Here is a 144,179-nt window from a genome sequence, read left to right on the forward strand (position 1 = left end):
CAGTTGATCTGAGTCTAGCCCTGGTGCCGCTATGCTAAGAGGGCAACCCAAAGCATTCTTGGAATGTTTCTCAAAGGGAGTCTGTGCTGCACTGCACACACTCTGCCCCAATAAAGTGGCCACAACTGCCCAGAAAGTGGAGTTAACTGCCCCTTCCCCTACACCCCCTGTGTTCGATAGCTTAGTCCTAGGAAAAGAAGATGCCACTCCTCTTTTATAATGGATGTGGAGGAAGCATGGCATTGGGGTGGGGGGAATTCCCACTACAACCACCGTCGTGGTCAAGGGGACTTATTGCTTGCTCAGCCATCCACCACCTCCTCAGCTTATTGCTCACCCCACGCCCAGCTCCCCACAGTGAAGAGAGCTTATGGTTTGCCCAGCCATGCACCTGGAAGTCCCATGTCTACCCCTTCAGTCCCTCCCCCACCCACTATTCCCATGAGGAGAGCTGGTCAGTGGCGGTGCCTGACCGCGAGTGGCCTGTGTGTGGTGGCGGCGGCCCTGCTCACCCCGCGCCCTGCATCTGACGTCAGACGTGAGGGCTAGCCACACCCCCAAGTATGACATCAGACACGGAGGGTGTGGCCTGGCTTCCAAACAGAGCCCTGCAGCTCCATTCGAGAGTGAGTCAGGCCGGTGCAGGGCTGGCCATTTAACTCCCAAAGGGGCCATGTGGCCCCTTCAGGAGCTAGACTAGGGCTGGCGCTGCATTTGCAGCGCAGCCCAGAGCAGCTCTTCCAGGGAAGAGCTGCTCCTGGCTGCGCAGCCAATACAGCAAAGGCCAGTTAACTCCTGAAGGGGCCGTGCGGCCCCTTTGAGAGTTAAATTCTGCTCTGCTGTCACTGTGTTCGCAGAGCAGCCAGGAGTGGCTCTTCCCTGCAGGGAAGAGCCGCTCCTTGCCATGCCGCAAACACAGCGGCCCTTTAACTCCCGAACAGGGGCCGTGCAGCCCCTGCTCGGGAGCTAAACCAGCACCCCTGCGTCTGATGTCAGATGTGGGGGGGGCGTGTTGGGGCCACGAAGCACGGTCCCTGATTGGGCACGGCCTGAGTTCTTTGAACCCATTGGCCCAATGGTGGCTCCACCCCTGGAGCTAGTCATGTGATAGCAAGCATAAATTGTCCCCTTTGCTAAGCAGGATCTGCATTTGGATGGGAGATTACATGTGAGCACTGTAAGGTATTCCCCTTAGGGGATGGGGCTGCTTTGTGAAGAGCACCTGCATGCTTGCATGCAGAAGGTTCCTGTTCGCTCCCTGGCATCTCCAGACAGGGCTGAAAGAGACTCCTGCCTGCAATCTTGGAGAGGCTGCTGCCAGTCAGGATAGACAATAATGAGCTAGATGGACCTCTGAACCAGTTCAAAGACCCCCCATAAAAGGCCTCCAAACCGGTTCCATGCACATCCCTAGTCATTAGGCAGACTTTGTCCAAGCATGCATTTGGAGGAGGAACTAGGGAGAGGTGTTGGCCACCTAGAGTGGTAACATTTCTCAACTGTTTCCCAGTCGCTCTGCACTGCTGTCTCTGTGTGTGGAAGTGGAGCTCTTGAAACAAGCCAAAAATAAACCACCATGGTCAGTTCAAACATGATAGTCAATTGAACCACAGTTGAAACAAAAAAGCCAACTTCCCCCGCCCAGGGCCGGATTAAGGGCAACTGATGCCCTAGGCACAGCCCAACAATGGTGCCCCCTCTCTGCCCCCTCCATTGCTTAACTGACAAGACATTGAGACTCAAACAAATTATTTACTTATAGCTTAATATTTATTTAAATTTTTAAAAGTTTTCTTCTTCTTTTTAAGGTAAAACAAAACAGTTCCACTGCCTATAATTTCTTATAAATAGCCACAACAGAAGGAATGATTGAGAAAAATATTTCATCTTCAAGGTCAGACATCATAACATACGACCATCTTTTACTTGAAGTTTTATCAATACTTTGTACTGCTCTTTACAGCAATCTTTCACAAATCAATGTCTTTTACTTCAGATACATAGTTTAGAAGTTTCTCAAAACTTTAGTCGCTCGCCGAGCCAAAGAAAGCGTTTTTTAACAAAGCAGAGTAAAGTCGAACATGGCAGATAAAAGCAATTACAAAAAATCGACTAGAGTTGAGTGTTGCAGTGAAATGCAAGGCAGCAAAAGAAATGCAAGGTGATAATAAGGGAGGCAAAAAGAGAGTTTGAGGAACATTTAGCTAAAAGTATCAAGGGGAATAATAAAACCTTCTTAATATAGAAGCAGGAAACCTGCCAGGGAGGCTGTTGAACCATTAGACAATGATGGAGTGAAAGGGATTATTAAGAAGGATATGGAGGTTGCAGAGAAATTCAATGTGTTCTTTGTGTCCATCTTCATGGCAGAGGATACAGAGCATATACCTGTTCCTGAACCAGACTTTTCAGGGATGGAGGCCAAAGAACTAAGTCAGATAGAAGTGACAAGAGATGATGTTCTAAACTGTCTGGAAAAGCTGAAAACTAACAAATAGTCAGGGCCAGATGGCATCCATCCAAGAGTCCTCAAAGAACTCAAATGTGAAATTGCCGACCTCCTTGCCAAAACATATAATTTATCCCTGCAATCAGGCTCTGTACTGGAGGACGGGAAGGTAGCAAATGTAACACCGATTTTCAAAAAGGGATCCAGGGGCGATCCGGGAAATTACAGGCTGGTTAGTTTAACGTCCATTCCAGGCAAATTGATGAAAAGCATCCTTAAGGAAAAAATTGTAAAGCACATAGAAGAACAGGCCCTGCTGGGAGAGAACGACAGGTTGCTTACCTGTAACTTGGGTTCTTCTAGTGGTCATCTGTGCTCTTACACGAATGGGCTTTGCGCCTGCACAGAGACCACATCAGAGCTTCCAAGCTGGAGTTCTTAACTTTTGGTGGTAACCCCGCCCCCATGGTATATAGACAGCTGCGCGGGCTTCCCTCTCCAGTCTTCTGAGTCTGCAATCTGAAAGAGACTAGCAGAAAAGACATGAGACGAGGGGAGGATGGGTGGGTGTGAAAGAGCACAGATGACCACTAGAAGAACCCAAGTTACAGGTAAGCAACCTGTCGTTCTTCGACGTGGTCTCTGTGCTTTACACAAATGGGCGCATAGCAAGCTGCACCCATGCCATGCTCACCTGGATGAGGGATCAGAAGAAGATGGATTGTAACACCGCCCTGCCAAACACCATGTCTTTTCTGGCTTGGACATCCAGGGCGTAGTGCTGCACAAAGGAGTGTTTTGATGCCCACATAGCCTCCTGGCAGATGACATCCAAAGGAATGGACCTGTCAAAGGCAGTGGAAGCCGCGAATGCTCTCGTTGAATGTGCCCTGATGGAGGGCAGGAGAGGCGTCCTGGAAATCTGGTATCCTAGGGAGTTGGTGCAGACCACCCATCTGGATACAGTCTGCGTAGAAGCCTGCTTGCCTCTGTTAGGTCCAGAGTGGAGTACGAAGAGAGAGTTGGAGGTGTGAAGGGCAGAGGTGCGGTCTATGTAGAAGGCGAGTGCCCTGTGAACGTCAAGAGTGTGGAAACGTTGTTCAGCCTCAGTTGATGGCTCCGAGAAGAATGCAGGTAAGGAGATCAGTTGGGAGCGGTGAAAGGAAGTGACTACCTTCGGCAGGAAGGCAATGTCCAGCCTAAGGATGGCTTTTTCTTTGTGGAAAACTAGGTACGGCGGGTCAACTCTAAGTGCCCTAAGTTCACTGACCCGCCTGGCTGAAGTGATGGCCATTAGGAAGGCTACTTTACAGGAAAGGAGGCTGAGATAAATCGTAGCCATGGGTTCAAAGGGAGGGTACATGAGGGAGGAGAACACCAAGGTCAGGTCCCAAGACGGGGCCATGACCGGCGGGTCTGGATAGAGGTGAGTGAGTCCTTTAAGGAAACGCCTTGCCGTAGTGTGTTGGAACCACGATGGTGTATACAGCAGGGAGTTAGCCACTATGGCTGCGAGATGAACGTGCAAGGAAGGCATCTTTAGTCCGGCTCCTTGAGGGACAGTAAATATGAACAAACATGTTCTACAGAGACAGAGTGTACGGGAATGTCCCTGTCCTTTAGGAAGTTCTGAAAGCGTGTCCACTTGTGGGAATAGGAGGTGACAGTAGAGGGTTTATGCAAGGCATGGACTATTCTTTGTAGATCTGTTGGCAGGTTGGGACTATGTGTCAAGCTGTGAGATGGAGGCACTGTAGATCTGTATGGAGAAGGTGACCCCCTTGCAGGGAGAGGAGGTGAGGTGTGTGCGGGAAGCGGTGGTACTGATGGTTGGATAGGCGGAGGAGGTGGGGGGACCAGGGCCTCCTGGGCCACAAAGGGGCAATGAGTGTGCAATGTGGGCAGTCCTGGGAGATCTTCTGAAGGACTCGAGGAAGTAGGGGAATAGGAGGGAAGGCATAGACTAGAAGTCCTGTCCAAGTCATGGCAAATGCATCCCCCAAGGAATTGAGTCCGATCCCGGACCTGGAGCAATATTGGTGGCATTGTGCATTTGCCTCCAATGCAAAGAGGTCTATTTCTGCAAGGAAACAGCAGCGGAAGAGGGTGCAGAGCGTGGGGGGATATAGTTGCCATTTGTGTGATGTTGTTTGAGTCCTGCTTAGCCTGTCCACCATGAGTCTTGGCCCTGTATATGGACCGCCATGGAGATGATGCTGTGGCGAATGCACCAGAACTACATTTCCATGGCCAGGAACAAGAGGGAGCTGGAGGAGGTACTGCCTTGCCTGTTCAGGTAAGCCTTGGCAGTAGTATTGTCCGTTTGGACCAGGATGTGGGAGCCCCGTATCAGGGGGAGGAAGGCTCTTAGGGACTTGAAGATGGCTAACATTTCGAGAGAATTGATGTGGTGGGCAGCTTTGGTCGGGGACCAGATGCCGTGAATGTTGTGATTGTTGGCGTGGGCACCCAACCTTCCATGGATGTGTCCGTGGTGAGTAGAAGGGCATGACGCGGGGGCTGGAAGGGGGAGCCAACGCTGAGGTTGGCAGGGTCCGTCCACCACAGCAGGGAGTGTAGGACCCGAGGCGGGATCCTTAGGGTGTTAGTGAGGGAATCCTCATGTGGAGATAACACTGAAAGGAACCAGTGTTGAAGAGTCCTGGCCCGTAGATGAGCGTGAGGGAGGACGTAGGTGGTGGAAGCAATGTGGCCTAATAGGCACTGAATTGTTCATGCTGACTGACGTGGGTGGTAGAGGAGGTGGGATGACAAGTCCAGGATAGCTTGAATTCTGCGCTGAGGCAAGAAAATTTTTGACTGAATAGAGTTGAAGAGGATTCCCAGAAATTCTATCATTCTGGAAGGGGTGAGGTTCAACTTTTCGTAGTTCACCTGGAGGCCTATGTTGGAAAGGAGGTTGATGACTGTGTGAAGGTCTCTGAGTAGAGACTGTGGGTTGTTGACTACCACGAGCTAGTTGTCGAGGTACAGAAAAATTTGAATGTTCTGTTTTTGCAGGGCTGCCACCACTGGAGCCATGCATGTGATGAATACCCGCGGAGCGGATGCCAACCCGAAAGGCAGGGCATGGAATTGGTAAGTGGTGTCCACTATCTGGAAGCGGAGGAAACGGTGGTGTTGAGGTCCGATGGTGACATGATAGTAGGCATCTCTGAGGTCTATTGAGACAAACCACTGATTTCGGTGCAGAAGGGTGATGATGGTGGGAATGGTGATCATTCAAAACCTCCGGTATGTGACATAGGCGTTCAACTCCCGGAGATCTAGGATGGGGCGAAGGGAGCCGTCTGGTTTGGGTACTGTGAAGCATCAGGAGTGGACACCTGGGGATTGAGGGTTGTGAACCAGTTCTATTGCTGATTTTGTGAATAGAGAGTCGACTTCTGCGAGGAGAGCAGGGGTGGCTGGTGTGAGGAGTGGGGGGTTGTACGGAGGGGTGGATGCAAACTCTATAGCATAGCCGACCCTCATGATGGTAAGGGCCCACGAGTCGGAAGTGATGTTCTCCCAGGTGGAGATGAAGGGGGAGAGTCTGGTGCCCCACCGGGGAGGGGTTTGAGAGTCATTGTCTCTTAGTCTGGGGCTGTGGGCCCTTAGAGCATTGCTGCTGCTTGGAGCCGGTGAAGTTGGAGCACTTTCTGTATGGCTGGTACCTGGCGGAGCGAAAGGACTTGTCCTGTGTTTGATAGTAATGGTGCTTAGAGGAGTATGGCTGTTGCTGCCATTTCTGAGACTTGTAAGGCCGGGATGAGGATTGTTGAAAACCCATGGAACGAGCCGTGTTACGCAGTTTCTGTACTTTCTGAAGTGTATCATCCGTCTTCTCTCCAAACAGGGATGAGCCATCAAAAGGAAGATTCTCCACCCTGGACCTAGTGTCGGGTGTAAGGCCGGAAGATCTGAGCCAGGCGTGCTGCCGAAGAGCGATGGAGGTTGCCATCACCTTAGCAGCACCCTCTGTCGAATGACAGATTGCGTGGAGTACCTGTTTCGAGACTTGCGAGGCAAATGGTCCAAGAAAGGGGCAACGTGGTCCCACAAAAAAGATTGGTATCTGGCATAGTAGGCCTGATAATTTGTAATTCTGGTCAATAAAGATGAAATGGAATACAAACGCCTGCCAAACGTATCAAGTTTCTTTTCTTATTTGTCAGGTGGTGTGGATGAGGTATATCCATGGAACTTAGAGAGTGAAGACTCTACTACAATGGAGTCAGTGGAAGGATGCTGCTTCAGAAAGGAGTTGTCCTTATCAGCAGAAGCATGTACCTTATAAAAGGAATCAAGTTTTTTTGGCATTTGGGGCAGGGAGGAGAGTTTTGACCAAGAGGCCTTGGTAACCTTGAGGATGGATGGGTTAAAGGGGAGCGATACCGAAGGATGAGCATCTTCTTTAATTAATTGAAAAAGGGGGTCCGGCTCGGATTTATCTCCTTGGGAATGTTGAACACCCAGGGAGGTCACCATACAGGAGATGAATTCTGTATATATCCTGAAATTTTCCAATGGAGAGCTGGGTCTAGGTTCCAAAATAAGTGTAGGGGGAGAAGAGCCCGACGATATCCTGTCCAAAATTGAGGATTCTGGTCCTTCATCATCCGAAGACGAATCCGAGGAGCCGCTCAAGATCGGAGGAGGAAAGGGTCAGATTCAAAGCCGAGTAGGAGGTGGCCTAGAATCTGGTGTGATCGTGGCCATGGCCGCCTGCACAGGGGAGCTTCTTGGTGGGACCCGTGGCGGAAGCAGAGACGTGGTTTGGGGTGGAGGAGGAGGAGGGAGGATTGTTGCCTCCGAACGTGGGTTAGGTATTAAAGCCTGTACCGAGGTCGACGGCCGGGGCGAGGTAGAGCACCGAAGGGGCGGTTCTGTAGCAGCCAAGGCTCGGTGGTGTTGGCAAACCTCCTGGTAGGCATAAAAATAGTCTGCCTCCTCCTCAACCTGGTGGGCATAGCGGTCATTGAAGGCAGCTTCAAGTTCTCGACTGGACCATCAACAAGGCTGCTCCAGGGGAAGTTCTTCAGGCTCAGAATCCCGCTCGGATTCATAGATGGGATCGTGGGGGCTAGATGCATAGACCACCTCGGCATCCAGGATGGTCTCTGTCTGGAGCATACGGGATCAGTGTCCGGTATCGTACGTCGGTCTATGCTTTTTCTTAGGAGGCTCTGTGGAAGCATGACGGGCCTTCTTTCTCTTTTTCTTCTTAGCGGATTGAACCAAGCATGGTTCAATGAGCGCTACTGTCGAGATCGACACTGCCACGGAACTCTTCAGTACCGAGGTCGAAACCCTAGCCGCGGGATCAACCGGTACATTGGCCTCTGGAGTGGTAACTGAGATCCCTGGTGGGGAGGAAACGGGCTGTAAGCCCCAGGCCAACGGAGAAGCGCTCAAAGGGGCCTGCATAGTAGGCAGTTTGTCCGAGCCCAAACACTTGAAGGCTTGTTCCCACAGCCAAGAATGAAGTTGAGACACCCGATTCTTTCACGCCTGTTTGGTAAAGGCCTCACAGTGCTAGCAAGAGCCAACTTTATGGGCCTCACTCAAGCAGAAAAGGCAAAGTTTGTGGCCATCGGTCTTCGGTCTTCGATTTGCAGCAACCACACTGCTTAAAGTTTGTAATCTTGGCCATAGGCTGGGAAAGAACCGGAGAAACCGTAACATGTCAGGCCCGAAGGCCACGACGTAATGGCAAACTCGAGAAAGAACTTCGAGGAAGGGAGAGGGGGGTGTACCGGGGATAAAATAAAAATGCTAACTGAGGGGAATACTGAAAACAAAATATAGGATAAAACCCATAAGGGCAATACTCAATAGGGTAGTCTAGCAAGGAGTGCTCAATGATGTGTCTTCTATCGTGGACGAAGAAAGACTGGAGAGGGAAGCCCGTGCAGCCGCCTATATACTGAGGTGGTAGGGTTACCGCCAAAAGTTAAGAACTCTAGCTTGGAAGCTCCGATGTGGTCTCTGCGCAGGCACAAAGCCCATACGTGTAAAGCACAGAGACCACGTTGAAGAACCAGCATGGCTTCTGCAAAGGTAGATCTTGCCTCACAAACCTTTTGGAGTTCTTTGAGAGTGTCAACGAGTGTGTGGATAAAGGTGATCCAGTTGACGTATATCTGGACTTCCAAAAAGCTTTTGACAAAGTTCCTCATCAAAGACTCCTGAGGAAACTTAGCTGTCATGGGATAAGGGAACAAGTACATGTGTGGCTTGCTAACTGGTTGAAAGACAGGAAACAGAGGGTAGGTATCAATGGAGAGTTTTCACAATGGAGGGAAGTAAGAAGTGGGGTCCCCCAGGGATCTGTACTGGGACCGGTGCTTTTTAATTTATTCATCAGTGATCTAGAAGTAGGTGTAAGCAGCGAGGTGGCCAAATTTGCAAATGATACCAAACTCTTTTGGGTAGTGAAATCCCAAACGGATTGTGAGCAGCTCCAAAAGGATCTCTCCAAACCGGGGGAGTGGGCGACAAAATGGCAAATGCGGTTCAATGTTAGCAAGTGTAAAGTGATGCACATTGGGATGAAAAACCCCAACTTCAAGTATACGCTGATGGGATCCGAGCTGTCAGTGACAGACCAGGAGAGGGATCTTGGGTCGTGGTGGACAGCTTATTGAAAGTGTCAACTCAATGTGCGGCAGCTGTGAAAAAGGCCAATTCCATGCTAGGGATCATTAGGAAGGGGATTGAAAATAAAACTGCTAATATTATAATGCCCTTATACAAAACGATTGTGCGGCCACACCTGGAGTACTGCGTACAATTCTGGTCACCACATCTAAAAAAGGACATTGTAGAACTGGAAAAGGTGCAGAGGAGGGCAGCCAAGATGATCAGGGGCCTAGAGCACCTTTCTTACGAGGCAAGGCTACAACACCTGGGGCTTTTTAGTTTAGAAAAAAGACAACTGCGGGGAGACATGGTAGAGGTCTATAAAACCATGCATGGTGTGGGGAAAGTGGATAGAGAGAAATTCTTCTCCTTCTCACATAACACTAGATTCAGTGGTCATCACATAAAGTTGATTGCCAGTAAATCTAGGACCAACAAACAGAAGTACTTTTTCACACAACGCGTGATCCACTTGTGGAACTCTCTGCCACAGGACGTAGTGACAGCCAACAACCTGGATGGCTTTAAGAGGGGTTTGGATAACTTCATGGAGGAGAGGTCTATCAATGGCTACTAGTCAGAGGGCTATAGGCCACCTTTAGCCTCAAAGGCAGGATGCCTCTGAGTACCAGTTACAGGGGAGTAACAGCAGGAGGCTGTTAAAATGCTCCAGCTGTGTCCTATTTGGAACATCAGGCACCCTGGGAACTACCTTTCCACGGGGTTCCTGGTGGCCTATGCCTGTTTTACAATATCTACTCACTCATGGTAGCCTTGTGCTGAAGCGCAGCTTATACATCTCTTAAACAGAGGAATACATATCAAAGCAATCTATAGCAGCATCTGAAGGCCTAACATAGGCCTCAATGTGAGCCCTTGCAACTGTATAGGTTTTGAACAAGGAAAGAGAAGAGAATGACAAAGACCACAGTGAGCCTATGTTAAGCCAGAAACAAACTCCAAAGGCATCTGGGCCCAACTCAGCATCGTGTGTGTGTGTGTGTGTGTGTGTGTGTGTGTGTGTGTGTGTGCTTGCACAAAAACATTTCACCCCCTGCCCCCTTTTGAGCCCTGCCTCATCACCACTTAGGAGGAGGCAAGGTCAGAAAAGTAGATCTTGCAGAGACCCAACAGGCAGCCTCCTGTGCGGGCAAATACAGGTGAAACTCAAAAAATTAGAATATTGTGCAAAAGTTCATTAATTTCAGTAATGCAAATTAAAAGGTGAAACTGATATATGAGATAGACGCATTACATGCAAAGCGAGATAAGTCAAGCCTTAATTTGTTATAATTGTGATGATCATGGCGTACAGCTCATGAGAACCCCAAATCCACAATCCCAGAAAATTAGAATATTGTGAAAAGGTTCAACAGTCTAGGCTCCAGGTGTCCCACTCCAATCAGCTTATCAATCCATAACACCTGCAAAGGGTTCCTGAGCCTTTAAATGGTCTCTCAGTCTGGTTCATTAGGAATCACAATCATGGGAAAGACTGCTGACTTGACAGTTGTGCAGAAAACTATCATTGACACCCTCTATAAGGAGGGAAAGCCTCAAAAGGTAATTGCAAAAGAAGTTGGATGTTCCCAAAGTGCTGTATCAAAGCACATCAATAGAAAGTTATGTGGAAGGGGAAAGTGTGGAAGAAAAAGGTGCACAAGCAGCAGGGATGACCGCAGCCTGGAGAGGAGTGTCAGGAAAAGGCCATTCAAAAGTGTTGGGGACTTTCACAAGGAGTGGACTGAGGCTGGAGTTAGTGCATCAAGAGCCACCACACACAGACGGATCCTGGACATGGGCTTCAAATGTCGTATTCCTCTTGTCAAGCCGCTCCTGAACAACAAACGTCAGAAGTGTCTTACCTGGGCTCAAGAAAAAAAGAACTGGTCTGTTGCTCAGTGGTCCAAAGTCCTCTTTTCTGATGAGAGCAACTTTTGCATCTTATTTGGAAACCAAGGACCCAGAGTCTGGAGGAAGAATGGAGAGGCACACAATGCAAGAAGCTTGAAGTCCAGTGTGAAGTTTCCACAGTCTGTGTTGATTTGGGGAGCCATGTCATCTGCTGGTGTTGGTGCACTGTGCTTCATTAAGTCCAGGGTCAACGCAGCCGTCTATCAGGAGAATTTGGAGCACTTCATGCTTCCTTCCGCAGATGAGCTGTATGGGGATGCTGACTTCATTTTCCAGCAGGACTTGGCACCTGCCCACACTGCCAAAAGTACCAAAACCTGGTTCAATGACCATGGGATTACTGTGCTTGATTGGCCAGCAAACTCACCTGACCTGAACCCCATAGAGAATCTATGGGGCATTGCCAAGAGAAGGATGAGAGACATGAGACCAAACAATGCAGAAGAGCTGAAGGCCACTATTGAAGCATCCTGGTCTTCCATAACACCTCATCAGTGCCACAGGCTGATAGCATCCATGCCATGCTGCATTGAGGCAGTAATTGCTGCAAAAGGGGCCCAAACCAAGTACTGAATACATATGCATGCTTATACTTTTCAGAGGTCCGATATTGTTCTATTTACAATCCTTGTTTTATTGGTTTCATGTAATATTCTAATTTTCAGGGATTGTGGATTTGGGGTTCTCATGAGCTGTACGCCATGATCATCACAATTATAACAAATTAAGGCTTGACTTATTTCGCTTTGCATGTAATGCGTCTATCTCATATATCAGTTTCACCTTTTAATTTGCATTACTGAAATTAATGAACTTTTGCACAATATTCTAATTTTTCGAGTTTCACCTGTACTTTGGGCTCACAGAACCTTTCAATTAATTTGTCTCTCACAGCAACTTACTTCTCTCTTATGGCTCACTAGTATGGCCCAGCTTGAGAATTACTGTGCTACTAAAATATTTTTGACAAAAACTGGTGTGAACACAAGAGACAGGCTGAAGTTTATTGAAAGAAAAATTTAATAAAGCTGTGCAGGTGTTAATTACTGTGAAAAGTGTTACTCCGCTTTATTTAAAAGCACATGCTCCCAAGCTGCAGTTTTGATTACATCTTAGTCAACAGTTACACATCTATTGAATCTGGCGTCTTTAGAATTGTTTGTATTTCTACATTTACAGACATTATCACACCTTACAGAACAGCAAATGTGGGTTTGCCATCAAGCGTACTCTAAGAAGGGAGTCACAGCCAATCCTGGCTTTCTGACACACAGACCTGTAGGACACGCATGTTTTCAAATACCCATTTGCCACATTCACATTCTGAGGCTATTCACACGAGCATGCAAAACCAGGCTAAGGGAGCCCAGCCCAGTTTTGCATGCTGGTGTGAACTGCCCAGATCAGGCCCGATATTGGTGGCTACACGGTGGCAAACTCACCTGTGAAGTCTCCCTCTTAAAGGAGGTTAAGGGAGCAAGCGCTCCCTTGACCTCATTTTTTCGATCGTGTGTCAGCCGCAGCCAAAGCTGGCACATTGGGGGAGGGCAGGGGGATCCCAATAAAACACCACACACTCACACGGTGCATTATTGGAGCGGGGGGGGGCAATGTGTGGCAGCACATCCCGGCACCCCAACCCCCGGAGCTGCAGGGGAAGCTGCCACTCATGTGGGCAGGCAATCCACCCGCCTAGCAGTGTTCTCTCTAATTGTGTTCTCTCCAATTGTTCTGAGCGGCAGTATCAAGGCTGTGTGTGCACATGTGCATTCGAAGTGGGGGCCTTCCTGGTTCAACTTGAGCGGGATCTAAAATTAACTGATCAGACATCAAAAACCATGTGAGCGTATGCACACACGCACACCTTACTGGTTACAGGAGATCATCTGCAGGCAAGGTAGGCTAAACTCACCTTCTCTGCAGACCGCCTTGGAGCTCTTCTCACTGATCATGAAAAGAGCTCCTCTATGTACTTAGAAGTATGTTTTTCCAGAATGTGTGAAAAGACCCTAAGAGCCTAAGAGAACCTACACTTTAGACTCTAAGCTTCTTGGGGTATGGCAGGGCCTTAGATTTTTTTTATTCATGTATTGTTTGTTTATATTGTAAAGTGCCATGGAGATTCTTGGCACTGTCTCAAAATAGACTTGCAAATTAGACTGCTTCCCCCATTCTCTTCAGGACCTATTCAAATGTTAGGCCCTTGGCTTCTGAGCGCAACAGCTGATACTGTAGCCCAGATTCATTCAATCATGCTCAAGTTCCACTTACTTCTGTACTAGCCCCTGATTTAAGCAGCCTGACAGCCCATTTGGACTGCTTGATAACAGAAACCATCTCAGACCCAGAAAAGGCTGTGAGGCTGTCCTCTCTCCCCACTATACCAGGAGTCTCAACCTTGGATCCTCAAATACTGTGGGACTAAGCTCCCATCATCCCCAGCCACTGGAAGTAGGAAAGGCTACAACAACAACAACAACAACAACAACAACAATAACAACAACTACTACTACTACTACTACTACTACTAATAATAATAATAATAATAATAATAATAATAATAATAGCTCCAAAACTTCTCACTTTAAAAACAAAGCAGCTGCAGCATTCCCTCTGGTGAGACTTCACACATGCTCATGTTTTATTTTCAACTTCCCAGCTTAGAGAATGGCCTCCAGTAGAAGTCAGCTGAAAAATAAGCAACTTTGGATCAATATAAGAATGTGGTAGCGTTAGCTGGGGGCACTGCTCTCTTCATAAAGAATCCACATATCCCCACGTTGGCATTGCATTATGGCGAGTCCTGGCTGCCACATAAAAGCTCTCTTGCCTCCCCCTTTTTAATGGCTTGATCTGGGGAGAAATTAACTATGGACTTCTGAATTGCTTTTCTAAATACGTTATTCCAAATAACAGAACAACATTGGGTGTTCACTAAAGCATAGACTACAAAATAATGTAAATCCTGTTTTTAAAGATTAAAAGCTGATTAAGCATCTAGAAAAGCTGTACAAATCAAATCTTAAAAATCGCAACCCAGTGGCAAAAAATAAATAAAAAAAGGTGAGGGGGGGAGACCTAAGGGAGTTGCAAAAGGTGGGTGCCACCACCAAGAAATTATGTTCCAAACTCCAGCATAGGGGACTTAATACAAGGAAAGGAAACTTCAAAGAGAGACAAGAAATGGAAGCAAGAATAAAAAGAGGCACTCCTTAAGAAAAGGTCTGAGAAAATAAACTTTGAGAGGTCATGTGGTGCACAACATCAGGTGACCGAGATAAATCTTTTTTTTTAATTTATCTATCTATTTATTTATTTATTTAATCAGTCATGGCTTTATACCACCTGATATGTACATCTCTAGGCGGTATACAAAATTTAAAATATTTAAAAGTCACAGATCAAAATACATGCCACAATAAAAACAAGAGAACAAAATAGTTATTTTAAAAAGTTCTTTAAATGATTAAACTGAATTCTAATTAACAGCCTGCGAAAACAGGAGAGCCTTGAGGTTCTTCCAGGAAACAAACAGAGAAGGAGTTACTCTTATTTCAGCAGGGAGCATATTCCAAAGCCCTGGGGCAGCCGCAGAGAAAGCCCAGTCCTAGGTCGCCACTAAACGAGCCGGTGGCAACTGTAACCGGACCTCTCCAGAAGATCGTAACAGGCAGCAGGTTTCATGACAAAGGAGGTGCTCAAGCCCAGGAAACTCTTGACCCCAGCAGAAGCAGAGGGGCCGGGAGCCAGTGTGAGCGGTGCAGGGAAGCGGCAGGCAGCTGTAGTGACCCTGCATCTCACACACACACACCCCCACCGCAAGTCCCAAATTCCCAATTTTTCCATGAAAAATCATGGGGGAGGGAGGTTTTGTTTTTGTTTCTTACACACAAAAGAGCCACAAAATGGTTCCTATTGACAAAACTACAGCTGGGAAATGACCTCCAATGTCATTTCTGGCCATCTAGGAGCTGTGGATATGTGGGTTTTAACCTTCTTGTATGCATGGATAATGAAGTTGGGTGTCACTTAGACATCCACAGATACATGGAACTGCAAATAGCAGTACCACACATAGTGAGGTCCACCTGTACATGCAAAACTGCTCAGGCCTCACTCTCTGATTTTGCTTACAAGGTTCTTTTTGAAAAACAGGGTACTTCCCATGACTTACAGACTTAAACATGATATATGTATACAAGGAGCTATAAATCTAAGAAATTGACATTTGTACATTTCTCCCCTGAACAGGGGATTCAAAAATGTACCTCAAAATGGCTAAACTACTCCCATATAAGCCAAGAAGCAGAAATATGATACACAAGGAGTCCAGAACACTCCGATTACTAGTAGAGTGAGATATTTGTGCACCTCTTCCTCAAAACCAGGGATTCAAGATCTGTCCCAAAATGGTTAAGTATTCCCAGACCATGCAGAATGCTGAAATCTGGATCACAGAGAGCCTAAGACATTGCAGATTACTAAAGCAATCTAAAATGAAACATTCAAAACATGGGCCATTAAGTTCACCTCCTAGAATTCCAGCCCAGGGCAAGTCAACCCATGTGCAAGGCAGAAGATTGGGCTGTAAGAATTTGGTTGCCTTTTCTTATGCTTATGCTTGGATTTGGGAGAGAGATGTGCCTCTCTTGGAGAAGTACCCCTCCAGAATGCAAGTTTCACATGCTAAAGGAAAAGGAAAAGGAAAAGTGTGCTGTCGAGTCGGTGTCGACTCCTGGCGACCACAGAGCCCTGTGGTTGTCTTTGGTATAATACAGGAGGGGTTTACTATTGCCATCTCCCGCACAGTATGAGATGATGCCTTTCAGCACCTTCCTATATCGCTGCTGCCCAATATAGGTGTTTTCCATAGCCTGGGAAACACACCAGCGGGGATTCGAACCAGCAACCTCATGCTTGCTAGGCAAGTCATTTCCCCGCTGTGCCATTAGATAACTTGCTAGGAAGTGGAAAAACTAGTAAGACAAACATTTATTTCGCATATCAGAGCATTTAAAAGACTTCATGAACATTGTCTCAATAACCCTGGCAGGCAGGTCAGGCAGGTCAGTATTAGTATTAGTATCTTGATAATGACTTGCCTAAGGCTATCCAGCGAGTTCATGGCAAAGACAAGGAGGCGAGTCTCACTGGGAAGGGTTTTGCGGGGAGAGCGGGCTTAGCCTGCCCTCCCCTGCAGACGAGCAGGAAAGCAGCCTTGGGCAGCCAGATCAGCTGCCCGTCACAGAGCCGGCAGAAGTCTGCGAGCGCGCAGTGAATCCTGGAGAGACCCCCAGAGCCAGGAGGCTTGTTTCAGCCTCCCGGCGGGGATCTCCTTGTGTGTTGCCATGGCGCAGAGCCACAGCGCGGCAACACACGCTCAAAAAGATGGGGTTAGCACGGCTCCCGTGGCAGCAGACAATTGGGCAAAAGCGGGCTAGGCTCCCTTAGCCCACTTTTGCCCTACTGTGAGAATCTCCTCGAGATCTAAACTACAGAGGTATGTCCATATCCAATTGCACAAGAGAGCTATTACAACATAGGAACCAAGACTCCTGCAAATCCAGAAGATCCACAGCTCGATCTTAGTCCTACGCTTCAGCAGCTCGCCTGTGCAATTGGATACTGACAGGAATACACACCTCCAGGTGGCTTAAGAAGTATCTGGACTGCAAAACACTTCTTCCTGGGTCACAGAAACCAGCTGTTTTTGATATAGGATTCGGATCATCATGCTGAAATTTTTTTACTAAGAAAAAAAGGCACAGAGTTTATTTGTTGGGACATGTGCAATAGATTAGCACAAGTATCATATGGGTGGGTGTAGCCAGGCAGCAACTGTGACAGATCATGAAGGCTGCTGGAGCCTGTATCACCACAGACACCCCCAAGGGGAACAAAGAGGTTGCCTAATCAAGTTAGACCATTGGTCCATCTAGGTCAGTGTTGTCTACACAGACTGGCAGCAGCTCCTCCAAGGTTGTAGGCAGGAGTCTCTCTCAGCCCTATCTTGGAGATGCCAGGGAGGAAACTTGGAACCTAGATGCTCTCCCCAGAGCATCCCCATCCCCTGAGAGGAATATCTTCCAGTGCTCACACATGTAGTCTCCCATTCAAATGCAACCAGGGAAAACTCTGCTTAGCAAAGGGGACAATTCATGCTTGCTACTACAAGACCAGCTCTCCTCCCCAGACCAGCTCTCCAGATACAATGTAGAATTGTTGGAAATGGATTTCTAGTGCATCAACCTTTTGCACCAACTATCCTAATGACCACTAGGGGCATTGGGAGTAGAGGTAGTTAGTGAGGGTCCCCATACCTGTCCCTGCTTTGCCTCTACTCTATGACCCCTGCCTTGACTCCTCAAGTATTTCCTGTAGTGAATCAGTTCTACTTCCTTTCTCCTTGGAGAGCAGATGGGAGCATTTTTCTCTTCCCCCCTCCTGTTCACGATGTGGCTCATAATTAGGCTAGGTCTTTCCTGTCTCAAACATGCTTAACCTAATAAATCCTATTTATACTGCACTACAATCTCTATGCTTGTTCTTGACTAACTGCAACAATAAGGCTCTGCACTACAGTGGTCCCTCGACCTACGAACTACTCGACTTACGATGTTTTCGAGGTACGAATGACAAAAAAGACCGGAAGTCGTTGCCGTTTTAGATGCGGCTTACTCGACCTACGAATTTTTAGATGCAGCTTCCTCGACTTACGAATGTTTTCAGACCTCCGTGGATGCACCCTTCGACTTACGAAAATTTCAACCTCCGAATGTGCGTTCGGAACGGATTAACATCGTAAGTCGAGGGACCACTGTACTTCGTAACTGGCGTGGGCAGCATCCTCTTGGTGCTTTGCTAAACAATCACAAATTACAACAAGAACGTCTTCTTCTCATGTGGCTTATAGTACCAGAGCTGTGTGACAGCAGCTGGAATGTCGACATGAGGTGTGTCATGGCAAGGACTTGAGCAGGACCGACAGTGGAAATTTTGCAGGACAGATAAAGGGGTGGAATAAAAAGGCACTAAGGAGCACGGAAAATAGAGAGGCTCTACTTTACAGAGGTCAAGCAGGGTTGATGGCAGCTCTTTTATACTATTTTCAAAAGGTGTCTGCAGTGACATTATCACTCTGACTGCAAGCTTTGGTCTGTAGCAATTGGAAAGTGGACAAGGTCCTGCTTCCCTTGGAAACCCTACCGTTACTCTCTGATGGGAGGCTAACCTGTTTTTTTAAGGAGGTGGAAGAACAGCTGGATATTCTGAACAGTAATTTAGCCTTCTGGAACTACTCAAAAGCCAGCAAAAGGTCAGTCCGATTACCAGCAGGCCAAATGCCATCTCCAATAGTTTTCTAACCTCTTCTGAGTTTTTAATCCAATGGAAAATATTTAGACAGATTTGTTTTGTTTTATTTATTTATTTATTATATTTCTGTACCTCCTTTCATTAAAACAATCTCAAGGTGGTTTACAAAACATTTAAAATAAAAATATTACAATGGAATATAAAAATACAAATCTAATTTAAAAAATTTAAAAACACATGTACAATATAACCATAAAATACAAAAACAAAGCATATAACAAAAACAAAAGCAACAAAAGCACACATATAAAAGCCTGGGTAAAAAGCCAAGATTTCACTTGCTTTCTAAAAACTCTTCATGCACAAGACTCAATCGTACCCCAGCCATACAGGGTACGATTGAGTCTTGTGCATGAAGAGTTTTTAGAAAGCAAGTGAGCCCCTGGAGGCGCAGTGGTAAAACTGCCGCCCTGTAACCAGAAGGTTTCAAGTTCGATCCTGACCAGGGGCTCAAGGTTGACTCAGCCTTCCATCCTTCTGAGGTCGGTAAAATGAGTACCCAGAATGTTGGGGGGCAATATGCTAAAATCATTGTAAACCGCTTAGAGAGCTTCCAGCTATAGAGCGGTATATAAATGTAAGTGCTATTGCTATTGCTATTGCTATACACCAATTGTTTACAGCAGTGATTACCAACTGTCAGCCCACAGGTCAAATATGGTCTATAAGGCAATTTTATCCACCATCCCCATTAATGGCTCCACCAAAATTTAATCAAAAGGATGTTAAAGGCAGACATCTGGTCCTAACTGTTGGTGGGGTCAAGTCTGTAACACCTGGAAATGCTGCAGGTACCTGAAGGACGAGGAGGCCAGTTGGGATGGAGTTTGTAGTCCAGGAAGGAGGACAAGCAAATGCCTCAGTTTCCAGGATTGAAGGAAGGGGAAAGGCAGAAAACCAATCAGGAGATGGGTGTGAGGTAGACAACTGGGAACTGAAGAGAGAAATAATCTGGAAGGGCAGGGAACAGCCTCAGCGGCTTTTCTCAGTAACTAGTTCTCCAGACTGAGGGAGTGCATCAGGTCTTGGAGTTGCACAGCCAGGAGTGCCACAGGATTTGCTCTCTAGAATCACTTTTTGGTCTATGGTATCTTGGTTCCAACCACCAGCAGTGGAGACAGATAATTGTTGCCCAACTTTTGGGGCTCCCAATTAGAGCCCTGCAGTAGCTGGCATGCAAGTATTTTGACCACAATTTCGCCTGTATGTAAAATGATCTCCCAGGGTTTGGGGACCGAACATTATTCCACATTTTAATGTTGCATCTCTTCTTAGATTGTGTATGTTTTGCCCTGAAAATACATGCTGCTCCACAACCTTTCACACCAGCAGGTTTTGCCTGTATTAGAGCCTGTAAGCTGGGTAAAGTAGGTAAACCCCTGCTAACTTGGCAAAGAGGCACCTTTTAATGTGGTGATTCTCTTTATTTAGCAGGGGGAGAGTAACTGGCCCTATCCACCTGTTGCTGGTGTCTATCTTATCTTTATTTTTAGATTGTGAGCCCTTTGGGGACAGGGAGCCATCTTATTTATTTGTTATTTCTCTGTGTAAACTGCCCTGAGCCATTTTTGGAAGGGCAGTATAGAAATCGAATAAATAAATAAAATATACTTTTAGCCCAGGACACTGTCTGGGGGAAAGAATGAGTCTCCTTAATATAGAGCTGTTATGAATACTATTTTGAATATGTATCCAGAATTGACAACATGTTAGAATCCTTGTACGGCATGTTAAGCAGGGCAGGGGCAGCTTTAGGATTTGGGGGGCCCTCAGCTGTGGTGACACTGCAGAGAAGCTGCTTGCCGAGGGAGCAAGAGGCTGTTAGTTCATATCCCCACTGGTGCGCTTCCCAGACTGTGCTTAGTAAATATATATTTGTAGTCACCTACATCGGGCAACAGTGATATAGGAAAGTGCTGGAGGTGGATGCTCACTTCAGTGACCATGGCAAAAGGCATCATCTCATACTGCACAGGAGAAAGGCAATAGTGAACCACTCCTGTATTCTACCAAGAAAACCACATGGCTCTGTGGCCACCAGGAGTCAACACTGACTCGATGGCACAATCTTTCCTTTCCAGACAAGGCACCTTCATGGGGACACCTTACACCAGAAGAGGCAGGGGAAACTAAGAATTATTTCAAGCTGATTCCAAGTTTGTTCAGCACTCTGTGCAAAGGGAGGGTCAAACCAGATGAGATGGAAGAGATCCACAACCAGACCTCTTTAAAATTTGGCTAACTGAAACCACAAATAAGGGCAGATAATTCCGACCAGGACTGCAGGACTGTAATCGTTTGCTCTGCAGTGCACCCTTTCTCCATTGCACACATCTCCCAAAGATGCTACTTGCCAAAAAATTACAGGAGCTTGGAAATCCACACAGAGATCTTTTCCATCACCTCATCTAGTTTGGCCTTGAAACTGGTGTGCTTTTTAAAGGCAAATTGACCACAGTAACAGTTGTAGGGACCGTGGATCCTCTGAAGGTTTGAGGGGTCCAAGCAAACACCCAACCTTGCCATTCTCTGATGCCAACCATTCTAATTGTTTTAGATATAAAGGACCATGTTCGTACTCTATTAAGCTTTCCTTCCTGCAGCCTAAAATATACTCCATTCCCATCTTCACTGACTAGTATAAATAATTGGTCCCCATGCCTTTCATCTCTGAAGCAGCCATTTTGGCATTTCTAAATATTTCTTCCTCTGTTCAATTCTCTTTTCCCTTGATGAAACACATTGAGCTCCCTTCACCTTTCCTTCAATAGTCAGAGCCTTATTGTCCATCCGTCTATCGCTTTCATTGCTCCCCTCTGAACTCTTCCCAATTTTTACCTCTTTTCTAACAAGCAGTGCCTGAAAATGAATTCTCTTTGAGGTTTAACTAATGTGAAAAGCTGGCTTGTTTTAAGCATAACTCTCTTGTTCTTACATATCAGTGTATTGTTTGTCTGCAGAATCGTCAACTTGCACCCTATCTGATTAGCACTCCAAGGGGTGGGTGGGTGTGCGCGCGCGTGTGTGTGTGTACACACACACTGTATTACATACTGTGCTATTCCTCTTTTGCATTTATCCAGAACCAACTTTTACTCTGATCTTTGGTGGCAAGTATTGGGGCTAAATCATACAGTCTCTATGGAATCACTTCTTGAATGGGAAAAGCACTTGAGCACTTAAGGCTAGTTGTCAAAGGTCCTGCAATTTACAAGACATCCCAGTTTGGGTGACACACATACACACACCCTGCCAGACAAGTGAGATGAAACAGGTCATATATATGTGATACACACCTAAACTGCAATCCCTGGGAACTCTGTTTCTGAGAAACAGAAATTCCTCAATACCCTCACCAATTGTCAATCCACCATTATTCTTTGAAAGAAGCTGTGACAGTATACCCCCACTATATGTTTGTAGTGCAGCAATGATTGTTTCACTGCCCAGAAAAAGTGCAGCTGTCACTTATTTGTTGCAGGAGATCAGAATGGCTTTTCACCACATCTGTCATGGGGAACATTTCCTAGTATCCAAAGTGCAATATTAGCACTATTTATATTATTAGTATAATATATGGCCCACTGCAAGAACATCAGAAGGTCATACCCAACAACATCACTGGAGCTGCACTACACAATACTGTCCTCCATGCCCATGCTATTTTATGACACTTGTTGTACTAAAGTGCTGGAGCATTCAAGGAATCTTTCGAAACCATAGAACAGTCATACTGAACACCAGCAAGGTGTCTAGCCTCCCCTCCCTGCCCCAACACAATTGCTCCACCATTTCAGAAGTCTTCGCCAGTTTTTTCTCTCCCCCTTTAGTTTAGTTCTCTGGAGCCTGTGCACACTCCCTCTCCAACATGAGACTACTCTTCTCCCTTTCTTTTTCTTTCTTTTTTATAAAAACAAGAACAGAACAGTAAGGCTACCTCCTTCAGAGCAAAAGATAACCCATATACTGCACATAAGATATTTTCTTTAACTTTAGAGGCAGTGCACTCTCCGCTCTCCAGCATGAAAGTGTGCTTTCTCCCTCTTTCCGCGCCCCCCAAAAGAAAGAAACACAAAGGCTATCTCCCGCTCAGTCCTCCACAGCAAGGCTACCTCCCTCCCATGCATTATGTGGAGACAGGTTATCATGCCACAGACATGAAGCAGAGCTGGCATTAATGCAATGCTAAGAATAACCCGGGGGGGCGTGCAGGGAGGATACTGTCATCTGGAAAGGCCCAAACTGCTATTTGATAGAGGCTGAAAACTGCTATAAGCCTTTTATCTTTCTCACCCACTGAGCAGTTAGAGAAGGATGGGGCCTATTGGCTTAGAAGGTGATTAGCTTTTTGTCAGTGGAAATGCCTTTGCCTGTCTGCTAAGGCACACAATATCACAGTAGTTAAATCATACATGTAATGGTGAGGTGGTACAGTCATCATGCAAGAACAGTGTCACTTTATGTTTCACATAGGGAGACATTTGTTTCCCCATCCTCTGGGGGTGCCAGGGCGAGGGAGAGAATGATAGCTTACCACCACAAAAGCTGGTCTTCAAGCCTCTTCCTGTTGGAGATGAACTTCCAGTGCATCGACCTTTTGCACCAACTGTCCTAACGACCACTAGGGGCATTGGGAGTAGAGACAGTGAGTCAGGGTCTCCCTATCTGTCCCTACTCTATGACCCCTGAACTGACTCTGCAGCAGTTCCTGTGCTGAGTCACAATCCTTCCTTTCCTCCTAGAGAGCAGATGGAAACCTCTCTCTCTCTCCTTACCTATCCATTATGTAGTCCTTTAGATTAGAGATAGGTCTTTCCTATCTAAGTGTATTTAACCAATAAATATTTAGTGTTTAGTCATACAAGGATCTCCATGTGTTTTCTCTAAACAGCTGCAATATCCAAACCATCCTCTGCTACCTACTCTGTAACTGGAGTGTGTGCTCATTCCTTCGTGCTCTGCTGTTTTACCTATTGTGGGTAAAAATCAACAACCTCTAACACTTCCTATATCAAACACATAAGAAGCTATATTACAGCATGTCAGAGCATCAATCCATTTCGCCTAGTATTGACTACTCTGACTGGCAGGTACTCTCCAGGGTCTCAAGCCGAGTCTCTCTCATCACCCACTACCTGATCCTTTTTAATTGGAGATGTCAGCGATTGAATCTGGACCTTCTATACCCCACAGACCAGATCCATCACTTATTGACACAGGAGTAGATTTCATATCTTAGCCTGTGAGAGCACTCCAGTTAAAGTGGTGCAGCAGTTTCCTGGGCTATGATTCTTCAAGTGCAGACTCAGGGATTTTTGATACAGGGATTAAGGCAGAAGTGGAAGTAAACTGGGAGCAGGGAGGGGAGGAAGAAGCAGAGCAAGGAGGACAAAGAGTGGCATGCTTCTTGCTCAAGGCCCAGGCCCTCAGAGGCAGCACTATCTGGTGACTGTTGAACAGTGGAGAGTACCTTACGTCCTGATCATGGGTTATTGGTTATCTTCGTTCGAGGACTGGCTAGTTGATCTTGCTTCAGCTTATCTTGGTCCACCTACCTCATTTCAGCGATCGCCCAACTGGCAAGACCATGCATCAAAATTTGATAGAAGAGTTTTGGAGAATCTATTTGAGAAAATTCTCCAAAAGTTTGTTCTCGGGAGGAACCCTGTCATTCTCTTAGAAAATGATTTTTCTTTGGGAGGAACCCTGAAACACTCTTCAGGTTTCTCTGAAGAGACATTTCGGTTCCAGAAGGGTAAGGCTAACAATGAAGTAGCCTACAGTGTTACTCCAGTACTGGTCAGAAGCCCGCTGAGGGCTGAAATAATGCTGCAAGGAGATGTGTGGTCTTGGACCCTCCTCCCTGGGGAAGAGCAACCCTCAGTTAAAGTGGTAGCACTCTCAGAATTCAAAGCAAGGTGGATGTGTCTCCTGATATATCCACTGTTGCCCAAGGACTAGAATGGTGGTGAAGGCAGCATGCCAAGAGATGGAGGAGTTTCTGGATATTTGTGTCTCAGGATGCTTTTGGCATCAGGTGATGGAGTACAGTACAGTACTGGAGGGGAAATCCTTCATCTGTGAGGTTTTCTGAACAATCGTTGCTTCCTGAGAGAGTGCAAAGGGGAAATGTCCACCACAGTCTCAGGGTCACCTTCTCAAATCCAGACGTGTCTGAGTCATGAGCCATGACACCAAAGCAGCAAGAGAACCATTGATGGAGGACTGTCTGGCTTGGTAAGGGGCTTTAATTTGAGAATTGCAGGCCCCCTTTCCCTTTGAATTTACCACAGCAACTTGTATAGAGAAGGGGAAAGGACATGCAGTCAGGAGGACCACTAATGCCTATGGACACACCTACACCCACCATGCCCACTCAGTGGCTGTTGCAATTTGTGTCCATTGCCAAAGATTATGCCTTTCAGGGAGATTTTGCAAATGTATTTTAAATTTTTGTTACCATGCACACACAGGTACCACAACCGCCGTTCTTGGGGTACAAGTCTCTAACAGTGAAATATCTAAAGGTGAGTTAGTGCCGTACGTGATTCAACTGAAAATCACTATGAAAATCACTATCCTAGATGTCCTTCATCAGTGCTGTTCACTCACTCCCAACCCAGCTCTTGTGGGGAATAGAAGAGAGTCTGGTAGTATCATTCTAGCACTTGATATTTCTCCTTGGGGCTTCAAGGTTAACTAGGGACTTTGAATAGCCTAGTGAACTTCTCTACAGCATTACTTCTTATATGCAGTTAGTACATGGGAATATTCGTACACAATAAACTTATGGTAGATAGCACACAAGTAGATTAAAACAATAAATATGAGATGTCAAAAGGGATAATTTCACCAGGTTTATTAAAGAGCATAATATTACTCATGAGTCCCCTATGGAAACCAATCTCCTTTTTTCTTCCCTCACCCTCTTTTTGTCCCCCATGGCAAAATCTTGGGAGGTTTATTCGACCTTTGCAGACTGCACAGCTAATGAGAAAACTGTTTGTTTTTTATTATGTTGATTTATATAAACATGCACAGCAAGATAATCTCCTTCAGACACGTCCAGGGACATGGCAGGAAAGAGCAAACAGATATATTCATAAGAAGAGTGACATTTAGAGCATATATGGGATTTTTCATACTGAAACCATAATCTTGGCATTGCATAGTGGCTAAGAGATTGAACTATGATGAATCAGGAACTTCCGTTTTCAAAACTTGCTTCTACCATAAACTCACTAGCTGGCCTCATGTCCCTCCACTACTTCCCCCCACCCTGCCCCAGACCACCCTTGCCAGGGCATGACAGACTCATATGCTCCAACTGTTTATATTTATGAGGGGCAATCCCACCCCCTTTTTTCCTTTTTCTTTTTGGTACCTGTGCTGATAAAGCACTGTTCCGATTATACCTTTCAGGGAGATTTTGCAAATGTCTTTTTAAAAAATTGTTACCATACACACACTGGTACCACAACTGCTATTATTGTGGTACAAGTATCTAAAAGTGAAATATCTAAGGGTGGGGTGGTGCAATATGTGATTCAACTCTAGTCCACATGCATATAGATGCATATGCAGGAATGCACAAAATATAAATGAAGGCATGAATTAGTGCATAGCCTGCCATTTCATGCACAGTGGTTAGTATGTATGTATGCATGGATGGATGGATGGATGTATTTAATTTGTTACATTTATAAACTGCCCCATCCAGAGGCTCTGGGTGGTGTACAACAACTTTTAAAAGACATAAAAACACACAATTCAAAATACAGTGCTAAAAACAATATACAAACAATTCAAAAACAATTAAAACCAATTAAAATACTTTTAAAAAACAACAACACTTTGCAAGCCTTGGAAGGCCAGGCCAAACAAATAAGTTTTTAGGGCTCTCTTAAAGGCTGACAGCAAGCCTAAACTGCGGATATCTGCCGGGAGTGCATTCTATAGACCAGGAGCAGCTACAGAAAAAGTCCGGTTCTGAGTCGCCACCAGACATACCGGTGGTAGCTGGAGATGGACCTCTCCAGATGACTTCAATGAGCGATGGGGATCATGCCGAAGGCGGCGCTCTCTAAGCTAGCCCAGACCCAAGCTGTTCAGAGCTTTAAAGGAAATAACCAGCACTTTGTATTTTGCCCGGAAACATATTGGCAGCCAGTGCAGCTGTTTTAAGGGAGGCATAATATGGTCTCTCCAGATTACCCCAGAGACCAATCTGGCTGCCACATTTTGAACTAACTGAAGTTTCCGAACTATGTACAAAGAAAGCCCCACGTAGAGCGTATTGCAGTAGTCGAGACTGAAGGTTACCAGCTGGTGCACCACTGTTTTGAAATAGTTCTCTTCAAGGAATGGACGCAGCTGTCGAATCAGCCAAAGCTGATAGAAAGCGCTCCTGGCCATAGCCTCCACCTGAGATACCATGGTGAGGCCTGGATCCAAGAGCACTCCCAAGCTGCGTACTTGTTTCTTCTGGGGGAGTGTAACCTCATCCAGCACAGGAAGATCTAACTCATCCCTTAAATTCTGATCCCCCGCAATGAGCACCTCCGTCTTGCTTGGATTCAGCTTCAATTTGTTATCCTTCATCCAGTCCATTACTGCCTGTAGGCAGGCATTTAGGGAGTGAATGCCATTTCCTGATGATGATGATGATGATGATGATGATGATGATGAGAAGGAGGAGGAGGAGGAGGGGGAATTTTGAACTCCTTTCATTTTATAGGACCATTCTGCTTTTTCTAGATACCAAAAGAACAAACATCCTCTTCTATTTCAAATCATATCAGCAGACCGACACTGTGGCCAGGCTGATTGAGTTTTGATTGTTTCAACACAAAATGCTCCTACATTTAGTTTCTCTTCCATTTAGCTCATAACAGTCCAGAAGTGTGGGTGGGTGTTCCGGTGATCTTGGGATGAGAACAGTGTGTTCCATCCCTAGTTTTCTGTAAACCAATGGAGACTTTGTGTTGTGTGTACAAAACTTCCTTCCACTGTACCATTACTCCAAGCATCTCACAATCCCTGTTAACTGGTTGAAGAGGAACCCTTTAAAATGATGGCTCTCATATTTATCAGGAGGAGAGCAACTGTCCCTATTAATCTTGGACGAGCTTCTTTGCAGTAGTGGCTATTGGTGTTTCCTTACTGTTATTTGCTTGTTCTTGTGGGGGGGGGGTTGCTTTTATTTACCATAGACTTAAACTGGCCTATGCCCTCTCTTTGGGGAAAACCTGTAGTTCTATGCTGGAGGCTAAGGATTGCTAACAGAGATTTCTCAGCAACCTCACAAAACTACAATTCCCAGAACATTATAGGAGAAACTATGACACTGGTATTAAACTGATACCTCGAAGTGCAGTGTGTTATTTTTATTCACAGCAATGAATGGCAATCATTTACGTATATGGGAAGCAGTAAAGAAGGGTATTTGAGGACACCTTGGCAATGGGATCTGAACCTGTTTCCTGCTTTTGGCAATTCCAACCAATGAGAACTTTCCATGCTCTTATCTGTATAGCCCAATCCTGGGTTTCATTTCGAGGTCATGGTGAATTGTGGCAAAATGTTGGGAACTGACTTTGGGCCAGATTGGATTATACATCTGAATCAGCCACATCCACGTGTGATTAGGGAAGTGAGTGCACGCATCCTATTCTGCTTCCTGAGATGCCATTCCAGTTTTCATAATCACAATGCAGGTTGCTCCTTCCAAACTGCTCCCCATAATTATAAAAACTACAATGTCATGCTGGGCTGTGGAGAGGGGTGCTTATGCCCCTAATCACATGTGAGTGGGTGGGGTCAGAACATATTTCCAGACTTGCCCATTGTTATATAGAGACTAATATATAGTCTAATATAATATATAGACCAGCAGTACAGTGCTTAGCAGCAAGTATTGTGGAGTCAGGGGTTTATATTGCATGATCTCCGGGGTACAATTGTAAAGGTTCTCCGTGCACATCTCACATTGCTCCCATGGAATCACTGTCAGTGGAGACCAGATCATCCACTGTCAGACATGGATAGGCACATTTTGTCCCCCAAGTGCAGCATTTTCCTATAACAAGAAATAAATCAACGGAATGTCAGCCATACCTTAGAAGAAAGTAATGGGTGCACTCAGGGGGAATGGAGCCAGTTGGGTGGAGAGCAGAATAGCTTTTATTATGGTCGTTGACCAGCCAAAAACAAACAAATATCAAAAACTAAACAGGTGGAACTAAACCAGCTTCTGGGCTGGGGGCAGGTTATGATTATGCCTCCCAAGTGTGACTGAGATTGTAGCCTATTCGTTTTGTCTATTAGAATTCAGTGGGAGCCACTGAGAACTGAATCTGCCTCTGCCCCTTCAAATGCTGATCTTTGCTTGCCCTCGTTATGCTTCTTGGTGTGATGCTAGAGTGTGGTGGATTCTTGGGCATAAGAAAAAGAAAATAATGAGAACTAGCTATTACACAGAAATAGTTTTGATACACAGATCAAGAGAGGTTTTGTAGGTAGATCTGAATGAAGTCAGTGCGTGAAGCATGGACATGTTTCTAGTAAATGCAAAGCAATCTAGGCACATTATGTTCTCCAAATTTTAGCTGGAGGGGGATATGCACATACAAATTATTCATGGTCATCTTAAGGAGAAAGGCTGCCCAAACAAACAGCTAACATCAGTAAAAGTGGCAAGAGAATTCTGAGAACTCTCCAGCAATCAGAAGCATTTGGCAAAGCATCATCCAAAGCAGAAATGTAAGTTGATCGAGAGAAAGAGGGGGAGGGAGGGAGAGAAGGCAAGACTCTGCACTTTAGACTATTTTTGGCAAACCTTCATATCAGTTGATGAGCTTCAAAGAACTCTTGGGAACCACTTGGAAAAAACACGGTGAGTCATAGGGGAGATGGAGCAAACTTCTTGAATCAAGGGGAACCAATGGAGGTGTATTGCAAAGCAGTATAATCATGCTATAGGCCTACAGCCAATACTGTGGCAGATAAATCCCCCTCTTTCAAACACACCCATAATCAGACTGAGTTTAGGGTTAGGGTTTAGAATGTTCATGTCAATGAACAGTTCTGTAGACTGGTCAGTTTGCATTTCTTACTGGATGCTGTTAGGATGATCTTTCACTCAGAGGAGGACAATTGTTTATAATTTGGTAATAGTTAAGTAATAAACCTTAGTAACTTTGTTCAATAAACTGAACAAGCCTCAGTTTCCCCTCTCTTACACTCCACTTCGACAGCATCCAGAACCATCAAAAGTTTTCACTTTGGGATCCTTGACACTTTACCCCGAAGATATATACTTTAGGGGTTTGCTTTTTTAAATGTCTACTCCTAAAAAAACCCGCCAGCATAGGCGTAGTGTCCATTGGACAAGGGAAGACAAATGTCCCCTGGCCCACAGGATCTGAGACGCCCCTAAGGCCAGTCCCCACTTGCCCTCATGAGTCACCCTCTTCTCCTGCTTGCCCAGGTGAGCTGCGAGCTAAGCAGCCTGCTGCGCTGCTTCCTTCTGCCTGCCAAGCAGCTTCTTCCACCTTTCGTGCCTGCATATTCTAGGGCGCAGGACACATGACCACCATTAAATATTTTGTCTCCCCCACCTGCATCCATCCAAAAGAGAGAGTGTGAGGCGCAAAGCAGTGAGAGGGACGGGGCGGACAGCCAAGCCGAGCAGGGAAGAGAGGCGGAGAGAGGCCGCTGCAGCCATGCAGGAGACGCTGGAGGAGGGCTGCCCAGACCCAATCCGCCGCCACCGCCCCCGGAGGACGGCAGTCCCCGGTGACCCCACACCTGGCACCACTCAGTGCCATGGTGGCGGGATCCCGCTCTACACCGAGCCTCTAGGAACTGGACCATACCCGAAATGAGGAACGGGGAGGGGAAGGCTTGGGTGGGTTGGCTTGCCTGCCCCCTTGTGTCTGATGTCAGATGCAGGGGCCGTGGCTTGGGGCACTGGGGCATGCACTATGGAGGGCCCCTGGCTACACTTTGTCCCCTGGCCCCCAGGAAGCTTGCTACACCCCTGCCTGCCAGGGTTCTCTCTGGAACTGTTCGCTCAGACCATATTACACCTATTTTGAAAGAGCTGCACTGGCTGTCAATTTGTTTCCAGATCCAGTTCAAAGTGCTGATCTTTAAAGGCCTTAACGGTTTGAGCCCTGGATACCTGAAGGACCGCCTGCTCCCAAGGGTTTCTGCCCACTCAGCATGGTGATCAGGGGATGCCTTTGCTCCATGTGCCAATGTTGAGAGAGACTGAATTGTCATGCACACAGGACAGGGCCTTCTCTGTTGTGGCTCCCAGGCTATGGAATGCTCTCCCAGTGAATGTTTGCTCTATGACATCTGTTGCTGCTTTTTTTAAAAAAGCAGCTTTTTATTTGTTCAGGTATAAAAATACCTTTTTATTTGTTTTTATTTTACCCCTTAGGGGCTGCTAGGTCTCTCAACTCTTCTACTTCTGTTTGTCTTTTTATGCTTTTTGTTCTGTTTTGTTTTATGGTTTTTACTGTTTAACTGATTTTAAGGTCTTTAATGTGGTTTTTAAATGGAGTTTTATTTAACTTTTGTAACTGCCTTGGGACGCCTTATGAAACGTGGAATAAAAAATCAACCAATCAATGCAACATGCAGAATTAACATACAAACAGATTCATCCTTCAGAGATTCATGATTAGCTACAGCTTCCCTGTTGAGTGGACAATCAGTGACAAACTGAGGTTTACTTCTGCATAATATGTGAAATTGCCCTCTCTGCCCTAATAACCTTTATTCTAAACATGATCTGCAAATCCCGCTAAAAAACATTCAGAACTGAAGGCAAAGACCCAGCTCTGAACTTGATAATACTTGTGCAAATCTTCCAGGTTCTTGCACAGCCCCTTTAAATGCACACCATTTAAAAATAAACTGGAAAAATAAAACCCATATCATGATATGACTACAGATGCAACATTCTGTAGCTGCATTGCCACCAATAGGATTGCTCCATAATAAAAGTTTCTTAGAATACTGTCCGACAAACATGAGGGTAACAGAGCATATGGGCTACTAAAGGGCAAAAATTCACACTACCGTGGGAGACAATCTGCTAATTTAACCACCCAGAGATGGATGTTTGGGGCTGTGTAAAAATTTGATAAATAAATAAATAAATAATTTCCATCATTGTCCATCAATCTATTAAAAGTCAATTCCCAAGATTCCATCACACTTTAGAATGACCAAGAAAAAGGGCCCAGGATGTAGCTACCGAGACAGGAGCAGAGGCTGGAGCAGAGGCAGGCGACGACCCGTGCCTCTGGGGTCACCAGAGGCAGGCAGCAGATTCAGCCCTGACCTCCATAGTTTCCCTAAGTGCACCCCTTTTTCTCTCCGCATAAGAAATTTGTTATTATTTACTTATAATAAGTAATGTATATAATAAGTAATAATAAGTATTACTTATTAATTATTTATAAGTAATGTATATAAGTAATAAGTAATTAGTAATAATAATAATATGTAATTATTTACTTATATAAATAATATGAGTATTATTTATTTATAATAATAAGTAATGACCAATATCGCACAAAAGACCAGGCTGAAACTATAATACTTCGGACACATTAAGCAAAAACCCAGCTCCATTGAGAAGTCCATAATGCTGGGGAAAGTTGAAGGAAAGAGAAGAAGAGGACAACCAGCAGCAAGGTGGATGGACTTGATTACAACAATAATGAATGCCCCCCGAGAGACATTAAAGGCCAAGTTGAAGACAGATCATCCTGGAGAGAATCTATCTGTGGTCGCTAAGAGTTGACACCGACTTGATGGCACTTAATCAATCAATCAATCAATCAATCAATCAATCACTTATAAGTGGGGGGGTGATAGAAAGCACTGCACTTGGGGTCACTGTTGTAGTGAGAGAGAAACCTACCCTCTACCCTCGACTGTTACTAACAGGGGCCCTACAGCAGGGTGCAATGTGTGCAGCAGAGACACATTGCCGCCCCAATAATCCTAGCAATATGCTTGTTTTGGCCATTGGCTGTAAATAAAGTATCTATCTAGCAATATGCAAAACTAGACTTCCCTCCATTCACACCCTGCCCATCATAATGCCAGGCTTTTGCAAGTCAAAAATGAGGAACAATGAAATGGAAACACAATTCCTTTTCGGTCTGCGTTTACATCGAGATAGGTTTTCTGCTATTATGATTTAGATTTCTAAAAATGTATCCAGTGTCCAAAGGCCTCTGTGTTATTTATGTACATAATAGTTAACTCAAAAGGGATAAGATTAGAACTAAAACTTGTTAAAAAGCATATAAAAGATATTTAACACAATAGGCAGAGGTACAATAGTCTGAAGATGACTAATTCAGACTAGAAATAAAGAATAGGGTTTTTTGTAGGGATGTGCAATTCGGATTTTATGTGTTTCTATTTGTAACCAAATCGAAACAGCCCTGATTCGATTTGGATCCGAATCTGACCCATCCGAATCACCCCAAATTCGATTTGGATCCGAATCGCTGCTGATCCGAATCGAATCAATTCAGGTTTTGGATCTGTCCAATTAATTTCCCCAGATTCCCAGCTTTCATTTAAAAAGAAAAGCTAAGCTCTAGCCCTTATAGAAGTGGAGTTATGGAGCAAAATGTGTGATCACTATTTTTCAAGTGTTCGGATTCTTTGGTGTATAATAACTTTTACTCAATGAATCCTTACAAGGATTCTTTACACACCTTCATTTCTTCTATTCATTTTGACTGTCTTTTAGACAGTGCCAATTGTCAACTGCCATGTGCCAACTACACCCCACTCCTACCCGCAAGGCAGTGAGGTACTACTCAGTTTAAGTTAAGTGCCTAATGGGTAGAGGCTACCACCCAAATTGCAGAGGGATTGGGCAAAGGGCTGGCTTTGGGTGAATTGTTGAATTTTACTCATCTTTAAGGTTTTTCTCTATAAGGTATAATGGAGGTTTCAGCAGCCCCATAAGTGCACTTGGAGGGCGCTGGGGTGGCCCAGAGTGAGTGGTGGTGTAGTGCACATAGGGTGCCAGCCACTCCCATGGGGTTGCTAACCCATGGGGTACAGGGTTCTGTTGTTTCTGAGGTGGTCTGAGTGTAGATTCTATGGTAGCAAATGAGAGTGGATTCATGGTTTGTTTTGAAAATCTCATTTGCTACCAGAGAATCTACACTCAGAACACCTCAGAAACAACAGAACTCTGAACCCCATGGGCTAGAATCTTGGGACCTTAAGAACTGCTTTGCCGGATCAGTCCAAGAGTCTGACATTCTTTCTCTTTTCAATAGCAGCCTCTAGGCACTTGGAAACAAGGCATGAATGTCACAGGCACCCCCTACTTTTTCTCCATCAACTGATGTACAGTGGCACATTGCCTGGATATATGGAAGCTTCATATCACGATCATCACCACCATGCCTTGGAAGAGTGAATTCTGCACACTAATTATGACCTTGGTGGTGTCTGACATCTTCAAAGTCTGTATCTTTTTATAAAATATGTGCCCCAGTTCAATAAGAATTTATTGAAACTTGACACAGAATCCCCGAGTATACCTGCAGGGCACATGTCATACATGGTCTTCCTATATATAAATGAATGTATGAAGTGTGGGATCAGGATCTCACCCAATGATCCTGCTCTGGCTTCCCTGAATTCAAGATGTTGTTTGCACAGGAGCCTAAGTGCATACAAATTGAGGCTTGAATGATGGTCAGTGTGTGAGATCTTTAATTTCAACAATTTTTGAAACTTTCCATCATAAAACAAAGCAGTTATGACACATTTAAACAGTTTTTAAAACTTTTAAAAATCAATGAGTGCACTGATCTCCTTGAAAGCCAGCACACTTAATTAGAGATGTGTGAGCTGGCTTGAGGTGGCACCTGAGCTGGCCTGGTTCGGCTTGAGGTCAAGCTGAACCTGCCGGTCCGGGGTTTGTTTGTTTTAATTTAAAAAATGGCAGAAGTTCCACCATTGTGGGGCCATGGGGGATTTGTGGAGGTTCCCTACCCAGTGGCGTAACTAGGGAAAACGGCGCCCAGGGCAAGCACTGAAATTGCCCCCCCCCCATGCCCCCAACATACATCTGACTGACACACATGTTTCAGAAAACTTTTATTTTAAATTTTTTTAAAATTTCAAAAATTACCAATATCATACATGTGGTCAAGCTCCTATCTACCACTTCAGATTTATTTTTTAAAACTATCCAAATTGTGGGGCTATCATTAATTTGTTTGGATAGCTCAGGTTAAAATGCTGGAAAACAACAAATTTCAGTATGCTGGGGCTCATGAAATCCCCAAATATTATGCGGAGTTGTACTTGGAAAAACTAAAAGAAGTGCCTGTCTAATTCTCTGCTATGCATTGTAGCATCACGATTACATAATTTTTAAAAATAAATGGAGAATTTGACTTTTCCCAGATACTCTGAAAATAATTAAACGATATGCAGAGTAAACTGTGTCACTGCTTGGAATATATTCTAGTATTTCAGAAAGACAGTAAAAATGAGAGAAAGAGCAAGAAACTCCCAGTGGGCCTTAATACTAAGGATTTCACATTGATTCAAAGACAAACTGACCATTAATAGCCATATTATTAAGACATCACATTTAACTCACTTATCACAAGAAGCAAAGTAAGAGCAAATGGATACAATCTTAGCTCATAAACTTCAGCTCAGTATTCACAAGCCCTTATTCTCTGTACATAGTGCCAATCTGAATATGTGTACAGTGACATATTATATTAATTGTTTTTTAAAAAAATACCTGTAGCCCCTTCGGGGGGCATCTTAAAGGCTGTGGGGGGTCTGCAAAGTTTTCCCCTCCTCCCACTGGCCTCTAGGGCCTCACAGGCACCATTTTAGCATGTGCGGTGGTCATTTTTTTTAAAAAAAAAATTTAAATGGCCGCTGAAAACAAAATGGCCACCATGCATGCTCAAATGGCCTCTGCGAGGCGTGGCATGCCCTAGGGCCTCACAGAGGCCATTTGAGCATGCCCAGTGGCCATTTTGTTTTTGGCGGCCATTTTTTAAAAATTATTTGATTTTAAGAAATTGCGCGCCCCCTTCAAGTGGCGCCCGGGGCACGTGCCCCCCCTACCCCCCCTATAGATACGCCCCTGTCCCTACACCCCACCGGCCACCCCCCAGTTCCAACGGCCCATTTGGGGCAATTTTTTACCCGTTCCTGGCCTCTGTGTGCTGGCACACAGCCATGCAAATGGCGAGTGCACATGCACGGCAGCCTCCAAAATGGCCACCCTCAGGGCACAGAGGCCCGGGACGGGCCAAAAATGGTCCCAAATCCCTGTTAACTTGGGAAAGAGGCACCTTTTAATGTGGTGATTCTCTTTATTTAGCAAGGGGAGAATAACTGGCCCTATCCACCCCAGCACAGTACCTCCAGTGACTGTTGCTGGTGTCTATCTTATGTTTCTTTTTAGATTGTGAGCTCTTTGGGGACAGGGTTCCATCCTATTTATTTGTTATTTATTTGTGTGAACTGCCCTGAGCCATTTTTTGGAAGGGTGGTACAAAAATAAAAAATAAAATAAAATAAAATAAAATAAAACCACTGGAGTTGGAGAATGGGGGAGGCCGGCAGGGGGAGGGGAAACCTCAGCAGACCACCATCCCCTGAAGCCCCACAGTGAAGCCCCTTAAGTCCGCCACTTTTGTGTTTTTATTTTAAATGGTTCCCCCTCCCCCCTCCCACAAGCCGGGCCCAAACCAGTTCGGACTCAAGCCGGACCGGGGCCAGCTCTAGTGTGCACAGAACTGGGTTTTCCAGTTTTGTAAATACCCCTACACTTAATACTATCATCATGTAGGGCCACCATATGAAACTTCAGAGCTTTCTGTCCAGCAATTTAGGAATTATTAATCTTTTTGAGGTTCCCATTAACCCCTATGGAGAATTTATCCAATGGGGCCCATGTTCAATTCTTGCACAGGGGTCCCTTCAGAGCTGATATCACCCCTGGGTATGACTGTGGTCAGGCTCTGTTCTACGAGTTCTGTTATTTTAACAGCAAGTATGAATTCTTTGTATTGATTTGAGGTGCTTCAAGAATTCTCCTTATCAAAATATTTCTCTGGATTCCAAAGTCCTGAATCACCAGGTTTTGTTTGTGAAGTAGAACTGATGCATGAGGAATCCTCCATCATTCTGTTCTATATTCCTGACAGTTGTTTTTGTGTGTGTTTCCCCCCCAATACACTTTATTAAAGTTCTTTTGGATGTACATAAGAACAGAAAAATAGCTTACATTCTAGTAGAACATCTAGCATAAATTACAGAATTTAAAAGTAACAGCACAAGCAATAATAATAAACTATTAAGGGAGGGAGGAGCAAACTTGATCAGATAATGAGCCCTTCCTCACAATCTGTGAGAAGGGCTTGAAGGGGCAGGAGGAGGAAGCCTTGAAAAGCTTGCCTCCCCTGCAGACAATCCTCCCCTTGTGGATCGCTGGCCCAGATGATTGCTGGCTTCTGCTTTCTGCAGGGAGGTTTGGGGGCCAGGAGCCCCCCAGAACTCCCATAATGCACCACACAAGTGTGCAGTGCATCATGAGGAGTGTGTTGATGCCAGCCGGAAAGCTGCTGGTGTGTGGGTGCCACATGGCACCGACACATGATCAGTTAGCCCAAGCTAATGATGTGTTTGCACTCTTAATCCAGGCTAACAACCAGAGCTCCCTTGTGGGTTTGCTGCCACCAGTAGCTGCACAGCTCCTAGTGGTTCTCACATGCAGGCAAAACTGGGCTGGGCTTCCCCAGTCTGGTTTTGCCTGTGCACGAGAACAGCCTCAATATGTGGTAACACTTGAAAAGGAACAGTGGAAGATGTGGGAACTGGGTGCATGCTGAACTTTATGGGCAGGCTAATGGAGGAGAAGGGGAGAAGGGTGTAGGGAACCAGCATGAATCAGAGAACTGGGAGCTTCTCAGTTCTCAGTGAGGTGTAGTGGAGAAAAGGTTTAGGGACAGACAGAGAAAATTGTGGGGGAAACTCCTGGGATAGTTAGGAATAAAGCTGAGCCACATGTGCAAAACTCTATTCAGAGGCCCCCAAAGACATACTGAGTTGGGTATTGCTTATGGAAATGAAAACCAAGTCCTAGACTTCTAAAAGCATGCAGAACATTTTCTCTTAATTACTGCTTTTTAAAAAAATAGAAAAATACAATACAACTATAACAAAGAATATATTATACAATCATAACAAAGAGTAAGGGAGTATATCATTATTGCAAAAAGTAATAAACAGAATCCATTATTTTGCAAGTTTGTCTGATTTTACATTCAGTTCTGATCTTTCTACAAAGATTTGACATTTGTACAAAGCACTCTGCATGAACAGTTTGCCATAGCTTTGAGTTCCTTCAGTTTTTTGTCACCCCCCTTTCCTGTTTGCAACATTGATAAAACACTGCAAAAAAGCAACTGTGACGGGATCATACATCAAGATTATTTTTGTGCCATGCTTTACTGATGCAACATGTGAATTTGTGTGCTTTGATAACACATTGCAAAACAACCAGTGGGGCATATGCAAATAAACTGAAAGCTGAGTGAAATTGTCTATGCCTCAGTTCTAAAGTTAAATTTAGAAATCAAGGCTGACTCTAGAGCAAATTAGTTTGGGGAAGCAAATGAGTGTCAAAGAACATTATTAATTGAGCAAGTATTTTGCTATACATTAAATACCTATAGAGGTATAGTAATTTTCTCTTCCTGTTCAAGACCATCTAGCAGGGAAACTGGTGAGGAGAGAAATCAGTACCAAACCAGCTGAAATCTGCAGGGGAGATTAACCTGCACACATGAATGCTGTTCTCACAAGCAGCCTAGCCCAGGCTAGGCTGCTCATGTGGACCATTTGGAGACATGTGGATCCTGGCACTCCCACCCAGCCTAACCCCACCCTTTAGCCCAGGTCTTAGCCGAGGTTAAAGATGCAAGTGCACCCTTAACCTGGCTGCCAGGATCATGTGTCTCCCCGGGCTGCACACAGCCCAAGGAGACACAGAGATGGGTGCCTAGAGCACCTGCTTGATGAGGGAATCCCCCAATGCACCGCACTCAATGTGCAGTGCATTGTGGGATACCCAGAGGCCGGAACATGTCGTATCAGACTCCGGAGATCCGCGCTGCTTCCAGCTACAAACTATTGGGGGGGGGGAGATAGGTGAGTTGGACTCAGCCTTCCACTCCACCCACCCACCCCCTGATTGTGTGAATGGCCTCATGGTCTTCCCCAACTCAGTTAGGAAGTTAAGGAAGGAAGTTAAGGCATTGGCTTGGGTTCTGGGAGATTGGAGGCATCTCCTACCTACCTTGCACGCAGAAGGATCCAAGTTGCTTCAAGCCACAAACTATTGGGGGGGGGGGAATAGGTGAGTTGGACTCAGCCTTCCACTCCACCCACCCACCCCCCTGATTGTGTGAATGGCCTCATGGTCTTCCCCAACTCAGTTAATGACCAGGAAGAAAGTTAAGGCATTGGCTTGGGTTCTGGGAGACTGGAGGAGTCTCCTACCTACCTTGCATACAGAAGGATTCAAGTTGCCTCCCTGGCATCTCTAATATAGGGCTGAGAGAGACTCCTGGCTGTAACCTTGAAGAAGCCACTGCCAGTCTGTGTAGGCAATACTGAGCTAGATGGACCAATGGTCTGATTCGGTATATGGCAGCTTCCTAAGCGCCTATGTTTCTGGTTGCATTGACTTATGCTACTTGTTGTGGGGTAGAGGAGTGAGCAAATGAGGCTTCTTTAAATAATGTTGGCCTTTAAAAATAATTAATTCAAGCTATAGGACCATATTAATATTCAATGATTGTGTTGTCTGACACTTTGCTGTAAAGTTTCAGTCTGATGGATGGGGGAGCGAAAGGGGGAGCAGCAGTGGAGGATTTAAGGAGAGGCACAGTAGGCACTTGCCTATGGCAGCCAAATTTGAGAAGTGGCAAATTTTGGCCAGAAAGGCCCATAATGGACTGCAGCTGGGGCATGCAGTCATTTTGGAGAGAGGAGGAGAGCTGGAAGGAGCTCTCTCTCGCCGTCTCATCCCTCCACACAGCAGCGGGCATTGCTAAAAGGGGAAAGTTCCCCCTCACCCCACTACCAGCCTCTCTGCTGCATCCCCATCCCACTGGTGCTGTGCAGGCAGTGGCATCTTAAAGGTAATGGGGGGACTTTCCCCTCGCCCCCACAAACACACACTTGCTGCAGCCACCGCTGCAGGTTTCACTGCCCCCATCCCACCGCACAGCAGAGGTTTTCAGAAAGAAAAAGGGGGGAATTTCCCCTGCCCCCCCCCACTGGGGGCCGGTGGCTGCCCAGAAAGGGGCGGCAAATCCTTGGCCACCTACTGGCAGCAAAAGGCTTAATCCACCCCTGAGGAGCAGGTAATATTTGGGGGGGTGAGCAGTACCCATTACCCCTTGAGGTCATCCCTGTTAAAAAAAAATCCCTTGTTAAACCAGAATTCAAGAGATGTAGACCACAAGGCAAAGGCAACTCACACAGTAAAGGAACAGAATGAAAGAAATTCACTCATCCCAAAGTTTAAGTTTCTGTTTTCCATTTCTTATTACACACACACACAGCTCCAGGATAAAAGTTGCTTTGAAAACTTCATTGCAATATCCTGGATTGCTCCTGGCTATGATAAACACCAGAGACGTGAAGAGAGCAGATCACTCTCCCAGAGGACTAATAAAAGCTGCCATGCATAAACTGAGAAAAGAGCTGTATATTTTGCTGATATCACTTTTAAAACAAATGCAAATTCCACTTAGGAACAGTTAGACGTGTCAGGGTTTAGCTGATTTCAGGCTAGATTTCTTAGGCTGTCGGAGCCTCCCAGGATTTCTCCTTGATGAAAAGACAGACAGTCAGAGATTTCGGATTGTGCAGAAAAGAAACTTGTTTGATTTCTGTTCAGTCACCTCAAAAATAATTAATAGCCATTTCTTAGGCCTGTATATCCCACAGTACCACACAAATTACATAAATCAGCTTTGTAAGCTACACAGGCTTTTGTTTCACGGGTAATAAGATGTGTGACATCTGCTCACCTGAAGTAAATTTGCAACAATTCAAGAGATTCCAAATCTAGATGCCTAGCAAGCTGCTTTGGTTTCAGAAAGATGCTGTCTGAAGTCATCATGTCCATATAAGGCAGGGCTGCACAAGTTTGGCCCTCTGGCTTCTTTAGGACTAAAACTCCCTTCATCCCCAGTGACAGTGGCCCAAACTGAGGGATGTTGGGAGTCCGGCCCGACCTTAGGGTGGGGCGACCAGGTTGGTATCCCTGGGCTCTGCGTTTGGAGGGACCCCACTGTGCCAGCGAGCGGTGGGCAGCCTCGCAGACTACCTGTGCACTCGGCTCCTGGCAGCAGCGCACGCAGTGGGCACTGTAGCTGCCCACCGCCACCATGTGTGCTTGCCTGGGGGAGGGGGGGAAGCAAGCCCGACGCAGGGTGTGTGGCTTCACTCTGAAACGGGGCCGTGCACTCCGTTTCAGAGCAAATACCGGCAGCGCTGCGCTTGCAGTATGGCCGGGAGCTGCTCTCCAGGCAGGGAGAGCAGCTCCCGGCCACGCTGCATACACAGTGCTGGCTGGCATTTGCTCTGAAACAGGGCTTGTGGCCCTGTTTCAGAACAAGGTCACGCCCCCTGCTCAGGGGCGTAACTATAATAGGGCAAGGGGAGACAGTTGTCTGGGGGCCCACTGCCTTGGGGGGGCCCCAGAGGCAAGTCACATGACTGACTCCCCCAGCCGTGCACTCACCCGGGCTTCCTTCAGTTGTATTCATCCTCCGAAATTGATGTGAGTGTTAAGACCTGAGCTGAGCTTTAGTGAGGGGGGAGGTCCCATTTTAAAACCTTGTCTCTGGGCCCACTCCAACCTTGCTACGCCCCTGCCCCTGCTTCTGACATCAGACGCTGCTGATGTCAGACACACGGGGCGAGCCCCTTCGCCCTGAGCCCCACACCCCCCAAGGGATGGCACTGTTGGGAGTTGTAGTCCAACATCTTCAGGAGAGCCAAAGTTGTGCAACTCTGATATAAAGTGATGTCAGCAACATCTATTCTTATTATAACACTTGAAATATAATAGGCTAATATTTGGGCTAATATTATAGGCTAATTTTGAATCCATATACAAGCCCAATTATTGAAATGTATGTTTGGAAATATGACAGAAGCTGGTTGATCTAATTTATTTTTTGGCTAGCAAGATTTCCCCCCCAAACATATTTACCTTCTTTCATTTCAAAGGGCTCTTAACAGCAGTTTACAATAAAACTCACAAAACATTAGAACCCAATATTTAACTGAAACCACACCCATGCACACCCACCCCTCAAATATCAGCTATGGTTGGGAGATCCCCTGAGATTCATACAGCAGAGTTTGGGAGTGAAGGGGTGGTGTCTGGTCAGGAGGTGGAGCCTGATGGAATGGGTGGAGAGCAGCACCTGGCTGTGCTTGATGATTGTGGGTAGTAAAGCCTGAAAAACGTGGGAGCAGAACAAAGAGCAAAGCCCTTAGATTCTGAGCCTAAGATTTTAGTCCTTCCCCTGGAGGCATTGAGGAGGCAGACTAAACCCTAACACTTCAGATTGAACCTTGAGATCTTAAAGGTTCTAATAGCCACACCCAATAAAAGCAATAACAGCACTAACAGCATGCACTGTAGAAACAAAGATATATACAATTGTAATACAGCATAGTGACAGGAGCAGAAACAGAGCTAAAAACAGATCACTTAGTCATGCCCAAATGCCTTGCAGAACAAGAAGTTTAAGTTGACTTTGTCAAAGCCTGAAGGGAGCCAACCCGATGCTCTCCCTGTGAAGAGTTCCATAATACAGATGACAAGAATAGGGGTATCATTTAGAAGGGCCAAGGGGTCATCAGCTCCTCCTATAATTTTGGATCCCATGTTTGATTTTTCCTCAGGATCATCTGTAAGTTTTAGCTCTATGTACTAAGCAATTAACTATAGTTGTACAAGTACGCCTCCAAATGATTTTATATATTGGATGTACATGTCAAAAAGGCACAAATCCCTTCATTTAATTAAATAAGAGGGGGACTGTTGTGGTGTTAATATTACTACAGATGTCATGAATTATTTTTAAGATCACAAATGCTCTTAAAATGCACTGAACTTTTGAAACCTTTTTTAAAAAAAGAGAGGTCACTCACACAATCAAAAACTGTGTTCCTCCCAGGTTTGGGAGCTTTTTTGCTTTAAAAAAAAACAAAACCAATTTCTGGTTGTATGGAAGCAAGGTAAGAGGAAAACCTGGCTAGAAGTGATTGTGTGGAAGCAAGGTAGGAGGAAAAGCTACCCAAGTTTTCCTACTACCTTGCTTCCACACAACTGAAAATTGGGAATGCACACAGCTCCTAAACCTGGGTAGAACTCAGTTTTTGATTGTGTGGATGACCTCAGTATGTTTTTAGGACAAAGAAAATACATTGTCACACAATTTTTAATGAGAAAAACGAACATATAACGTAAACATGTTAGGAAAGATACAGAATCTTTGGTGGACTGGACAGCCTAGTGAAGTGTGTGCCTAAGGAGGGATGGACGGGTTGCACCAGGAGCCCTGGCACAACTCTCCTAGTCCCCCTGCACGGCCACAGGCTTGTGCAAAAGCCCTTTGGGTTTGGAGCTCTGCTTTTGCTCCAAAAGCTCTCTGTAAGATTTGGAACATGTTGCCAAGGGTAAGCAACATGTTTCTGAGCTTACAGAATACTTCCAGAGTATGCGCAGTGCTCCACGGCTTTTGCCTAACAGTGCATTTGCAAGTGGACTGAAGGAGTTCCACGAGGGCTCCTGTTGTGTCCTTGCAGTCCCCGTTCAACATTTGAGAAGTTGCCCTCTCAATTTACTGAACTCCCTCCAAAGTGTTACCTTTTCACCTCCCCTGCTAAAGTTTTCCTTCTCCACATCAAGCAGTGTTTTTCTTTCCATGTAAAAGCACTTGTCTAGCACCCCCAAATATATTTTCTCCCCCCATAAGTGTCTTTCACCTCTTCCAGTTTCAGTGAGAAGTTGCTCCTCAAGCTTTCCTTCTGCACCCCTACTATAAGCCTCCCTTATGCACGCACTTTGTTAGCCAGGAGGCCAGCCACTATGTATTCAGGATTGCCCTGTTGGACCTTGCCACCCACTCCACTGAAATCTTAAAATTGCCACCCTACTGAGAAAAATGAAGATGTAAGCACACTTAACTCATTCACAACTGATGTGGAGTGCAAATGTTTTGTATTCAAATATCTGTATAGCAAAAGAAAAACACCCCAAAATCAGCAGCAGCCATTCCTGTCTATGTATCACCAATGTTTAAAAGGGGTACACTGGAATCACTTTACTTGCTGCTACCCAGCTGAATTTGTCTTTCAGTCATTAACTCTATCCCTCAGTTTTATGGAACTTCCCTTAGTGGGATTGTACTTGGTGTACTTTTCAACACCACCTCAATAACTAAAGGAATACAAGGAGAGCTGAAAACATTTGACTGATCCATGTGACTAAGCAATCAATCAATGCCTTGATCCCAGATTCAGAAGAGAATTCTGATTAGTAAGAGCCAACCATGCAAGTTCTTCCTCCACTAGGGATGTGCACAAAACCGGTTTTTCTGGTTTGGTTGAAAACCAGACAGGTTTGGTTTTGTCCCCCTCCAGCCCGGGGCTCGGCCTGGCTCAAATTCAAGCCAGTTCAGGCCTGGTTCAAGGCAGTGGTGGGCTTCTAAGTGTACTGGGAGAGTCAATAGAAGTACTACTCAATTTGCATGGTCACACAAGTGGCCCATGCACGTGCACGGTGTTAAAAAAAATGGCCTCCACGCACACACAGAGGCCCGAGATGGGCCGAAACAGGGCCAGGCCAGGCAAAAGCCAGGTTGGGAGACTCAGGGGGAAGCTGGCAGGGATAGGGGGAGCTGCCGCAGCCACCACTGGTGCTGGCGCCAACTGTGAGTACTTCCATTGACTCCCGGTACACTTAGGGAAGCCCCCCCCCCGCCTTTGAACCAGACCCAAACCTGCCCAAGGGGTTTGGCTCTACTTTGGACTGAATTGGATCTTCGAAGGTTGAGCCTTCGAACCCAATTGGTTTGGGTTCGAACTGGCTCGATTTCAAGCTGGTTCACACACCCCTATCCTCCACCACCTACAAGGTACTTCTACAGCATCTTTTTTTGCCACTGGAGAAGCAGGGCCAGTTCAGCCTGCTTTAAATGCTCCCATGGAGCAAGCTGGTAGGCCACCAGGGACTGGCAAAGGAGAAGAGCTTTTTTAAAAAATTGCTTTTGGGATAAGGAACGAGGCTTTTTAATACTCTTTGCTACATAAATCACTTTGAAACCTTTTTTTTTTAACCATTGGAAAAAAAGTGGTACACACATATTTTTAATCATCTTTCCTTGTCAACAAGCTGCTCCCTGCACAGAGCTGTAGAAAGTATGCCATCTTCCCTTGGGTCCAGATGGGATGGTGAGAAACTCTAGTGTACAGAGGACCCATTTACAAGTTTTCCTTCTCTGTCGTACATGGAGGAGGAAACCCCTGTTTTGCTTTCCCCATGCATTAGAACAGTCAACATTGAAAAGCCTACTTTTGATGGGCAAGAGAGTGGGAAGAAAGAGAATGCCAATATTTTTATAGCAAGATCCAGCATTGTCATTGGATGCCCAAGTGGCTTTGGGGGCACACAGTTCCTTTCACTGGCTACATCTGCTGTGCCGGCTATGACCTCTCCTGGACAGTTACACTCTTACCATAGTTATCTATATAATCTACCCTATAGATTAGACTACCGCAATGCGCTGTGCATAGGGCTATCTCTGGACGCTGCTCAGAAACTGCAGTTAGTTCAAAATACAGCCACTAGGCTGCTAACTGGGACCAGCCTCATGGATCGCATCTTGCTAGTCCTTAAACAACTGTGTGGGCTGCCAGTCCATTTTGGACCACAGTCCAAATGCTAGTGCATCCCTTTAAAACTGTAAACAGCTCAGGAACTGGGTATCTGAAGGACTGTCTCAGCACCAAGATAATCACGGGAGGCCTGCCGTCCTCTGAGTCCCTCTGCCTTTGAGATTAGGCAGGTGGTGACTGGACCTTTTCCTATGTGGCACCCTGCCTGTGTAATGCCCGCCTCAAGGAGGCTTGCTCAATGCCAGGCAAAGACTTTCAGATCCCAGTGCTAGTTTATGATTTTTTAAAATATCAGAACAGCAATAAAAACTCGTAAATTTTGTATTGTTTCTGTTGTTCTTACTGCTTTATTTTGCTGTTTCTATTTATTGTATTTTGATATTTTTAGTGTGTAAATAAACCTAGAAATTCACTAACATGGTATCTATAACATAAAGCTGCTTGTGCCTCACTCACTCGCTGACATGAAACTCCAGACCATACCACGAAAAATAGGAATGTGCTGTTTTGCAGATCGGTTCCAGACCTCACCCACACTACCGGGGGGGGGGAATAAAATAAACCCCCCGGGGGGTGGGGAATCCTTACTTCCCTTGAAAATGCAGGGGAACTCTCCTAATAACTATCACCCGATTTGTCTTCTTAGCATTATTAGTAAACTCTATGCGAGACATCTCCTGGGGAAATTACAGGAATGGCTGGATACGCAGGATATCTTATCCACCGAACAAGCAGGATTTCAAGAAGGATATTCTACAACACAGCAAGTATTTATTTTACAATACTTAGCTGAGAAATACTCCTCCTCGCCTAAGTCCTCCCTGTATGCTGCATTTATAGATTTTAAAGCAGCTTTTGATTCTATTTCCAGAGATAGACTTTGGACGAAGTTAAAGGAATCATCAACAGATCCACGTTTACTTTTATTAATCTACAATCTTCATCAGAACACCTGCCTCTGAGTGCGGTGTAGCGGGAAAGGGCATCTCTCGGCTGAGATACCTACTTATAGAGGAGTATGACAAGGTTGTATTCTTGCCCCTGTTTTATTTAATTTTTATATAAATTAAATAGTTTCTCATCTGAATGACCTTGCTCTTCATCCCCCTAACTTGCGAATAGGCATGTTTTGTTACAGCTTTATGCTGGCGATATTGTCCTATTATCTCAAACCAAGAGAGGGTTAAGCCGTGCCTTCACTTCCCTGAGTGTCTATACTGTGAAGGAGGCTTTGGAGTTAAACTACACCAATACTAAGGTGATGGATTTTGCAAAATGCCCCCAAACCCATAAGTGGTCCATAAATGGACATAACACTGAGCAGGTCAAGGTTTTCAAGTATTTAGGGGTTGTATTTCATTCCAGCGGATCCCAGAAAGCTCATCTTAGCTTTGTTTCTCACAGTGCCCAACAGATAGCAAATGTGATTAAATCTTTTTACTTCTTGAGAGGTGCTCTTTTTGTCCTAGCAGCTGTCAAATTATATTCCCTCAAATATACCCCAGAGGCACAGCTAACGTGGCTCTCCGTAGAGAGGTTGAGGTTACCACCTTGAAAATGAAAATCTGGTTTTGTATAATCAAAATTTGGTTTTGTATAATCAAATTCTGGCTGCATTTGGTTTTCTTCCCAGTCGGTTTAGCACCTTTAGTATTAATTGACAGCTTTACATCTAAATGGGAAAAAACTCTAAAAATGAAATTGCATCAACTGGGCACGTCCCAAGAAAACCTTATAGGGAAGGGTTTAGATCAGGTGATATGTTTTGTTAGGCAACGACTACTGGACATACATCTGCAGGAGGAGTGTGCTCGAATACCAAGGGGAATCTATATAGGCTCTCAAAACTTCAGCCACACACCAGCTGAATACTTAGATCATATGTTTTTACCTAAGTTTAGAAGATCATTGACCCTTGCTCGTTTGAATGCCCTTCCCTCTGCACTCCTAGACGGGAAATATAAATGAGTTCCATTTGCATTGTGTCGTTGCCCTTGTGGCTCAGGAGACATAGAGTCAGTTCTTCATGTTATTCTGTACTGTCAATTTTATAGGGATGCTCATATTAAGTTTATTGCTCCTCTCAAAGAACCATCCTGGCCATACAGATCAATTTTACTTGGATTTTTTACTGTCAAATTTTAAATTTGTTACTTCTATAAATGTGGCCAAGTTCTGTTATGTTGCATCCAAAATTCGTAGAGCTTGTATTAGCAATTTGAATATTCTGTAAAGTATAATTGTATTATTTTAAATGTTAAGCTGGTCTAAGGACTGTAATAAATTTACTTACTTACTTGCAGGGGAACTCTCCCATTAGAAAGGCATGGAAAATGATGCCTTCTGACAAACTTTGGCAGTTTTCTCAGTTACTTTTACAGACAGGAAGTCTGAACTTTTGCAGAATGATGAAAAAACAAATAAGCTATATTGTTTCTGTTCATTGCATTTCAATCCATGTTGGCTTTCCATGAAACTCACTAATGAACAAGAACAAGCTTAAGTGCTGAAGATACAAGAATATATTTTGCTCAACATATAAACTCTTCTAGACGTGAACTAGCAGTGAGTGAAGGGAGAGTGTATGGTCATTTTGTGGTACAGGTTGCTTGCTAACTGTAAGCCTGGTTTGTTTGTTTGTTTGTTTGTTTAATTGAATTTATATACCACCTAGTATAAAAATCTCTAGGCGGTGTACAGAATTAAAACAAAATAATATAACACATTTAAAATTCATAAAAAGATAAAAATCATAGATAAAAACACATTGGGCTACTAGGGCTTTAATCTAATTTTTTAAAAAATAAAAAATTAAGAATATTTATATGTAGCCATTTTCAAGGTAAGGATCCATCTTGGCCTGCTCAGGCCATGTGCTATTAGGTCAAAGGGTTGGGAAGTTTCAGACAGAGACAATCCAGATATTTTATAAAGTAAAGCTAAAGTGTGCCGTCGAGTCGGTGTCGACTCCTGGTGACCACAGAGCCATGTGGTTGTCCTTGGTAGAGGATGGGTTTACCATCGCCATCACCCTTGCAGGCTGAGATGATGCCTTTCAGGATCTTCCTCTATCACTGCTGCCCCCGATATAGGTGTTTCCCATAGTCTGAGAAACATACCAGTGGGGGTACATTTATTTCCCAGTGTGACAGGATTTCTCCCCCTTTGAAATGTCTTTCTTCCCACTAAGTAAGACACCTTTTGATTGCAGCAAATCAGACTCCTGCTAGTTTTTTCTTGTGCCTAATTGACCCACCAGAAGACGACTAATGTCTGATAAACTACATGTTACACAAAGGGGTTCTTCTGCAGTACTTTACTTCACTTTTTTTTTAACCTGCCACATGCTGAGGGAGGTTGTAAAGGTAAAGCCATGTTGTACCTGAGCAGAATAGGAAGAGTGTGTGGAGAAAGCCTGCTTTCCCTCCACCTCATCCTTTTTCAGCTCAAAACCACGCTCACCAAGCTACTTTTTCACCTGCTTAGGGGGAAAGATGCAGGATCCACATCTTTTCTCCATTAGGAAAAAAGCAGCTTGTGTAGGCAATTCTGAGCTGGGAAAGGACTAAACAAGGAAATGTTAATAAAGCAGCTTTTTCTCCATGAGCTCGCCTTCTGCTGAGGCACAGACTTCTCCAGGCTGGTCTGGATTTATAATAAACTAACCACTCTGTGAAACATGGAGCTTGAACCTCAGGTCTACAAAATGTACCCTCAATAAATATCGAAATGTTAGGTGTGGGTCAATCACTTGACAAATGCAACATAAAGGGATAATTTGCCATGGACAGATGCTTCCTATCCACAGTACTTTTCAATGGAACCATTTTACACTTAGCTGCAAGTCACTGGGTGATGAGATATTAAGGTCTCCATGTGAATGAGAATCACACATACATGCAAATCAGCCCTTAGAACATTACATGCAGGGTAGTTTCATTCAGTATTTTAGGTGTAAAACGAAGATGTTTTAAGTGAAGATATAGAAGTGTGAACAGGAAGTATGGACAAAGTTGTATTTGCAAAGAGATGTGTGTATTTGGGAACAAGTTGATAGCTACTCCACACATTTGTATTTACTTTTCTCTATAGAACTGCCCAGACATCTTTTGGAGATGGGAGTATACTTTTTAATTTCAAATGATTTGGTGGCTGGAATTATGTTAGGGAATGAGAAGACCTTCGTGTTTACTGTGTTGAAATGTTTTGAACTGGGCATTTTGTATTGGTGTTTTAATGGTTTTCTGTTTAGAGACCATAGAATTTATTATATTTATTTATTATTTATTTAAAATATTTATACCCCGCCCCTCCAGTGCAGTACTGTTTGGGGTGGCTCACAACAATAAGATAGACACAGATAATATAAAAGTAATAATATTAACTAAATTTTTTTAAAGTCCGATTAAAAACCACAATTAGGTTTGATTTAAAACTGAAAATCATGAAAAGCTAAAGAAGCTAAAGAACCTACCAGATATAACAAATTAATAATGGAGCATTAAAAGGCCTACTTAAAAAGGTGTGTTTTAAGATGTTTTTTAAAAACACTGAGGGAGGGAGCATGGCGAAGCTCTTCAGGGAGGGTGCTCCAAAGCCGAGGGGCCACAACTGAAAAGGCCCAGTCTCTATTCCCCGCCAACTGGATCTTTGTTAGTGGTGGAGTCATGAGCAGGGCCTGAGATGGTGAGTGGAGGGCCCTGGCAGATTCATATGGGCAAATGTGGTTCGTCAGGTATCCTGCCCCCAAGCCGATTAGGGCTTTAAAGGTCAATGCCAGCACCTTGTATCTAGCCTGGAAACAGACCAATGAAGTGCAATGAAGCTGAAGCAGGATGGGTGTAATACTCGTGAAGAGACTTGCACCCACAAGCATCCTAGAACTGGGTAAATGAGAAATCTAAAATAGCAATCCTTACATAACAGTCCAAATAGGAATCTACAATGTGTGTGTGAGTGAGTGTATATATAAACTGAGGACTAAGCAATGATCACTATTTGAGGAATTTGCATAAAGGTAATAAACCATCATGAGTGAAGAAGCAAAAGATAATCAAAATAACCCTAACTTTTGAATGTGGGCTTATTTACTGCAAACCCTCCTAAACACAGCTTGAATGAAAGTGTTGCAAATTTAATATGGTTAATTTGAGTTAATTAAGTCTAATTATACATATGCCATATTGTGGGGAGTTATCTAGAAACAAGTGGGTTTAAATAGCTGCAAACACAAAGTATAATATTAAATTCTACGGTGGTGCTCGTATATTCAACATATTTTATGAGCCACAAAGCAAGCACAGTCCCAGCTGCTACAGCACAGCAGCATCTCTCGAGTCCCTGCTTCTTCCACCATGGGAACTAAGCATCTGATCTTTTATCTCTTATAGTTGGCAAATGCATACCAACAAAGCCCCAACTGCCTTACACACCCACACTTTTGCTGTCCCCTGCACACAAGTCACCTCTCAGGTGTAGCAGTAGCAACTGAACTCAAAAGCGGCAATTCCCAACCCGTCTGCTGCCAGGTTACTCTAGTGTCACAAGAAATGAATTAATTTAATATTAAACACCTTCTATGAGCCCAAACGCACACCCACAGAGGATGCTGCTTGCTGTGTCTCTGCATGATCAGGACTTGCTACCTTTTAATCAGCCTCCATAGGGAGTCAGGAATACTAAGCAATCAATCATTCCCCAGACAGAGATGACATAAGAATGACTCACTTTACAAGAATGATTCTGCATGAGTCATAGTTCTGGGATTTGTTTGTTCCAATTCATGCAGGGGGTGAGCGGGTCTGTTTCTGAGATCCAAAGGGTATGCAGAATGCCTTGTGCAGCACAGTCCTATGCATGCTCACTCAGAAGGAAGTCTTACTGAGTTCAGTGAGACCTGCTCCCAAGTAAGTGTGTGTGCATACAGTCAAAAGGCCAAACTACATGTTGGGTTAATAACGTGCTTGGCTCCAATATGGATAGTTATGCTTTATTCAACAGCAGTCACAGGCAGGGGACATGGTGAACCCACTAATGAGGCACAAAAAGCCTTGGGTGGTGGCTTGGCCTAGCCACTTCCAGCTGCATGCCTCACTCCACTGTATTAGCAGATGTGGGTTGGCTGCCTCTATCACTGGCAACAGCTGCCGCACTGTTCCTCCTCTTTCCACAACCACTTAGCCCTCTTTCCTGCCAGATAGCGGGAGGGGATCAGAGCAGAAGGGAATGTGGGCCCTCCACACTTCCTTCTACTCCATGTGCCTGTAGGAAGAAGAGGGGCCACTCTCACCAGAGAAAAGGATATGGAAATCAGCATGGAGAGCGAACAGGATTGCAGGGGAATTGTGGGGAGGAGGTGGGTGGGTGGATGTGGAAATCAATAAGTGATGTACTCTGAACATTGAAGGTAGTGGGTTGGCACTTGACATGTTCTACATGTCACAAAAGTGGAGGGCAACATCTTGTCACACTTACCATCAGGTGCAGAGTTAGGGTCAGGCCTGGAAGGAGATCTGATCCAGATTAGACTATGGCTTGGATGGAGGGTGCTTTAACCCTTTGCCCCTAGTGCTCTGGATGTTCTCTAGATACCATTTGCTCCAGGAGAAAAGCTGTTCTTTATTCCAATGTGAGTTTTCCTTCTGGGGCAGACCAGCAACCACATGGGGTATGTGGAGAATCTAGATGAGTATCATAATGGAGAAAATGGTTAAAGCTCCCTTCCCAAACACTATAATCCCAATCCAGATCACACCCTTAAAGCTCTTCTATAGAAACCCCCCAAAAAGCACATCAGCTGTAATGATGCCCTTAATGTAAGATATAAATTGGACCTCAATGTACCTGATTATTATGGTGTCCCTCTTACAAAGATCCGACCAAGGGGTTCCACCCAGGAGACTCTCCTAAATGGCCAGAAAGGGACAGGAACCCCCACATGGGAAGACATTGAAAGACTTCCAACACGTGAAGCTGGAAGTTGGAGAATAGCTGCAGAAGAACAGATAGAGACTCTACACAAAAACAAAACTTGGACACTTGTGGAACTAACCACTGGAAGAAAGTCAATAGGATGCAGTAGGTTTCTTCAAAACCAAATACAATGAAGGAGATATTGAGGCTATTCTCACAACAGCTTGAAAGCGGGCTAAGGGAGCCCAGCCCAGGGCTGTAGGAAGGTTGAAGTGAGCCCAGACGTGAGATTTTAAAATGGGTCCCTCCTCACTGCTTTCCTCTCCTTCTCCTGGCCCGATGTCTCTGCTACCTATCCCAACTAGTTACAAGGTGTAAATAACAGCAGAACCAAGTAATACAAGGATTTAAGTCTGATATTTCAAAATAAGTATGCTGCCTGGAAATACATTTCACTGAATACACACACGCACACTTCACAATATTTAGTGATATACATTAAATACTATATGTTTGTGCTACTTTTAATGCCTAGAACACACTAGAAACACTAGAGGTAAGAGTATTTATGCTGCTTAGCTAGATAGATGCTAAGATATTATTATTATTATTATTATTATTATTATTATTATTATTATTATTATTATTACATTTATATCCCGCTCTTCCTCCAAGGAGCCCAGAGCAGTGTACTACATACTTATCATATACATACATATCATATACATATCATGAGCTAGATAGATGTAATTAAAACTCACTCATTTCCTTCTTGCCTTCAACAGTCAAATTGAGCACGCTGTTGTCTTCTACAAATTCAGCAGTTTGTAACATCTCTGCAAAATTAAGCCATAGATAAATCACTATCATTGTCCTGGAATATTATCATGTTTACAAGTAAGCTTATTATCTACACTCTTCAAACAATTGACTCTTGAGTAAAAGCATAATCTGAAGCTCAGCTCATGAGGCAAAGAAATCTTTAATGAGGCTGAATAGTGGTAACAAAAAGCATAGTTAGATAAGTGTGTGTGTGTGTGTGTGTGTGTGTGTGTGTGTGTGTGTGTGTAGATAGATAGATAGATAGACAGATAGATAGATAGATAGATAGACAGATAGATATAACACCTATGTGCCACAATATAACATCATCCTAAATTATTTTTTAAAGGTTTTGTAAATAGTGGATGATACAATCATTTACTGGTACTAGAGAAAGACATGCTGTTCTGGTATTTAAAAATATTTTGTATCAGTACTTCTGAACTGATATTTGAGCAAGAGAATCCCACTTTATGACATCAAGAGAAAGTATTTATCCCTGTTAGATTTGAATTGGCATTTTGTGTAAATGAAGTATTCTTTAAAAGGATGATTTCTATGGTCAGTCTACATCTTCCATAAATGTATAGAAAGCAGAGGTTCCCACAGAAAAAGACACATGTTAGCCCTCTGTAATATTTCAGATAACTTTTAGAATTATAAATATTATTGAAAATTAAATACAAACTTATTAAGACAAGAGAGAAGGGATCGGGAAGATACAATAAATGCCAACAAAACCATTGACCTGAGTTAGAAATGTAGTAGTAGTAGTAGTAGTTCTTTTATTGCAGCCGTAGGGCAAACAGAGTTAGAAATCCAATCAAGTCTTCGCTTCTACCTTGGCAAGGGCAGGAGGAAGTCGCTAATGCCCCGGTAACAGCTATAATATCCTGGTTTTCTTGTTTTGCATGAACCTAACTCGGGGGCGGGGGGGCAGGATATAGCATCAAAAATAACCCAGAAGTTCTGTCTGGAGACAAAAGAATAGGTCCTCTATCAGTTTTTAAAGTCCATGCGCCTCTGCCTCTTTAAAAATGCCAAGAACAGCCATACACAGACCATGTTGTTGTCTCTCCCTACCCAAAATTATCTGCTCGCTTATTAGGATCAAATGCAAATAAACTGGAGGCTCTCGTGCATGCAGAATGGCTTTTGTTAAAGCACAGTTCTGGGTGTTTCTTTTGGCTGTGGCAGCAGCACAAGCCCCCTCAACTCTCCCACCGCCACAAGAAAAAGAAAGGAGCCCGTCGGAGCCAGCACTCACCTGAGGAGTCAGGATCCATGTCTCTCCTCCTCAGCACACAAACACACAGCAGCCACCCTCCCTGCCTACAAATGAAGCAGTGGCCAAACGCTTAAACCAGCAGCAAGGCGGGAAGCCGGGAACAGTGGCCTTGATAAACAGGGCATGGGCGTCCCTCACACACAGCAACCTCTCTTGCTTGCTCACCCACCGGCCAGCTGATGTGGCTTTGCCTTTCTGCTTCCACATGAGGAGGGCTCTGATGCATCACGTGTCCACTGGCCAGCCAATGAGAGCACTGACCAACACCAAAGAAGGCAAGCAGGACGGGGCCAGGACGGGGTCAGGAAAGAGGAGCAAAAGGGAGGTGGGGCACCCTGCACATGCACTCTCCACACCAGATCCACACCACACCTCCACAAAACTGGGTTTGATAATGCAAAAAGCTAAACAGCAGAACCAAACACAAGTCAGAAGGCTTTCTGTCCCAAACCCAGGCCCGAGTGAAGGGAAAATCCCTTCAGAGTTGAATGAGACATTAGTTGCCATGAAACAGTTATTAGAAGCTAATTCAGGCACCTTACAACAAGTGAGTCAAGACATATAAACACTGAATAAGAGAACATCAAATATTGAGGAGACAGTGAAAAAATTAGCTGATGACAATAAAGAATTTAAAAGAAGGGTGGAAAGTTTGGAGCAAGACCTGGGATCCATAAAAGATGATAGGGAGAAATTATTAGACCAGATGGCATTGTTGGAACTGAGGCAAAAAGAGCATTTTCTGAGAGTTAGAGGAATCCCAGAAAAAACTGGGCAAGATATCAAAAAAGTGCTTAAGGAGGAACTCACACTACTTTTGGGAATTCCAAGTGAAGAGATGGATAAGCAGATAGATTCAGTTTTCCGTGTGAATTTGGCCTATGCCACAATAAACAAAGTACCCAGAGATTCTATGGTTCAATTTAACTCCAAATCAACTACAGAGCAGATACTGCAAGCATATTTTGCTAAAGCCCTTACCATCGAAGGCCAACAGGTAAAAGTTTTGAAAGAAATACTATCCAGGATCTTAAGGAAACGTAAGGATTACAAATTTTTAACAGATGCTTTAAACACCAATGGAATACACTTCAGATGGGAAGTGCCTGAGGGGGTCTCCTTTTTTTACAAGGGGAAGAGGAATTGAATTACAGAGCTCCTCAAAGCGCAAGAATTTTGGCGTAAATACAAAATATTTAACTCCAGAGCACCCAGTGCCTTTAACACATAATTCTAGTCAAGATGGATTACAAAATAGTTTCATGGAATGTCAATGGACTAAATAACAGAATTAAAAGGGCAAAAAAAATCCATTTTCTTAAAAAACAAAGTCTGGATATTATATGTTTACAGGAGACACATATTAGAAAACAAGACAGAAAATATTTGGTCAATAAGGCCTTGGGGCAAGAATTCGTTTCCTCTGACAAGAAGAAGAAGAAAAAGAGGGGTAGTGCTCTATGTGAAGCAACAATTTGAACCCAAGTTGATTTTTAAAGATGAAGAAGGTGGGGTACTAGCTTTGAAAATTATAGTTGCTGGAGTCAAAACAGTGATAATTGGAATTTATGCACCCAATGAAAAAAAACAGAATTTTATAAATATTTAGAACAGAAGATGGCTGAGTTATCAAATGCTAACTTGGTTTTACTGGGAGATTTTAATGGGGTCGTTTCTACAACTTTGGATAGAAAATTGGACACGTCTGAAAGGAATTTGGAAGGCAGGCCACCAAAAGCCTTTTTTGATTTAGCAGAACATATGGATCTCTACGATTTGTGGAGAATTAAAAATACAAATGCAAATGAGTATACCTATTTCTCTGAAAGATACAAATCCCATTCAAGGATAGACATGGCCTGGACATCCAAATCTATTACGTTGTGTAGGAAAAGAATGGATATTTTGCCCAGAACTTTTTCAGATCATAATGCAATTTGCTTTACATGGAAGAAGGTGCGAACGGTATCCTTTCATTGGAGACTGAATGAATACCTGCTGAAAAAAGCGGAAATTGTGGAGAAAGCCAAAAGGAAGCTAATGGATTATTTTGAATTGAACATAAATCAAGGAATGGACAATAAAACAGTTTGGGATGCAGGAAAAGCGGTTATGAGAGGCTTTTTTTATACAACAGAATGCATACCTTAAAAAACAAAGAGGATTGAAAAAAGAGGGATTACTGATGGAGATTTCAAACAAAGAAAGGGAACTCCTATGGACTAAGGACAAGCAGAAGATTATTCAAGCCATTAAAATGCTTCAGCAACAGCTTTCTATGTTGCTATTAAATGAAATTGAACGGAATTTAAAATATGTGAAGCAAAAGACATTTGAATTTGCAAACAAACCAAGCAAGCTATTGGCTTGGAAAATTAGAAGTAAGAAAAAGAATAAGCACATATCCAAGATATCAACAAAAAATAGGCTTTTCTACGATGAAAGGGAAATAAAAAGGGAATTCTTCAGATACTACTCTGAATTATATAAAGGAAACAAAGTAGAAGATAGAAAAATTGATAAGTTTCTGAAGGGACAAAATATTCCACAACTTTCCAAGGATCATATAGAAATTATGAACGCACCGATATCAACAATGGAAATAATGGAAGTAATAAGCCAAACCAAAGCCAATAAAGTGCCAGGGCCCGATGGATTACCATGTTCATACTACAAGTCATTTAAAGATCAATTATTACAGCCTTTGCAATGGACGATGAATGATATTTTGCAAAAAGGAAACATGCTAACATTGCAGTAATCTTGGAAGTATGCTAACATTGCAGTAATCCCAAAACCGGATCAAGATTCAATGCAAGTTAAGAATTACAGGGCAATCTCACTGTTAAATAATGATTATAAACTTTTTGCTGCCATTTTGGCAAGGAGAATGAAGGTTGTACATGAAGATCAAGCAGGCTTTTTTGCCAAAAAGACAATTAAGAGGCAATGTGAGAACAGTCCTGAATGTATTGGAGTATTATGAAAAACACAATGATAAACAAATAGCTATGATCTTTCAGGATGCAGAGAAAGCATTTGACAATGTCTCCTGGCAGTTTATGTGGAGGCTACTGGATGCAATGGGAGTTGGTAATAATTTTCTTAGGGCCATTAAGACAATATATTTGGAACAATATCCTAAAATTATTATAAATGGGGAACTATCAGATAATTGTAAAATACAAAAAGGAACCAGACAAGGTTATCCACTTTCCCCATTACTTTTTATATTAGTTCTGGAAGTGCTTTGTAGAAATATTAGAGAAGATGAACAAATACAAGGCTCGAAAGTAGGGAAACAGGAGTATAAACTTAAGAGCCTTTGCGGATAATATGGTGTTTTTTCTAGAAAATCCATTAATGAAGATCGGAAGGCTCTTGGAAAAAATAGAACAATTTGGCCAATTGGCTAGGTTTTATATAAATAAGAGTAAAACGAAGGTGTTGGCAAAAAATATGGACCAGAAATCCAATGATAGACTTTATGAAATAAGCAAATTGAAAGTGGAGACGAAAATTAAATACTTGGGTGTCTGGTTGACAAACAAAAATTCTTTGTTGTTTTCAAATAATTATATCAAAATATGGAATACAGTAAAAATTGATTTGCAAAGATGGACTAGAATGAACTTATCTTTAATGGGAAGAATTTCAGTTGTGAAGATGAATGTTCTACCTAAAATGTTGTTTCTTTTCCAGACTATTCCTATAATTAATAAGTTAACCTGTTTCAAGCAATGGCAAAAGGACATAACCAAATTTGTTTGGCAAGGGGAAAGGCCAAGAATTAAATTTAAAGATTTAACTGATGCTAAAGCAAGAGGTAGTCTTACCCTGCCGGATTTAAGGTTGTATTTTGATGCTGCTTGTTTGACATGGTTAAAAGAATGGATAACATTAAGAAATTCCAGAATACTTGATCTGGAAGGATTTGATAGAAGGTTTGGATGGCATTCATATCTGTGGTACGATAAAAGTAAAGTGCATAAACACTTTCTTAATCACTATGTAAGAAGGAGTATAATGGGAGTGCGGGTAAAATACAAAAAATGGCTGGAATCTAAAACTCCATTATGGATATCCCCGATTGAAGCTTTGGCACATAAAGAGATAAATATGCAATCTGAATGGGATACCTATAGGGACTTGTTATGTTTTCAAGAGAGGGGTTGTAAATTAAAAAACCTAATCGAAGTACAAAATTTGGTTAGTAACTGGTTTCAGTATCATCAGCTAAACAAAATTTACAAGAAGGAAGAAACTTAACATTTTTTATGTATCCAACCACGGTAGCTAGAATAGTATATGCGCAGAAATGGAAAGATAATAAAATGTCCTCAAAAGAAGACTAGTTGATAAAAAATTTGGAATACACTGAGATGGCTAATCTTACAGCATTCATAAGGGATGAAAACTTGGAATGTTTCAAAGAAGATTGGGAGCCATTCTTATTTTACTTAAAGAACTATTTTTCCAATATGGACCTTTCAGGAGGGTTTGAAATTTAGTAACAACAGCAGGTTGGGTAGCGTAAAATCGAGTTTGCAATGTGGAGTATATGTGTTTTGAATTATTATAGCAATAGCAGATTTGTATAGCTAATATGAATCGTGCAGACTGGTAAGCGGGAAGTCAACATTTACTTAATTGAATGTAATTGGATTGTTAAGATATTGTAAAAACCAATAAAAATTTAAAATGCACAAAACCATGGGATAAGCACATCTACCCCACTAATGATCATGAACATCACCCCCACCAAAAGACACCATTCCCCAATTGGCAAGAGACATGAGCACTCACTTGGTTGATCTTGCAGCGCATGATGTTGCGCCCCATGGGTGTGCTGGCAGGAACCCGCACCTTCCAGCACCACTTCATTGGCCAGAGGCCCCCAGGCAGCTGTGACAGCACCCATGCTAGAGAGCATATCAGGTGGTGTGTGGGCAAAGAGCTCCTCAGATATGTCAGTCTGCAGGCCTTGGTCCTGGGGGCTGCCAGTTCCAAGTCCTGTACCATGCAGGAGCTCACGGTCCAGTGGGGGGGGGGATGTCACTTTAGCCAAGAGTCGACCATTGAAAGCCATGGCGTGCATAGAGCTACCAGGTTCCTGGGTGGGTCTGGGCTGCCCTCTCTTTTATTACGGTTCCAAAAGCAGTACGAAACCATGGTTGTGGCAGCTTCCATGTTCGGAAATAACGCTGCTGCCCCCAAGCCAAAGGCGGGCGATCAGTGCCAAAAAGGCACCATCACACTGAGCACGCCCCCTTTAACATCATAGCCAATAGTTGCCACCTTACTGACATGCTGACGACTTGCCCACAGTCTGGAGATGCAAGCAGAATGGAGCTTTACATAGGAACATAGAAAGCTGCCATATGCTGAGTCAGACCATCGGTCCATCTAGCTCAGTATTGTCTACCCAGACTGGCAGCAGCTTCTCCAAGGTTGCAGGCAGGAAGCTCTCTCAGCTATATCTTGGAGATGCCAGGGAGGGAACTTCAGCTCTTCCCAGAGTGGCTCCATCCCGAGGGGAATATCTTACAGTGCTCACACATGTTGTCATGTATTCATATGCATATGCACATGCACATGTATATAATGCACATGTATTCATATGCAACCCGGGCAGACCTTGCTTAGCTAAAGGGACAAGTCATGCTTGCGAGGGGAATATCTTACAGTGCTCACACATGTTGTCATGTATTCATATGCACATGCACATGTATACAATGCACATGTATTCATATGCAACCCGGGCAGACCTTGCTTAGCTAAGGGGACAAGTCATGCTTGCTAACACAAGACCAGCTCTCCTCCCTTAGCTTTCTGAGATTGCAGCCTGGTTGGACCAGGAAGAGGGTGAGTGGTTTCTTCTGTCCACAAGCTGGAGGTTGCCAAACAACAGTTCATCAATCACCTGCCAGCTTCAGAGATTAATCACAGCTTTGTCTACCCGAGGTTTCACACTATGTCCTAAAAGGGCCATAAGCTCTGGAACTTGTAGTTTTGAGGAGAGGATGTTACTAGGGAAGCACACTCTTTAACTCCAAGTCTTAGAATTTCCTGTACCCCTTCCCCCAATGCCTGGTTCCTGGGGACTGACCTTTTGCAAGAGCTACAGAGCAATGAGATTCTGCAGGTACCTGCAGCAGGCTCCATAGGGCTGGAAGAGATCCCAAGGGAGGCAGCTCTTGCTCACAACCACTTGTACCTCCCCCCCACACACACACAGAGGTGCTGGTCCGCCATGTTCAAGTTCCAGCCTTCAGCTGAGAGCTTTTATGTGATGAATTTAAAGGGGTAACACTCTGGCCTGGAGACATGCAGTCACATAGGTGGACCTCTTGTCTTCTCAGCTGGGAGCTTAGAGGAGAGTGAGGGGTCATGGACAGCTGGTGGGTCAGTAAAACTGCAGATTCCAGTTTCTCACTTGCGAGGAGCCAGAGCCCCCAGATGTAAGGACAGAGAAAAGCCTCTTCCTTGGGTGGCCTGAGAGTGGTCTCTCTTGGGCTGGGCCTTGTGGGATGCAGGGTCCCTGAGACAGACTCCTGTCAACCTTCCTTTCAATCTGAGGGGGCTGGAAACTGGGCTATGATGCCAGTGTCTGGAAGCTGTCTTCAAGGTGAATGTTCATAATAGTGACTTATTAATTCCATCCCCCCCCCGGATAACTAGTTATTGCCAATGTGACCTTTTCCTATCAATGTTGTCTTTCCCAACGGTCTCCAGAATAGCTTTGTGCCTTCCCAGCACCAGATTCAGTGTTCAAGGATAGGCACTTTACTGCCCAAAGAGCAAATGCTTAATTTATTATTCACCAGTCTCTAGGGGTTTGGTGTCACTCTGAGTTAGCAAAATTTCCTGTGTAGTTATGTCGCATACTGCAGTTTAACATGCATGCAAGCAGAAGAGACAATGCATACCATAAGGTCATTCATATTGTACGGTACATAAGCATTTTCTCACTTCACTCTCTCCTTCGACTAAACATCCAGAAACCATAATACTATTGTGCTCCTAATAATAGTAATAACGCTTCCTGCTTGTGTAGCTTTCCGCCACTGCTTCTCCTTTCTTTTCAAAGATCCCTATAAGCAGTCATTAAATAATCTTTTAACTTGGACTCGACAATTCATAATGATATAGCAATCATGGGCTTCTCTAGTGCATGAAGCAAATTATAAACTAAAATATTGACATGATTAAAGAAACCTTTGGTTCTGAAAGGCTATGCTTGTGCTTGGTCCGAAAGGCCAAAACTATGTATTAATTATTATCATCATCATCTATCAAACTGAAAGATGTATTGCAGCTTGTTCTCTAGCTACTGACTATACATAAGGCGTGTGCTCTTTGTTTGATAGCCAACCTGTCCAACATGGCGGGGAGACACCCTCATGTGTCTCCCTGCCACTCACCCTCACCCTCACCCTCAGCGCGCGCACACACACACACACACACACACACACACACACACACACACACACCAAACAACCCACCTGAAACAATGATGCTACAGTATCTTCTACTGTCTGAACAGCTGTGGCACAGGGAGTGACAGGTGTGAAACAGAAAGCCAGTAGGGTTCCCATAGAAGGGGGTTTGAATCTCCTATACTGCTCACACACAGACCCACACCACTAATAAATAGCCATCTTTTTGACCACACAATGTAAAGTGAAGGCATATAGCTCCCTTAGGAAGGGGCAGACAAACACACAGGCTTCTCCAGAGCAAGGGTTGACACCTCTGTGGGAGAAAATCACCCAACTACATGAAAGCATCTTTTTTTGCCAGGGGAGGGACTTGGACAAGCCGTACACGGACCCCAACTGCATGCGTGCAGGTAACAATGCTGGTAATTCAGTGCACAGAGGCCCCGGCAAGCTAGGTTCAAGCCCAGCCAGAGTCAAACTCACCTTTTGCAGGACTGGCCAGCAATGAGTCAGAAGCAAAAGAGGAATAGCAGGCAGGTGTCAAACTCATACTACCTAGTTCACAAAGCAGCTTTCCAGCCACAAATGGAGACAGAATAAAGACACATCATAGGGCAGGGCTGCTCAACTTGGCCCTCCAGCAGATGTTGGCCTACAACTCTCATAATCCCTAGCTATTGGCTACTCTGGCTGGGGATTATGGGAGTTGGTCCAAAAACATCTGGGGGCCAAAGTTGAGCAGACCTGTCATAGGGCATTTGTCATCCTCCTGCAAGCCCCCTTTCCTTTGTCCAAGAACAAAAGGTTATGGACAAAATGTTTTCCCACTGGAAAGGGTGGGGGGAGAATGACCCAACAATAGGCACACCGGAAAGACTGCAATGTCTCAGCCCATCAGATGGAGCACTGCAGCAGCCAATCATCTGACTCTCTCACCACACAGAGCTCACCTTCTGTTCCAGCTGTCCCATCTTGATGTGCATGCTCCATTCTTGCTGGAATGATTGCCTGACTGCCTAGCAGCCCTTTCCTCCATCCTGACTGCCTCATTCACGATGGCAGCAATGATACAGCTGTTTGTAGCCCTGAGGGAACTGCTCTCCCTTCAGTCCTATCACAGGGTCATAGAACCCATGGGGTAAGAGACCAGTGCCGTTGCAGACCCTAGGCCAGGTAGCTGAGGAGTCCCTGCCTTCTTGGCCCCATCCTGGGGTAAGAAACAACTTGAGTGGGAGGAAGGGGTCCATATCTGTTAACTCCTGGTAACAAAGTAACAGTTGTGACAAAACGAAAGCTTTTATTGAACAGCATCACACACAGAGAGCAGCATCTGAAAGAAAGACCCATGTTTGGAGTTGCCAACCATCCCACTCCAGCAGGGCTCCTGTGCCTTTGAAAGCTGCAGGTGTTACTGGCATCTGTTACATTGCCAGATTTGGCTTTTTTAAAGCCAAATTTTGGGTTATGGCCCATTTGACCCACGAGTATACCCCTTAGGTTTTGGCAGCTCTAGGGAGCTTACGAAGCTACAGGGGTCTATCTGAAACAAATAGGGTGGCAACCCCACAGTGATTCCGGTGGAATCACACCAGGTTCTACTGCTGCTGCTCATGCTGAGGGCTCATGTTGTGGTCTGTATGGTAAGAGTAACACGGCACTGGTCAGTGGCAGCAACACATGGTCCTCCGGACCATGCTGCCTGTGGGCTGGTGATGGGGTGTGGTGCTACCAGAGTGTACACAGCAGTGCTCTTGATTGCTTTAGTCCTGGTCACCCTGCCTCCTGATGGAGGAGAGAGTGCAGTGACAGAAGCAACACCTTTCCCTCCTCTGTGAGGAGTTGCACTCTGTGTACAGTGACTGTTCTTCTCCGTGTGGCCAAGCTGCAATACTGGAAAACGGAAGAGCTTAAGAGTGTTTAGCCAGCAATAGCCATGCTTGGAGCAGAGAGTCTAGCATTCATCAAGAGGGAACATACTTACCCTGTGTCCCACACATGGGAGGAGATATTGCTCTTAGCTATTGAGAGAGGGAGGGAGGGAGTCCACACAGTTTAGCCAGTGCACAGCTGACAATACTGAAGGTGTGTGGTGGTTGTGGAGGGGAAGACATTTGCTGTACTCAAACTCAGAGGCACATTATCCCCTGCCCCACACCACACAGAATTCCTGTCCAGGGTGCATAGTTGTTGCATCCCTGCTGGAGCTGTAGAGTTGGAATTCCAGTTGAGCATCTCTGTGTGTGGAGTCTTCTTGAGGCAGAGGACCTATAGTAAGAATTGTGAGAAGCGTGTTAGCAAAGTGCTCTCCTCATCCATGTTCTAGCATGTTGCCAAAAGTGCCTCTTTTTGTGTGAAGGGCTCTTTCTTTCTCCATAGTGCCACCACTAGGGTCCACTCTTCTGTGTTCTAAGTGTGCACGGCACGGGCCAGAGAGATACAGCCACATGCCTATCAGCTGAGTTATGGTCTCCCTGTCAGCAGTTTCTATACTGTGGTAGGTGTGCTGTGATTGGCTGCAGAGGTAGCCTGAAGCCTATACTCCATCATGGCAGAGAGGTGGGGTTGGTGAAGCAGGAGGAGAGGGGTGTCAGGTGTTGTTGTTGTTGCTGCTGCTGCTGCTGCTGCTGCGTTTGCTCTCCATTGATTCAAAGGGTGCTTTTTACTTGGGCCACCTCTGGAGTTGGCTTATAATCTGGCTATCCTAATGAATGCATGTGTCCAGTTTCTGGAGGGAAGACAGAATTTGTACATCAGCTTGCTCCACTCCAGCCATGATGCACCCATGTTTCCACCCCATTTTGGTGCCTCCACTGGCCAGAGCTAAACCAGTGGTGATGACATGGCAGTATAGCCCCACAGTTCTGCTGGTGTAGTAAAGACAGCAGAGGCATATCTTGAGTTCTACCATAGAATAGCGGATTCTGCTGCTGCTGCTGCTGCTAGAGTGTGTGTGTGTGTGTGTGTGTGTGTGTGTGTGTGTGTGTGTGTGTGTGAGAGAGAGAGAGAGAGAGAGAGAGAGAGAGAGAGAGAGAGAGAGAGAGAGAGAGAGAGATTGCAGCATCAAGGCATATTGCAGCTAAAGCTAAACACTGTTAAGTCTCATTAATTTCAATCTAAGACAAAACCAATGGCTCTAAAGCAGTTAACTTTATTTCCAGTTTTTAATACAATATTTGTTTACTGATTTTCCCCAGTTTATTTATTTACGATACCTGTTTGCTTCTTTTCAGCCATAATGAATCTCAAAGTGTTCGAAAATAATAAAACAATTAAAAATAATAGTAATAATTAATTTTAAAATATGATCGCCCATTACACAACAAAGCAAAACAGCACATAGTGGATGAAAAACAATGGCACAGTGTCAAAAGTTCTGCAGTTGCAGGGAAGATCAGACAGAAGAAGCTCAATGAAATAGATAGGCATTTACTCCCTTCCAAAAGTAAGATAGGGAAAGTGCCAATCTGATCTCAAGGGGGACAAAAGAACACATTTTAAAGGGCCTCCACAGAAAAGGCCCTGCTCTCAGTTAATAACAATCTGAATTCCCTAATGTATAGAACATTGGACAGAGTCTGATAAACATACTGATTTTAATGACCAGGGGGAAGCTTATATGGAAGGTGCTTCCTGAGATACTCACTTAACTTTGACTGGATCACTTCCATAAACTGAATCCTGATAAAAAGTATCTCACACAGGAATGTTTGTGACATATGTTACAAGTGAAATGAGTAGGAGAGAGGATTGAATTTACAGGTGAGAATTCAGATTACACAATCCAAATCAAATTTTGAAAAAGTCCTACCTGATAGAGACCATGAAACTCATTTGTTAGAAGGTTATTTTTTACTTTTGTAATAACACTGTATAATTAGTGGGGTACTCTCAATGCAAAAGAAGGAAACACACAAGAGAATAAATGTATGCTATGATCTGGCAGATGCAAAGAGTTTCTTTTAGGAAAATCATCATGAAGACAACACACACACTCTTAAGCAAGCCTTGCACATTGAAAAATGGTGCAGTAGTTCCAGGAAACAGCATCAGCAATCAACAACAGGAAAGGGTTACTGAAAGGAAAAGAGAATCACAGGGGCATATAGTACATTATACAGGTCTATGGCCTGGGTGGAAGATGAAAAAGCACCACTTGTCCCCTTTCTGTTTGTTTACCTACTACATCAAAACTAACACCCTGGGGGAAAGTGGGTGAGTGGAAACTGAGGGGCATTTTTTCCATAATACAAGAACTCAGTAGCACCCAATGAAGTTGTTTGGCAGTTGGCAGAGGACTGACAAAAGGCTCATATCTTCACACAACACATAGTTAGCGTACAGAATTCACAACTACAAGATACAGTGATGTCCACTAAGTTAAATGACTTCCAAAAAAGCAGTATAATTCATGGAGGATAGTTCTACCAAGAGTTATTAGCAATGAAAGCTGAACAGACCATCTATGTAGACAAGCATTATACTTCTGAATACCTAATGTTCGGGGCAAACACCTGCATTCTTTTGAATGCCCTGAGACTGAGGCATCTAAAGGCATCTAGCTATGTGCTACTGGACACAGAATGCTGACCTATAGCAGACCTTGGTCTGATTCACAAAGACAGTTCTTACATGCTTAAAATGCTTTCCAGATCCTTCCCCTGGGACTGATTTTTTCCTTAGATGAGTGGAAATCTTAGATTCCACTCTAATTGTTCAAATGAAATTATATATGATTCAATTTCTTTGAATACCTAAAATAAATATTGAACTATCGCATCGCTTCCCTATTTTTTTCTTATTTCAGGGCGGGGGGAAGCATCTTCTGATGGAAAATGGACACAATCCAGCTACTGCTGAGCACTTTTAACTTCTTTTTTCCAATGGGAAAGATGTAGGGATATGCTGTATCTACTCAATTAAAGCAATCAGATTGTGCCCAATGCATTTTGAAGGAACAACATCAAGGAAATACAGGTACACTTGTCTCTCTTTAAGCTGCATCCTCTATCCCAATGGTTTTCAAACTGTGTTCTTGAAAAAATGTGGTTAATAGAAGCTTTTCAGGGGTTCCTCAGTGGGAACATATGTAATGGCAAAACAGCTTCCCTAAAGGATAGCTTGTTTATCATTCCTGGAGCTATGCATTACATGGGAAGGTCACTAGAGTGTTCTGCTCACATGGTGGTACAGTGAACTCCAGAGGACTTGACCAATAACATCTCACATGAAATGTATGCCTTAAAACTGGGGTGTTAAAACTAAGATCCACGGACCTATTAGGCCCTTTTATGCGTCTCCAATGTGACCCAGAGTACTCTTACCAAGGATAGCTCTACCATCAGGGTGAAACAAGTCACTTCAAATGGGAAGTCATTTCCGTTAGTTGTGGCAGCGGATCTGGAGCCACAACTAAGCCAGTTGCTCTCCTTTGTTGCCACTGTCAACACCGCAGCACTGCCTGCACCAATCTAGCCAGCCCAACTCTATGAGTGGCACCACTGAAACCCAACTCCATGAGTGGAGACCCCTCCTTCTTTCCATGCCTCCTATCCCACTTCATCTTCCTCTTCTCTCTCAGCTCAACCTAGCAATGAAGAGCAAAGCCTGTGAGCCTTTTCACACGACATGAGCTGCTTGGGTTACGCCAGGAAGCTCGGATCATTTGAAGCACCGGGAACCCTCTGGTCCTGGCTGCTCCACACCTGCGGAGCCCACCTCCTCTACCCAGCTCTTTACCAAGGTGGAACAAACCACCAGTTTGTTCTACTTTGGTAGGCGATCCTGTGAACAATCACCCTGGGTATCAGGGCTCCTGACCAGCCCTCTGCCATTTTAGGCAGCAAGCCTTAGCAAAGGCGAGACCGCGCAGAGCAGCTGCAATATTGAGAGCAGCCGCGCCACTGCTCATGCACTGCACACTGGGCTCTCGGAGGACCCAGTGTGGCTGTTTCCCATCCCAACTGCACTATGCCGCTTGCCACCCCACAGGCATATGGGTGCTCAAGAGGCGACATTCCACAGAATGGCCTGCTCATTTGTGAGAAAGCAGGTAGGAGACTGCCTCCCCACCCAACCACAAGGGTAAGTGGTCATGAGAACAACCTTAATATGGCAGGAAGTGCCAGTTAAGAAGGAAGGGTGTAAGTGCATATTTGTGGAGGGAAGTAGGGGACAGAAGCTGAGCTCCCTGCTTCAGGCACCAAAATGCCATGGGTTGACTCTGACCCTTACCATACTCTACACAAATTATTGAACCATTTTCAGACCTAGGAAGTCAAGGGATTGATAAGGATTTGCGTTATCAATAGCTTCTACAATGTGCCACAGAAGCAGCAATTGATGACTTTTGATCCCTGGTGTTTTGAGGGTGGAAATATTTGCATTTAGGCTCTCCAGGTCACAAGCAGACAAATGCATGTACACAATACCTTTGAGTTATTCTATGGCCATGATATAAATGATTAAGAACAGATCTTGATGGAGATGTAATATCCCCACCACCACCCCCGGCATTATTGTCTAATTGAAGTAGAGCTGATAATCTGATATTGAATTCAGGTGAAATTAATAATTTCTAGCGGACAGTCATGGGCATGGTCCCTGGGCAATGCTATGTGATACATTTGGCCCTCCCTCAGCTTTGACATCCCTGCCCTAGAACACAACCCAGATTCCTCTGCAATGTGCAAGGATTCCATGGCTCAGGTGTTCCAGTTAGAAAGTCTCTGTCTTATTCCTTCCTGGCATCTCAGCTCTAGCCTTGCTGTGCAGTATACACATATTTAGGGCTTCACTTTTTAAATTAGCCTAATTACCATCCAAACATCTTTAGAGTCTTCCAGATAAAGGACCTCATCTTCCATGCATGGCCTTTAGTTTGAAAATATATTTGCCTGTGTGAAGTCATACTAGCAGAAACTTCAGCACAGTAGATTCCCACTAGTTCCATTTTAACTTGCTCTCCATTAAAGACTGTATCCCACCCCCCTTTGTATGATGCTTCAGCATTGCCCACCCCATATTAAACTTGTTCTAATGTTCCAAATACAATAATTTCCCTAATTTTGCTTCCTGCTCCCATTGGCCATAGATTTTAAGCTGTAGGAGTGAGAGCTGTACTCCCTAGCATACTGTAGGCCTGTTCACATTGTTGGAAGTGAAGGACTTTGCGCTGTCTCTTGTCTCAGACAGTGGAGGACAGACTAGTGAGTCAGAGGGCTAGAGGGTCAAGACATTGGTCATCCGTTCTCTACTGCTCTGACACTATCCCTTTTGAAATGTAGATTGGTACTCTTAGGGATTAACTTCCTCCCTCCTCTTCCCTTCCTGTCCTTCTACCTTGCAGCATGGCAAGCTCCTCTCCCTGCACCATGTGTGCAGAGAAGATGCAGAATCGATCTGCATCCAGCTAGATAGATAGATTAGAGAACCTAACTCCTCACTTTCCTATCTAGAATGGAGTTCCTTAATAAATGCCTTATATATTGATTTGAAACTATGAATTGGCTCCAAGTTACTTTACTCTCAGCATACACGCATGCCTAAGCAAATTCCGCTGTGTTGTGCCTCTGTGCACTCTGCTATAATGAAAAAGGGATTCTCTTACCACAGAGAATTCCCAACACACATGACCATATATGGGTAGTTTGCGGGAGGGGGAGATCTTCTACCCTGTTGCAGTCAGACGAGCTGTGCCTTTATTTGACTCTGCAAATCCTGCACCCAGATAACTGAGGCATCCATGTCTCGATTGCAGAAATAGGGAACTGAGTCTGCCGAGGATCGAAAAAGGTAACCCATTGTGTTATCAGTACACTGAGAACCCTCATTACATCATTAGCTGATGTGGACCCAGCCCTATTGAAAGCATTGTGGGGAAAGGACCAAAGAGTGTGCTTTGCAGAGCAGCACATTCATCAATGGAAGCCCCTATTGTTTCAGCATTCTATTATTTTAATGGCCACTGGATTGTGGGAACACCTTAAAACACTGTGTGCACCCAAATGACCAAAGGATCAAGGTAAAGGGGCTCTGTTGTCCTCCTACCTTAGTTTAGAGTAGGGTAGAGGATCTGGGTTACAGAGATTTGGGAAGGCTGAGTTGGTAGGATTCCTGTGTCTCCACACAAGCCTGACTAGCCCTCTTTTCCCATTCTCTAGTGGACACTATAGGCCAGGTGTGGTCTCTAAACCAAATGCAGTCCTCAAAGGCATTTTCACATGGCCTCTGGCAGCCCCATCAAATTTTACTCAATGTATGATAAGAAGACTGCCCAGTTTCATTCATAACTAGAAAAATACTTTCAAATTGCAAGGTATATTGACTGTAATTGAATATTAAGCTTCTTTTTGATGTTGTATGTGATATGCAAATATACATATTTGCAAAAATACCCTGAGCATATGCGACCCACCCAGGGTAGTCTCACAGCGTATGATGCAACTTTATTGTGGAGACTGACAGCTCTTGCGTGGATCAGTTTATATTGCAAAATGCACTTCTGGTTCTTGGGACACAGTCCAGAGAGTAAAGTGGTTCTTGAGATTATAAAAGTTGGCCATGCCTATCTTGAGGAAGTGATTCTCAAATGATATTATACTGAGGATTAGCATTGGTATTCCCTCTAAGGCGTGCACATGTACATACACGCACTTTTTTAAATGCCCACTCAGCTCATTTTAGATCCCACTCAGATTGAATCAGGAAGGCTCCACTATGAATTAATGTGCATGTACACTGCCTTGATACTGATGCCCAGAACAAAACTCATTCCACACACAGCTAAAAAAAAGTTAAGAAGGGACACATTCTAGCATTCCAGCATATTTGTTCTTTACTGATTGGTACGTGCTTTTACCCAATAGCTAACATATGAGAAGACAATTGAAAGGCTTCTGAATTAAAGCTCAACTTCTACATTTGAAAGCAGCAAACCTTGCAGCAAACCTATAAACACAGTTTCTTTGAAGTTTCAACTGCAGCTATCCGCACTGATGAAGTGCTTTACAATTTAAATATTATAGAACATATTCTGAAATGTGAGGTGCTTCTTTATTATGGGGTGGAAACTTCATTGTCTCTTATTTTCATTGTTGCCCTGGGGACCACCTAAAATTGCACTAGAGATCAATAGTGGTCTATGGGCTACCATTTAAGAACCACTGCCTTTAAGTTCTGTTTTTCTCATACATTCTGGCTGGCAGAACCTGTATTGCTCACTATCAGTATTATTAAACTGAAATTGTGGCAGGAACTGCTGTGATCAAATCTCAGGAGGAGTGCAAGGGATGAGGATGGGAATAAATCTCCATGGCTTCTCTACTAACCTCCCATTCACTGAAAGTACATTCAGATATAGTCCTCAGTGTCAGCAAGTCTGCTTTCTTCTGGGGACATCTTCCCAACCATGATTACAGGCAAGGCTCCGACAAGGAGCAGCCTCCAGCTGGAATCAGCTGTGAAAATATTGCCACTGTAAAGAATCACCACTAGGAGCACAACTCTGTCTCATGAGGCCTCTGAACTGATTGCTTGTGGAGGAGAGGATGAAGGCAGTTGGTGTTGACTCCTGGTGACCACAGAGCCCTGTGGTTGTCTTTGGTAGAATACAGGAGGGGTTTACCATTGCCTCCTCCCGCACAGTATGAGATGATGCCTTTCAGCACCTTCCGATATCACTGCTGCCTGATATAGGTGTTTCCCATAGTCTGGGAAACAAACCAGCGGGGATTCAAATCAGCAACCTCGGGCTTGCTAGTCAAGTCATTTTCCTGCTGCACCAAGAGAAGGGATGCAAGATAAAACAGCAAGTATCGTAATGATATTGCGTAAATTTTGGATACCATATCTAGCTTCAAGTGCCTTTTTTCGAAAAGGATATTATAGAACTGGAAAAGGTACAGAAAAGAATGACTGAGGAGATGAAGGGTTCGGAGTACCTCGCCTAACATAGAAAGTAGTTTGCAAAGTAAAGTAGGAGATAAAGAATTAAGTGAGGCAGTGTCATTTCAAATTAGCCCAGACTCAAATTATGTCTTTTTAAAAGAAGGTGGGTGGTTTTAGGTCCACCTGAAAAGAAGCAGGGTGGCATCCCACAACACTATAGGCACTGATAGAAAAATGAAAGTATGTGTGAAATTTTATTTTGTGGGAGGGAGAAGACAGCTAAGGAAAATAATGAAATGGGGAGGGGGGAATCTCATTTACACACACAGCACTATAACTCAGGATCACCCAACTTTTGCACTAGGCTGAAGAAAAAAGAAAGTACTTATTTGTACAATGTACACTTAATTTATGGGATTCCCTGCCACAAGGTGATGATGGCCACTAGTTTAAAAAAAGGGATTATACAAATTTGTGGATACGTTATCAACAGCTCCTAGCCATGATAGTTAAATAGAACACCTCTGAAGAGAAGCAGTGTAACTCTACTGTCAGTTACTGAACACAAATAGGGAATAACCATCACCTTCATGATGTGTGTGTGTCTAGAAACATTTCGTTAGCTCTTGCTGGAAAGAGAATGCAGATACAAATTCTTAAAAATGAATAGTGGGGGAAGGTGGCATTGGATTGGCCCAGCTACAGATGACTGCTGCAGTAACATCTCATGATATGTCTGCCACCACGGGGCTAAGAAACATTCATGCCTAATGCATCTGTGAGAAGAACACATGTATTTCAGTTGTTTGTTCAAGGATCAGAGAGAATGTGGGCACCAGGTGTTTTCAGAGAGAGGAAGGGAGGGAGTGCTGGCACAATGGAGAATAAGGCATCTAATGAGGAATCCAGCTGTTTAAAAGCAAGTTCTATTTTCAGGTTTTTAAAGGCAAGTTTGTTCCACAATTGAAAAGGTGTGGAAAAACACCCTTAAAGTATTGGTAGTTTTTACTTTAAACAAACAAAAAGGTAGGTGGGGTGATGATCTGAGACAAGACTTCCACTTGCAGCTTGCAATCTTGCAGCTTTTCCAAACCTCAGTCCCTCCAGATTACCTTTATAGATCAAATGTTTCAGTTCACATTCAAATGTAGAATGTGAAATTCTAGATTAGATAGTTCAACCCTAACTCCAAATATGAAATTTAGCCTCAGAATCAAAATGTCCTAATTCCCCTGATAATGCAAGGCATCAGATGTGAAACCTCATAAAGCATAAGCTGTTAAGCACTCAGCACCATTACAAGTTAACTTCCAAATACTAAATCCATGTCAATTATCAAATATTGAGCGAACAGCCTGGAGTAATGCTTTTTAAAGGGGAAGCTTTCCCAGATCTACCCTCCATGACAGTATGAACAGAAAGCGGAGTTAAAGGGAGTTTAAGGTCTTCCGCATGCTGAGTAATTGTTGGTATGAAAACAGCTTGAATTTTCAACCCAGCAAGGGAAAGAAATGTGGCTGCAGGGACTGAGCTGATCTCTTCCGACTGCTTAAGCAGCAGAGAAGCTCCTGATACAAATCTCTGGGGAAGAGAGAGAGGGAGAGGGGGAGAGGGAGAGAGATCAAGCCTGGAGTGGAGCAAAAGTGGAGCCCATGCACCCTGTCAGGAGATCAGAATCATGTCACTTCCCTATGTTGGTTCCTGGGTGTGTATTAATTAACAGATACTGCCTGGAGATGGAACAGTCAGACATTCTCCATTCAAAAAGAAAAAGAAAGCACAAATACAGGCAACCAATTGTCAATGCTATCTGCTTTCAGACATCACACACATAGGCACATACACAGGCACACACATACACACGACACAGATCTTCATGTGCTCTATAGCCAAACACTCAGGGCTAGTAGAACTCCATATAAAGCTCCAGGGCAAAACCCATTTATAACTTTCACAGCCCTTTGCTGCTTTCTCTGTTCATCAAGACTGGATGCTTTTCTGTTCCATCATTTGAAACACTAGCCAGTACAATAGTGAACAACAATTAGGCAAGCGGGTGGGGTGGTGGGGAGCATTTGCCTGCTTCTGTCTAGTTACACCCTAAAAGCTTTTTAATTTTTTTTTAAAGCAATTAGGAATAAAACATTTAGCCAATGCATCTTGAAGGAAACATGTAGTCCAATCCTATTCATTTTTACTCAGCAAACCTAGGGGCTTCTCCCCAAAAAGGGTGCATAGGATTGCAGCCTTCTAGCAATCTACCAGGCAACAAGCGTGTATAACAGTCACTTCAAATCATCACTAGGTTTGAAGGGCACAATTTATTCTGGCTGAGGATGATGGGCGTTGTAGTTCATCAACAGCTGGAGGGCCAAGTTTGCCCAGCCCTGCTCTGGTCTAAACCTCTCGTTCTAAATGCAAGCCACTTAAACGGTCTCAAGGCACTTTTATAGGACAAACTTTTCTAGCTTCCTCCACCAGAACCTTGGGAGGTTCTGTTCCAGGAGAGGAACAGAATATTTTCTACATATTCTCAGAAAATCACAATTTGCGTAATTCCTTGTGGAAACCTCATGGCAGTCAGAAAATGAGTTAGGCGTGTGGTTTAGATTTGCTTTCAGCCTCAGCAATATCTATGATTACAATCCATAAGCCACTTATACTTGCATACTTGACCCAAGTAGATTGAATTCCATTGGCAGGGCAGCAGGTGCCTCTTTTGCTTGTGGGTCATGCAGAATTGCATAGTGGGTGGCCCTGTGTGATTGGACCAGAGTTCTGGAGGAGAAGCCATAGCTCAGTGATGGAGCTGCACATGCACAAAATCCCCAGGCTCAATCCTGGCATCTCCAGTTTCAAGGATCTCGGGTAGCAGGACTGGAGAAGACCCCTGCCTGAGACCCTGAAAAGCTACTGCCAGTCATTACTCAGCCAAATGGCCCAATAGTTGGCTCAGAATTGGGCAGCTTCATATCTTCAAAGTGAGCACCAAAAAGGGCTTCCCATGACAAGGCGTGGAAAGGAGTGCCCCAGCAAATCTCAGAATTGCCAATGCAGAGATTGGCCACCTTCAGCCTGGAGGAGACAGACGTCACTAGGGAACAGGCTACTCCTTAACATCTCTGCTCTCTTTGCGCTTTTGCTGAGTTTCTTAGCTTAATAAGAGGAAATGGCAAAGGAAGGACTGAATAGTTCTATTTCAAAGGACAACTTTCGTCTTGGCTTTTCCCACCCTCTAATGCTCAGCAATAGTCATCTTTCCTCACAGCCTTACAGAATCCACAGTCCACTTCAAATAACTGAAGTCACTGAAAATAAGCCCGTTGACATGAAGTTTGTGAATCAGCCTGTATTGATTTTCTCCAGAATGTTAAAGGGGGGGGTGAAAAGAGGGGGGCATTGATGAAACAAACTGCACAACGTGTTAAAACTTTTTGCTCGCAGTCCCACCTTTTTGCCATTCTTCACCCCGTTTTCCTCACGTCTGATCCGGTTCACCAGCTTCCTCTTATTCCCAGATGTCTAAATTATACAATCTCACACTTGTACAACATCCTCCCCCAGCATGTTGATTCGGTGCTGAAAATGACAGCTGCGTGTATCAAAATAACTTGTTACAATGCAGCCAGCTCATTAAAAGGGGCGGGCTAGGGTAGAGAATCACGTTGGGTGGGGCGGGGGAGGAATCTTTCCTTCTTTTCTTTATTTCTCGCCGAGCAGCTATAAGGAGACAAACTGAATCCACCGAACCCAGCCTTGGTTCTCCGACTGGAAACGATGGGAAAGAAGCTCGTGCACCGGTGGGGAAAGAAATAATCCATGCTGTTAATTTTAATGAAAGATATCCCCCCCCACACACCTTTTTTTAGAGGTTAACTCTTGCCATCTTCTCTGGGCTGCATTTTGGCGGGGTTCGACGAGAGCGACTCTATGACTGAGTTCGCTTTGGCGCCTCCTTTTGGGCGCGATCGATTTTGACAGAGTGAGGAGAATTCGAAATTCACACCTTTGGTGGTACAAGCAAGAGAAAAGGGGAGGACCTACCACTGTGTGGGCAGCGCGGGGGGGGGGATTGAAGCCCTCCTTTATTGCCCTCAAGAGAGATGTTGCTTTTCTCCAGCGTGCTGGTGTTTTGGTGGGTTTCCCCAACACACGCCTCGCTAGGGATGGACAGGGCTGGTTGGGATGCCACGCGCCCCGGGCGAACAAGGGACCGGGAGGCAGCCGAGGAGGGCTGCATTTGGAGGAGGAGGAGGAGGAGGGCGCCAAGGGAGCTAGCGCTGCTCTGCCCCCAGGCCAGCCCGGCCCCTCCCATCGCGTTGCCCCTGTTCTAGCTTGAACTTGCTGCCATCAATAATTCATTGGCTCCCAGCAGCAGCGGCGGCGGCGAGCGGGAGAGAACAGCGGTGGCAGCAGCAGCAGCAGCTGCTTCAATAAGAGAGAGGGAGGCAGCAGGGCGGGGAGCGAAAGCGTGCGCGCGAGCCGTGCTTGCCGGTTGCTGCTTTCCAGCAGAGAAGACGACGAGGAGGCGGAGGAGGCGGCGGTAGCTGCAAGAGCGGCGGCGGCGGCGGCGGCGCATTTGGAGAACTCCCCTCTCGCCACCGACACCATCATTATGTCCCCGCAGCGCGCGGCGGCCGCCTCCCCGGCAAAGGCCGCCGGCGCCGAGGAGGACACGGGAGGATGAGGACAGGAGGGAGGCGAAGGAGGAGGAGGAGGAGGCGCAGGCGGTGGGAGGCGGAGGAGGCGAGGCAGGGAGGAGGAGGAGGAGGCGCAGGCGGCGGAGGAGACGCGGAGGATGAAGTGGAGTGTCCGGGGAGCCTGCGCCGCGCTCTCCAGCTGCCTCCTGCTCGCCTGCGCGCTGAGCGCCGCCGCCGTGGGCCTCAAGTGCTTCTCGCTGGGTTCCGAACTCAAGGGGGAGCCCTTCCGCCTTGGCACCGCCGCCGGCGCCTTCTACTCGGGGCTGCTGCTGGCCGCTGGCCTCTCGCTGCTGGGCTCCGCGCTCTTTTGCTGCCGCCAGCCGGACGCCGCCGCTCCCGGCGAGGGCGCAGGCGGAGCGCACCACCAAGGGCGCGTGGGGAGCGAAGTCGTGGCGGTACCGGTCACCGGAGACTCTCAGCAACAGCCCCAGCCGTCGCCCAAGACGCCCCCAGGCGGGCGACAGAACTTCTTGCTGCTGGGGGTACTGGTCTTCATGCTAGGCGTGCTGAGCGCCTTCGCCGGGGCCGTCATCGACGGCGATACGGTGTCACTGGTGGAGAAAAAATACTCTCACTACTGCCTCCTGCAGGCCGGAGGAGGAGCAGCGCCCGCGCGAGCGAGGCCTGCGGGGAGCCCCGACGGCTCGGCGGCAGCGCTGCGCTGTCAGAAGCTGCGGGACTACCAGCGCGGCTTGGTCATCTCCACCATCTTCAACGCCCTGGAGTGCCTCTTGGGGCTTCTCAACCTGCTGCTGGTCAAGAACTACAAGGCTGCCCAGCAACGCGGGCTGCGCCGACAGCGTCGTCGCAGGCACGAGCATCACCTTGGGGGTGGCCGTCGGAGAAGGCGCAGGGGGCCCGGCGTTGTTGGCGGTGGCGGCTCAGGCGGTGGGCGACGGCCTCAGCGCCAGAGCCAAGGCTCCATTTTCTCCAGCGAGGACCCCGATCTGTCCCCTGGGGGCGACTGCTCCTTCCAAGCCGTCTCCTACATCAACGTCGGCGTCTTCCACGTGTTCGACGAGGCTGGTGTGGAGGTGCACTGTGGAGGTCACCCCTCCATCGAGTTGCCTGGCTATTCGCCCATGGACCCCGATCTCCACATATCCTACCCCTATTGCTACCCGCTGCCCAACGAGCAGCCTCCTGCCTACGAAGAGATCTACCCCAGGGAGTCCTGTGCCAACCGCATCTAGGCACAGGTCAGTGCCCCTTGGAAACCTGCACTGACAATCAGCCAGCTAGACTGAGAGGGGTAGAAGGTGAACTAGGCCAAAGCGGGCAAGACACTTACACTTTATTAGCAGGACCAGTAGCACAAGGTGAGGCCAAAATAATGGGCAACACAGACTCTTCCAAGAACCTGTCAAAAGAGGCAGATGTGAGAGAGCTACCTAGAATGAGTCCAGGCTGGTGTGTGCTGTTCCTCTGGATCCAGTGGCAAGTTGAAACATTGGTCAAAATCTCTTTGGCTTCATTTCTCTGAGGATCAGGCACATTTCCCCTTCATCACCTCTTTGATGGAAAAATCTTGAACAGAGTTTGAGAAAGTTGCCAATGTTCTGCCACCTGTTGGGGGTTACTCCACTATGATCTTGTCAAGATTTCTCTTTCCTCTGCTCCTTTTGGTTCTATCACTAAAATATATAGTTATCTACCAGAGGCTTAAGCAAAATGCATTTTCTCTGGTGTTCCCTAAAAATGGCTAGAGCTACCTTTTTAATTTACCATTATGGTTTGGTGGAATCTTTCATCTGTCTCTTCTCCAGTTATTGGTTGAATGGTGAATATTTCAGGGTTGGCTCCCGCAGTCATATTGGGCTTGGATTTTCTGTTTTAATGAATCAGCCTGTCTTCCCCTCACCCTTTCAAATGAATCTTCATGATATCCTCAGCTTTAAGAGTGCAAAATTGTATCATTAAGAGAACCAGCCAGAACAACAAAAAGATGTAAGGAAGCGTCTTTCTTTCTCAAGCAGATCTATTTCTAACCATGAAGAGTGATTGAGAGCAGTTTTGAACAAAATCTTACGTTTACAGTATTCCTGGAAGATTTTATGTTACATTTAAAATTTAGTGAGAGTTCAAACCATTGTTGGTCTTGTAAGATGCACATGATAAACCTGCACTTTCAAAGGAGGGGGGGAAATCAACAGCAACATTTTTGTACACTAATGTGCCTGCTTTTTGTTGATAATTTCTTACTGTAAAAGCTTTCAAAAAGTCTATAGTGAAAATGTTTGGTAAAGTCATTGCAATCAGTTCCTTTACTAAAATAGAAACGCTATACAGAATAGAAAGAAAGTCCAAATGTCTCATACATTCCTTTTTGTAAACAGGTTCTGTGTTTTTAATGCAAAGCAGGGCTTATATTTATTTTTGTTTTTGTTTTTAAAACAGTTTAATCCTATTTTGTACAAGTACAGCCAGTTACTCTTGTAAGTAGTTTCATTTTAGTGTTACCAATTAATCAATCTGAGAAGCTTGAATATTAAGTTTTTATTTAAATATAGATATATATGCTTTAAACAGCCTTAATGGATGTTCACAACAAAACTCCTTTTGAGGTATGTTTTAACAACCATATTCAACATCCATTTGAAATGAGAAAATTCCACAGGTGGAGGTTGAAAATAATACTGCACAAAATGACATATTCAGATTGTAGTGAATAAACCTTCAACTGGATATTTTAGAAGTTTTACCAAAAATGCCCTATTAGAGCCAAACCAAATGCAATGTGGAAAATCTGTGATTGGATCTTACCATTTTTTAAAACTTTAAAACATATGCAGGTGGCTCCAAATTTGGTCAGAGCATTAGTGCTGGTAGAGTCAGTGTTTAACCCTTTCTCCCAGTGCAATTTCCCACATTTGAACCCTCCCAGAGCTGGTGTGGGGGGGGATACTGTATTTTCCCTTTGTGCAACCAATAGCAGCTTCATGGGGGCAAGGAGGGTGAAATTTAGATTGGGGGAATGGTGCAGAAGAGAACAGGATTAAACATGCCCCTCAGCACAACTGCTCTGCTCACATTTGGAGCCTCCTGTACCTGTTTTAAAGCTGAAAGTAAATAAAAAGAAAGAAATGCTATGAAATCTGATGACTGATCTCCTGCATCATGTGTGGTTTAGCCCTAGGTCTGCAAGAGAATATCAATGGAAAGAGAAAGCACAAGGAATTATATAAGTAATTAAAGGAATCACTTTGGAATACTGGTGAAAAAGGCAGGCTTAATTCTGAAATGTATAAGAGAATGAAAGAGTTACACTTCAGCCCATATTATTCACTTCTTATTCTAACTAATATGTACGGAAAGAGAATTCCATTAAAACGCCAACCCCTTCATTAAGCTCCTCGGAGCAGGGACCTGTCTTTTGCGGATATTGCTTTGTAAAGTGCCATGTACACTGGTGGCACTATCTAAATAATAATTAATAATAATCATTTAGGTTGGAGCCTTCTGTGGAATGAGAGCATTATCAGTAGAGTCAGTGCTAAAGGAAAACAGTTTTCTCCTATTTTTGTGATGTACAGAAGATTATTTTTAATTAAGGAGCTGAACAAAGTAAATTTGCAGCCTTAGATTAAAAAAGAAAAATCAACCCAACAGTGGTGAAAGCCTCTCTGCACTATTTTGTTATGTGAAGTTGATTTAACTTGCACACTTTGTATAAACCTAAAATACAGAATGCCTTAGAACATTTAAAACAGATTTAAAACTATATCTTTAAGAACTCAACATACAATCTTTCTCTTAGATAACTGGATTAAAAGCAACTAACTCACTACGTAGCTTCAAATTTTAGAATGGTAGAACTACAGTTATATTATTCATCATGGAGTAAAATTCTCTCCCTTGCAGAGAGCAAGCACAATGCTTACCTAGTGCAAAAGTCTAAAGAGGTGTAATTTTTGGTTCTTTGGTAAGATTGGTATAAATTCTTAGTCTCAGAGGATTGTTGGAGAGTTTTGGGGTATCAGGAACTTCTCTGACACAGGTCTCTTTGAAGTGAATGGGAGTTGTGGAACAGGCTGGCTGTACTTTTGCACACCTTCCATCCATTTAACGGGGGCTTTCAGAAGAAGAGTTCCCTTACCTACAGCGCTTATTGAGGCAGTATGTTAGATAATGAGGTCATTCACACAATCAAAAACTGTGTTCTACCCAGGTTTGGGAGCTGTGTGTGCTCCCAGTTTTCGGTTGTGTGGAAGCAAGGTTAGCGGAAAACCTGGGTAGAAGTGATTGTGTGGAAGTAGGGGTGTAGCAAGATTACAGTGGGCCCAGATACAAGATTTTAAAATGTCCCCCACCCACTGAAGCTCAGCTCATGAAGTAAAGAAATCTTAAATGAAGCTGAATAGTGGTAACAAAAAGCATAGTAAAATCTATCTATATATATTAAAAAAACCCTGTGTTTTATATAGAACATCATCCTAAATTATTTTTAAAAAGGTTTTGTAAATTGTGGATGATGCAAGTTATTTAATGGTACTAGAGAAAAACATGCTGTTCTGGTAGCTCCAGGTCTTAACACTCGCATCAATTTCAGAGGATGAATACAACTGAAGGAAGCCCGGGTGGGTGCGCGGCTGGGGGAGTCAGTCATGTGACTTGCCTCTGGGACCCCCCCCAAGGCAGTGCCCCCCCAGACAACTGTCTCCCCTTGCCCTATTATAGTAACCCCCCTGGGTGGAAGCAAGATAGGAGGAAAAGCAACCCAGGCTTTCCTCTTAACTGGCTTCCACACAACCGACAGTTGGGAGCACACACAGCTCCCAAACCTAGATAGAACACAGTTTTTGATTGTGTGAATGACTTCAATATATATGGCCAGGATTTTTGTACAGCAGACTGGTGCCTAAATTAAGGTTTGAAATTCCTATTAAGTATCTGAATAAGGCAAGCTAAGTTCTTTTTAAAAGTTCACACCACATACTATTTCATATATAAAAGTTAAAGGTGAATAATATGCTATTCATACTGGCATATTAAAATAAAATAAAATAAAATGAGGTTTCACAAACAGCTCATCACATGATTAAAACTGTTCATGGACCATACCACTACAAATTGCAAGTAAAGAATACATGATTGAATGCTCCTCCATATAGGTATTTAAAAACCTGCACACAGAAAACCAGACAACAGGAAGGAGAAGAATATTAGAGTAGCTTTTCTTGGACATGCCACTTTTCTATATGTAGGTGGTAGTGAGTTTTTGACGGTGTTTTTTTAACAAAAGAGTGCTGAGGCAGATAATCCCCCAACAGCTGTCTGAAGTAGTATAGTCCAGAAGCAGTTTTACCTCATGATGAGCTGTTCATAGACCAGGTCTAAGCTGGGAGTGCTTCTAACTTGATGAATTTTCTATATGGATAGCACTGGTGTGGAGCGGGAGGCGGGAAGCATGCACACAGTTTTGCATGCTTTTTCCTACATGAAAGTGCTATCAACGTAGAGGATCTGTCACATTTAAATGGGTCTTTAACCCCATCTGGTTCAATTAGCCTGGCTTCAGCAAGGTGAAGTGCAGGTATAGTGGTTTCCATCGTGTTTGAATCTTCCATTAATGAATCTTGCATTCATTTCACTGGCACTAATCCTACTCCTATTATTCCTAATAGGAATGATGTGTTGTTGTTTTTTAAAAAACCTGGTTCTCACAAGCAGCTCATGAGGAGGTGAACCTTTGTCTGGACTGTTTCACTTCAGACTGCAGGGGGGGCTCATGTGACTGAATGCTCTTCCATACACACACACAAATCCCCTCACAGGAAATAAACCCATATTTACCCGACTCGAAGATGACCCTGAATTTAAGATGACCCCCTTAAAAATACATATACTCTATTTACCTGAAAGAAAAGAAGGCTCTGAATTTAAGATGACAACCTAGTTTATAACATCAAGAAACCTAGTCTTGGATTCAGGTAAATACAGTGGGGTTATTTACACAACTGGCTGGGCATGGGGGAAGGCAGGTTCAACCTCCCTTCTCCCAGATGATTGCTCATTGCCCCTGTGGCTCGCAAGCCGCGCACCCACACAACCCATGCTGCTGGAAGCAGCGTGGATGACTATGGCTAGACTAGAACTCCTGTTGACTATTTTTGATGTGGAAGAGTATTCATTCATAGGAACTCACACCTACAATCTGAAGTGAACACAGGAAGCTGCCTTATACCAATTTAGACCATAGGAAGCTGCCTCAGACAGAGTCAGCTCAGTATTGCTTACACTGACTGGCAGCGGCTCTCCAAGGTTTCAGGAAGGGGCCTTTCCCAGCCTTACTTGGAGATACCAGGGATTGAACATGGAACTTTTGGCATGCAAGGCAGATGCTCTGCCACTGAGCTATGGCCCCATCCCCTAAGGGGAATCTCTTACAGCAGACAGCACCCACATGTAGTCACCCATCCAAATGCAATCCAAAGCAAACCCTGTTTAGCAAAGGGGACAATTAATGCGCATTATTGTAGGACTGGTTTACTCCCTAAATTTCATAGCAAGATTCATACAAAGATCCCTGGGGCTCAACCTACCAGAACAGTTTTGAACATTGTACTGCAGATTATTGAGGCATGCATGCATGTATTTAAGAGCAACCTATTCTAGATCAATAGGGCTCAAAACGGATGCCCTAGACTGAATTGTTTGGGAGTTGTGTTTTTAAGGAAGACATTAGGCATTGAAACTGCTGCCTTGGGCCCTTGGATCCAGTTCAGAATATGCTAAAATCTTCTTCTTCCTCTTTTTCTTCTTCTACCACTACTACTACAAATATTTATATACCGCTCTTCAACAAAATTCTACAAGCGATTTACATAGAAAAATAAATAATGCATAAATAAGATGGTCCCCTGTCCCCAAAGGGCTCACAATCTAAAAAAGAAACATAAGGTAGACACCAGCAACAGCCACTGGAGGGATACTGTGCTGGGGTTGGATAGAGCCAGTTGCCCTCCCCCTGCTAAAAGAATCACCGCTTTAAAAGATGTCTCTTTGCTTTCAGGCTGAAACAAGTAAAAGTTCTCAAGAGAGTTCAAGGTGATATGATGTAGACATTGTTGCCAGTTTCCTTGGTGCTGCTATTGTCACTGCACAAACAGATGTAGGTTTTTGAAATACTAACCAAAAAACACTATAAAGTCTGTTGATAGCAATGACAATGGGATGAATGTACACATCATGAGCAACAATGCCTATAATATAGTATCTTTAACTCTTGCAGGTGTGTGTGTGTGTGGGGGGAGATGACTATAGCCTTAGTTTGCTGTTTGTACTAGGGATGTGCACAAATTGATTTTTTGCAATTCAGCCAGATTCTATTCCAACTCAAATCTGCAAACTCGAATCTGATCAGATTCTATTCAAGTTGGATTCTATTTGATTTTGATTCAGATCTATTCATCCCACTTTGAAGGTCCTAGGAGCACCAGATTGGTGGGTAGGTCCCCACAGGTGCCCCATACCACCCAAAATTGAAGGCAGTGGGGCATTTGGTTGATTTTTGATTTTTAAAAAAGTTTTTACTGATTTTGTACATTTTCCACCATAGGAAATAATGGGGATTCAAAGTTGCCTTATCCCTAACCCTAACATGGATCCCCAGCTTTAATTTTAAAGAAAAAAGCTAAGCTCTAGCAGCCCTTGTAGAAGTAGAGTTATGGAGCAAGATATGTGGTCACTATTTTTCAGGTGTTTAGATTCTTTGTTGTATAATAACCTTTCCTCATAATGAATCCCTATGAGGATTCATTGCACACCTTCATTTCTTCTGATTATTTTGATCCCACTGCTTTGTGGGTCAGGAATTTGTGGCATCCCATGTTCCAACTATCCCCCAACCCACAAGCCACTGGGGTATTCAGTTTATATTTTAGGAATTTTTGAGGTGTTTAGACTCTTGGGTGTGTGATGAATCCTGACAGGGATTCATTATGAGGAAAGGTTATGAGACACCAAAGAGTCTATAAACGCTTGAAAAAATTCCTAGAACATGAATTGAGTAGTACACCACTGCCTTGTGGGTGGGGGGTGGGTGTAGTTGGCACATGGCAGTTGACAGTTGGCACTGTCCAAAGACAGTCACAATGAATAGAAGAAATGAAGGTGTGTAATGAATCCTCATAGGGATTCATTGAGGAAAAGTTATTATACGCCAAAGAATCCAAACACTTGAAAAATAGTGACCTCATGTTTTGCGTCATAACTCCGCTTCTACAAGAGCTAGAGCTTAGCTTTTCTTTTTTTAAAAGAAAGCTGAGAATCTGGGGGAATTAATAGGAGGAACCCGAATCTCGAATCAATTGGAGTCAAATCTGGCACGATTTGATTCGAGCTCAAATTTTGCCAGGAGTGTCTGGGCAGATTCGTTTCAAGCTCAAATCACCCGAATCAACCAGATTCGGGTCATATCGATTCACACATCTCTAGTTTGTACTAGCCTTGATCTAATTCCAACAGCATGATTTCCCCATACCCACATAATCAATGGGCCATAGTCTTATTTCAGGAGGGAATAAGCCAAACTAGTAGGCATAGTCACAGACTTGGTGGATTTTTCAGTTGTTTGTTGAAGTTAGATGTTTTGGGTGTTGCAGCAAGAGGGGGATACCCAGAAGGAGGGAAATAGAGAAAGGGGATTCATTAAATAATGGGACATTCCTGTCAGGAGAAAGAGGTAGCCTTGTATACAAATGATTTATGCCATAATCCTCCCTCTCTGCCGTAGTAACTTATTCAGAGCATATATTGGGTATTCAGTTATGATTCTCAGAACAGCAAATGTAAGCCATAGCTGAGGAAGTCACAAGTTCTTCCTTAATCTCATTATCATCCCAGTATTTTTGTCAATCTTGATTAGGCCAAGAAAAACCTTATAGATTTGCTCCCCTAACAAACAAAACAACCAAGAAATACTGGTGGCTATGATCCTTGCCAACTCTGTACTGAAGGGCAACAAAGCCAATTCTCTGTTGAAAAATAGGTTCCCCGCCCCCTGTTTTCTCCCTGGGATTTCTCTAACCAATATAGTCCTGCACCTTACCATGGGCCAGGGACTCTCTAAGCAGAGCCTTTAATGTTTTGTCACAGACCTGAACAATGTGTTACTCACCAAACCTGTTGAGGAGAGGCCATAGCTCCGTTGTTGTGCACACACACACTTTGCGTGCAGAAAGTCCTAAGCGCAATCCCTGGCATTTCCAACTAAAATGATCAGAGGTGGCTGGGCTGGGAAAGACCTGCCTAAGACCTGGGAGAGGTGCTGCTACTCAGAACTAGTTCTGAACTAGATGAGGCCTATGGTCTGTCCAGGTTTGAAGCCACTTCAGCTGTAGCCTGTTAAATGCTTTGAGTCTCAAACAGACTGCAAAAACAGGAGATTTCTAACTTTGTACACTTTATTTATTTAATTTATTTAACATATTTCTATGCCGCCCAAAACTTATGTCTCTGGGTGGTTTACAACTTAGCACCAGCTTTCTTTTTGTTTTATTGCAGTACTTGCTTGAGAATAACTCAAATAATGAGGTCATTCACACAGTCAAAAACTGCATCCTACCCGGATTGTGGAGCTGTGTGTGCTCCCAATTTCCAGTTGCATGGAAGCAAGGCAGGAGAAAAACCTGGGTAGCTTTTCCTCCTACCTCGCTTCCACACAACCAAAAATTGGGAGCACACACAGCTCCCAAACACAGGTAGAATATAGTTGTTGATTACGTGAATGACCTCAGTCTGTTTCTGGTCTCAGGGAAGCTCACTGTAACCAAGTTTGAGAAATCCTGTCCTAGACGTCCTAGGAGAGGAGAGCTGGTCTTGTGGTAGCAAGCATGACTTGTCCCCATAGCTAAGCAGGGTCTGCCCTGGTTGCATATGAACGGGAGACTTCATGTGTGAGCACTGCAAGATATTCCCCTCAGGGGATGAAGCCGCTCTGGGAAGAGCAGAAAGTTCCAAGCTCCCTCCCTGGCAGCATCTCCAAGATAGGGCTGAGAGAGATTCCTGCCTGCAACCTTGGAGAAGCCGCTGCCAGTCTGTGTAGACAATACTGAGCTAGATAGACCCATGGTCTGACTCAGTATATGGCAGTTTCCTATGTTCCTATGACGTTCTGTTCCCCACCCCACCCCTTTTATTAACTGCATATCAGTTGCCATGATTCCACCAAGATTCTTAATACCTACATTCATATCACACTCAGAGAAGAAAAAAAAGCCAGTTGAATAATCCACTGGGAAGTACTCTGGGCAAGCAAGCCCCACTGAACTGAAGGTAAGCTGTTTGTGAGAACTATTCCATTAGTCTAAATTGCTGTGCTCATGCACAGCTCCCATTCATTTCAACCGGGCTTTTTGGGGAGAATTATCTGGAGGCTTGTGCTAAGTCTATGCTTCTTAATTTAAAACCAGAGCAAATTAAGTTTGTGTGAACATGCTGTGCATGCTATTTTTGTTTCAGAAACCTCAGCCCTAATTAATTTCTATACAAAAACTGAAATAATGGACAAAAGCAGAAGCCTCACAGGCAGAGTTTTTTCTTCTATTTTCTATCAAGGAAATTTCCTGTGTGCATAGAGCACTGCCCCATTCATAGGAGGGAGCCAAGAAATCTCTGCACATGCTTAAAATTGTAATTACTGGGAACATATTGGGCACAATATAACAATTATTAGTCACAACTTAGTCTCACTGAAAACAATGGAATGGGTTTTTTGTCATGACTAACGTGAGTTCATTTTGAATGGAACTTACTCATGGTTTACTGAAGCTGGATTGTGGTCATTATGTACAAAGAAGAACAAACCATGTCTCCACTTTGAATTCACCAGATATGCATTCTAAAAATGTTTTATTCAAGATCAGTTTAAAAGAAATATTTTGCTGTGCACATTGACCCATCTCCGGGATTTTGTGGTGACAGGGAGTTAAGTATTTTAAGTCCTTTTCAGCGAGAGAGGGTTAAATGTGCTTAACTCTCCCACAGAACTCAGTGGAACAATATGTGCTTCACTTTAGATGCAGTGTACTCTTTATGCTTCGTAAGAACTGCTTGTGCAGGACTGGACCAAGTGCCAATTTGATCCAGTGCTCTATCAGCAGTAGCTAACCAGATGGAGATAACCGTCCCTGTCATTTGTGCTACATAAAGACAGTGGTTGACACTTTGTACAGTCTTATGCTGGCATTTCTCGTCGGCCTGCACTGCTACAGGCATCTAAGGAAGTGCTGGCAGTCTTGTGCAAATACTTAAAGTTGTTCACCTGCACTTTGGAAAGGCAACTTTGATTGGAAACAAGAGAAGTTTGCAGCTTTAAGTATTTGCACACTTGTGCTGTTGCGCAAGGCTACCAGCGCTTCCTTAGCACTGCAGCAGCATGGGCTCATTGGACACATCGAGATAAGACTATGTAACATGTCAGCAGTGTATGAATGATGCAACAAGTATGAACAGTGCTACACATTCTGACTATTAAGAAGATTCTTATATGAGTAACTGGGCACAGAGATACCACCAGTCATAGTCACAACTCAGCCAAAGTTAAGCAGTCCCACTGCTTTTCACCTGAGAGTGAAGCACATTCTTGCATCTCCCGTGTTTAAATCAGTAAAAATTACAACTCTTTAAATTGGCTGAGTTGTGCCCTGTCTTTTGCTTGTTTAAATATACAGATGAAGAAGATTTTCCAACTCTGGTGTAGTAGGAAAAGGTTTAGGCACAAAGTTTAATAAAATATGGCCATATATAGTCAAAGGGAGTTTTGCCTCAACTTTTTACTTTACTTTCATTTACACAAATACCTTATGTAAGGCGGCTATTTTAGGGATCATAATTAAATTATTTTAAAATGCCATTTGTTCCAAAGATCAGTGCTCAGGGAAAAATGGGAAGTCAAGAGAGCTACCTGTTACACTCAAGTATTAATTAAGGTTAGTTTTCACAGTAAAGTTTCAAGAGATTGTTATCATTCATAGTACTACCTTGTTCTCTTGCTAGCATTTACTGTAAACTTTTATTTTAGAATTCAGTATTTCCCTTTTTTTTTTAAGGGGGGTGTATTGCACATACTAAAGGAGCTTATTTTAGTGACAGGCAAAAATGACAGGAAAGTCATCAGGACCACATTACTTAGTTCATTGGTAAAAAGAAAGAGAATAGCAGCTATATATAGAAGTTAGGCATGCCATTAATAGAAAAATTTATGAGCCCCAGTATGAACCACAGTTCAGCGTGGGAGATGTGTCTTCACAGCTGCTGTTGCACAACTGAGTGCCATCAACTTGATGCATCTGTTGAGGTGCATGAGGATACGCTTCGCCATCTAGGACCATTAATTTTGCGCGGAAGTAACAGGACTACTAATCTGTGGTATAACAGATTTTATTTCAAAAAAGAACAACCAAGTAGTAAAAGGGCAACAAATATATTGCAGCATGAGTTTTCATAGGCAAGAACCTACTTCCTCAGATGCGTGAAGTAGACAGCAAAGTTGACATGATAGTGGTCAAAAATTGGTGAGTACTGACATCCCAGGCAAATTTTATGAAAACTCAGCAGTCAGTTAATAAATGTTGGCATATTGCATGAGCCAGCTGGGGTGGTTGATGCCATCTGGAGGGGACAAATGCTGATTGTGGTATTTGACAAGGTCTACACACCTAGAGATGGAAAATAGGTGATAGCATTGCAGTACTTCCAGCGTTCAGAGCGTTGTCATGCTTTTATGGTCCTAGCCATTGGGCCTGCAACGGCTAGATGTGCAATGGTGTTTTAAATTTTTTGAATTTTAATGTGTTTTTATCTATTATGATTTTTATCTTTTTATGAATTTCAAATGTTTTATATTTTATATCATGTTTGAATTCTGTACACCGCCTAGAGATTTCAATATTGGGCGGTATATAAATTCAATAAATAAATAACAAATAAAAAGCTTTAAAAAGCTTTAAAAGCACAAAACTACTATAAAATTTCCTTGATGTCAGATGAATTGAAATGAAAATTGGCAGGAATGTCCTCCAAAGACCTTACATGGAGAGAGAGAGAAAAACAATTTGTTCATTGTTACCCTAACTCTGACCACAACACCTTCCTCTGCAAAAATGACTGTAATTTTATCCTAATAGTTTGGTGGGTAGGGCTAAAGAAGGAGTGATCATACAGAGAAAGCTGTAAGTGCAATCATGTTATCTCCTGTTTTCCATCGCAAGAGGGGTAGATATTGCCAAAAATCATGATGCGCATTCATCCCCGGAAATGGTACCTATGGCCAAAATTTGTGGGCCTGGCTCACGGACTAACAGTGATCTGAATATAGTTGTCAGCATTCACTGATATATGTCCAAATAATGGCAAAATCTATTTTCAGACATCCTTGAAATGCATCTGGGATTGTCAGCATTCACAAGTGAATGGCAGCATTTGTCAAATGTTGGACACCTACCGTAACCTGTATGCACACAGGTCTAGTGCAGCTGGAGAACCCATTATCCAAGGCAAGCTTAAAAGAATGAAAACACACTGGAAGAGATGCTAAACACGAGTCAAGCAAATGAGGGGAACCAGATTCAGTCACTAGGAGTTGACATCTTTTGTAGATGAGTTCAGGCACATCCATCACTTGCAAGTTAGTACTAAATTTCCACCACCATCTCAACTTCTTGTGTCTGTTGAAGTAGGCTCTTGTCAATTAAAGTTCATGACAAAATAAATGTTTATCTTGAAAGTATTGCATGACTCTTCATTATTTTTGCTGCAGTAGACTAACATGGCTATTCTAGATTTAATTCAATAGTGTTTTATCAACAGATATGTATTCTTCATTTGAACAAGTGTAAGAAAAAGATGACAAACTGTCACATCTTAGTCAAGCGAACATACAATTTTAGAAATAAGAAGTTAGGCAAGCAAATTAGCTGAACAAGCCATGTTTTGTTTTCTTTTTCCCCCAGGATACATACATTTCAGGTGACTAATGTTTATAATTATGCTTAAGTGTATTCTATTGTTTCTCAATGAGAAATGTATAAGTACAAAGAAAGATGGTCCCCAAATATCATTAAAGCATGAGTTAGCCATTTTAGCAGCTTTTGAAAATCACCATTATTCATTAAGCAATAATGTTAGAATGTATGTGAAAAACTTACTGTGATTAGATTGAAAATAGTCTGGTGCTGGACTCTGCTGGAGGGAGAATAAAGCATTGTTATAAGATGGAGACAAGGACTATCTATATCAAGAATCTCAGTGCTAAGGCATGCATGCTTGGAAGTAAATAATATCGTTATCACTAGAACTTACTTCCGAGTAAATATACTCAAGGTTGTAGCCTTAATGTGCTTTTTGTGATTGATCCACACAATTATGTTTACTGTGTAATAGAAAATGCAACTGTGATAAGTTGTGTAAAACAACGGTCACGGATCAACGATATAATTTTCTTTATGATATCAGTGCAGTAGCAATTAGTATGTTGCTTGGAATCTCCCCACCTCAAGCATTTTTTTATGAAAAGGCCTTTAAAATCTTGCAGACTCACTGAGCCCTTGCAGATTTCTAGCCAGTCTGATAAGATTTTTGACTTCACTATATTAAAGGCTTCGCTAACCAAATCTTCTAATTATAATTATTAGGACTGTCACCTCATTAAAGAAATCTAAGTTGGTTAATTGTATTAGTTTTAATCCATTGAATCGGCAAATGTTGGCATATGTACAAAACCAATTGTTGCAAAAGGGTGAAAGTATAGATTATTTGGTTTAGAAGATGACAGGTATACATAGCCTTCTTCAGATACTCATCCCATATTTTTACTGAACGTGTGGAGGGAGGAGTTAGACTGTGCCCTGTGCCAGCCCCCCCAGACCACTGCCTCAAAAATCAGCATTTCTGCTGGCCATGCCCCCAAACTCCAAACATTCACTGGAAAGTCTGATAGCGACTTATACATGTATTCAGGATAAATGTATAAAAACATCGTCTGGATCTTCTGCCAAACATGTAAAGGCTGTGGAGTGAGGCCAGTGGGGCACTAATGTCAGGGATGGGGCCAGCAAGAACAATACCTCTCCCACATCTGTGCATTCAGTGGTCACATGTGGGGCAAACATCTGAAGAGGATTTGTGACACAGTTGAAACCATCTTAAAAGAGGCATGAGAGAGAGAGAGAGAGAGAGAGAGAGAAGGGGGAAATACTTTTTCTAAAATGGTGCTAGCTGCTACCCATGTTCTTTGTAAGTACTTGTATTAAAAATATTTTAAAAAATTTAATCTGATGTGCAATTAATTATGCATACCTTTTAAATAAATTAATATAATGAATTAAGTGATTAAACATTGCAGCCCTAGTAATTACATCCCCCCCCCCATTCTATATCCACCTGCATAAAATTGCATGTTATGTATGCACAGCTCTTTTATGAGTCAGGGCTGTGTGTGTGTGTGTGTGTGTGTGTATTCTGATTTCACAAGTACAAAAAAGTCACAAAATTTAATTTAGGCATAAGGCCTGGGGGTTGGGGTGTTATTAGGCCCTTTCTGGATTTACAATGAGACCTATGGGCACCCTGCCATACTTCACTCAAGTTATTGATGGATTTGTGCTGGGACTTCAGTCAGAACTGAAAGCAGGAAAGAGTGTGTGTGGCCCCTGAACATCTGCTGATGGGGGGATTTGGTTTTCCAATACATTGGAGTGGCACTCTTGATGTAAAGTGAATGGTAAAATCTCCAAAGCCAGGGCAAGGTTCACGCAGGGATAGGGTGGTATGGAGGGATTTGGTGCTCTGAATAGTTCATTGCCTTCACCATGATCAGCAGATACAGCCTAACAAAATACAAGAATTAGCTGTATTGGCATAATGTGTTCAGTTTACAGAACGCACCCACCCCCCGATCACCATCTTGGTGCAGAATTTAGGATAACTTAGCCCAGGATTTCAAATTGTATTTTAGCAAGAAGGACACGTCACCATCTTTCAGAGTTTGGGCCATAAACAAGGCAGAACTCAGAAATCTAATGTATTGTTATATTCATTTATTTATCATATTTATATGCTGCCTGATATATGTGTATCTCTAGGCAGTATCTGCCAAAGCTTTTATCTTGTCTCTGAAAATTGAAGCTGACATCGGTGTTAAAAAATGTGTACCTTGCTCTTTGATAATTCCTCTTTCATTCCTCACCAGGGGCACAGAGTGGTGGATGGAGGGATAAATGTCCTGGGCCCCTGAGGGAGAGGGGGCCCTCCGGCTGAGCAACAGCTTGCTTTTCACTCTCTCCCGCCTGCCTCTCCAAAGAAGAGGTGGGGGGCAGGGGCCCATTTCACTTTTGGTCCTGGGCCCACTTCAGCCTTGCTGTACCCCTGTTCCTTGTGTTATTGCTTCTGCATGGAGCTGGAAAGAAGTAAAGACAATGGAGAGTAGAAGATTGAGTGACTGACCAGCAGCCTAATTAGCTCTATACCCTTTGTAGAAGGTTCCCAGTGAAATAAGAGAGAGGATTAGGCTTCCAAATATTTGTGAAAAATGTCACCAGTCTGTTGAATAGATCAGAAATTTCCCACACATCCCAACATCTTGGTGTAAAGATGTTACTTCTGTTTCTGCATTTTAATTTTAGATGTTCATCCAGATCTTTTTTTTTTTTTTTTAAGCACATGGGATGCTGGATAAAATATATCGAATTAGTACAATTGCTCCTCTTAGGTTTTTTTCCATTGTAGGATTTCCAAAAGGCAGTCACCAAAAGGCACTTTAGTGGCTGGTATAACTGATAGGCTTCAAATGCGGGGGTCAAAGGGATCATGTGGGGAGGTTCCTCATGTGCAACAGAGCTTTGGAGGTCATCCCCATAAAATCACAGGCCCCAGGCTATTCAGTAAGTTGCTCCCAAAACTCGGGGGATCTTTCAAGAACAACTTCTGACATGGTGTGAAAAGATCCAATCAAAATGGGAAATTAAGGGGCAAATATGAAAGAACTTGAGCACACACAGAGAGCTCTTTGAATCCCAGCATCAGTGTCTAACCATCTGGAAAGATTTCCTTTTAAAGGTTGATGTGATAAAGGGCATCTTCTTGTATCTGAAATTTATCTACATATATATTTTGTAAAACCTTTTCTTCTTTTTGCCATTTTATTGGGCGATTGATCCTCAAAAAATGTAATTCATTAATATTGTAATTTTAGGATCAATAAAACATTTTAAAGCATAGCATTATCCTACAAAAACAGCTTGGCGGTCTTCATTATAGCTTCTCATTTTGGAAACCACAGCTAATCATGTTATTGTAAGGAATATGACCTTGTGTTGTCTTTTCTATTACAAAATGTGTTTTGGGGTGGGCGGGGTGGGGGTGGGTTATTTCAGCATTTGCTTCAAGTATCAGTATCCATCAAAACTGTGAAGTGGTGCTATGAATTCAAAACCAAATTACCAAAAATATGTCTAAATAAATTGGGCAGTTTGGGGAACAGTTGTTAAGGCATATATAGGCATACATTTTAAGAATTTAAGAACAGCCTTGCTTGATCAGGCCAAGGATAATCTAGCCAGGGGCGTAGCTGGAGAGGGGGCCCGTGTTCACCCCTCTCCTTGGCGCCCCCTTGGAGCAAGGGAGATCATGAAGAAAACAGGGAGGAATGGAGCTTGGGGGCCCTCAGGAGCTTGGGGGCCCTAGATTCTTTGAACCCATCCATTCAGTTATAGTTATGCCCCTAAATCTAGCCCAGCATTCTGTCTCCAAAAACAGCAAGCCAAACGCCTCAGAGAAGTTCACAGACATGATGGGAATGATGTGCCTTGTTTGGTTCCATTATCTGGTATCCCCAGGTATGTTGTTTTTTGTAAATTGAGGTCCCATATATTCAATTTATATTTACTTAACAAGCTGAGACCTTTGGAAATCTGCAGGTTTTATTGTTCTACAGTACTATACTTTCTCTATTTCCAGTTTCTCTACCATGCACATAGGCACCCCTTCACACTACTCAATCTAACAGCTGACTACCAATAATTCAGCTTCTTCCCTTTCTTTCCAATAGTCCCATCTGCCCTGGGCCTTGGATAAAGGCTCATGTAATCGGTTTTTCCTAAACTGAAGAATAGCCTCAAGAGCTGCAATTTTGAATGGAGGACTTTTCCCAGTGGCCATTTTCCCAATCAAAATGCCACACACAACCCCAGCTGCTACCTTTCCACAGGGTTCCAGGTGCATGTTTACCCTGGTAAACTACTGGTAGGTTTTGTTATCCCCTCCAGGGATCCATCCATAAACAGGCACAAAGTCTGCAGGCGGAAGAATTGTACACAAAGGACTTGCTCTTCTGACTCGGGCAATGGTACTTAAAGGGTTAACTATGATGGCTGAGCCAGGTGCACTCCCATGGAGTGTAGGTACAGAACCTACTCTGTACCAGTCACCATAATCCGCCTATGTAGTTGCTAATCATAGTTTTGTGTGTTTTTAAATTGTAGTAGACATATTTTTGTACCAAAATATAGCTGTTGCCACAAACCATATCTTATTTTATTTAATGTTCTTTGACATTTGGTATTTTACAAAAATCATCCTCAGCATTGGCTGGGGGAGGCAAGAGAAGAAAGGAGAGATAGAGGGAAAGAAGAAGAAGGAGAGCAGAAGGGGTGGGAGGGAAGAAGAGAAGGGTTACACACCGTTGCACCAGTGATTGATTGATTGATTGATTGATTGATTGAGTGAGTGAGTGAGTGAGTGAGTGAGTGAGTGAGTGAGTGCCGTCAAGTCAGTGTAGACTCTTAGCGACCACATAGATAGATTCTCTCCAGGATGATCTGTCTTCAACTTAGCCTTTATGATCTCTCAGTGGTGCATTCATTGCTGTCGTAATTGAGTCCATGCACCTTGCTGCTGGTTGTCCTCTTCTTCTCTTTCCTTCCACTTTTCCCAGCATTATGGACTTCTCAAAGGAGCTGGGTCTTCAAATAATGTGTCCGAAGTATGATAGTTTGAGTCTGGTCATTTGTGCCTCGAGTGAAAATTCTGGATTGATTTGTTCTATGATCCATTTGTTTGTTTTCCTGGCTGTCCATGGTATCCTCAAAAGTCTTCTCCATCACCAAAGTTCAAAAGCATCAATACTTTTTCTATCTTGCTTCTTCAAAGTCCAGCTTTTGCATCCATAGAGTGTCATGGGAAAAACTATTGTCCAAATGATTCTAATCTTTGTAGGTATAGACACGTCATGGCATCTAAATATCCTTTCCAAGACCTTCACTGCAACCCTACCAAGTGCTAGTCTGCAGCATATTTCTTGACTGCTGGATCCTTTACTGTTGATGGTCGATCCTAAAAGGCAGAAGCTATCCACCTCTTCAATGTCTTCATTATCAATTCTGAGGCTGGTTGCTGTACCCGTTGTCATTAATTTAGTGTTCTTTAAATTTAGTTGTAGTCCCGTTTTTCCACTGTGCTCCTTGATTTTCATTACGAGAGCTTGCAGATCATCTGTATTCTCAGCTATCAGAGTGGTGTCATCAACGTAGCACAGGTTATTGATTTTTCTTCCTCCAACTTTAATACCACGCTCATATTTCTTCCAATCCAGCTTCTCTCAGTATATGCACCAGTAGATGTGGGTAAATCAGAGGGGTTTTTATTCTAAGAATAATTCAAGGAAGTTGTCCCAGATTTCTGACCATTTATCAGATTTATTCACTTTTATGAGGGCCCATTTTTCATATGCCACTAACTCCAGCAGGTCATACACCCAGTCTTTACTCCTAGGGGGACTGGGAGATTTCCATTGCCACAAAATTAATCTCTTGGCTACCAGTAAGCTCCTCCATAGTCATTGTTTAGAACTTGATTTTAGTCCCCAGTCAGTTGGGATATACCCCAATACTGCATTCAAGTTCTTCAGCACAAGAGATGAATCCACCACTAAGTTCATTAACGTAATAACTTCCCTCCAGAAGCCTTGCACTATGGGACAGTTCCAGAACATATGCGTTAAGTCGGCATGCATCTCCAGCAGTTACTATCTGAGGCCATTTTTTAATTGCTTAAGATGTAGAGGGGTCCAATAGGCCCTGAAAATAATCTTCTGTTGGATAAGGTGCAATTTAAGATCCATTGAGCTGTATTTAACACTACCTAAAATACCTTGCCATTGCCCAGGTGACATCTTATCTGTAAGTTCCAGGTTCCTTTTGTCCCTAAGTATATCCAAGCCAGGGTCCATATCTTCATGCACAAAGGCACAAAGGTATTTATTTAGTTTGGGGAGAGAGGACATCTTAATGGCATACACTAATATATCTGGAGTTGCTGGGGCCGCCAGGGGATCCAGTCCGAATTGAGCCAATATACTATGTTTCAATTGCATATACTGCTAGGGGTGTGCACGGAACCGAACTGTGGTCCGGCACTGGGGTGGGGGGTTCCTTTAAGAGCGGGCGGAGGGTTTACTTACCCCTCCCGCCACTTTCCCCCTCCGGCACCCGTAGTTCTGTTAATAATTGAGGCGTCAGGATACCTCCCTGCCACCCCTTCTCCTGTTTGGCTGCTGCTACTGCTGCGCTACGCTGCAAAAGGCTTCAATAAGCCTTTTGCGCGTGCGCACATCGCGTGCACGCTTCATGTCTCTGTGATGTGCACGTGCGCACACACGCACGTCACGGAACTGTGAAGCGTGTAGCACAGCAGCAGCAGGAGCTGAACGGGAGAAGGGGTGGCAGGGAGGTATCCTGCCGCCCCAATTATTAACAGAACGACGGGCGCCGGAGGGGGAAAGTGGCGGGAGGGGTAAGTAAACCCTCCCCCCACTCTTAAAGGAACCCCCCACCCCGAATCACCCGAACCCCAAACTGCCCATGTCCGGACCGGTCCGGAGGCCTGTAGAATGGCCTCTGGAATGGTCCGGGCTCATCACTGTATACTGCCAGGCACTTGACGGTGGTAAATAGTACTCCTCTTGTAGGGTTGCAAAGGGTTTGTAGTTATCATCTTCATTCATCAGCTGTGATAACCCACTGATTCCTTTTTCTACCTAATGTTTCCATAAAATTGGCTGCTTACCTATCAATATGAGCAGGTTTCCCCACAGTGCCATATCCATGTGGGCATAGGGCACAGTGCCATATCCATGTGGGCATAGTTGTCTTGCCAGTTCCTTCCAGGCATGTCAGGCTGCGTGTATTGTAAGGGATTGATAATGGGGTTGTTTAAGATATCTGGATCCCAGTGCTTCCCAGCCCTCTAAGGTTTTCAATTCTGCTTACTCCACTTGTGCCCATTCTGGCCTTTCCCCTGCCGTGCTGGTTCGCCAATATTTAGTTTGTGCAAACTAGATTGAAGCCCCCTGTGTGAGCAGCTAGCTGGAGTTTGGTATAAGCAATCAGAGGCCTGCTATTTCCCCAGAGAAACTTCCTCACAGTTCTGTTGATTTCTCTGAACTATCTTTGAGGAATAAGCAGTGGAAGTCCTCTTAAAGTATAAATACATCTGGGCATAACATTCATCTTTATAACATTTATCTTGCCCCACAAACTCAGAGGGAGGTCAGCCCAGCGGAGGAAATCAATCTTAATCTGTTTAAGGAAAGTGTGCCATCGAGTCCTGGTGACCACAGAACCCTGTGGTTGACTTTGGTGGAATACAGGAGGGGTTTACCATTTCCTCCTCCCATGCAGTATGAAATGATGCCTTTCAGCATCTTCCTATATCACTGCTGCCCGATATAGATGTTTCCCATAGTCTGGGAAACATATTGGCAGGGATTCGAACCAGCAACCTCATGCTTGCTAGACAAGTCATTATTTTTATCTAAATTAGTCTTGGCTACCAGATTAGGTTGTTTAGTAATCCGAATTCCTGGGCATTTCAGGGAGTCTGTTTTCTACGTAAAGGGAAAACAGACTAGAGAGAGGTAATTTCCCTCTCTAGCGGGAAATTCCTTCCTGCTAGAGAGAGGTAATTTCCCTCTGAACATAGTCTCAGATTTGCACCAATTAATGTATCCAGATAGGCCCCCAAATTGGTGTAGTAATTCCATGAGTTTAAGGATGGATTCCTGAGGTTTAATCCCAGTTATCCGTGGCAGTGGGACTACAATCGCTGGTACAGCATGGGTTCTCACTTCATGCTCTGCGAGAGTGTGTCCAACTCAGTGATCATAGTCAACCTTTAACTACAATTGCTCTCTAATATGACCAAAGCCTCACCTTTGTCAAGTATATCCATAACTGGTTTTAACTTCCAAAAAAATATGTAGATCTTAAAGTCAACCTAATTTTTAGGTTTACCAAAACTCAGTTTAAAGTTTAAAGTTTTTAAAACTTTTTAAAAATGATTTTTTTTAATATTCAAAAGTTACAAAAACTTCAGTCTTAAATATATTTCTTTTGGAGTGATCTCCATGGATTTCAATGGGCTTTGTTGGCTAAAATAATTGGGGTTACAGCAGGTGCTTGCTATCCATAGATCAGTTAAACTTGAACTATTTCATTTAAGACTTCCAACATGAAAATATACTTTCTTAAGAATATGTGTACAAGTTTAATTGGTCACATTTATCTGGAATACAATGATTATCTGCAAAATCATTGCCACAGAACAGAGAACAAGCTCTTTACTCAAAGACACAGTTGAAGAGAAGGCAAAACTGGTTGATTCTACAAGGGGTGAAATGCCACCTGCATCATCTGATCATCTTCCTCAAGTTTGTTCTTGGCCAAACACTCCTACATTATTGAGTCAGATTCCTTTACTGCATGTCTGCACAGCACACCTGCATATCAGTTGATATTTCAGGAACTGTTGACACCATATAGATAAGAGATGCAGTTAGCACTACTGGTAAGCTGCTGGTAAATTGTATCATCATTCTGAGACTTGGCAAGACTGATCCGATGTGCATCTGTCTGGACTGGATAGTTCAGTTGGATGTTGCACAAGAAAAATACCCATTCTGTGAAATGAGTCTTCAGCTTTTGTGGAGCTAGTAATAGTCAATATTGTCCATAGCCACTATAATGAAATTCTTTTCTTTTCTTTCAACATGTAGGATTGATTGAGCCTTGTTAGTAGCTTAAATGGCATAGTGAAATCTATTCTTGTGAGCAACTTGCCATGTAAAAAATGATAGGCAGATGATACAATGTGTCAACCAGCTCATGATTTCTAGCTTTGGCATCAGTTTTCATGGCTGTACACTGCCATTGGCACCTTTCAAACTCTGTTGAGATGGATAACCTCAAATGCTGTGTCATTGTGCCTTCTCCTCTTTTCACAGTTGAATAACAGAAGCTGTGAAATGGTGAGTTCCAAATGGGAAGTGCTATCTTGTTCTGTGCTACTTGTGCCTTGCAAAATCATATTTCCATGCACTGCAAAAAGAAAAAAAATGAAGCACAAAACCTTGTTCACAGTTTAGTGGAAGTGGACCACTAAAATAATTCTCAAAAGGCAACACATCATGTCTCACCATTCTAGCACTCAGCAAAATGCAGAGCTCCAGTGTAAAAGGTCCTGTACTCAATACCCCAGATTACTTCTTCAGCGTCGTTTTCAACATCATAAACTCATTCCATCCTTGAGATCAGAAATTATATTTGAGATGCATAGTATTTGGTTTACTTGTGGCATCAGTTTTTTGAAATGAGCTGTATATGTTTTATCAATAGTAGGGATGGGTGAAGCCACTTAGTTTTGCTCAGTGAAGTTTTAGCAGAGAGCAAAATGTAATCTTTCCACATCACCTATGTTCCAGAGTAGATCACAAAAGTCTAGCACAAGCCATAGATGACCCCAAGTCACATGATACCCCTGGCTCATATCTTGAAGGATTCCAGTACAATAAAGTGGGGTCGTGTTTCTATCGCTCCATTGCTCCATGGGTTGTCTTCAGACTTACGATGCAAAGTCCTAGTGCACCTTTGGATGACCTATGGCCTCTGACATGGAAAGGGGTGATGTTTGCTCCCTTCCTTGCTGGAAGCCAAGGGCATGCAAGGTGCATGGCTCGACCTCTTCAGAGTGCACTAGATTCTTGCCTCACAAACCCCAAAGCCTCCAAGACAGGAAGAGTGAGACTACTACCAATATTTATAGACAGTTTTTTAACAGAAGTTCTCAAAGCGGTTTAAATAGAATAAATTTAATTTAATTTAATTTAATTTAAATGGTTCCCTGTCCCCAAAGGGCTCACAATCTAAAAAAGAAACATAGGGTAGGTAGACATCAGCAAAAACCACTGGAAAACACTGTGCTGCAGTTGGATAGGGCCAGTTGCTCTCCCCCTGCTAAATTTAAGAGAACCCCCACTTTTAAAAGTGCCACTTAGTTCAGTTAGCTTTGTTCATTTGCTCTCCCCCTGCTAAATTTAAGAGAATCACCACTTTTAAAAGTGCCTCTTTGTTCAGTTAGCAGGGAACCACCACCTCTGTTTATCTCCAGAACAGGCCTATAACCATCCGGAAACCCTAGCCCACTCCTGAATGCTTCTGGTGCAACAGGCTATAATATCAATATGACAAGCCATTCTTAACCAATGCTGGCCAAATTGAAAACAGGTGCCTCCTCTGCATCTTTCCCTTTGTGTTCCATGTACACAATGAGTTGAGCAAGAGCAGTGCCATTTAATGCACTTTCATTGTAATATGGCCTTTTCCTGAAAGCTTGGCTTTGGGGCTGGCTGTAGAATTTTCATGTATTGGAAGGCACTTGAGATGATAAACTGCATCAATTGCCACTAAACTGCTACCCAGATATTTGATGTATGTTATTATGGAGATTTCTATTCCACTCTATCAATACAAATATTTTCAGAGCCGTTCACAGTGTTAAAATAATTCTGGAACACACACAATAGATATGAACAAAGTAGTAGTAGTAGCAGCAGCAGCACAATCAAAAGTAAACATCTCTAGGATTAAAAGGCACAAAAAGATGACACTAAAAGGTAACATTAAGATAATATAAGGGTGAAACATAAGAGAAGTACATCCATAGGGTCAAACGTATTATCAGGGACCCTAGCAGAACCATGGCTCCCAACTGTGTGCATACCAGGCTTTATTTAGGATTAAATTTTGCATTTCACCCAATACATGGAGGGAAGGTGGGATTAACCAGCACATTCCCTCTACATACACTGATTGAACACATACAGGGGATTTTGTAAGAGGAGAACGAAGGTTGGACACTGATGCCTTTGTCAGTTTACCTTTTTAATTACCTTAAAAAAGAAAAAAAGGCACCGAGGACTAATTTGCTTAGTCCTGTAGTAGAGCCTCTTGATTTTTTTTAAGCTTTGAAGTGAACTTGCTGAACATGTTGGAAAGCTTAACTGTTCCCTGTTCTTATGTCATGTAAGGTGTGTAATGTTGATGAGAGTTCTGCATGATTTATGCCAAGAGACTAAATGTAATGCTAGATTTATCTCAGCTGTGGCCCAGAAGTGTGCTTCCAATGGCAAGGCACCCATTTTATGGTATTTCAATACAAGTCGCGCAATATATGCTTAACTGGCACCATCAGCTAGATCGCTTCATTTCAGTCTTCCTGGGTCCTGAAGTCCCCCCTCCCTCTTTTATACTGGCAAATCATCATAGTATCACAGCATGGTTGATTTGCTGTACAATCAATGAGCTTGATTTTCTTAGCTACAGACACCATGTTGATTTGAGAATGTTTCCTGATAATGAAACCCACTCATTTAATTGCAATGCTTAAATTGAAAAGAATTTATCAACATTAATAAACAAATGCTTGGCAACCAAGCACTTCAGAATGAATTCTGTATAATCTAAGTATGCAATAAGTGTTGTCCAGAATTAGAAATGATCTTATGCCAATACATTTTCAGTAGGCAAGACACTATATTTGAGGTAGGTTTATTTTTCCCTTTTAAAAACAAAATTGAACACTGGAAGTATATCAATAGTCAGTTTGCTTCAATTTATTTATTTATTTATTTATCAGATTTGTACACCGCCCCAAACTTTCATCTCTGGGTGGTTAACAATGAAGCTTTATTGCATTAATTTAATGTTTTTACTCAACCACACAATCACTATTATACTTAGCCAAATGTTTATGTTAAAATTTGTTTAAAATTGACATAATTTGAAAGTGCTGCACTTCCAGCCGTTGACATTCATCCTCAATATGCATGCAAGTGTGACTTGGGGTACATGGGTGTTAGTGCCCTTGTGGCTATCCAGCACATATCAAGGATGCAGACAACATTTGTGAGCAGTGCACTCAATTGTATACTGGTCACAAATTTTGCCTCCGTCCTTGATAAATTAAATTAGCAAACAGGGGCGGCGCCACCATTGAGCAAACATGTTCAAAGAACCCAGACTGCTGCCAATCAGGGGCTGCACCTGGTGCCCCCGCCACACCCCCTGCATCTGACATCAGATGCAGGGAGTGCGGCTTCACTTACAAACATGGCCACCTTCCCCGCTTGAGAGCAAATACCGGGCAGCACTGCATTCGCAGCATGGCTGGGAGCTACTCTCCCTGCCTTTAAAGGCAGAGAGAGAGTTCCTGGCCACGCTGTGAACATGGAGCTGGCTGGTGGGGGAGTGGCTTGCAAACGGGGTTGGCTTCCTCTGCCACTGATACAACCTCATTTGAAATCCATCCAACCTGAGCAGCCATTTTAGAAAATGGCTGCCTGTCAGAGGTCAAATCTGAAATGGCCCTAAACTTCATTTTCATCAGCATGGCATCTACTATATTCGACTGAAGCTTCATACTTCAAAGTGAGCATTTCTGGGCTTTAATGCCTCAGCTTTTGTAAAATATAAGTTTTCCATTAAAGCTAGATAAGTTTAGTCCATCAAATAAATAGAGTGCCACTAAAATTCCAGACCGTGATGCTTCAATGCCTTTTTATTATTTCACTTTCTCTGAACAAGCACAAAGTGCTCTCCTATATACAGAGCAAATACTTTGAATTATGAAAACCAAGCTGTATTTCCCCCATACAAATAGGGTGGATATGATTTTTCTGGTATTTCAACAATACAATGAAATGCCCATTTCCCCTGAACTATCATGATTTTCCCTATTAGTAATGTTGGTGTCCCATGTGCAAATGTACTGGGTTGCCAAAATGGTTGGGCTGAAGCAGCTTCACAGGAAAAAAATGCTACTGGCTGTTATTGACTGAGCTTTCTTGAAGTAAAAGAGGGAAGAAGGGGGCAGGGGAAGAATTCTTGAGGAAAAGGTGGGCCAGGTACAGAAGGTATGTTTATATGATCTGAAGAGAAACCAGAGTATAGAAGGCAAATTAGGCAAAGCTAGTTGCTGGAGAGACAAGGAAGCTGGTATAAATTAAGCAAGACAGTGAGGTGGGATTAAATTGGCATTATTGGCCCAATCCTGCTAAAAGCCCTCCATTTTTACTTTAACCATAGGAGAACCTGTGCACCTCATAGAAACAGGGGTCTCACATACAGTGCCGAATTCTGATGACACCTACATCTTCAGGAACTCAACTGAGAGATCTTGGGGATAAAAAAAACTCCAAACAACTGAGCTGAATGATGCTGTAGAGAGAGCATCTGTATCAGACAGTCTGCATCAGGTCTGAGATGTTTTCAGTCATCAGCTGTTCCTGTTTAAAATGTATAACCTCATGAAGATAAGCACAGGGACCTCTGGTTAGCATAAAACGGAGAGAATGTTTGTATCACACCTGCTATATTATATATTCACTACATAATCAAAACTGCTTGTAGGAAAAATGAGAGAGCTCCAGGAAAGAAGGTTATGATCCCAGGAAAGAAGTTTGGGGTGTTATGAAGAACATTTATAAGTGTTTTGGCTTGCTATTCCAAGTTACAATGCCTGCATAATATATTCTGTAGCTAGGAAGAAGATGGAGTACTAACACTACATGAAATAGATGAACAATGGTTTTTTCAGACGTCTAGCACTGGATAAGGGCTCAAGTCCAAGGACATATTTCATGGAAACAGAAGATTTTCAGTTGTCAAATACATGGCTAAAACTCTAGCATGGTTGAATATGTTTGAGGCTAGCACAATTTTTAAAAAAGAAAACCTCATATCAATCATACACTCAAATCTCATCTGTACTCCAGAACAGAACCATTACTTCTCCACAGTAGTAGTACCACAGTACTTTGCAATATAATTTCTGCAGCGAAAGGAATTCCTTTCCCTTCCTTTGAATGTATGTAATAAAAATAAGAGCCTCCCCATCTCTGATAGCTTTTAAAAAGTCTTTAAAGACACATCTGTTCACCCAGGCTTTTAATTAATATTGTTTTAATGCTGTTTTAAGATATTGTTTTACAAATTTTAAATTGTTGTAATGTTTTAAACTTTTTGTTTTAACTAATGTTTTACTTTTTCCACTTTTATTTTGTTGTAAACTGCCCAGAGATGTAAGTTTTGGGTGGTATAAAATATGTTAAATTAAATAAATAAATAAATAAATAAATAAATAAATAAATAAATAGGACTAAGATAGCCCAAATGCCATTTTGTCAATGAGTACTTCACATTTTAAGATAAATTTAAATGCCACCCCCATTTAAATTTGCTTCTGTTTTTATAAGACAGTTTGTTCCTGTCTTTATAAGAGCCATCAAGAGCACAGAGCAGGACAATGCATCTTTGAACATTATCAATTTTGCCATCTTTCCATTTGATGGATGTCCCTCAGTCACTAAAAACCCGCTGCAGGGTTGCAATTTGGGTGAACACTTGAGTTGCTTCCTTCCAACCTCATGTTGCTTGTTTCAAACTGCATGTGAATATTCTTCAAGAACATCTCTCGACTGTCATCTCATCTATCATCTCTCAACACTCGTTATTACAAGATATTAGAAGTCAGAACAACAAATGCTCTTAAAATACACTTGCGGGCAGAAGGGGCACAATTTAATCTTAGATATATTCAGGACCAGGCCATGGAATCAGTTGTGCATCTTGCTCCTTGCTAGATTTGAAACGGTGTTCTTGTATAACTTACCAAAAAAATTCAACAAGAGAAAAAGGATATGTAAAGACTAACAAGTTATCACATATCCCTCCCCGCACCCTGGTTGGAGTGTACAGTATTCTAGTTTGGTAGCGTGTAGCAAAACATTAGCAACCATGATTTATTCAAGGAATAGCAGCAGTAGACACACAACAGAATAAAGGCACAAAGCTCCCTGAGTAAATTTTAAAAATGAATTCCTTCACATATCTCAGCAGTGTTATTGCCCTGTAGAAAAAGGCATCACAACCCATCTCTGAAGCAAGCATTCACCCCCTTGTACTAAAAACATACATCAGCCTTCAGCTGCATAATATGAAGGGGAAGAATACAAAGGGGTGGGGGCAGGGGATCAGCGGAACTCTACTGGCACATGAACAGGAATAAAAATGTATGCTAATCAGAAGAGGGGGAACAGAGGCTGACATCTAGAGCAGCCTAGCAGTAGGACACTCGGAAGATGCACCAGCACACCAGAGAGCTTTCCCACTACCACTGTGGCTGCACAACCTTAGGCATGCAGCAGGGCAGAGCAAATGTTGACCATTGGCTGTGGCTCCAGAAGTGTTCTGTGTCACTCAAAAATATGTCCCTGAGGACATGTTTTGGGGGTGAGGTGGGGCACTTCGAAAGCCAGAGCAAATAGTCAACGTTTGCTCCCCTTTGCTGCACGCACTGCCCCAGCACAGCTAGCAAAGCTCTCCATCGTATAGGCGTAGCTTACTGGTGCACAACCACTAGGCTGCTCTAGATGTTGGCCCATGACTTTAGCGGCAAAAGGGTAGATTTGGCTGAAAGTGGGTTCCAGTCCTGGAAGCAAGAACTATTTAATCCATCTCTGTACAGGGCAGTTGCACAGGGCAATTAGAACGACCCAATTCCTCTCATTCAAACTCAGTTTACAGCAATTAGATATTTGAGAATGCCATGATAAAAGAGTCCTGCTTCTTAGTAGGCATGTGCAGTGTTGAATTTCCAATATCGGGAATGGCCCAATATCGATGATTTTGGAGATAATTTTGATCCAATATTTAGAAGAATATATTGGATTGGAATTATCCATTTGGTATTGGGGATATCGGGAAAAATGTTGGAAATAATATCGGAATATTAGAGCACAAAATGGCAGTGGAAATACAAAATGGAGTCTGCACTACGCCCCCACCCCCCGACCGTGGCTTGGGGGAGAAGCCATCTTCTGCTTCTGCATCTATCTGCCTGCCCACCCATGCATTTCTTTATTTGTTTAGCTAATTTTTAATTTAATTTTTAACTTACTGCTTTAAAAGCAAGTGATAGATTCTCTGATGTTACATCACTTCCTTGTGATTCTCGAAAGTGACATAATTTCTCCTGTGATTCTCAGATATTACATCATTCTTTTTTGCCATGATTCTCAGATGCGAGTACAGTTTCTGGGTTACTTTTAAAAAATAATTTAAAATCAATGGATGGTCCAATTTAATTGAAATTAAAACAGAGTTCTGCCATCCTCCACTGTGTGTGTGCTAAATTTCAGAGTTCTCTACCCAGCCATTTTTTTCTCTGATCTCCGCTTCCCCACCCCCAGACTTCTATGGGAATTTTTACCAATAGTTATTGGATTTCAGGTTGGAAACCCGGTAATGATACTGATATTCTGAAGGACCAAAAGACCTGTTGCCGATATCTATCGTATCAGATCCGATTCAATATTTCTGATTGTGTGCAGGTCTACTTCTTAGTCATCCTAGCTCATACTACTGATACCGACCTTTTCATCAGCCCAGCTAATATTTTCTTCAAACCACCTTTTACTATTTACCCTGACATCACAAGAGAATGACTTCCACAATTAACAGCACACTGGAATGCTATTTGTTTTAAAACAAACTGTCCTGAATATCATTAGGTATCTTCCAATGCTTTGCTGTATGAAAATGATAAGGCTGTTCACACAAGCAACCCTATCTAGGCTTGCACAGCTGTACCCAGGTAGGGATGCTCGTGTGTGGTAGAGCTGCTCGTCTGGGATCGGGCCCAATCCTGGTGCTGCCCTGCTAGACTGAGTTTTCTACCCATGCTTATACTGGGGTAGAAGGACATGAGTGTGCCCTTCTATCCCATGCTTGGGCTGCCTGCAGCCTGAGTGTTCATAGAACCACGCGACTAGAGCACCCAGCAGTGTGGAAATCCTCCAAATGTCCTATGCTCCTCATGTAATGCATTGAGGGATTTCTGGAGGCTGGGCCTGCATTCCCCTGGCCTCCAGATGGCTGCGCTGCTCACCGCAGCAACAATCGTGTGGGCAGCATGGCCCAAGGATCTGCGTGTTCATCTGCAGGGAAGACAAAAATGATTCTGCCCTCCCTCCTTAACCCTCCCTGCCCCAGCATTCAGGGTCATGTGAATGACCTTAATAAGCGAAATTACTTTTGTATTCAGTATGGCAGTTCTTAGGTAAGTATCATGTTGTTACAAGATTAAAAACTGCTGAGGGAGAAGTTCTCAGTTTCTGACTCTATGTCCACAAAAATTCAATGCTAATGGCAGCTTCCTTCCCTGGGCAAGAGTAAGCCATCGCAAGGGCATCCTTGGTCAGAGCGAGCCAGATCCCAGGGTCCTTTGCCCTCTCTCATATACATAGTCTCTCCTAGGAAGCCGTCAAGATTCTTTCTCAGAGTAACCAAAAAATTGTGCCCCTCAGGATCCCCCCTCCACCAGAAATTGTGCTTGTGCAAGACTGTTTTGTTGCAGGAGTCTTACAAGGGTGGTGGTGCAATTGCTGTCAGATGAAGGGTTTGCATGGCATTTAAAGGGATTTAAATGCCCTTTCCCTGCTGAAGGCAGGCAGACCATTCTGAAAAGGTACATTCGCACTGAGCACGCTCTCTTGAAGGATCGTGGCCAATGGCTGCAGCCCTTGGAGTTGTCCTGACATCTTGCCCACAATCTAGCAGTGCAAGTGCGATGGTGCTTGCTGGGATGTGACCTCGGTGGACCAGGAAGAGGGAGGGGCTCCCCTGCCCTGAAAACAGAGGTTGCCAGGCTGCGGTTGGACGAATGTCTGTAATGTGATTCATGGTTAGAAAAATGAACAGCAGGTTCGGCAACCTCTGGTTTCACTTTACATGTGAATGCAGCCCAAGTCTTCCAGTACTTAACAATGGCAGATTACTCTCATGCTTGCACAGAATCACTACCATCCAGAAGCAAGTATACCTCAGTTGTAGTTTATTACATAGGAAGACTCTGTGGCCACTGTATCTTCTGCAAGGGAAATGGGGTGAGTATCTGAAATGCAATCTTCAATATGCACTGATAATACATCTCTACATCTAAAGTTATCCATTTTAAGTGGCGCAACGGGGAAATGCTTGACTAACAAGCAGAAAGTTTCCAGTTCAAATCCTCGCTGGTACTATATCGGGCAGCAGCAATATAGGAAGATGATGAAAGGCATAATATGAAACTGCGTGGGAGAAGGCAATGGTAAACTCCTCCTGTATTCTACCAAAAGAAAACCACAGGTGCCAGGAGTCGAAATCAACTTGATGGCACACTTTACCTTTACATCTAAAGTTAAATAACTTTTAAGAGCTTCCTAGTTATGTATGGCTGCACCAACTGTTCTCCTGTTTTGATTTTCAAGCCAAAAAATAATAATTTCAGACAGAATTTTTTCTTGGAAAAGACAAATTGTGGGCATGTTCTACATTCTCCAGTCCCATTTGTTGCCATTGTTCCCTCCAGCTGCTGCTGCTGTGATATTTTTTTTCCCTTATAACAGTGTCTTCTTCCTCCTAGATTATTCATAGGCACCACCCAGTCACCTGAAGATTATGTAGTGAAGGGGGGGGAGTGTGTGTCACAACACTACATAAGCAATCAATTTTGTCCAGATGATGAAGTCACTAATAGCAAACAAAGCCCTTTTAGAGTGAAGGCAATGCTTCCTCTGTGAGTCAGATTGGTGATCCCTGCCATTGGGGGATGATGTCATGAAGCTAGCTAATCAGATCTGGCTACATGAAATCTATTCAGAGTGAGGGCATGGTTCCTGATTAAGTGAATAGTTTCAAAGTGGGGTTGTGGTGGAATTCATTGATAGAGGAAAGAGTGATCTTCAGTACCACTGAAAATGTTCATAAAGAACACTGAGTACTTTCAGCTCAGCCCTGTTCCTATCAAAACATCTTGAATGCAAAAGAAAAGAAAATGAATAGTGCTAACAATATGCACATGAAGATGAAGAACAGGGCCACAATAGAAAAATACAAGTTCTTGCCTGGATATTGCAAGGTAAAAATTTTGTCATGAAGCCAGCCAGCTGTCTCATAGGCTAGGGCCTTGGTCTGTCAATCCCAAGGAGACTTTAATAAAAGAGACAGGGACATCTGATGCCTGCAATTAGCTTGTCATCCAAAGGCTGCGTTGTTTCACTGTTCTTTTGCTTGCAAACCAGAACTTTTCCATCAAGCACTGGGTAGAAAGTGAGTCCCCAAGAGGCAGGCAGGTCAGCCTTTTTCCATTTTCTCAGAGTGACCCTCTTACCACAGAGCAAGCAAGATCAATTTAGAAGCAAATAGAATGAGATGAAGCCAGCTATCTCCTCCAGACTGAGAACGTAGAATGTAGCTGAGAGCTGCACACTGAAAGAGGTGAACAAGCCCTGTAGAGTTGGATTCATTCACTTTGCAACTGCAGTTGTCATCACCCTGCCCAACCCAAGTCACACAGGGGCACAGATGAGTATTCAGTCAGTACGCTTTGCCTTTTCCCTCCTCAACCCCTCTGCCAGGATACACAGTTTCTCTCTTCAAGGTCAATGATTACAGTACCTTACAGCTGAGAAGATCACAAGATCCAGCCCTTACTGCTGCCTCAAAATATCATTAGTGAGTCTGTGTGTGGTGGGGGGGGGGAATAGATGGAGGGAGGGAGTGCTTTTCAACAACAAAAATTCTCAGAGTGGTTTACAAAGCAAAAAGGCATGAGAAAATGGTTCCTGCTCCCAAATAGACAATATTTTTAACACACACACACAAGCCAAGGGCTACTGGAGAGAGGCATGACTGAGGTGAAAAGGGACAATTCTTCTCTTCCCACTAAAAATGAGAGAAGCACCATTTTAAAAGGTGCCTCTTGCTCAGATACCTGAGTAACTGGGGTAGTATGAGATAATGTCACCAGGGGTGTAGCAAGGTTGGAGTGGGCCCAGAGACAAGATCAAGCCCCCCTCACTGAAACTCAGCTCATGAAGTAAAGAAATCTTAAATGAGGCTGAATAGTGGAAACAAAAAGCATAGTAAAATGCTTTTACTTTTTAGTGCCTTTTTGGTGAAAGTTTTTGGTGCCTAGGCCAAGTTTTATTTGGTATGTTTATATATGTGTGTGTGTGTGTGTGTGTGTATCTGTATCTATATCTATATATATATCCCCTGTGTGCCACAATAGAACATCATCATCATTTTTTTTAAGGTTTTGTAAATTGTGGACGATGCAAGTCATTTAATAGTACTAGAGAAAGACATGCTGTTCTGGTAGCTCCAGGTCTTAACACTCAGATCAATTTCAGAGGATGAATACAACTGAAGGAAGCCCGGGCGGGTGCGTGTCTGGGGGAGTCAGTCATGTGACTTGCCTCTGGGCCCCCCCAAGGCAGTGGGGCCCCAGACAACTGTCTCCCCTTGCCCTATTATAGTTATGCCCCTGAATGCCACATAATCCCTAGCATTAGTACCCCTAGAATTTCTTTGACCGCTGTGAACCGGGAGATACAGTTTCCCGTAAACGCCAAGAAACCACACAGAAAGAAGGCTACCTACTGTGAGTGTGTACGATTCACTGTTCCACCTTCCTTCCTTCCAATCAAGCACTGCAGGAGATGGTTAATTCTTCCCACCACTGCACTGGGCTTAATTGGAGCATTTAGCAGTGATTTCTGTCTCAAGGGCAAATTGCCACTTCAGGTGGGCAATTTTCAGCAGGAAAGCAGAGCAAGGAGAAACTGCCTGCCCCAATCAGGTTCACCCCCATTCATGTGTGGCTCTTGTCTGAGGGAAAAAAGAGGCACTTCCAGCTGAAAGCACACATCTATAGCACACATTTGTGTGCATGTGTAGTTTGAGTCTTACATACAACTGTTACATATAGACGGTGGTGAGCAGAACAGGGCTAGCCCAAGGGTTTTTGGTGCCTAGGCCAAGTTTTATTTGGCAAAAAATACGAATAAAAACCAGTCAAAAAGTGCATAGCCCCAGCTTTAACTTGAACTATGCAGATTAACCATTCATTCAGCCTGGCAAATGAGCAAAGAAAAACACAGACTTTTGAACATGTAGAAGACTTTTTATGGTTACGGGCACAAGATATGTTGGGGAAATAGTGAGATATATTTCTCATACCGTGATGATGAGATGGTATACCACCCCAAGAATTATAAGTCAGGTCAATATCAATTAGTGTCTGATATTCTGGAAGTGCCAAAGTGTTTGAGGAAACTTTTATTACAACTGGTGGAGTTGTATTGGCAGGGGGGCGAGAATCAAAACTGCCATTTCCTCTGGGGGGGAAATATAGGATGACAGGCAAAGAAAACCAATGCAATACATATTTTAATTTCTTTACTCATGCTTGATATAAATTGTCCTTTCTGTAGCACGCACACATTGAGAAAAGATATTTTTCCAACCAAAATTTAAGTCCACAGGGCACAGATGCCATTAGAAAAACAAGACAAGAATTTGTGAAAATAATCTACCTCAAACTGGTCTCATACTTATAGGGACACAGCTGAATTTTAAAACACTGCTGAGCCTATTTGCCTATTTCACACAGGAGGCTGCCTTGTTATTTCCTCTTCTGGTTATTCATTTGCAATGCAAATGTTATATTGTCTAACAATAGGACAGACTACCAAAAACATCTTTTACAATGAGATACCAGGACATTTAAATGAGTCTGAAAATGTCAGATTGAGATAATTCCATCCAATTAATTATCCCAATCTATTTGTGTGTGTGTAGATAGATAGATAGATAGATAGATAGATAGATAGATAGATAGATAGATAGCCAGCATGGTGTAGTGGTTAGAGTGCTGGACTAGGACCAGGGAGACCCGAGTTCAAATCCCCATTCAGCCATGAAACTAGCTGGGAGACTCTGGGCCAGTCACTTCTCTCTCAGCCTAACCTACTTCACAGGGTTGTTGTGAAAGAGAAACTCAAGTATGTAGTACACCGCTCTGGGCTCCTTGGAGGAAGAGCGGGATATAAATGTAATAATCATCATCATCATCATAAATTCTGGCATCCCAGGTCCTTGGGAAGGACTCGATGTCTGGATAAAACAAACCAGTCAATAACACCTGTCTGACTGTGTAAACAAGAAATAATAATGATAGATAGATAGATAGATAGATAGATACACACATGCACTTTGCAGAGCCAAGGAAGTTCTTATTATATTTTTGCAAAATTACAAGCTGGCTCATTATTTTAGAAGGCTAGAAGTTATGAGTGTTTCAACTTCTCACTGAAAACAAAGGGCATGATCTAGCCAACAGCACATTTAAATCTTATTTCAATGAGAGAGTCACGCATGTGCTTACATCTCTTGCCCTGAAGTCAATGAGGCTTCAAAGGGCTTCAGCTTGGATGGACTGTGCCTGAGGTTCATAATCATTTGTTGCTTGCATAAATAGATAAAAGAGAAATAAGACTGAACACATGGCCACAGTGTCCCCAACACCTTTTGCCTTTAGATTCTTAACTTTCTTAACTAGTGGAAGAGTGCTTCCATTTCCTTTCCTGTCTCAAACATATTCTTTGACATTCTGATCACCACATAATGAATTCTCTTTAACACATCTGTTTCTCACATTATCCACTGAAAATTTCATTAGAAATTCTTAAATGTAGGGAACAGGCCAATCCTGGCTAAGCTGCTTGGGGAACAGGACCATTCCTGGTAAAGATGTCACTTCAAGGTTCAGAGCAGAGACAAATGCTTGCAGAATGAATTCTGCCAAGATAGCAGGGGCCCCCAATGATCGGAACCCCAACAAAAATCCCCCCCTGTCCTGGCAGAATTATATTGAGGTTCTGGCGTGCCAATTGGAGCTCCCCCTACAACTGCACGATTCCCTCCCTTCCTTCCACTGCCCTCTGCTGCCTCCCATCACCCTCTCCGCAATTCTCTGGGACTCTCTGGGGGCCAGGGATAGCAGGCACAAGGCCTTCCTCACTCCTATGGAGTAAAGGAGACAGTCCTTCAACATGTCCATGTTTTCGGGAGGGCTGGAATGATCGCCTGGCCCCCAAATTGTCAGTGTTGGATTTGTGGAGCACATTGTTGCAGCTGCTTGCCCAGAGGCAAGCCAAGGTTGGAATGGGCCTAGAGATGAGATTTTAAAATGGGCCCCTTGCTGCTTTCCTCTCCTTCTCCTGGCCCCATGTCTCTGCTGCAGAAGAACAGTAAGGACATGTATAATATAGTGTAGCAGATTAACAGAGGGCAGGAGACTATAGTCACAAGGTATAAAAAACAGCAGAACCAAATAATACAGCAGTATCAGTTTTGTGAAATACAAGAGGGCAATTCATGCTTGCTACCACAAGACCAGCTCTCCTCCCCTTCTGCGGGTTCCAAAGGAAGCTTCTGTTCCAAGCTTAATGATTTTTGTCAGGACTGCAGCATGCCGGGATTTTAAAAAACCCAAAACAAAACAATATTTTTCATTTGGAAAAGGCAGGTGAAGGGATATCCAAGCAAGCCAGTTTAAAATTAGCTAAAGAAATCAGGAAGGATGCTAGGCTAGCTCCACACTTCCCCAACCATCTAGTATTGTGAGCCATTCTAGGTGCAAGGAACTTTTTTTTTTAAAAGAACTTGTTTGGTTGAAAAACAATTGAATATATTTTCAACAACCACAGTACCATCAAAGAACCAATCAATAAACCCCCTGCCACCCACTCCCTTTCCTTTCCACAGAGAAGAAAATGACTCATTGCAAGTTGGAAGAAGATCACTTCACATGGGTCATCAGGACTTAGAGGGGGAAATGCAATCATTTAAAATCATTTTTTTTTAACGTTAAAAATAGTTCAGGCACAAACGATCTCTCTCTCTATATATATATAAATGTGGGAAGCAGGGGAAAAAGCCACACACACAAAAAAAACACAGATAAGAGTTGTTTATTTGACTTTCCTTTCCACTTGAACAGCTTGCTATCTCCCAGTCCCAGCTCCGTCTTAACTGCACTCAGTTGCTGAGTGGCGGAGGAGCTCAAGAAGCCTCTCTGTTGCTGCTGCATCCACTGCTGCTCTCCTCCTCCGACTGACAAAAGGAAAATCGGGAGTCACAGAGAACCTGCTTCGGGGGACTGCAGCTCACACTCCTGGCTACGGGGCTGGAGAGAGGGCAAGGGGACTTGCATGCTAGGGGACTATGTGGCATATTCTGCTTTAACTGAAGCTTAGCACAGCCCTAATAACTGGGAACTGCATCAAGGGTCATTGGGAGATGCTCCTGGTTCATGGGCTTGTATGTAGAACACAGAACGAAGGACTTTAGAAGATCAAAGCCAGTATTTGTGCTTTCTTTCTAAGGCCTAATCTCGCTGAGGTGGAAAGACCTCTGTGGCTGTGCCACTTCAGTGTGCAAAGGGAAGCTCACATGGTTAAATGCTCCTTCACACACACAAATTATCTCAAATAGAAAAGAAACATGCCAGGAGCAGATTATGCTAGAACCTTTCTTCCTAACATCTAATTTTCTGTGTGAAGAGATTTTTTTTTACATGAAAGAACATTCAGTCATTCAAGCCCTCATCTGAAGGGATAAGGCTAAGACACAGATACCTCATTAGGAAAGAATTAGGCATTGATTCAGCATCCCTCACTATCTCTGCAGTGCTGGCTCTGGAATTTTGGAGGCCACTGAGTAAGCCACCTTCAGTAGACTCCCTTAACCTGGAAAAGGGTACACAAACTGCGAGTTCGCTTGCATTACTATAGAACCTAGCACTGGAGGTACACTTGCAGTGGTACTTCTCCACATTGCTACAGAACTTCAGGGTGCTCCCTACAACAAAGAATAGTTGTGAGACCTCTGGGATAGGCCCATTGCTGGACTTGGGGCCCTGGCAATTGCCAGACTTTGCCACCCGCTGGACGTTCATTTGAAGCTAAATATTATCTTCTAAATCCTCTTTAAAATTGTGACTTGATTTCCCCCTCACCAAATCAATACAGGCAATTAAGGCTCATAAACATTTAAATGCACCTATTTGCTGCCATCAGAGTGGGCGGGGGGAGAGAAAAAGATAAAAACCTCCTATTCCAAGGCTTCCTAAGAACCACAATATAGATGAGGTTGTTACCTCTTTTCCCCCCTTTTGCTTCCTTCTTAGTCTCCCTGTGTCTGTTGCAACCACATATTCAATTTCTCCTGCAAACAAAACATATCATGAGCATATGGATGAGGCTTTAAAATGACTGAGCTGTTTAAACTTGCTATTTCCTTGAAAGCGAATATTATACCCCTTATGCCTAGCTCTATTACAGCATAGCCTGGATAATGCTCATCATTATCTCTTTCATTTATTTTTCATTTTAAAAAACCATACTTGTCACAAGCCCTCTTAATGGATCTACTGTAAGAAATAAATTACTGGAAAGCAAGAGATCAATGCCAGGAATATAATGCCATTTATGCTCACCATTTGTTCCTCTACTTTACTACTCCCCCGACACCACCCCCATTAGAAAGAAGGATAGTCACAAGTAGCCACCCAATCATAAGTTTTAATAGACAGTTCATATTTTGAGACTTCCATCCATAATGAATAGAAAGCTTTGGATTTCTTTATATATTACATTTTTAGGTGCGCACCTAAGGAACCTAATCCATTTTTGCGCGCTGCAGCAGTCAAAGATGTGCATGTGTAATCATGTTGGACATGCAGGCAGGCAACTAGCCCAAGCTGGAGTTAAGGAAGGAAGCTCCTCCCGCTGCTCAAATTCCATTGGCTGGTGCAGTGTTCCTTCTCAGGCCCTAGGAAGCCCATGCAGCTGGTTTCCACCCCCTTGCAAGCTCTGAGACTGCATTTCAGGCTTGCTTGGGAGCAAGTCTGGGTTCAGGCAGGAGAACCGTGGGTTCACTGAATTCGTGGTTTTGTTTTTCTTAATTAAAGACAGAGCAAGGATGTCCTTTTGGAGAGGAGAGCTGGTCTTGTGGTAGCAAGCATGACTTGTCCCCATAGCTAAGCAGGGTCTGCCCTGGTTGCATATGAATGGGAGACTTGATGTGTGAGCACTGTAAGATATTCCTCTCAGGGGATGAAGCCGCTCTGGGAAGAGCAGAAGGTTTCAAGTTCCCTCCCTGGCTTCTCCAAGATAGGGCTGAGAGAGATTCCTGCCTGCAAAAGACAATACTGAGCTAGATAGACCAATGGCCTGACTCAGTATATGGCAGTTTCCTATGTTCCTAACAATACATAGTATATCACATCACAGAATATGTTTTTTAAAATAAAACCTCTTACACTTTGGCTTCCTAGAGATCAGTTCTCAATTATTATTAAAGATGTTACCAATCCAAAACATTAACCCAAACAAACCTGAGCACTTTATTTATTTTTTTGTTTGATTTATATACCGCTTTTCATTTTTACAGTACTATTTACAATACTGTATAGTTTTCACAATACGGTTTACAATACTGTATAGTTCAAATACTGTACACAGTTAAAATACAAAAAGTAGAGCTATTAATATATACATCTAAAAATAATCTCTATCTAAAAATTTTTAAACCTCTATCTATATATATAATTCTCCTGGGTGTGCCAGGGAAAAATGCGTCCCGGCAGCCCAGCTGATTGGCTGGGCTGTGGAGGTCCCTGATTGGCTGGCACACCCAGGAGAGAGGACAGTTGGCCAGCAGCGAGGCGAGGAGGAGGACAGGCCGAGGGGCGAGGAGGCGGCAGTGTGGCAGGCCCCGATACTGGGGTGGGGTGGGGTGGGGTGGAGGAGAGGTGGCCGGCCCCCAAAGAGGCTGGCCGCAAAAACTGGCAAGCGGCTCTCGACGGGCCCGCTGGCGATGGAGGCGGCTCTCGGCGGGCCTGCTGGCGGTGGCGGCGGCACTCGGGCCTGCTGGCGGCGGCGGCAGTGACACTCGGGCCCACTGGAGACTGGAGGGAGGAGAGGTAGCCTGCCCCAAAGAGCGCACAGATGCTCTATGCAGGGTCGGCTTGTAAAACAATAATACATAAAATATAGAGCAGCCCAAGTAAAAATGTTTGTAAAAAATTAATCTCATTTAACAGCTTGTGTAACGAGCCATGTCTTTATGCCTCACACACATCTTTCCATATCTGAATGTAACAAGCAGGTAATACCTTCACTATAATTTCTTTGATTGATATGAAATATTAAATCTGGCCAGATCTCAAAGAAAGAATATGGTTTTGATTGTCCTCTTCTGAGATGAAACAATTTGATCGATTTATCTGCCATAGCAATAAAGCAAAGCTTGTTGTACCATTAATCTACAGATAATATTCTGTGCTTCCAATTTGTTATCACTATTTTGGCCAATATCAACATATAAATCACCAGCTCTTCTGATTGTATTGTCTTCCGTGAATATTCCCAACAATGCTAGTTGAGGAGCTATTTTAATTTCCTGATTAATGGTTTTACCTATTTTTACAAATGCCAAGCCCCAAAAGGTTCTAATCCTTGGACAGATCCACCATAGATGAAAATATGCACCCTTCTGCCCAGACCCCCCAAGGAGACGCGGAGACATTGAAGGAACGGTCAATTTTATTGAAGTTTTATGGTACAGGCTGATTGGCTGGGATTGCATAGACATCCCCCCACAGCAGTGTGGTGCCTAGTAGGCCGGCCACACCGTGGCCTCCCCCCACCTAACAGACCATGACGATAGCACCTTGGCTCCAGGCAGGTCATCCACTCTCCAGCGGAGGCGCCCTTCTCCGCCGACCTAAGGTCAGGTTTCTGACCTCCCAAGCGACATCCCCAATGACGCTGCACAGCCATACGTATAGGGTGCCACCTGAGGAGGGGCAGGAGTCAAGCGTCATCCCTGATCTGTCAAGCCTCAAGGGACTGGCTCCTCCTCCTTGATTTACATCTTACCTAAGGTGCCACACCTCCTTAATTAGCATTCCCTCACCGCACTGTACCTGCCACAGCGGGCATTAGCCCAGCTTAACAACCCACACCCCACAGACCCAACATCGCTGTTGCCAATCCCAACCTGAGGTCGTCCAAAAAGAACCTCATGCCCAAGGCGGACAAGTGGACCCCGTCACCCCGGTAGAGGGCGGGCTGCGAGTAGACGATGTCATCGTGGGGAATGCAACCGCCACCCCTGGCTGCCAGAAAGTGTGCTATAGCCGCATTGACCCTCCTTCTTGCCCTGTCCACCTTGTTCTGTTTGAGCGCCCCCTGCCAAACCCTTCGCTGGGTGATGTCGGAACAGAGAATGACTGCCCGGGGGCACCAGGACAGCACCACGCCCAGGTCCTGTTCCGTCTGCCGGGCCAGGGAGATACCTGACTGACTAACTAGGTCGTTTCTGCCGAAATGGAAGAGCAGGATGTCCGGTGCAGGGTTCTGCTCCAGGTACTCCCGTAGCATTGGCAGCAGCTGTGCTCTTCGCATCCCCGTTGCCCACACCACTCCATGGCGGCCCATCGCCCTAGGCCCAGCTGTGTTCCCGGATACATGCTTTGAACCCACTTGAGGGCCCAGAATATAAAGGAGTGGCCCAGGACGAGGACCTTGGCCCTCTTAACCGGAGGCTTCACCCCTGCGCGGAAGAGAGAACACACATGAGGTGGGAAAACTGGGGCAGGGGCGGAAGCGGGGGGGCACCCGCCGCCCTATCACACATATCTGCAGTAGGCCGCAGACTGCCAGCAGCCCAGGTGCTGGATTGCGGCCCCCGGGTAGTTGAGGTTCGCGGCCGCCAAGGCCGCCCTGATCCGGAATGAGTGTGATGACAGGTGGCCCGTGGACACCCCTGCCACGTGAAAAGCCTTCCTCATCACAGCCCAGAATTGATACTGGGAAAGGGGGTTGCCAGCAGCGTGCACGAATAGGCACCCCTCGGCCTCGCCCCTGGCCACCATGTAGGCTCCCAGAGCCTGCACCGGGCACATGAGGCGATTGTCCGCCCTATGCAGGGTGACCAGCTGACCCCTGCCCCACTGGTCGGTTTTAGAGAAGCGGAGCCTCAACGATACCGTGGCCGAGTCCATGACTAGGTCGCTCTTCTGCATGACCCTGGCAACTGTGCCCCGGGACCCCTTGGGAAAGAGCTCCCCGACCCTAAAGGCCCCATAGAAAGCCACCAGCGCCGCCGCTCTGAACAAGGCTTCCTCATAGGGGGAAGAGCATATGGCCCCCAAGCTCTGCACGGCCCGGCACAAAGCATCGGGTGTAATGGGCCGGCGCTGGTCAGGTTGGGCCGGAGTCTCCCTGGCCCATCCCTCCAGCATGTGCCGGACTCGGAAATCGCCCGAGTGATCGAGCAGCCCCCGGGACTTCGTGTAGAAGGCCAGGGCTGCCAATTGCCCGGCCATGGTGCTGACAGTGAGCCCTTCTCCCCGAAGGTGCACCAGGTACTGCATCAGGTGCTCAGGTGGAGCTGGCCAAGCCTGGCCGACTCCCACCTGCAGCCTGAAGCGCTGGAAGGCGGCCACCCTCCTGCTATAGGTAGCCCGTGTCCTAGGTGCTAAGGAGGCCTCGATTGCCCTGAGCGCCTCTACACTCCAAGGCTCCACAGACCGACAGGCATCTTCTCGGGCCTTGGGAAAGCATCGGGGGCCAGCTGCTAGAAGCGCTGCATCTGCAAAAGAGACAGAGCGTCCACAATGTCATTTTGCGCTCCCTGCACGTGCTGCGCAGTAAACACTATGTTGTTGCGCAGGCATGCCAGCACCAAGGCCCGTACCAGGCCCATGACCCTGGGGGACCTGGAGATCTGACGGTTGACAACCTGCACTGTCGCCATGTTATCGCACCAGAAGCGCATTGCCGAGTTGCGAAACTGGTCTGCCCAGATGTGCACGGCGACCACTATGCGGAAAAGCTCGAGGAAAGTGAGATCCCTCTTGACCCCCCATACCACCCATTCACGTGGCCACCGCTCTGCGCACCACCTGCCCCTAAGATATAAGCCAAAACCAAGGCCCCCCGCTTCGTCCGACTGTACCTGGAAGTCTGCCTCCAGGAGCTGCGACGCCTGCCAGAAAAAAACCCCGTTGAAGGAGTTCAAGAAGCTTAACCACAACTTCATGTCCTCCCTCATGGCTGTGGTTACCCTGATTGGAAAATGTAGTAGCCTGCCCCCACTATGGCGTCGCATAGACGCCGCAAGAACGGGTGGCCTGGGGCTACCACACAACAGGCGAAATTGAGATGCCCAATCAGGGATTGCAGCTGGCGGAGCGTTACCTTCTTGGTCTGCTCACATGCCCTCAACAGCACCTTCAGAGCTTCTAGCTTGTCCCTGGGCAGCCGTGACAGCTGCCCCTGAGTGTCCAACTCAATGCCCAAGAACGTAAGCCTCGTGGACAGACCCTCAGTCTTTTCCCCGGCCAAGGGCACCCCCAATTCGCTGCATAGGGCCATGAATGAATTTAATAGCGTGGAGCATTGGGCGGAGCCAGCTCGGCCTCCGAAAAGATAGTCATTAAGGTAATGAGCCGTGGAATTAAGCCCCGCCCATTCCAGCATCGTGCTGAAGGCCTCAAAGGCCGTGCACGACACTGAGCAGCCCATGGGGAGAGCCCTGTCAATGTAATATTTCCCTTCAAACGCTAAACCTAACAGGTCGAAGTCGTCGGGGTGGACTGGCAGTAGCCGGAAGGCTGACTCTATGTTGCATTTAGCCAGCAATGCCCCAGGCCCTCAGGCCTGGACCATTGCCGTCGCCTCATCAAATGAGATGTAGCGCACCGAGCACAGCTCAGCTGGTATCCCATCATTGACTGAGTTGCCCCTGGGGTATGACAGGTGGTGAATTAGCCTGAACTCGCCAGGAGTCTTCTTAGGCACTAGCCCCAGAGATGATATCCTCATGGTCCACAGGGGGGGCTCGCTAAAGGGGCCCAGGACGCGGTCCAAAGCCACCTCTTTGTTGATCTTCCTAATAGAGATGTGTACGGTCCGGACCGGTCCGGACCGGCACCGAAGGGGGGCCCTTTCTTTTAGGGCGGGAGGGCTTTCTTATCCCTCCCACCTCTTCACCCCCTCCAGCACCCGTATTTAACTGAATAACGGGGTGCTGGAAACCAGCTGCCCCCGCCGCTCCCCCCCCCAAGCAGATTTACATGCAAAGGTACCCATACCCCTGCCGCCGCCGTCGCCCGCCCGCCAGCCAGCCAGCCAGCCCTCCCTCCCTCCCTCCCAGCTGCCCGCCCACCTGCCCGAGTCCTTACCCAATGCTTTAGGAGAAAACGAGAGGAGCTACCAAACAGAGCTCCTCTCGTTAGGAAGTCCTCCAGCAGACTGAAGGCGCTTTGCGCGTGCGCGCATGCGCGCACCGCAAAGGACGCCGATCGCCGGAGGCCCGGTCTATCCTTTTCCCGGCGGGTAGACCGGGCCTCCGGTGATCGGTGTTCTTTGTGGCGCGCGCATGCTCGCGCGCGCAAAGCGCCTTCAGTCTGCTGGAGGCCTTCCTAACGAGAGGACCTCTGTTCAGTAGCTCCTCTCGTTTTCTCCTAAAGCATTGGGTAAGGACTCGGGCGGGTGGGCGGGCAGCTGGGAGGGAGGGAGGGAGGGAGGGAGGGCTGGCTGGCTGGTGGGAGGGCAGGCGACGGCGGCGGCAGGGGTATGGGTACTTTTGCATGTAAATCTGCTCGGGGGCGGCGGGGGCGGCTAGTTTCCAGCGCCCCGTTATTCAGTTAAATACGGGTGCTGGAGGGAGCGAAGAGGCGGGAGGGGTAAGAAAGCCCTCCCGCCCTTAAAGTTATACCCCACACCCGGACCCGGACCAGCAAGGGCCAAACCGGTCCGGCAGTTCGCCCATTCCTTAGAATGGCCGCCGGACCAGTTCGGACTCACCCCTACTTCCTAAGCACTATGTGCTCCATTCCTTTAACTGATTTCAAATTGCTGGCCAGCGTGAGTTTCCGTGGAAGCTGGCATGGGATCCTAAAGCCCTCCGCAAAGCCAGCTACCAAGAAGTGCACGCGCTCCCCATCCGGGTAGTCGTGCAATAGCCTCCTAAGCACCGCAATCTTAATTGGAGTGGGGCCCCTTTCCAGGGCCACTCCCTTGAGCAGCAGAGGGCCCCTTGCCTCCTCCGGCGCGGGGGCCCCAGCTGCCCGACCTAAAGCTCTTCACTCGTGGGCAGCTGATCCCCGCATGCCGCCCCCTGCAAAAACCACACTCGTGTCTAAATTTCCAGGGGGACCGAGCACACTTCCCGCTCCTGTTGAACTCCCAGCATACCAGAGGACTTTGAACCCCCTGGGCGCCGGCAGAAGAAGCTGCTGGTGCCGCCAGGGTCCTGGAGATCAAATGCCTGCTCTCCGCGCGCTCCCCAGTAAGAGGCCTGGAGAGCGTCGTGATCCTGAGCCACAGCTCAGAATGCTGCTTCTCCCAGGAGATCCCTGGCTAGTTAGCTGCGCGTTCCCTAAGTGCCTGGTTGTTGGCCTCCCATGAGTTGCCCGCAAAATCCATAAAAGCCCTGTGAATGGTGTCGAAGTACTTGTTGAGGGCGGGGCCCTTCTCAGGGTACTTCTCAGCCACCACCCCCATGTATATAGTGAAACCGGAAACCCAGTTGTTCCAGTTACGCTCGATGGGCTTTCTCTTGGTCCTTTCCTTCTCCTTCTCCTGATCCCCTTCCTTTCCCACAGGCTCGGGTTCCTTAAAGAGCAGCTGGAAGACGTCTATATACTCACCCTTCCAAATACACTCCTTGACGTGCGGAAGTAGGTGGTCGACCAGAGGGATCGGCCCCCCGTCGAGGCCCCCACCACTGCTGGCGGTGGGCACACCCGCCGGGGTGGCCTGTGCCCCAGGCTGTCCCGCTCCCCCTTGCCACACTTGATTACACGTCGCATGTGGGGAGGCCCAATTCATCGGACCGGGGAACCACCCAAAAGGCCCGTTAGGCGGGCTCCATGGCAGACCCCAAGGCCAAGCCCCCTGGGGGGACTCACCACCTTGTCCCGCCTGTTCTTCGGAGGTGTCCCCCGCTGCGGATCCCGCGGCTGTTGTGCTGCCCCCGCAGTGTCTCTCCGGGATCTTGCTGCTAGCCGGAGCCACCAGGGATGCCATGGCAGCCTCGAGAGCTGCTAAACGATCAGTGAAACCCTGCATCAAAATTAGCCCGCTTTGTAGCCCTAGTCGCTTTGTGTGGGTACGCGGGCGGGGAGGGGCCGCTCTCCCCGGCTGTGCCAACCCCAGATGGGCCCCCGCCATTCCTACATAATGCCTCCCGCTCGCCCGCTATTGCTTCCAGACGGGCAATTAGGGCCTTGATAGCCCCCAGCTCCATGTCACGCTCATCCTCAGAAGAGGAGTCTGGTGGAGCCGGGGGGGGGGGGCCCTTGTGCGCTGCCGCACGTCTTTTTCCCTTCCCCACTGGCGCCTTCTTGGGACCCATGCTGTGTGGAAAGGGGGGGAGTTGGGAAGGGTGTGTGTATGGGAAGATGGACCCTAGCACCCCACGCACTACCCCCCAAAGCAATAAGGCACCCGGGAGGTGCGCCCCCCCCCAGGCCTTATGCCCGGCCTGCCCAACCCCATGCGCTGCAGCCCCAAAACCTGAGCTGGGCCGCCCCGGCTTGCCGATCCACAAGGAGTCCAGGAGGTGCTGGGCATGAGAGGGCAGGCGGGCGTCCGAGCCCGAAGCTCTGCCTGGCCCCAGCTAGGCCAAAGCTACAGCCCCCTGGCAGCAGAGAGAGAAGGGCTGGCGGGTGAAGGCCCTCCGCTGCGCAGCCGTTCAGTGCCGCGTGGCCCCACAAGGGGGGGGCGGCACAGCTGGGCCTCACTCGTCCGCCGAGCCCAAAGGCGCGGGAACGGACCTCCGCGGGCAGGCCTAGGGCCCAACCCCCCCGGATCGGGCGGCCCACCAAGATGGCGCCCGGTGCTGGCCGGGCCTTGCTCTCCCGCTGAGCCGAAGGCACGAGAAAAAGGCCGCTGCGGGTGGGCCTCGGGCCCGACTCTCCGCTAGCCCGGCCGCCGCCGCTTGAGCCACACGGCCCAGCAAGGTGGCGCCCAGCACTGGCCGGGCCTCGGTGGCCCGCCGCATCTGAGGCACAAAGAAAGGGGGCCGCTGCGGGCGGGCCTCTGGCCCGACTCCCCGCCTGCCGCGCGGCCCAGCAAGATGGCACCCGGCACTGGCTGGAGGCGCAAGAAGAGTCGCTGTGGCTGGGCCTCGGGCCCGACTCTCCGCTTGCCCCCTTCGCCGGATGCTCCTCTGGGCCAGGCCGCGCGCTATTGCGGCCTAGCCGGAGCTCTTCCCGGCACATCTGACCTCTCCGAATGCGAGAGGCAGACTGAGCCCGCGCAGGCGCGCTGCGTGCTTGGCCCTTCTTGTTTGCACCGGAACTGCCTGGGGAGCCAATCAGCGGCGGCTCCCAGTCCCACATGCTCCTCGGCCAAGGAGCTGGGACAAATTGGCCGCGCCGCAGAAGAGCGGCGAGCGGCCTCCTTCTCATTATAGTTGTTCCAACAGAGCATTGACTTATTTTTAGTAATATAGGCCAATTTCACCGGAGTCTTATACCATTTAGAGAGTCTAAGATATAATTTTCTTTATTTGGGGCAAGGGATGAAAATATAGGTTTAGAAGACCAGATCCTATTCCAGCCTGCTTCACCAATAACCATTTGTAGATCCCTTTCCCAGACTGATTTCAATTCATCCAGTGGTGAAAACTTATAAGCCTGTGGTTGTTAATGTCTGAAGGCAGCCAGTGTCTCAGCTTGCCCCCATCACAGCAAGCAGCCATGCTTTTAGACTGGGTTGAAAGCTACTACAAGTTTTGAAAGCCATCTTGGCAGCAGCTAAAGTTTTTTATTTGTTCTGCTCTGCATTCGCATGTGTAAGTAATTTTTATGTTACTGTAAATTTGATTTTAATGTATCTGCTGTATTGGCCACTTTGGAAATGTGTTACTGACAAGCATGATATAAATAAGAAATGGTTAATTACTATTCTCCCTGCCATCTCGTACTGGGTGGAAGGAGGCAATGGTAAACTCCTCCTGTATTCTACCAAAGGAAACCACAGGGCTCTGTGGGTGCCAGGAGTCAAAATCGACTTGTCAGCACACTTTACCTTTATCTGCCATGGATTCGTTCTGACTGCCTTGCTGTGTGGGGGATTCAGATACATGGTTTACTTTTGCACTGACTATCCTTTACCTTGGCCTCTGTATTTCTGAGATGTGAAATGGGCACATTTATACAATACTGTTTTCACATGTAATTCAGAGGCAATATGCCGTTCATTGCATGCAAGTTGCAGGGGAGCAAGGAAGCTGCAGCGGGTAGTCCACAAGCCTCTCCTGCTTGTGGGCTTCCCAGCGGCTATCGGGCTGCTCACTGTGAAACACAGAACAGGGCACTCCACAAAGCCTCAGCCTGCCCTGATCACAGCAGGCTGCCCTGCTTTTAGACTGGGTTTATAGTTTATGTGGAGTTTATTTGTTATAAACAACAATCCTCTTGTAGGATTCACAGTTCTCAACTATGTGGATTTTATTTGTTATAAATGATAAGCATACTCCTGTTGTAATTGCTTAAGGCAATCCACTTACTGTTTTAACCCTTTAATTGTTTTAAGGCTCTCCTGAAGGCCCCCAAGGAAGATAATCCTCTTATACCCACAGGCATCATGTTCCACAACCCAGAGGTGACAACTGAGAAGACCCAATCCCAGGTTGCCACCAGATGAACTGGTGGCACCTGAAGATGGACACTCCTGATGCTCTTAATGAGCAGTGGGGATCTTGTAGAGAAAAGTGCTCTCTCAGGTAACCCGGACGCAAGCCATTCAGGGCTTTAAAGGCAATAACCAGCACTTTGTACTTCACCCAGAAACAATAAGATGCATATTAATGTGTCCACATTATTCCACAAAGGTAGTTTCCTGTACCTAAAGTTAAGCCTAGATATGAAATCAGCTGTCAGAAACTGTGTAGAAATTGAAAATATGGTGCAAAGACTCTTACCCTAAGACAGGAATTTAAAGCGGGGTGGGGGGGGAAGAGTGACATGAAAACATGTTCCCAAGGAATAAAACTTCAAATTGGAAGAACTGCAGATGTATTGATTTAAGATAATCAGCACAGGGTTTCCAAAGAAACAGACTACTTTTGATTTAGCTGCAGCAGCATCCACACACTCTCCCAGGGGCGAAAGAGAAGTTGCTGCAGAAGCAGAAGAGGCTTTTTGGGCACCACTCCTGTGGGACCAATAAGACCAGGCACGAGGGAGTTGCTTGTTCAAGCCCCCAGCTGGCTGCTCATTACATGCTTCCAAGGGTGTGCCCACACAGGCAGAGCCACCAGGAAAAGCGGCAGGCTCCACAGAGGATACAAAGGCCTACAGGTGAAGCGTCAGAAAAGGACCTTGGATTCCATTATGCTCCTCTAACCCTCTGATCACTAGGGGAGAAAACAGGGAACCTATTGAAAGAGATTGTTGTTGGGTTCTTGGTTTTTTAAAAATTATTATCACCATCTTATTTATTTATTATTTCCCTGTGTAAACCACCCTGAGCCATTTTTGGAAGGGCGGTATCGAAATCAAATGAATGAATGAATGAATGAATTGTTGCACCTTAAATACATCAGAGCACAGAAGCCAGAAACAGGAATGGCAGAAATTCCTGAGTTAATAGCTCAGGGACTGCTGTACTCACACACACAAACTGCTTGCACATTGTTTCAGAGTCCATTTCCCCCCTGAATTTCTAGTCCAGGCTGGCTGCAGTAAGTCTTCTGTATTACAGAGTAATTATAGCGGCAACTATTTAGCGTCTGACGTATTTAAGGGGCTGGTTGCCTTGTGAGAAGAGATCACTGGAAATTTACAGAGTTTAACACAACAACAAAAAACCATTGTTTAATTTAGCATAGGGGGAGGGAGGGAAACATCCAGGCAGTAGCAGTCTTTAAAGGAATATCAATTTCTCCCAAAAGCAAATAGCATATTCTAAGATTCCCTAGTCCTCCATTCCAGTGTTCCTTCTTCCCAGTCAACTGCAACACTTCTTGTTTTTGCTAACTACATCACAAATAGCCACCAGCCATCAAGGACGTTCAGCAAGCTTCTCCAGCAAGTACATAATACAAAAGCAATTCTGCACATCTAGAGATGATGCTTGCCACTATACAATGCATGTCATTTGATGTGCACCAGTGTTCTCAAGAAATAAAAACTCTCCAGCTTGAATACATTATATTTTCAATATAATATATTTTTGCCAGCTGCAGAAGAGCTTAGAAGAATCTGTTATATTCAGGGTATTCTCTCTTCAAGACCCACAGGAAGTTAATAAACCTTCTTTGTTTTAGATTCTTATTTCTGTGCATAAAGCCCTTTTTAGTACAGATGCTGAATGTGGAATTCTCATTGAATAACAAGATATCCAGCTCTGTAGGGAAAAGAGCTTTTTGCAAATTGTAAGGAAATAAAAGAGTTTGGTGTTGTGAAAAGCAATAAAATGTTTGTAGGTGTCCACAGAAAACTTTCATATTGTGATAAAAAACTGAAAGATTAAAAGTTTTGTTTTTCAGCATCAGGTTCTTTACAGGATCAGTATCCAAGCATTTGTATTAAAAATTTTCAGCAAGTGTTTGACAACTAATTACCTCTCAAGGAGCCTTTCTAAATGAGAGGGTTTGCTGCAGTTAGGTCAGTATTTGCACATTTAATTTTATCTAAAGTGACTACAGGCTTGGAAAAATGCAAGGTTTTCTTACTGTTTCTTGCACAGTTTCCCACAGACACTTCAGTCTTTTGTATGTAGTCTGGAAACTACAATTGGTACAGAACACGGCAGCCAGATTGGTCTCTGTGACAACATGAAGGGACCACACCAGTTTTGAAAGAACTTCACTGGCTGCCAATATGTTTCCAGGTCAAAGTGCTGGTGGCTATTACCTATAAAGTCCTAGTGGCTTGGGTCCAGGCTATATAAGAGAGCACCTCCTTTGTCATACACCCTGCCGCCTGTTACAATCTTCTGGAGAGGTTTGGTTACGGACGCCACCAGCTTGTTTGGTGGCAACCCAGGGCCAGGCTTTCTCTGTGGCTGTCCTGGGGCTTTCCAATATGCTCCCTACTGAAATAAGAGCATCTCCTTCTCTGTTTGTTTTCAGGAAGAACCTCAAGACTCTCCTGTTTTCTTTTCATTAGAAATTTTAATTGTAAATTATTAAATTTTGATAATTTTAAAAACCTGATTTAATAATTATTTTATTCTCTTGTTTTTATTGTCATGTATTTTAATCTGTGACTTTGAAATATTTTGTACACTGCCTAGAGAAGTACATATCAGTTGGTATAGAAATAAGATTGATAAATAAAATAAAATAAATAGCCACTACACTTTAGGAGATGGGACCACAGCTCAGTGGCAGAATCTCAAGGTAGGGATGGGACGAGACTTCTGCCTGAAACCTTGACTGTCAGTGGCTCTCCAGCATAAATAATACTGAGCTAGATAGATCAGAGGTCTGACTCAGAATAAGGCTGTGTCCCTTATTCCTGGGCCCACTGAGCTGGCAGTTGCCAGTTACTGACTGGGCTGGGCTCCATTTTCCCCAGAGGGCCGGAGCAGGTAGTGGGGATTCCTCTGGGATTCTGGACCTGCAGCAGTTGCCCAAGGATACCTTTGGCTGAGTTCTGGAACTTCAGCACAGGCTGGCACCGTCTCTTCTGTTTAAGTCCTGTAAGTATGAGAGCTAGAAACCCAAGACATTTATGTAAACTCCTTTTTTCATATGCATGCTATAATTTGGAATTAGTTCACACAAGGAGCAGCAGAACTAAATGATTTAACCTTGCAGGGAAGATATTGGAGTAGGCCTAGTTGATATCATTAATGCCTCACTGAGGAAGAGCAGGATGCCTCCTTGTTTTAATACCAAGTGGTAGTTTTAGCTTTTAAAGCCCTAAATGGCTTGGGACTGGGTTACTTGGGAGAGCGCCTTGCCCCATATGTCCCTACCCGAACCTTCAGATTTTCTTTGGAGGCACTCTTCTGCATGCCCCTGCCAAATGAGATGAGGCAGGTGGCTACCAGAGAGAGGGCCTTTTCAGTGGTTGGACCCTGCTTATGGAATAGCCTCCACAGTGAGGTTCGCCTGGCTTCATCACTTTGTTCTTTTAGATGCCAGGTAAAGATCCTTTTGTTCACCCAGGCTTTTAAAATTATGGTTTTCAGATTTGATCTGATTTTTACCCATTTTAAAATGAGCTTTTAAGCCATTTTGTATTGTATTTTGCATTTTCTTTTCACTTTTTTGGTCTCTTATGATTTAATGTGTTATGTGTTTTTATTGTATGTTTTAATCCTCTGTTGTGAGCCACCCAGAGAACAATTTGTTATGAGGCAGCTAACAAATAAAGTTTATTATTATTATTTATTACTATTGTTTCAAAGGAGGCAATGATTAGAACTTTTCTTAGGAAGCCTGCCCTAGATTCCTTAGTGATGGATAATTATAAGCCAACCTACCATGATTGGGTGGTGGCTAACAAGCTTCAGGTGGTCTTGGAGGAAATGAATTATCTACACCCATTTCAAACTGGCTTTAGGGCAGGCTGTGTGGTTGAAATAGCCTTGATCAGCCTGATAGATGACTTTCGCCAGGGAAGTGAGACTCCCTCTGGATATTTTGTGTTCGAGAACTCAGGAGGGGAGATTTCTACATCTATCCATGCTACAGCAGAAATACACAGGTAAAGAAGCACTGTTCATTAATATTACCTGGAGACATGAAGTTAGAATTCCAAATAAAATAGTTTATTTGGGAAATCAATCAGGGAGCCTCATTGCTAGCTACATACAGGAAGTTAGGGAAGAGGAGAAGACAGATGTCTCTCTCTCAGGTGAAAGAGTGTCTAACAAAGGGGAATCAAAGCAGAGAAAGCATGGTCAGAGGGGAATGCCCTTACTGGTGATTTCTACCCCTAATGCCCCTAGTGGTCAATACGGTTGCTGGTGCTAATAGTCGATGCCATCAGGAGCTGCAGCTCTAACATTTCTGATATCTCAGCAGTTTTCAGTACCACTGACCATGGTATTCTTCTGGATCACCTGAGGGATTTGGGGATAGGAGGCACTGCTTTGCAGTGGTTCCACTCCTACCTCTTGGGTAGACTTCAGATGGTGATGCTTGGTGACAGTTGCTCTTTGAAATGGGAACTGTTATATAGAGTCCCTGAGCATTCTGTCACCAATGGTTTTTAACATCTACATGAAACTGCTGAGTGAGGTCATTAGGAGATTTGGTGCTGGGTGTTATCAGTATGCGGATGACACCCAAATCTATCTCTCTATGTCATCCTTATCAGGAAATGGCATTATGTCCCTAAATGCTTGCCTACAGGCAGTAATGGGCTGGATGAGGGATAATAAATTGAAGCTGAATCCAAGCAAGACTGAAGTGCTCATTGTGGGGAGTTGTAATCTGGAGCACAGGTTTTGGAATGTGTTACAGAAAGAAAAGGTATGTAATTTGGGAGTGCTCTTGGATCCTGGTCTCACCCTGGTGTCTCAATCTGAAGCTATGGCCAAGAGCATATATTATTAGTTTTATGTTAATATTTTAAATGATTTTATTCTTAGTTGTGAACTGCCCTGAGCCATTCATGTGGATGGGTGGTATACACATGAAATGAAATAAATTAAATGAAAGACATGACCTTTATTGCAAAGTTGTCCATTGTCGTCCGTCGTCCATCATTGTTAACTTCACAAAATGAAAAAGAGACTAGTATTAGGATTTAGTAAAGAGTTACTGAATATGCTTAATACAGCACATTGCTTTCAACCCATGCAACACCTCTGGACACAAGAATATAGTCAGCCATTTCTCAAATAGTAACTTATTGTGGTCTGGTGTATAGGTAAGCTGCTTGTCTCCATCATCCTGCCAAATGGATTTAAGATCAAGTGATCTTTAAAAATTGTCAGATGAAGAGTACTTTGTAACTCCAAAGCTTATACACTCCTACTCCAAAGCTTGTCAAAACAGCTCTTTTTCAGGGTGACACCAAATGCACCCCTCTATCTGATATCGCAGCAACATTGCTTTGTGGGCTTATGAGCAGTGCACAATGAGATTTTAACCCTGCCTAAGCTAAGAAGGCAGTATTACGTTCACAGTTGGTTGCTTGGCATGAGCAAATGCATGGGGGAGGGCGCCCCGAGGTCACAATAGTTAAGACTGCATGGGGGCCATCTCCAGCCAAGCCCACCCAAGCCAGCAAGTAGACCTAATTCAAAGATATGCCTCAAGGGAAGAATACTCCCCTTTTGCTAGATAATAGCATGACCAGCACTCTCTACAACAACTCAGATAAAAGCAAGCATTTCCCAGCACATCATCAATAGACTAATTAGCTTTCAATGACCAGAGCGGAGGCAGCCCATCTCATATAGTCTTTGCACCAGAAGCATCATTCCGTTGCAAAGAGAAGCCTTAAGTCTAAGCTATTCTCATCTCCACATACACTTCCATATGCTACTCGCGCTTTTTGTTAGGCCAAGTCATACCCAAGACCATAGGCGTAACTATAGGGGGGGGGCACGTGCCCCGGGCGCCACTTGGCAGGGGGCGCCAAAAGGTGTCCCCGCTGATTTGCTGGGGAATTTTTTTTTTAATTTTTAATTTTTAATTTTATTTTATTTTTTGCAGAGCAGTCCCCCTCCCCCGGTCCCGGCAGCCCCCCCCCAATTGTCATTGCTCATCCAGCACTGGGCGCCGCGGCGGTGTCATAGTCCAAGTCTCTGACTCACTCCCCGGCGCGCCCCGCCGCCCCGCCACCAGTCGCGCATGCGTCAAGAGGAGGACACGCACCAGAGCAAACTTCCTGAACAACTCCCTCTTCTGAACAACTTCCTGAACGCCCGAACCAGTTCCCCTTTTTGCTCATTCAAGTCCTTCCTCCCCTATAATCTAACCACGTTTTAACTGAAAAGGTTCAGGGAGGGGGAGATGGGGGGATGTGGAACCTTGGGTTCCACATCCCCCCATCTCTCCCTTCCTGGACTTTTTCACTATGTAATGCAAGCTAATTTAATTATATGTCATCATCAAAATGGATTAGTTGTTTCAGCCCATCGGGAAAGTCTAAACCTCCACCGACTTAATTAACCAGACTGAAAATCAGATGAACAGAGAATGTTTTAGTGAAAGGTGGTATATAAATTTAATAAGAAGTAAAACTATCATTAGGAGCAATTAGCGATTACTTAAACATTGGTGCTGCCAAGCAATTTGTAAATAAAACTAGAAGCCCTTTGAAAATAAGCTGGAATTAATTGTAGGTTGGGCAGGGGGTGAAAGTATATACTTCTAAACATTTATTGTTAAATTTATATACCACCTTTCATTAAAAACAACCCCAAAGTGGTTTGGTTTTAGTCATGGATTTTAATTTTAATTGCTCTTTTTGTCAATGTGATGAAGATTAGTTAAATCTGAGTGGTCTTAGGCAACCAATGTTGCATCTGAAATGCCATTTCATTTTTTATTGTCATAAATACTCTCCAACCAATTTAAATAGCAAAGGTGTATATTATTGCTTTATTCAATTGCAGGGAATCTCAAAAAAAGCAGGATTTGCAACTAAGGCAGTGCATATCTTCTCTAAAATGGCCCTTTTATAGTTTTTCTAACTTTGAAATCGTAACATAAAACAAAGCATAAATGCATAAATGCTTCGCCCTCCATTTGAAACCTTTTCTGGTGTAAATAGCGCGCGGTTTTGGAAAAGGGGAGTCTTTCTTTAACAGCGGGAGAATAAGGAGTCTTTAGCACTATCACCCTAGTCCCTCGAATTACTTTGGAGTCCTTGGTTTTTGTTTTGTTAAAATACAGTCACTCACAAGGGAAAGTCAGGAACAGAACCAGGGCGTGAGGGAGGGGCATCATAATCATCATCATCATCATTGCATCATAATTCTGATGTTTGAGATACAAGCCAACTTCACAGGGTTGTTGTGAGGAAAAACCTAAGTATAATGTAGTATGTATCATCATTGCATCATAATTCTGATCTTTGAGATACAAGCCAACTTCACAGGGTTGTTGTGAGGAAAAACCTAATTATGTAGTGCATTTTGAAATTTTTGGTAATTGTAATTTTTTAAATTTTTAAAATAAAAGTTTTCTGAAACATGTGTGTCAGTCAGATGTATGTTGGGGGGGCGGCGGGGGGGACGCAGTGGGGGGGGGCGCAATTTCAGTGCTTGCCCCGGACGCCGTTTTCCCTAGTTACACCTCTGCCCAAGACTGACCAGTTCATGTAACTATGACCTTCATTGTTCTGCCTCAGTTTCTGCCCCTCCAGGGAGGGAGGATGGCTTGAGAATTGTCACCGGACATGATTTGGTGTACAAGTACTCCTGGCCAAGCCACATGGCCTCAGAATCTATATGGGCCTTTACCCTGCTGGTCCTCAAGGGTGCAAGTAATAGCTTTTTGCCCCTCACTCTTTCTTCTTCCTGCCTTTTCCCGCAAGGAGACCCCACCAACGCACCAACCTGCAAGTGCACTGAATGCACCAATGGACAAAGAATAGGTAAACTAACCTCCTGCCTCTTTGGGTCTCCTCTCCCCCTTCTGGTCTCTCTACCCTTGCCTCTAAGTGCTTTGTACTGTGGGCCTTAAGCCAGGCTCTGGTCCAAGCACCTTAGCTAAGCTAAATTATTTTCAGAGGGATTCTGGTTGAGACTATTAGTTAAGATTGTATTGCTCTGCCTAACTGAGGTGCTTTTGCCTCCCTGTACCCCATTTTTATCTATATATTTAATTCTCTAAGACATACCAATGGCTAATCCCATGTGTGGCAGCTCTCGCGAGAATACGGAGAGCTGCTGGATAGCGACAGGACGGGCGGGGGGGAATGACAGCAGCAGTTAACAGTAACATAAGAGACAGTGTGTGGGTGATGGGCAGGAAGAAAGGAAACAGTGGGCGGAGGTGGGCAGGGTAAGGAACAAGCCAGCCAGGAAGAAGCTGGTGGGTTGTGGGTGGGGAAAGGAAGGAAGAAGCAGAGGGGAAAGGAAGAAGCAGGTGGACGGGCAAACGTCAGAGGGCAGGTAGCTAGAAGTGCAGATACTCTGTGCCTGGCCCAGCTACTTCCAAATAAATCTTTAAGCTGTATTGCTGTCTTCATTTCCAAAATGCAAAACTTGCTCAAGTTGATACTGTAGTGGGACTGCTCCCTCCAGCCAAGCTAATTTCCACGCTAAGCCAAAAGTATAGTTGGAGAGTCCTAGTCAAGCATTCAGGAGCAGTTCTACCAACAGTACACAATCATAAATCTAAAAATAACACTTTAATTCATAAATCAGTAGCTTGATTAGCAGGTTTTAAAATAGGAGATGTTTAATTGTAGGCCAGTTAATTGTTGAGAAAGAACATGCAACATGTTGACTTTGGGATGCATCACATTTAGACGGTTGGTATCATTTCCTAACTAAACCAGGTAATTAAGTAAAACTCTTGAGATACATGCAGTAATATATAATGGGACCCTCTCTGCCTGAATAGTGGTTTGTCAGCAGGAAAGCACTTGACATGATTTATTACTTAGGCACACAGTGAGAACACTGGCACTTTAAAGGAGCAGAAAAGGAGACATACAAGCCCAACTGGTAGGCAAAAACTGCAAGTACATCTCCAGCTGTCCCCAATTCAATCAGGTACAGTCTCTGTTTTCTGGTGCTTGTTCCTGGTAAATGATTTAACACCCCTTTATTTTTTGCCTTTGGACGATGCCTTGCTCAAGTGTTGTTAGTGCAAGTTGCTAGAGTTCCCATTCTTCAAGATTTAGCTTCATCCTTAGTTTTGAGGCAACATAATGGGAGGTAGAACAGACATATCAGCCACACACAAGTAAGAATTATGAACAATTCTTCTGCCACGACCTCTTTATTCTGCAAAAGGTAAAATACCACCCACCAGATGTTACGTTAAAACAAAACCGGTTTCAATGTCAATACATCATCCTCAGTTGCTTACACAAACCAAATATCTCAGCTGTGCTTAAATTCCTCTCTCACAAGGTAAGCGGTAGGCAGGTGGGGAGGAAGGAGTGGGGGGGGGACAATGTAACAGCTGCAACCAGAAACAATTAACACAGCTTCTGCCACTCAAAGATTAATGTTTCATAGCTGAAACCATCTCCTCAATATCTGGTTTCAATTTTTCAACATGCATTGCCTCCTTTATTTTACGCTTCTGCAAATTTCTTTCCACCATCAATACAGTCAGCTTAGTTCCCACCACTCATCCAGCATGCCCCTCCTTCGTAAGTATAGAACACAGCTTAGTATGACTCCCATTATACTGCATATCTGACCAATACTCTCTCTCTCTCTATGGTCTCCCTGTGTCCCCTATATAGAAGGAATATTCCAAACACCCTATCTTAAAGATCACCCCCTTTAAGCTACACCCACCCTCCCTCTCTTCTTCCACAAACACCACATTCTTTAAACTCACACTTCTTATCACTTCTTATCATATAATTGGGAGTTAACCAATTCTTGTTTCAATGTTATTGGTACATTGCATACTACATTTGCTTTAATTCCATGTCTCCCCAGAAGCTTACCTCGCAAGAAAGGAATTTAAGCACTGCTGATATATTTGGTTTGTGTAAGCAACTGAGCATGGTGTATTGACACTGAAGCTGGATTTGTTTTAACTTGTAACATCCGGTGGATGGTGTTTTATCTTTTGCATAATAATGAGGTCTTGGTGGAAGAGTTGTTCAGCATTAACATGTGCATAACACTGCCAATTTATCAAGTTGTAATTATGATGAAGGTGCTGCTATTCTAAAGCGTCCTTTGAGGAAATCAGCAGTATGCCTCTCCAGCTGTATAGAATTAGGATGACCAGCAGAGTGGCCATGTTCTGACCTAGCCAGTTCAATAAAAGATCATAGGTGGGGAAACAGCCTGTGGAAGTGAACATATGGATCAAGAATCTCAATTAGTATACATGCCAAATGGTATTTATCAACGACTGAACCAACCTCTTCATAGAATAGACAACAAATTCAGTAGCCCACCAATGGCCTTTGTAAATACCTAAACAAAGGGCTGCCTCTAGGCTAACTATTGCCAATGAAATAAACTGAACTTGCTATCCAAATAATTCAATTTTTTTTTTCTTTAGAAGGAGAGGATTTCTTCACTCCTTTAAAATGACTTTATTGCTAGAAATCACAAATATGCACACTATACACTGATTTTTTTTTTATCGATTAAGTGCTGTCAAGTTGGTGTCAACTCTTAGTGACCACATAGATTCTTTCCAGGATGATCTGTCTTAAACTTGGCCTTTAAGGTCTCTCAGTGGTGCATTCATTGCTGTCATAATCGAGTCCATCCACCTTGCTGCTGGTCACCCTCTTCTTCTCTTTCCTTCAACCTTTCCCAGGATTATGGACTTCTCAAGGGAGCTGGGTTTCTGCATAATGTGTCCCAATTATGGTAGTTTGAGCCTGGTCATTTGTGCCTCGAGTGAAAATCCTGGATTGATTTGTTCTATGATGCATTTGTTTGTTTTCCTGGCTCTCCATGGGATCCTCAAAAGTCTTATCCAGCACCAAAGTGTCAGTACTTCTTTCTGTCTGTCTTCTTCAAAGTCCAGCTTTTGCATCCATAGAGTGTCATGGGGGAAACCATTGTTCAAACAATTCTAATTTTTGTACATATAGACATGTCACTAAACATAATTCACATATAATGTAAATATTCATTACTTTAGGCAATAAAGTGGCAGCCATAATTCTTGGGAATTCTCTCTGGTAAGAGAAACCCTTTTTCATTATAGCAGTGTGCACAGAGGCACAACGCAGCGGAATTTGGTTAGGCATGCATGTATGCTGAGAGTAAAGTAACTTGGAGCCAGTTCGTAGTTTCAAATCAATATTAATTGTATTTATTAGAGAACTCCATTCTAGATAGGAAAGTGAGGAGATGGGATCTCTAATCTATCTATCTACTGGATGCAGATGGATTCTGCATCTCTGCACACATGGTTCAGGGGAGAGGAGCTTGCATGTTGCAAGGCAGAAGGAAGGGGAAGAGAAGAGAGGAGGAAGGAAGTGACTGGAAGGAAGGAAGTGTCCCTGAGAGTAGCAATCTACATTCCAAAGGGATAATGTCAAAGCAGTAGAGAAGGGATTACCAGTGTCTTGACCTTCTAGCCCTCTGACTCACTAGTCTGTCCTCCACTGTCATTGAGACAAGAGACAGCGCAAAGTCCTTCACTCTCAACAATAATATTGGGGGGAGGCCTTTTGCTTCAGCAAAGAAAAACCACCCCTGCTTATTGCAGAGGGGTTTACAGGAGGCGGCATTGAGCCCTCACCCCCAGGGAGGGAAGAATGTCTAGCCCAGAGTGCACAACTTTGGCCCTGCAACAGTTTTTGGACTATAGCTCGCATCATCTCTGATTACTGGCCACTGTGGCTAGGGATAATGGAAGCTGAAGTCCAACAACAGCTGGAAGGCCAAAGTTGTGTACCCCTGGTCTAGCCAAATTTTACTTATGCCAGTCTTATCAATCCCCAGTTTTAGCTGGCCTCATGCCAGTAGGTGCCTCTCGCACTGTCCTCATAGAAGCCAGCATAATTTGTGGGAGAGCTAGGATGTTTGTGCCTGATTACATACACCCCTAAAATTGGCCCTGCTGAGTTGCCAATGCGGAAGGAGGTGTAGTTTAATTTTCTTCTAGCCAGCTTGTTGTATATGAAATCATCCTACTGGTGTGAGTTATTTACTGTTTCAATATGTAAGAGGTAAGCCATTTATGAGCCACCTAATGGCGCAGCAGGGAAATGACTTGACTAGCAAGCCAAAGGTTGCTGGTTCGAATCCTCGCTGGTATGTTTTCCAGACTATGGGAAACGCCTATATCGGGCAGCAGGGATATAGGAAGATGCTGAAAGGCATCAACTCATACTGCGCGGGAGATGGCAATGGTAAACCCCTCCTGTATTCTACCAAAGACAACCACAGGGCTCTGTGGGCGCCAGGAGTCGACACTGACTCAACGGCACACTTTACCTTTACCTAAGCAGTTTACATTATACATTTTAAATGTATAAGATGTAACCAATTGATATATGCTGGGTGCTAAAGAAAGGAGTCTTGGCATTGGTCAGAAATAATCATATGACCAATACGTAGACTTTACTGAATGAGAAAAAAGAGAACTGGCTTGTGGTAAGAGAGCCAGTTTTCTGAGGGCAGAATCCAGTCCTGGCTTTCCCAAGGTATTTATTTATTTGATTGATTGATTGATTGATTGATTGATTTCTATACCGCCCTTCCAAAAACGGCTCAGGGTGGTTTACACAGAGAAATAATAAATAAATATGATGGCTCCCAAAGGGCTCACAGTCTAAAACGAAACATAAGATAGACACCAGCAACAGTCACGGAAGTTATTGTGCTGGGGGTGGGTAGGGCCAGTTACTCCCCCCACCCGCTAAATAAAGAGAATCACCACATTAAAAGGTGCCTCTTTGCCAAGTTAGCAGGGCTATCAGATTTGGAAGATGTGGGTGTGTGCCAGGGTTCCCTCTGAGGTGTGCACACATGCTCACATGTTTTTTGATGGCCGCTCAGTTAATTTTAGATCCCGCTCGGGTTGAATCAAGAAGGGTCCCGCTCTGAATGCAGGTGTGCACACACTGCCTTGATTCCAGAAGAAAACTCATTCCACACACAGATGAAAAAAATTAGAAAGAACACTGGTGGGTGCACAAGTGGGTTGTATGTTTGGATGTTTTCCCTTAATAAGACAGAGTACATAGAAAAAACTATTTACTTGTATGATCAAGCCGGTAAAACTCTTCTAAAGGCATTTTGAAATTCAACTGCTTTTGAGGGTTGGAATGTATGGTGGTGAGTGACCTGCTTTTCTTAAGAGGGTAATTTTCCTCACTTTACGAGGAATATGAGAGAACAGTTTATATGAGAGAACTGTTTTTTTGCTGCTGCTGCTGCTCTGTGTTTTGTGTTTTACTTTATATATGTTTTTACATTTTTTAAAGAGAGATGTATTATTTTTATGTTTAAATTTAGTATATGTACTTTTAATTGTGTATAGTTTTAATTGTACATTGTTTTTAATTATATTGTAAACCATTTTGTGATTATTTTAATGAAATATTTTGGGATTACTTTAATGAAAGGAGGTATATAAATGCAGCAATACATAAATAAAAATTTTCTTTGGACAAATTCTAGAAGAGTGCCTGTTGCAGCAAGAACATGGAGGGCATGGCAGTCTTAAACATGGCTGGCTGTTTCATAAGGAGACCTCGTAGGGTGCGTTTTTTTAAATCAATTGCTTTTACAACAATTTGGTCTTATGCATCAAAAATCATAATAATAATCAAACAAGCCACAAAATAATTTATATATACAGAACAACAAGAGTATAAAACATTCCCCCTACCAATACTGGCTAAACATCTAAAAGGCATGGACAACCCATTCAGATCATCCCATTCCTTAATGTCCAAAGGCCTGACTAAAAAGTGGCCTTCAAGTGCCTTTGAAAGGTTTGAAGCGAGGGAAGAGGGTGGATCTTGACAAAGGTTCCAAAGCCTGGGAGGGCAGGAGCGGATGGGTGGAGAATTATAGCTTGGTTTCATCCAGGGTCAACATGTGAAACAGCCAGCCCCCTGCTGGAGACCTTAAAGGTAAAGTGTGACGTCAAGTTGATTTAGACTCCGGGCACCCACAGAGACCTGTGGATTTCTTTTGGTAGAATACAGGAGGGGTTTACCATTGCCATCTCCCATGCAGTATGAGATGATGCCTTTCAGCATCTTCCTATATTGCTGTTGCCCACTATAGTTCTGGGAAACATACCAGAGGGAATTCGAACCGGCAACCTTCTGCTTGTTATTTTATTTATTTATTTATTTATTTAATTTATTTAATGATAAATTATTTATTTGTTAGTCAAGCATTTCCCCACTGTGCCACTTAGCCAACCCAAATATGACCACCTCATATTACCATCTCTAACTTCAAGTTTAAGGCCCACGCAGACAGAGGCCCTCTTACCCCTGGACTTCCGTGCCCAAGTCCAGGGCCTCCACACCCCCTGGGGCCCCCCAAATCCTTTGTAGTTTGTCCCGGGTGGTGTGGTCAAGTTAAAAATGTGCTAAAAATACTAAGTGCTTGGGGGCGGGGGGGGGGTGTGCTCCAAAAGCCTTGAGCTGCACGTTCCAAAATTATCCCTGGGATAAGATGAGAATGTGAGGTAGAGCTGGATGTCACTCACTTGCTGCATATTGTCACACCACAGCCCAAATCCCTGATGATCTCCCCAGTGATTTCCTGTAGATGTTAAACACCACAGTTGAGGGCCAAGCAGTAGTATTCCAGTACTGCTTTCTAGACCTACTCCGATGGCTAGATGAGGCCAGCAGAAGCAGAGCACAGAAATTATGGAGGGAATATCATTTAAAGCGAATGGTCTTGGCTAAACCATAACATTGCAAATTATTAGCTCCTCTAAATTTTGGGTGGGGAGTGGGATCTAGTTGCCAGTCAGCTACAATAAAACCTTGCCTGGAGTGTTCGGCTTTGTGCTAGGGATGACGGCTGTTCAGTAGAACGCTGGGCCGGCTCGATCGGGCACTTTCCCGCAGTAGCCACAGCGAATGCCTTGCCCCTCCTTCGCTCCTCCATCTGGCATCAGCCTCTGCTGAGTCAGGACACGAGGTGGGTCCTCCATGCACACATGTCTATGTGTGGCCTCTGCACCCCTTTTGCGCTGGGGCTGAGCCTCCTTGCATTTTTATTTTTAGCCCTTTTCTTGATTTAGTACATTGTGGGGCTCCCCCCCCGGCTGGGAAAATATGAAAGCCAAAGCAGGGTGAAGCCTGCAGGGCGGGTATTACTCTACTTTGGTTCTTCTTTGCTAACTGTTTGGCAAATTGAATCATGGATGGCGCTAAACAAGGGCTTTTGGTTTTGTTTTGGCAATGATTGGTGGGTGGGGGCTCAACTTCTTTTCTGTTCTCCTCACTCAGTGGTTTGATTGGGGGAAGCAAAGCGGTAGCGGTGAGGACAGTTTGGGTTACCCGCAGTGAGAAGCATTGCATGGCGTGAAAGGAGGGGCCGGCTTGTTGAAGGAGGAACTTGGCACATCGCAACATCCAACTTCAAATAAAAGCCAGAAGTACAAGGAGCTGAGACACCACTCCATCCTCCAGTTTTCCAAAATGGACAAGGAATCAAGGAAGAGTGAGGGTACTACGTTACAAGTGTGCACCAGAGAAAAGCTGCTTGGGTACTATCTTCAGCCACTCTGAAAGGACCCCTTCTACCTTTGTATAGCATGCACCAAAGCCCAACTCAGTAGGCTGTTCTTTCCAACCCGCCATGGTCCCTCATTTCCAATCAAGGCAGATTAATGCATAGGCAAGATAGTCACTTGCCTACGGTGGCATATTCTGAGACACAGAAAATTGGACGGGTCAGGGGCAGTGCACAGAGAGTCCCCAAATGGGCCGATAATAGCCCGACTTGTCATTTGCCTCCACCTCCCCCCACCTCCATGAACGCCTGCACCCCCCGCCGGCTGGCTTCCCTCTCCGCTACCATCCCCACCACACAGCGGTGGTTGGAAGAAGTTTTGGAAAAGGATTTAACTTGCCCCTGACCCCAAGTCCTCAAGCCAGGTCTGCCAATCATTTTTGCCTATAGGCAGCAAAGAGATTAATTTGCCCGTTTCCAATTGGACAGAATTATCTTTTCCTTACATTACCTTACAGAAGATACATGGATTATATACTGCAAATTACATTATACCCCCCACCCCCAACACTTATTCAGAGTTGATACTTGTGAGTGTGTAATCAAGGCTGTTTAGAGGAGGTCCACAAAATGTTGCCACCATAACACATTATCTAAAAGACTCACTTCAGAATATGCTTGGATGCAGCCCTTGGAGAGAGAGAGTGACAAGAAGCAAGTCTAAAGTTGCAGCCCAGCATTCTCTGCAACATTTGTATATTTGTTGTTGTTGCAACATTGCAAGGGACCCTGGGCCAGGTGCCTGGGGCTGTATGCTGTAGGTCGTACCCCTAAAAATATTGTTGCACTAAGCATCAGCTTTGGTTTGCTTGCCTTGTGTAGTCTCTCCAGCTGTAGGGACACAGTCGACTTCCTTGTATATGCTCAATTTTCTGTCAGACTATCTGCACTTGACCTTTTATGGAAGAAAATAGAAAGCTGTGCCTTCTAGACACATTTTCTACTTTAACAACTTGAAAACCATCAATGGTAGTTTCCCTTTTGTGCTTCTACAGTAGCAGAAGTCAAATACAGGATATAAGAGTTCTGACCTCACTTGTCTTTGTTTTATTATTTTAATATTGTGTCTCACTGCCTTTTCACCTCCATCCTTGCTTAAAGAGAGAAGTACCCTAAGCCGTTCTTTGAACTTGCCCTTTATTTCCAGATACTCATCCTTTGATTCTGTTGCAAGCTACTTCTTTTGCTGTAAATCTGCACAACTACATCAGGCCTCCCATTAAATCAGATCTACTCCACATTTGGGTCCTCATCCACCACTGCTCACATTCTGGGAGAAACATTAATGAAACCTGCAAGCCCCTCCCCCTCAATTTTAGTCAAAAGTTGTCTTTTTAAAAGCCTTCTCTAGCCTAAACACACTAGCTAAAGGAACTATTGTGAAAAGTACAGGGGTGAGGAAGTTTCTGTCCCTCCTCTAATTAATGTACTGTCTTTCACAATTCCTGCTCCACAACTCTTCTGCTTTGCTTTTATCTTTAGGCAAATGTCACTGGACTTCATTTGTATATCTAGTATGGCTCAACATTTAATTGATTCGTTGGTGGTGATTTTAAGTCCTTTAATGGATTATTATTGATTTATATAGTGCTTTGCTTTCCCAGAAAAGCTCAAAGCAGGATAAAGAGATAATGTTCTATAGCACACAATGAATAGTCAATTAAAATACAACAATTAAAAATAATCAACACATGGCTAGCTACAGCCTAAAATCACAACCGGCCAGCAGTCTCACACCCTCTCTCTCACTCACTCACAGGAAACACACAATGGAATAAAAATGTTGTATACTTGGTGGCAGAGGTGCAGCTAGGAAATTTTGGACCCTGGACCTAATCTGCTTATGGGGGTTCCCCTGCAAAATAAGCATCCTTTCTACACACACACACACACACACACACACACACACACACACACACACACACTTCACCACAAGCCCACAAGTCTGAGCCAGAATGCATTTGGGAAAACAAGGACCCAACGGATCCATATATCTTCTGGATCATTCACGACAAACCCACAAATATTGGCCAGAGTGCATTTGCACCACTCCCCACAAAGAATACACAAGCCCCAATGGATTCACTTAGCTTCTTGACCTTTCACAAACTAAATGGGGCACAATCAG

The 144,179-nt window shown here is 44.4% G+C and overlaps 2 protein-coding genes and 1 long non-coding RNA gene across 4 annotated transcripts; 1 reads left to right on the forward strand and 2 right to left on the reverse strand.

Moving 5' to 3' along the window:
* Positions 1 to 12,010: 12,010 nt before the first annotated feature.
* Positions 12,011 to 75,993, reverse strand: LOC128342139 (uncharacterized). Of its 2 annotated transcripts, XR_008314792.1 has the most exons (5): positions 75,209 to 75,993; positions 53,083 to 53,157; positions 52,253 to 52,399; positions 51,884 to 52,089; positions 12,011 to 13,696 (listed from the first exon to the last, which is right to left on the reverse strand). It is a non-coding gene; the product is annotated as an uncharacterized LOC128342139 (long non-coding RNA). The 2 variants fall into 2 exon arrangements; XR_008314793.1 differs by lacking the exon at positions 52,253 to 52,399.
* A 563-nt stretch (positions 75,994 to 76,556) lies between these two features.
* TMEM271 (transmembrane protein 271) lies at positions 76,557 to 93,674 on the forward strand. Its single transcript, XM_053289044.1, has 3 exons — positions 76,557 to 84,570; positions 86,663 to 86,733; positions 89,828 to 93,674. The coding sequence occupies exon 1, from the start codon at positions 76,557 to 76,559 to the stop codon at positions 77,649 to 77,651; it is 1,095 nt and encodes a 364-aa protein (XP_053145019.1). The 3' UTR covers positions 77,652 to 84,570; positions 86,663 to 86,733; positions 89,828 to 93,674.
* Positions 93,675 to 117,744: 24,070 nt separating this feature from the next.
* On the reverse strand, positions 117,745 to 129,042 carry LOC128342483 (uncharacterized). Its single transcript, XM_053289810.1, has 2 exons — positions 123,661 to 129,042; positions 117,745 to 120,335 (listed from the first exon to the last, which is right to left on the reverse strand). The coding sequence occupies exons 1-2, from the start codon at positions 123,920 to 123,922 to the stop codon at positions 119,371 to 119,373; spliced, it is 1,227 nt and encodes a 408-aa protein (XP_053145785.1). The 5' UTR covers positions 123,923 to 129,042; the 3' UTR covers positions 117,745 to 119,370.
* Between the last annotated feature and the right edge of the window lie 15,137 nt (positions 129,043 to 144,179).

The sequence above is a fragment of the Hemicordylus capensis genome, chromosome 2, assembly GCF_027244095.1.
Source record: "Hemicordylus capensis ecotype Gifberg chromosome 2, rHemCap1.1.pri, whole genome shotgun sequence".
Classification (NCBI taxonomy): Eukaryota; Metazoa; Chordata; class Lepidosauria; order Squamata; family Cordylidae; genus Hemicordylus; species Hemicordylus capensis.

What these genes read in the sequence shown, in the direction of transcription:
- TMEM271 (XM_053289044.1), top strand. Translation starts at nt 76,557, where the DNA reads ATGAAGTGGAGTGTCCGGGGAGCCTGCGCCGCGCTCTCCAGCTGCCTC.
- LOC128342483 (XM_053289810.1), bottom strand. Translation starts at nt 123,922, where the DNA reads ATGGCGGGGGCCCATCTGGGGTTGGCACAGCCGGGGAGAGCGGCCCCT. An exon ending in AGAACAGGCGGGACAAGGTG is followed by an intron (nt 120,336 to 123,660) that starts GTGAGTCCCCCC and finishes TCTCTTTTGCAG; the next exon opens with ATGCAGCGCTTCTAGCAGCT.